At 42.2% G+C, this 142,792-nt stretch overlaps 1 protein-coding gene across 1 annotated transcript; it reads right to left on the bottom strand.

The window, feature by feature from the left end:
• Positions 1 to 66,671: 66,671 nt before the first annotated feature.
• Positions 66,672 to 136,963, bottom strand: GPAT3 (glycerol-3-phosphate acyltransferase 3). Its single transcript, XM_049790265.1, has 12 exons — positions 136,749 to 136,963; positions 122,511 to 122,580; positions 95,534 to 95,804; positions 88,808 to 88,882; positions 88,015 to 88,104; positions 84,942 to 85,035; positions 82,142 to 82,257; positions 79,624 to 79,679; positions 77,890 to 77,975; positions 77,267 to 77,395; positions 76,245 to 76,324; positions 66,672 to 67,068 (listed from the first exon to the last, which is right to left on the bottom strand). Exons 1-12 carry the CDS (start codon positions 136,887 to 136,889, stop codon positions 66,957 to 66,959), a joined length of 1,320 nt encoding a protein of 439 aa, XP_049646222.1. The 5' UTR covers positions 136,890 to 136,963; the 3' UTR covers positions 66,672 to 66,956.
• Positions 136,964 to 142,792: the final 5,829 nt, after the last annotated feature.

The following is a 142,792-nucleotide window of genomic DNA, read 5'->3' as shown; positions in this document are numbered from 1 at the left end:
CAATAATGATTGAATAATCACTGAATAATAAACTACTATTTTGTAGGGCAAAGGGTCAAACATTGGAAAATTTTCCTAAGTTCAACCTCATACTTTGAATAGAATTTGTATTTTATATGTTTTGCATGTACTTATAAACATAATGCAGATATATAACTCAATATATATAATTTTTGAACATATGTAATCTAATTTCAAATGGCTGGCTCACAAAAGAATTTCTGACAAGTATTACTTCACTAACATGTAGAGAAGCTATATTGTCTATTCATCTCTGGATCACTTACATCACTTAATAATATATACATTGAGTTTCTCAATAAATGACTGTTAGAGAAAATGGGAAGTTCATTTATATATACTTTGTTCCTTCAAAATATAACATTTAACTTAGCAACTGTAGCTGATTCTAAAAGGGATCATTATATTTTTAAAAGTTCACAAAAGTGGAAGGGTCGGGTGGAGAGGAGGGAGATTTGGGACATTAGTGATGGGAATGTTGCACTGGTGATGGGTGGTGTTCTTTACATGACTGAAACCCAAACACAATCATGTATGTAATCAAGGTATTTAAATAAAATATAAAAAAGAAAAGAAAAAAAAGGTTGCCGACCACTGGCCTAAGAGATACAGGGTGTCTCCACCCATGAAAAAAAAAATTCACAAAAGTTACCACACAAAAATTTTAAAAGTATTTGCATATAACAGTCACTTTGAAATATTTTACTGTAAATCAGCTAAAAATTCTAAGATACATTGTCTACATATAATAATCTATCAAGTTCACTCTTCAAGCTCATGCTTTCCTTTGAATATGTATCTCTCTTACTTGTCTCTAAGGCTTTGCTTGCTTTGTACACTCTGAACATACCTATGTTCTTTTTTTGAACACTAATTTCTCTCTCTACCTACATTTGACTAAGGTCCAATAAAAACTATCTTGCTTAACTACAAAGAAAAATCTGTTAAAACCCTCTTCTTGTTTAAGTATTTAAGTACCCATGTCACTGTGTGAGCATATCAGACTGAAGTTCCCTATTCTATCTACTCCTCTAGATAAGGAACAATCTGAACCAAGTCCCTTATCTGAAAGGTAGGAGTCAAAATCATCATTCACTCAGATTAAATTAGTTCATGGAGAACTTCTAAAACATTGGAAAAGACATGAATGGATTTAAGAATGTGTATAATAAATAAAAGGTTAAATTGATCAATGAAAAGACAGGCACAAATAGATAACAGGCTTATGAAAGAAAAAGAAGAAAGAAAGAAGAAAGAAAGAAAGAAGAAAGAAAGAAGAAAGAAAGAAAGAAAAGAAAGAAAGAAAAGAAAGAATGAAAGAAAGAAAGAAAGAAAGAAAGAAAGAAAGAAAGAAAAAAGAAAGAAAGAGAAAGAAAGAAAGAAGAAAGAAAGAAAGAAGAAAGAAAAGAAAGAAAAAAGAGAAAGAAAGAAAGAAAGAAAGAAAGAAAGAAAGAAAAAGAAAGAAAGAAAAGAAAGAAAGAAAGAAAGAAAGAAAGAAAGAAAGAAAGAAAGAAAGAAGAGAAAGAAAGAAAGAAAGAAAGAAAGAGAAAGAAAGAAAGAAAGAAAGAAAGAAGGAAAGAAAGAAGAAAGAAAAAAAAAGAAAGAAAAGAAAGAAAGAGAAAGAAGAAAGAAAGAAAGAGAAAGAAAGAAAGAAGAAGAAAAAAGAAAGAAAGAAGAAAGAAAGAAAAAGAAAGAAAGAAAGAAAGAAAGAAAGAAAGAAAGAAAAGAAAAAGAAAGAAAGAAAAAGAAAGAAAGAAAGAAAGAAAAGAAGAAAGAAAAAAGGAAAGAAAGAAAGAAAAGAAAGAAAGAAGAGAAAGAAAGAAAGAGAAAGAAAAGAAAGAAAGAAAAGAAGAAGAAAAAGAAAGAAAAAAGAAAGAAAGAGAAAGAAAAGAAAGAAAGAAAAGAAAGAAAGAGAAAAAGAAAGAAAGAAAGAAAGAAAGAAAGAAAGAAAGAAAGAAAGAAAGAAACAGAAAGAAAGAAAGGATATAAAAATGTGATATTTTCCTTTTGTTTTCTACATAGAAATGTATACACTGTTGTCTCCAATTTGTTCCCATTTCTATAATACCTCATGCAATAGTCTTTTGTGCAAAGTTCAATTCTGCTGAGCACATTATCCTGCTAGGAAACAGGCTGAGCCCTGATGATTACTAAATAAGAACATAATTAATTATTTCTTCAACTGAATAGTCCTGAATTCTACCACAAATCAATCAATTCTTCTAGCCTAAGAAGCTCTGACTCTATTTTAGCTCAATGAAAACAAAATCAATGAAGGCCAATTATAGCCCATCTCGTTAGAGTATGCAAATGGTGTGCCATACAAATGAGCAGTCCTTGTCTACAGAGCCTCAGCAGCTGTGCACCCAAACGCGGGCTGCTGCTGGCCCCTAGCTGTACAGTGAGACCATACCTGGAGTCTGCAAGTTGGACGTCAAGTTGAATGAAGTGTTCTTCATTTCTACTTATAACAAACATGGGGCATGAAGGAGAAGTGCTCAATTTAGGGCAGATACCTTAGTATTGATCTATAATCTATCAACAACTGTATATGAAAGCTGGTTTTATTAGAATTCATCAACTTAAAATCTCTGGGCCTGGAGATAGCATGGAGGTAAGGCATTTGCCTTTCATGCAGAAGATCATTGGTTCAAATCCTGGCATCCATATGGTCCCCCGTGCTGCCAGGAGTGATTTCTGAGCATGGAGCCAGGAGTAACCCCTGAGCACTGCCAGGTGCAACCCAAAAACTTACAATCTCATTATGTAGTGTTCATCTCCTTCCTTCGCTACTGCTAGTGTTGCGATGATGGGACTCAATCATTTTGTTACAGTGCTCACCAGGGCTCATACACTTTAATAGTAGTAGTACCAATGCACACTTGACTGCCATGTGCCAGAGATACACTTTTGATGGTGCCATTGGATGGTAAGAAGATTTGGGAATCACTCTTAACCACTGAATCACATCCCAAATGCCCAGAAAATTCTGAACAAGGAAAGCATTTCTGTCACAAACTTCTAGAATTGATAAGCATGGAACATTAAGAAAATGTAAAATAGAGCAAGCTCACACATTTCTCATAATCTGACCACAGGACTATTGAGGCTATCATTTTGGGGTTCCAGGCCTTGTGCCTCTGGAGGTTCCTATTAAAATACAAAGGAATGGGTGGGGAAGAGGTCAGCAATTTCAAGTATTTATACACATCTCCATCATCTTCTGACTGGCAATAGTATTTACTTACTCTACTCCACTGACTCTGAAATGCTCTGATGTTAATCTTTCTGTATTTGACTCCAGGAGAGAACTGAGTATTGTGTTTCCTGATCCAGTAACAGAACATCCATGGCATGATGCTTTCTGATCACAGAGAAGTAAAAATATGGAGGGCAACCATGAATTTTGAGAATCTATGATACAAAGTTCTAGTTCTCTCTTTAAATCATCTCACTGATTTTACTTAATAAATTTCTTTCTAAAAGAAAACTTTTTTCACTGCCTTGTAAAAGGGAACTGTGTAAGTAATTGCAATAAGACTTTAAAATTTTTAAATTCTAGCTACTGTAATAAATCAAGGTAAGCTTTTTAAATTTATGTCCCTTCTTCTGTATATATTATAATTCAGTAAAATTTTTAAGTCTAAGAATTCTATAACCAAATATTTGACCATAAAGCCTAGAGTTGCTTTGCTATGAAAGGAATTAGCAGATTGTGTGTATGTGATTTGCAGTTATTAAATAGTTAAAAAAAAAAAAAAACATAGTCAGGGACAAGGAGAGCTCAAATGGGAGAGCATACACCTTACATGTGGAGGCTCTGAGCTGGAACTTCAGTACTTTTGTGACATTACACCAGATGCAGTGCCTATGAAAAATAATCAAATAAGTACATACAAACACATTATTTCCAAAAGATATTTTTTCTCAAGGAATGTTCACACTCCTTGATTCTATGTTAAGTGATGCCAAGTTTATATAGAGCCACTTAAAATGTTCACCCTCATCAGTCCCAAGTGACCCTCATTAGGAGGCTCTGAAAAATTACCAATAACCCCTTCAGTAAGAGCAACCAGAATTGACCAACTATCAATTTGGAAAGCGGAAGACAGGACCTAAAGCAAGTGTTCACAGGTATACCAAGAGAAAGAAGAGTAGGCCTCCACAGTCAGCTTGGAGAGATCAATCTTTCTTCCTGGGACTCCAATAATTCTTATGTTGTTTCTGTTGAGTTTATCAAAGACTTCTATTTTCATCTGTTTATATTATTTGAGGATTTGCACTGGTGAAGGAAAGTTTTCTTTTTATAACTGAAACCCAACTGCAAACATATTCATAAACATGATGTTTAAATAAAGATATTAATTATAAAAAAGCTATAATAACAATGCCTCAATCAAAAATTACTCCTGGAAGGCTCAGGAAACCATATGGAATGCCATTAATCAAATCTGGGTCTATCTCAGGTTGTCCACATGAAAAAGAAAAGTAAAGGTCAATCTATCCCAGCTGGGCATGCCCATCATTGTGAAGTGAGGTCAATTGAAAGCTCTCAAGGAAATTCTTACAACTTCATAGAAAAAATGGAAACTAGGTAGGTCTTTCTCATGATTTGGGTTTTCACCATAAATGACTTTTCTAGTTAAAAAACAAAAACAGAAAACCTGTCTAGGATCTGAGGAGAATCATGCTGAGTGAAGTTAGCCAGAAGGAGAGAGGAACACACGCAGAATGATCTCACTTATATCTGGGCTATAAATAAATATATCAAAGAAATAAAATATGCCCAACAGAAATTAAGAGCTGCTATTTAGTAGGAAGACTATTATTGCAGAAGAAATGGGGCAGGAGGAAATAAGAGCAGGGATACTGAGACAATGGGGGAGGGAAGTGGACACTTTGAAGGACACTCTGGAGGTGCTAGAATGTTTTATTCAGGAACCTGTACCATTACCAATAACGTAAATTATGATGTCTAAAATAAAATGGAATTTAAAAAATATTTGGCAGGGCAAAGCATCAGAAAATTTGGTCTTGGTAATATAAATTATCCATCACTCAACATATGAGTTCTCCTCTCTACTTGAATACCCAGCCCTGATCCCTTTCCTTCACCCAAGATTTTTCTCCACCATCAAAATGTCAATATGTATTCCATGAATTTGGAGACCTCATTTCTACATAGATTTCTAGTATGTGTGCAATTAAACCTATTCTTTATTTCAGACCAAACTTGATCAGCCTGAAAAGAATCAGAGATAGGGAAATTTTTCTCAGGGGTGCAGGATACTCTTCATCTCTCATAAATAGCCATCACTGAGAAAGCAGCATAGGGAAATACAAAACTGAGAAAGAGAAAAAGGAATGAGTGGATATTCATTGAGCAGGGTCAAAATAAATGCACCTGGGGAAAAGGAGGGACTGGACTATAATTGTGGGAAAGATAGGCAATAAAAGCATCATTAGGACCAGAGAAAGTTTTGCCAACTCAACAGCTCAAAGTAATAATAGAATTTTTATTGACTTAAGTAATTGTTTATAATTGACTTTCTGGAATCAAGGAAAAGAGAAATCCAAAATAGTATGTTTTTAAGGACCAACCTCCAATTATAATGCTGGAGACTTGTGAGAAAACAAGGCCTCTTCTGATACTAATTACTATTCACTTAGTTCTTCTGGTCTAAAGCTCTCAGTATTCCAAACTTCTGGTTACTTACTGTAGAAAATATGAAAAATAAAGTTATCCAAAAATATATATTCAATCTGATTAAGGGCATATGTGTTCTATAATAAAATATGGGTTTAAGTTGAGAATTCTCTCTGTTGACAGTCTAAAATTTCCAAGTCTAGAAATTTGTTTATAATTTTCCAAGTTAGTAGGACACAGTTCACTGGAAAAGAGGCAAATTCTGATTTTGGTTTGGAGTCACACCTAAGAGTAAGCTCAGGCTGTAAGAAAGAAAGAAAAGAAAGAAAGAAAGAAAAGAAAGAAAGAAAGAAAGAAAGAAAGAAAGAAAGAAAGAAAGAAAGAAAGAAAGAAAGAAAGAAAGAAAGAAAGAAAGAAAGAAAGAAAGAAAGAAAAAAAAAGAAAGAAAGAAAGAAAAAAGAAAGAAAGAAAGAAAGAAAGAAAGAAAGAAAGAAAGAAAGAAAGAAAGAAAGAAAGAAAGAAAGAAAGAAAGAAAGAAAGAAAGAAAGAAAGAAAGAAAGAAAGAAAGAAAGAAAGAAAAAAAAAAGAAAGAAAAAAGAAGAAAAAGGAAGAAGGAAGGAAAGAAAAAGGAAGGAAGGAAGGAAAGGAAGGAAAAAGAAGGAAGAAGGAAAGAAAGGAAGAAGAAAGAAAGAAAGAAAAAAGAAAGAAAGAAAGAAAGAAAAAAGAAAGAAAGAAAAAGAAAGAAGGAAAAGGAAAAGGAAGGAAGGAAGGAAGGAAGGAAGGAAGAAGGAAGGAAGGAAGGAAGGAAGGAAGGAAGGAAGGAAGGAAGGAAGAAAAAGAAAGAAAGAAAGAAAGAAAGAAAAAGAAAGAAAGAAAGAAAAAAAGAAGGAAAGAAAAAGAAAGAAAAAGAAAGAAAGAATGAAAGAGAGAGGGAGAGAAAAAGAAAGAAAGAAAGAAAGAAAGAGAAAAAGAAAGAAAAAGAAAAGTAAGTAAGTAAATAAGTAAGTAAGTAATAAGTAAGTAAGTAAGTAAGTAAGTAAGTAAGTAAAGTAAGTAAGTAAGTAAGTAAAGTAAAGTAAGTAAGTAAGTAAGTAAGTAAGTAAGTAAGTAAGTAAGTAAGTAAGTAAGTAAGTAAAGTAAAGTAAGTAAGTAAGTAAGTAAGTAAAGTAAAGTAAGTAAGTAAGTAAGTAAAGTAAGTAAGTAAGTAAGTAAGTAAAGTAAAGTAAGTAAGTAAGTAAGTAAGTAAGTAAGTAAGTAAGTAAGTAAAGTAAGTAAGTAAGTAAGTAAGTAAAGTAAAGTAAGTAAGTAAGTAAGTAAGTAAGTAAAGTAAAGTAAAGTAAGTAAGTAAGTAAGTAAAGTAAAGTAAGTAAGTAAGTAAGTAAGTAAAGTAAATATAAGTAAGTAAGTAAGTAAGTAAGTAAGTAAGTAAGTAAGTAAGTAAAGTAAAGTAAGTAAGTAAGTAAGTAAGTAAGTAAGTAAGTAAGTAAAGTAAGTAAGTAAGTGTAAGTAAGTAAAGTAAAGTAATAAGTAAGTAAGTAAAAGTAAGTAAGTAAGTAAGTAAGTAAAGTAAGTAAGTATAAGTAAGTAATAAAGTAAGTAAGTAAGTAAGTAAGTAATAGTAAAGTAAAGTAAGTAAAGTAAGTAAGTAAAGTAAAAGTAAGTAAGTAAGTAAGTAAGTAAGTAAGTAAGTAAGTAAGTAAGTAAAGTAAGTAAGTAAGTAAGTAAGTAAGTAAGTAAGTAAGTAAGTAAAGTAAAGTAAGTAAGTAAGTAAGTAAGTAAGTAAGTAAGTAAGTAAGTAAGTAAGTAAGTAAGTAAGTAAGTAAGTAAGTAAGTAAGTAAGTAAGTAAGTAAGCTATTCCTGGCTGGTTTAGGAATAACACCTCATATTGTTCACAGGACCATGCAGGGCAAGCACCTTACTTGATACTATCTCTCAGACCCAAATTCTGAAATAAGTAAACTTTAAAGCAAGTCTTCTAGTTTCATTCCATACAATGTTGCAATCAAAATTTGCTCATAATATATTTTTTAAATTAACTAAGGTGTTAGATGAAACAGTAAATTGTAGAGTCAGATTCACACACTTCAGATACATAAAATTCAGTGGATATATTTAGTCTTTTTTTTTTTTTCGGTTTTTGGTTTTTGGGCCACACCCGGTGGTGCTCAAGGGTTACTCTTGGCTATCTGCTCAGAAATAGCTCCTGGCAGGCATGGGGGACCATATTGGATGCCTGGACTCGAATCAACCACCTTAGGTCCTGGTTCAGCTGTTTGCAAGGCAAACGCCACTGTGCTAACTCTCCAGCTCCTATTTAGTCTTTTTATACTAAATTAATTAGCCAGCAAGGTTTGGGAGATAGATCTTAGACAACTCACTATTATTTTGTTTTTATAGACACCATTTTCATCAATGTTCAAACAAGCCATGCCTAGAAACCTCCAGTACTATGCCCACTGGTGCACTTGGGGACCAAGGCACACACAGAATGGAACTCAGGGCCTTGAACATAGTAGGTCTGAGCTATATTTCCAGCTTTATTTCTTTTTTAAAACAAAACCACTCACTTCTTTTAACATGTTATATGGCTTCCGAGCCAGTGGTCCCTTAAATAAAGCCTGGGTGTTCATATACCTATGCTCTGGAAACGTATTCTTTTGTTTTATTCAGGGAATGAAACTCAGAGCCTCACACATGTAAAGCATGCACTTACCACTGAACCATGATGTATCTGGCCTATGGAAGGAAGTCAAGTATTCTTAGCCAAAATGATGGAGTGGTGAATTAAACCTTTTACCCCACCACTCATCTTGTTCACTTCTTTTTTATTCCATTCATTATGTTGTGATTCTTTTCTTGAACCTATTCATCTCTTTTAATATGCAGTGAGCAAAATTGGTAATTATATTCTAAATAATGGTTGGCCAGTGCCAAGTGTACCCTTGCCCTTTTCATGTCACACTCTTGCTAATACATCTCTCAATTGTGTTCCCTTTTTTAAATAATAGCATTACAAATTGCTGACTCATATTCAATTTATGGTGCACAATATTTCAGCCAATTATGTTAGTATCCTTGAATGCAAATCACCAGGGCCTGTACACTTAACGTATGCCACTTATTTAAATGATCTTCCTCCAACTCTTTTTTTCCTTATTATTCTCCTAAAGCATGCATTACCTATTTCCAAAGCTCCTTTCACTTGAGCATGCAGAAATGTTTTTTTAAAGATATTGAATATCCTGTGGCCTTTTGATGTCATCACTGAGTCTCTTTCCTATCTAATTAAAGGACAACACTCTGCTCTGCTCCAGTCTTTTCTTGGTCTTGATAGAGCAGAAAGAACAGAAAATAATCCTCTACTTCAAATTTAGAAGTTGCATCTCATTTTCTGCTTAAGTAATTCTAACCTTCTTCTGTGATCTTTTCTCCTTGAAGCTCCAGCTTTCTCTGGAACTTTTTTTATTTCAGTATCTTATTAAATTATTTGAAAAAAAGTCACTTCTATTTTGCCCTATCTTCCTGTGCATTTTAGGCATGCCTATGAAGCAGTATTGCCTCTTGTCCCTGACAACATTCTGATAAAGCATTTAAAGGGGACCAACATAATAGTATAGCACATAGAGTACTTGCCTTGCATACAGCCAACCCGGGTTTGATCCTCAGCACCTCATATGATATTATAATCTCTACCAGAAATAAGCTCTGATACTGCCAGGTGTCACAAACAAAAGAAGCATTTTAAGAGATATCATTTCATATTTAAGTAAATAGCTGGAAAATAGACATAAAGGGTTTTTTTTTTTTTTGAGTTGAGATGGGGACACTCAGAAGTAAGTCCTAACTGCACTGAGAAATTACTCTTGGTGATCTCCACAGGATCATATGGAATGCCAGGGATCAAATTGGGTAAGCCACATGCTTGGCAAGTGCCCTATCTGCTATCCTATTGCTCCAGCCTCAAAAAGAAAGGTTCTTAAAAAGAGTAATAATATGGGGCCCAGAAGAATAATTTATTTACAGTGTTGCAGAAATTTCCATTTAAAGTCAGCAAAAAAATAAAAAATAAAAAGAACACTCCTTGAGAAATAGAAAAATACGGTTATACTATGCCAGTAGACCAGTCGCTTTTTGCACCAGAACTAGGTTCAAAACAAGGCTAGAGCTATTTTATAGACTATCTGATAATCTGATAAGATGATATTTTCAAGCAGCTGGAAGGAGTATACAGAAGCAGAAGGTCAAAAGCATTTTATTTTGCAAAGTAAGGTCTAGGCCATCTCATGGACATGAGCACATTTGGTTACAAAGTGAAACTAGGACCACCTCAAGGGCATCTCAAACGCCCTACATGGTTATGTATGCTGTCCAGATTCAGTTGTCCATTGGCAGGTCCTTGTCTCTGGTTATTAACCTGCTTAAAGTTAGCCTGCTTTGAATGTGGACAGTGTTCTCCTTTCCTCATCAATATCACTTGTCTTGTGAGCATAAGTTCATGAGTTCATTCTCACATTCAACACATGAACTGAGTATGATGTTGGCAATTCTACTGTCTGTGGCACCAAAGTCAACTTCTGGCCACATTGTAGTCAAGTGTATATAATCCCAATGACCATCACAACAAAATAATCACCAGAACTTTCAGAAGTTCAAATCCCGGGGACCATATTTGGAATACAAGAAAGTTGCTATTCAGTAAATAACATGCCTTTTGAGGGGGCCAGGGGAAAAGACAGAGAGGTGGCAATATCTAAGGTGAAGAAAAGCATTCACCCAGATGGAGGAAATGTAAAGTGTTGTGTGTATGACCCTAGCAGCAACACTACGTAAACCACAGTGCAAAACTATATGTCAAAGGAAAAAAAGCATCTATCATAGGAGCAGACTAATAAATGGAGGCAAATGAAGGTGGGGTAGGAGTGGGGATATGACTGGAGGGAAATGGACATTGGAGAAATTGTTATTGAAACATTGGATGCTGGGCCGGGAAGGTGGCGCTAGAGGTAAGGTGTCTGCCTTACAAGCACTAGCTAAGGAACGGACCGCGGTTCGATCCCCCGGCGTCCCATATGGTCCCCCCAAGCCAGGGGCGATTTCTGAGCACATAGCCAGGAGTAACCCCTGATCGTCAAACGGGTGTGGCCCAAAAAAAAAAAAAAAAAAAAAGAAAAGAAACATTGGATGCCTAAAACCCAATCATGAATAACTTGTCATTTCATGGTTACTAAGTAAAAAAAATGTTTTAAATAATAAATAAATACATATAATAACACACAAAAATCTTGGCAAACACCATATCCTGCATAGAGGTATGCAGCCTCTAGTTATCACAACAGAAAGGAGTGAAAGGAGGAATTTTTAAAGTTAATGGGCTGGGGGGGTGGGGGCATAGCGACAGCGTAGCAGTAGGGCGTTTGCCTTGCAGGTGGCTGATCTAGGATGGACCTGTGTTCAATCCCTGGCCTCCCATATGGTCCCCAAGCCAGGAACGATTTCTGAGCGCATAGCCAGAAGTGACCTCTGAGCGATACCTGGTGTAGCCCAAAAGCCAAAAGCCAAAAAAAAAAAAGAGTTAATAGGCTGGAAGCACATGTTTTGCATGCTAAAGTTCTCATTACCTGTGCAGTATTCACTTAACAGGGAGCAGCCCTTGAGCACCATCAGGTATGGCCCAAAAATAGTTATATATGTATAGGGGCAGAAAGATAGTTCAGGGAAAGATACTTGCCTTACTTGTGGCCCACCACAAGTTGATTCCGACATTGCATATAATCTTCTAGGTATGGCCAGGATTGACCTCTGAGCACAGTGCCGGAGTAAGACCTGAGCACGACTTTTTGGTTACTTGGTTTTGTTTTTGTTTAGTGACCACACTTAGCAGTGCAGAGGCTAAATCAGGGTTGGTGATGTCAAGGTGGAGGTTGTGCTCCTGGAGGTACCTGGATAGAATCATGAAGAGGAAGAGATCAAGCCTAAACCCTAAGTGCAAAGCAAGCTTTAAGTCATCTCCCAAGTCCCAAGTATCATCACCTGCATTTAAATGTGAGAAAGCATGGAGGTAAGGCATTTGCCTTGCATGCAGAAGAACGGTGGTTCAAATCCTGGCATCCCATATGGTCCCCAAGCCTGCCAGGAGCGATTTCTGAGCACATAGCTAGGAGGAACCCCTGAGCATCACTGAGTGTGGCCCAAAAATAATAATAATAATAATAATAATAATAATAATAAATAAAATGTTTTCTTTCTTTTAATTCCTCACAACTTCACTTTTCTAAGATATCTCAGAGAAAGATTTTGTATTAACATATGCCCAAGGGATCAATCTCCCCTAAAAGGGTTAATTGAATAAGTTCTGCTCAATATGCCCAAACCACCACACAAAGTCTCCAAACATACATATTAAATGGATGCTTTTCACTGTACTAACTTGTCTGCTGTTTTGATAACTTATCGAGTCCAAGGATCCAAAAGGTTTGAAGGTTTTCCTTTGCATCACAACATCCCCAGTTCAAAACTGGACTTTGTCACTCTGTTTTCAGCTCAGACTTGCTACTTGAGCCCATTTTCCCCTAACATGTCTAAAACACAGTAAGAATAAAAAATACATTGTTCTCATTCTTTTTTTTGGGGGGGGCCACACCCGGTAACGCTCAGGGGTTACTCCTGGCTATGTGCTCAGAAGTTGCTCCTGGCTTGGGGGACCATATGGGACGCCGGGGGATCAAACTGTGGTCCGTCCAAGGCTAGCGCAGGCAAGGCAGGCAGGCACCTTACCTCTTGCACCACCGCCCGGCCCAATTGTTCTCATTCTTAATATAACCCTATTACTTAATATAATATATAGCTACTTCTCAATACTCCCACTGCTAATAATTGGTGATTTAAAACTACTAGATAACTGAATATTGCCCAACTATTGTCATTTTTTACCCTTACCCACTTACACTCTACTTTCTATTAAATACAAATAGCAAAGCCAACTATTTAAATAAAGACAAAGAGCTGGAAAGACCACATAGGAAGTAAAATGGTGACTTTGCATGTGACCCACCCTGGTTTAATTCCTAGAATCATATATGGTCCCCAGGAATTAATGTTAATGACTCCTGAATAGAGAGTTAGGAATAGACCCCTGACTGACACCGTATATAGCCAAAAAATAAAAACAGAGAGAGGAAAATGGAGAGCGTGGAGAGAGAGAAAGAGACAGATAGAGGTTGACATAAATAATAAGGATTGTACTCTTGGCTTCCCTTTACACCTGAAATAAAATCTTTCAAACTCCAACTGATGGCCTTCATCCTTTGACCTCCACCTTCTTCTTCCTTCCTGCTCGTCTTGATGAACTTATAGTCCCCTACCTAGAACACTTCTTGACCTGCTTTATTTTCCTTATTCCTATAAACACAACCTAAGTTTTTCATACACATGTGCCTTACTATAATGAAGTTTCTTCAAAAGTGAGCCTCATTTGTTTTATTCTCTGATATATCTCCAGAAACAGCTCCAGGTATCCAGCAAATATACAAAACTTTTGAATGGCTTAATAATGAAATGACCTCGAGACTTATCACCAAGTAATGAAACAAATTTCTTAGGATACTCAAAGTAAATACCAAAATGAAAAGAGGTTGTTTGGAACTTTTGTCTTTATGTGCATGTTTTGTAGCTGTAGACTTTGTACAGAAGAAAAGCATTTGACCTTATAATAATAATGCAGTTTGAAGTCATTTGACGTGGAATGAAATAGTACTATTTTGCCAGCTAGCTGGGGGAATAATTTGCAGTTTACCTAGAGGAGAAAATTTTGCTTTGCCCATGCTCTTTGCATAGGTCAAAAAGGTCAGCATTGATCTGGATTCGAGAGATGTATTAAAAGCTGAGGAATCATCATTCCGGGTTGAATTATGAAACCTGGGGAAGCTTGAGAAGCATGCCAAGTAGCTAAACAAAGGCAAGAGGGGAAAAATACACTCACCATATCTTTATTAGTCCAGCTCCATAGTCTCACTCTATTCTAAAAAGATATGGAAGTCAAGCCATAAAAAATCATAAACACCCTGGTCACACAGGTGAAAACAGCAATCTTGAGCAATAAGTCAAATCCCTGCCCTGCCAAAGCCATCCCAGCAGTTCCCACCACCACAACTTTTGCTTTGCCAATGACCCATCTTCACCACTCATCTACAGCTCTCTGCAGAGACAACAATCAACCAAAACTCCAGGTATGTCAGTATTTGAGCTGACATCACTAGGACTTTTTTGGAATAAGTTACAGATACCCTCCCCCAGTCTTATACTTCCAAAAGGCCTAGAAACTGAAAACATCCCCCACAAAAGCTAAGTATCAGCAATAGTGCTTAAAATTACTGCACTCTAAATTTTAAATAGTGTCATCTTGGTAGGAATGTGTGTATGAAACTACCTATTGTTCAGAAACAAAAAAGTAACAGAATATTCAACTAGCAATAAAAATTTATTAAATTTTCTGACAAAGACTTAATAGCCTCATTGCAAATTTTCACAAATTTTCTTGCTGTATTCTTTTTTTTCTTTCTTTTAATTCTTTCTTTTCTTTTTTTTTAAATAATTTCACTCCCACTTTACTAGAAAGTAATTATTAGGATCAACTATGTCAACTAAAGGCAAGAGGAAGGCTACTACAAGAAAAATGTGCTTTTTCTCTTGGGTCAATAACTGCATCTTCCAGAGAACTATAAGTCTATTTATAAGCACAATATGAATTCAATTTAAAATTAACACTAGTCTGAAATAAAAGCAAGGGTGAGGGGAGGCAGTTAAGGATGAGGGGTTATCTATGCTTTTGATGAACCATTTTCCTAATCATTCTAGGAAAGTGCCTCAACCTCTAAATCAAAAATGTATTTTCCAAACTGAAAATGTCCTTTTTATTTCTCAGTGTTTCATCACTATCATTAGAAAATCAAGATTTGATCCGTTTAGTCTTTATCCACTTATGCATGATGTTTTATGTAAAGAAATGGTCAGGAAACACTGATCAAACTCTTACAATGCCCGTGACTCTGAGGAAAAGGCATTAATATCAGGAGATGGAGAAATGATGAGAGGGAAGAAAGATGAGTTTCCTAACCTCATGGATATTGTGTGTAAGGCTCCTAAGACTGCTCTATGGTGCTTTGGTTAAAAACAAAGTTGAGGGGCCTGAGCAATAGCACAGCGTTTGTCTTGCATGCAGCTTGTCTGAGAATAAAACCAGGAGTAATCCCTCAACGCCACCAGATGTGATTTAAAAAAAAAAAAAAAAACAGAGTTAGAAGTTGGAGACGGGGGGCAGAGAGATAGCATTGAGGTAAGGGTGTTTGCCTTATATCCAGAAGGATGGTGGTTCGATTCCTGGCATTCTATATGGTCCCCCGTGCCTGCCAGGGGCGATTTCTGAGCACAGAGCCAGTAGTAACCCCTGAACGCTGCCGGGTGTGACCCAAAAACAAACAAAAAAAAAGAAGTTGGAGAGGGGCCTGAGCGGTGGCACAGATAGGGCACTTAACTTACGCGTGCTAACCTAGGACGGACCACAATTTGATCCCCCAGCATCCCATATGGTCCCCCAAGCCAGGAACGATTGCTGAGCACATAGCTAGGAGTAACCCCTGAGCATCACTGAGTGTGAGTCTCACCCAAACTCAAATATCTTGGAGTCAATTTGCCTAAAGATGTGAAGGACCTATACAACGAAAACTATAAAACCCTGCTCCAAGAAATAAGAGAGTACACGCAGAAATGAAAACACATACCCTGCTTATGGATTGGCAGGATTAACATCATTAAAATGGCAATACTCCCCAAAGCATTGTACAGATTTAATTTGATCCCTCTAAAGATACCCATGACATTCTTCAAAGAAGTGAATCAAACATTTCTGAAATTCATTTGGAACAATAAACACCCTCAAATAGCTAAAGCAATCCTTGGAAAAAGGAATATGAAAGGCATTACTTTCCTCAATTTTAAACTGTATTACAAAGCAATAGTTATCAAAACAGCATGGTCTATCTTTACAGACCCTCAGATCAGTGGAATAGGCTTGAGTACTCAGAGAATGTTCCCCAGGCATATAATCACCTAATTTTTGATAAAGGAGCAAGAAATCCTAAAGGGAGCAAGGAAAGCCTCTTCAACAAGTAGTGTTGGCTCAACTGGATAGCCACTTGCAAAAAAGCAAACTCAGACTCCCAGCTAACACCATGTACAAAGGTAAAATCCAAATGGATTAAAGACCTTGATATCATGGGGCCTGAGAGATAGCATGGAGGTAAGGTGTTTGCCTCTTATGCAGAAGGTCATTGGTTCAAATCCCGGCATCCCATATGGTCCCCCAGAGCCTGCCAGGAGTGATTTCTGAGCATAGAGCCAGGAGTAACCCCTGAGCTCTGCTGGGTGTGACCACCCCCAAAAAAAGACCTTGATATCAGACCTGAAACCACAAGGTATATAGAACAACACGTAGGTAAAACACTCCAGGACATTGAGACTAAAGGCATCTTTAAGGAGGAAAAACAGCACCATCCAAACAAGTGGAAGCAGTGATAAATAGATGGAAATATATTAAGCTGAGAAGCTTCTGCACCTCAAAAGAAATAGTGTCCAGGGTACAAGAACTACCCACAGAGTTGGAGAAACTATTCACCCAATACCCATCAGATAAGGGGCTAATATCTAAAATATAACAAGACGAAACTTTACAAGAAATAAAAACATCTAATACCATCAAAAAGTGTGGAGAAGAAATGAACAGACACTTCATCAAAGAAGAAATACAAATGGCCAAAAGGCACATGAAAAAATGCTCCACATCACTAATCATCAGAGAGATGCAAATCAAAACAACTATGAGGTACCACCTCACACCACAGAGATTGACACACATCACAAAGAATGAGAACAAGCAGTGCTGGCAGAAATGTGGAGAGAAAGGAACTCTTATTCACTGCTGGTGGGAATACACTCTAGTCCAACCTTTATGGAAAGTGATATGGAGATTCCTCCAAAAACTGGAAATTGTACTCCCATATGATTCAGCTATACCCCTCCTAGGGATATACCCTAGGAACACAAAAATACAATACAAAAATCCCTTCCTCACACTGATATTCATTGAAGCGCTATTTACAATAGCCAGACTCTGGAAACAACCATGATGCCCTTCAGCAGATAACTGGCTAAAGAAACTGTGGCACATATACACAATGGAATGTTATGCAGCCATCAGGAGAGATAAAGTCATGAACTTTTCCTTTACATGGTGTACATGGAATCTATTATGCTGAGTGAAATAAGTCAGAGGAAGAGAGATAGACACAGAATAGTCTTGCTCATCTATGGGTTTTTAAAAAAAATATAAGACATTTTCGCAATAATTTTCAGACAGAAGAGATGAGGGCTCAAAGGTCCAGCTCATGACATGAAGCTCACCACAAAGAGTGATGAGTGCAGTTAGAGAAATAACTACATTGAAAACTATCATAACAATGTGAAATAATGAGGGAAGGAGAAAGCCTGTCTAGAATACAGGCAGGGGTAGGATGGGGAGGAGGGAGATTTGGGACATTGGTGATAAGAATGCTGCACTGGTGAAAGAGAGGGTGTTTTTTACATGACTGAAACCCAACTACAATAATATTTGTAATCAAGGTATTTAAATAAAGATATATTTAAAAACATTATATATTGCAGGACTAAGATGCTTGCTTAGAACACAGCTCATCCCAGTTAGAATTCTAGCACCCCAATAGAGTTCCCAAAGTACTGCCAAGAGTGATTCCTGAGAGAAGAGCCAGGAGTAACCCCTGAACATCACTGGATGTGGCCCAAAATAAAAAATAATTAACTAAAACTGAAAGATATCTATAACTGAAACCCAACTACAAACATGTCTATAATCATAGTGCTTAAATAAAGATATTATTATGAAAAAAGATTTTTAATTTAAAAAACAAAAATAAAATTGAAAAATATAAATATAGTGGTTTCTCAATTATTCAACTAAATGAAACCTGATGGACCCTAACCCACACTCTTCACAGAAGGTAGTCCACTTTCATTGACTTAGCCTCCACTTTTTCCCTCTGGCAACAGATAACATTCCCCAGATCTTATCTAAACATTATTTTGTGCGGCATTTTAGGTTGGTTTTTTTTTTTTGACACTAATTTAATGACTCCTAAAAGACACATAAAATCCCTTTTATGGCTCTCTCTCCTCCATTTTTAGTCAGCCTCCATTTCCTGGGTCATGGTAATCCCTTGAAGTAGATCTGTTAATGCAACAGTAATAAAAGCAAGACGTGCCTTGAAAATATTGTGCAGGACTGGGCACCACAATTTGGAATACTGAAATTTCATTTTTATTTTATTAAAAAATTTTATTTTGAAATAAAATGACTGAGGGGGCCAGTGTATAACAGATAGAGTGCCTGCCTTATGCTTACCCAATCCAGGTCCTGTGATCAGAGATTGTAACCAAATCTCTGATCACAGAGCAAGAACTAAGCACTAGGCACCATCAGTAAAGGCCCAGTAAAATAAAGTATAATACTGTAAACAGTTTTTACAAGAGGGACGCATACAGTAAGACACAATTTGTGCATCTTATGGTTGCTATAGTTACTGTTCTTTCCTGAAATAGAACACTAAGAAACATAGAATTCTTACTATTTCCTAGTCTGAGAAGTCTGTTGTTTTGCTCACCTCCATTCAGTTTAATATAACATGGTCTATTTTATTTATGTTATGGAGAAGGGGTTTGAGTCATATCCAGCAGTATCACTTTTGACTCTGTTCTGGCTCTTGGATGTAATTTAGGAAACCATATGCAGTGCCAAGAATCAAACCAGGGCCTGCAAATCTCTTTTTCTTTTTACAATATCTCTAGTAATTACTTTGTTTTATTTTTAATTTATTTTTATAAAAGCACATTGGTCTATAAGAGTCCATGGTTATTATGTGGTGCTTGTCTTTATTGCTGTAGTGCTCATTGGATTTTTGTTTGATTTTTCTTTTTGTATTGTTGTGGTACTTCTCTTCCTTTTTCCCCTTTCTTCTCTCAAACTGATGTTGAGAGCCTCTAAGGACTCAGCCTATTTTCAGCTTGTTTGATTTTTACCCCATTTTATTTATTTATTTTTTCTTCAAACAGAACCACATAACTTGAAACATCTTATTCCACCTCTCAAATTGAGGGGGAAATAATGGAGGGTACCAAGATCAAACAGTTTCATTTTTTAGTAATAAAAATGATCGACTTAAACACCAAATCCAAAGACAAAAGAATCGATGCCCAATCTACAACAAGCTAGACACAGAGGGGACCACTTATACTAGCAGCCCAGGGGGTAAGGATATGGGATGCAAGCTGGGAAAAGGTATGGAGGGAAGACAACTTTGGTGATGGGAATCCCCTGATTCTATGTTAATATGTACCTAAAATATTACTGTGAAATATATGTAATCCACTTTGGTCAAAATAAAATTATTATTATTTTATATACAAAAAGAGTATAAATCTTTGTGCATTTTAGGGGCACAGTTTTACCATTTTATGCCTACCCCAAAGTCCCAACATCCCTCCACCATAGTTCATTCAACACTTCAGTATATACACTTCCACCCAACACCTGGCTCATTTCAAATCTATGGTCAAGATCTAATTGTTTATTTTCATTAGACAGTGTTTCTTCTCTTTGGAGGATGATCAAATGAGCTCATCCTATATTTTTCTTACTCATTCCACTTACCATAACTCCTTCCATACATTTTGTAGCAAAAGACAAAATGTCATCTTTTCTTATAGCTAATATAATATCCCATTGTGTGTTACCCCCCACTTAGGGGGGCACGCACCAGACATGGCTTTTTGCCTTCCTGGGGCAGTGCCTTCCTCCCAAAAAATTATTTGCCAAAATGGCTTGCTCAGCGAAGTCAATCATTTGACCCTTTGCGTGGATCATTGGCGGTAATTCCAACATGGCTGTAACATTACATTTTCTCTTTATTTGGACACTATAGAAATCCAGCCTCGTTCTTTGCTTGGCAGACACTTGGGGGCCTCCCCAGGCATCCCCTGACGGCTTGCCTCGGCTGAGGCGTGTCTCGCTGGGGCTGTGAGTTTTCTGTTGGAGTTGTGGATTGTGCTGGTTTCTTTGCTTGGCAGACACTTGGGGGCCTCCCCAGGCATCCCCTGACGGCTTGCCTCGGCTGAGGCGTGTCTCGCTGGGGCTGTGAGTTTTCTGTTGGAGTTGTGGATTGTGCTGGTTTCTTTGCTTGGCAGACACTTGGGGGCCTCCCCAGGCATCCCCTGACGGCTTGCCTCGGCTGAGGCGTGTCTCGCTGGGGCTGTGAGTTTTCTGTTGGAGTTGTGGATTGTGCTGGTTTCTTTGCTTGGCAGACACTTGGGGGCCTCCCCAGGCATCCCCTGACGGCTTGCCTCGGCTGAGGCGTGTCTCGCTGGGGCTGTGAGTTTTCTGTTGGAGTTGTGGATTGTGCTGGTTTCTTTGCTTGGCAGACACTTGGGGGCCTCCCCAGGCATCCCCTGACGGCTTGCCTCGGCTGAGGCGTGTCTCGCTGGGGCTGTGAGTTTTCTGTTGGAGTTGTGGATTGTGCTGGTTTCTTTGCTTGGCAGACACTTGGGGGCCTCCCCAGGCATCCCCTGACGGCTTGCCTCGGCTGAGGCGTGTCTCGCTGGGGCTGTGAGTTTTCTGTTGGAGTTGTGGATTGTGCTGGTTTCTTTGCTTGGCAGACACTTGGGGGCCTCCCCAGGCATCCCCTGACGGCTTGCCTCGCTGAGGTGAGTGTTTGGGGGCCGGAGTTGCAGATCAGGCTGACTGCTGGACCCCTAGGCCCGGCAGACATTTTGGGACCTCCCCCAGCCTGCATCAACCTGGGAACTTTGACCTGATTCAGCATTAATCTCTTCAAGGCGTGTCTCGCTGGGGCTGTGAGTTTTCTGTTGGAGTTGTGGATTGTGCTGGTTTCTTTGCTTGGCAGACACTTGGGGGCCTCCCAGGCATCCCCTGACGGCTTGCCTCGGCTGAGGCGTGTCTCGCTGGGGCTGTGAGTTTTCTGTTGGAGTTGTGGATTGTGCTGGTTTCTTTGCTTGGCAGACACTTGGGGCCTCCCCAGGCATCCCCTGACGGCTTGCCTCGGCTGAGGCGTGTCTCGCTGGGGCTGTGAGTTTTCTGTTGGAGTTGTGGATTGTGCTGGTTTCTTTGCTTGGCAGACACTTGGGGGCCTCCCCAGGCATCCCCTGACGGCTTGCCTCGGCTGAGGCGTGTCTCGCTGGGGCTGTGAGTTTTCTGTTGGAGTTGTGGATTGTGCTGGTTTCTTTGCTTGGCAGACACTTGGGGGCCTCCCCAGGCATCCCCTGACGCTTGCCTCGGCTGAGGCGTGTCTCGCTGGGGCTGTGAGTTTTCTGTTGGAGTTGTGGATTGTGCTGGTTTCTTTGCTTGGCAGACACTTGGGGGCCTCCCCAGGCATCCCCTGACGGCTTGCCTCGGCTGAGGTGAGTGTTTGGGGGCCGGAGTTGCAGATCAGCTGACTGCTGGACCCCTAGGCCCGGCAGACATTTTGGGACCTCCCCCAGCCTGCATCAACCTGGGAACTTTGACCTGATTCAGCATTAATCTCTTCAAGGCGTGTCTCGCTGGGGCTGTGAGTTTTCTGTTGGAGTTGTGGATTGTGCTGGTTTCTTTGCTTGGCAGACACTTGGGGGCCTCCCCAGGCATCCCCTGACGGCTTGCCTCGGCTGAGGTGAGTGTTTGGGGGCCGGAGTTGCAGATCAGGCTGACTGCTGGACCCCTAGGCCCGGCAGACATTTTGGGACCTCCCCCAGCCTGCATCAACCTGGGAACTTTGACCTGATTCAGCATTAATCTCTTCAAGGCGTGTCTCGCTGGGGCTGTGAGTTTTCTGTTGGAGTTGTGGATTGTGCTGGTTTCTTTGCTTGGCAGACACTTGGGGGCCTCCCCAGGCATCCCCTGACGGCTTGCCTCGGCTGAGGCGTGTCTCGCTGGGCTGTGAGTTTTCTGTTGGAGTTGTGGATTGTGCTGGTTTCTTTGCTTGGCAGACACTTGGGGCCTCCCCAGGCATCCCCTGACGGCTTGCCTCGGCTGAGGTGAGTGTTTGGGGGCCGGAGTTGCAGATCAGGCTGACTGCTGGACCCCTAGGGCCCGGCAGACATTTTGGGACCTCCCCCAGCCTGCATCAACCTGGGAACTTTGACCTGATTCAGCATTAATCTCTTCAAGGCGTGTCTCGCTGGGCTGTGAGTTTTCTGTTGGAGTTGTGGATTGTGCTGGTTTCTTTGCTTGGCAGACACTTGGGGGCCTCCCCAGGCATCCCCTGACGGCTTGCCTCGGCTGAGGTGAGTGTTTGGGGCCGGAGTTGCAGATCAGGCTGACTGCTGGACCCCTAGGCCCGGCAGACATTTTGGGACCTCCCCCAGCCTGCATCAACCTGGGAACTTTGACCTGATTCAGCATTAATCTCTTCAAGGCGTGTCTCGCTGGGGCTGTGAGTTTTCTGTTGGAGTTGTGGATTGTGCTGGTTTCTTGCTTGGCAGACACTTGGGGGCCTCCCCAGGCATCCCCTGACGGCTTGCCTCGGCTGTGTGAGTGTTTGGGGGCCGGAGTTGCAGATCAGGCTGACTGCTGGACCCCTAGGCCCGGCAGACATTTTGGGACCTCCCCCAGCCTGCATCAACCTGGGAACTTTGACCTGATTCAGCATTAATCTCTTCAAGGCGTGTCTCGCTGGGGCTGTGAGTTTTCTGTTGGAGTTGTGGATTGTGCTGGTTTCTTTGCTTGGCAGACACTTGGGGGCCTCCCCAGCATCCCCTGACGGCTTGCCTCGGCTGAGGCGTGTCTCGCTGGGCTGTGATTTTCTGTTGGAGTTGTGGATTGTGCTGGTTTCTTTGCTTGGCAGACACTTGGGGGCCTCCCCAGGCATCCCCTGACGGCTTGCCTCGGCTGAGGTGAGTGTTTGGGGGCCGGAGTTGCAGATCAGGCTGACTGCTGGACCCCTAGGCCCGCAGACATTTTGGGACCTACCCAGCCTGCATCAACCTGGGAACTTTGACCTGATTCAGCATTAATCTCTTCAAGGCGTGTCTCGCTGGGGCTGTGAGTTTTCTGTTGGAGTTGTGGATTGTGCTGGTTTCTTTGCTTGGCAGACACTTGGGGGCCTCCCCAGGCATCCCCTGACGGCTTGCCTCGGCTGAGGTGAGTGTTTTGGGGCCGGAGTTGCAGATCAGGCTGACTGCTGGACCCCAGGCCCGGCAGACATTTTGGGACCTCCCCCAGCCTGCATCAACCTGGGAACTTTGACCTGATTCAGCATTAATCTCTTCAAGGCGTGTCTCGCTGGGGCTGTGAGTTTTCTGTTGGAGTTGTGGATTGTGCTGGTTTCTTTGCTTGGCAGACACTTGGGGCCTCCCCAGGCATCCCTGACGGCTTGCCTCGGCTGAGGTGAGTGTTTGGGGGCCGGAGTTGCAGATCAGGCTGACTGCTGGACCCCTAGGCCCGCAGACATTTTGGGACCACCCCAGCCTGCATCAACCTGGGAACTTTGACCTGATTCAGCATTAATCTCTTCAAGGCGTGTCTCGCTGGGGCTGTGAGTTTTCTGTTGGAGTTGTGGATTGTGCTGGTTTCTTTGCTTGGCAGACACTTGGGGCCTCCCCAGGCATCCCCTGACGGCTTGCCTCGGCTGAGTGAGTGTTTGGGGGCCGGAGTTGCAGATCAGGCTGACTGCTGGACCCCTAGGCCCGGCAGACATTTTGGGACCTCCCCCAGCCTGCATCAACCTGGGAACTTTGACCTGATTCAGCATTAATCTCTTCAGGCGTGTCTCGCTGGGGCTGTGAGTTTTCTGTTGGAGTTGTGGATTGTGCTGGTTTCTTTGCTTGGCAGACACTTGGGGCCTCCCCAGGCATCCCCTGACGGCTTGCCTCGGCTGAGTGAGTGTTTGGGGGCCGGAGTTGCAGATCAGGCTGACTGCTGGACCCCTAGCCCGGCAGACATTTTGGGACCTCCCCCAGCCTGCATCAACCTGGGAACTTTGACCTGATTCAGCATTAATCTCTTCAAGGCGTGTCTCGCTGGGCTGTAGTTTTCTGTTGAGTTGTGGATTGTGCTGGTTTCTTTGCTTGGCAGACACTTGGGGGCCTCCCCAGGCATCCCCTGACGGCTTGCCTCGGCTGAGGCGTGTCTCGCTGGGGCTGTGAGTTTTCTGTTGGAGTTGTGGATTGTGCTGGTTTCTTTGCTTGCAGACACTTGGGGCCTCCCCAGGCATCCCCTGACGGCTTGCCTCGCTGAGGTGAGTGTTTGGGCCGGAGTTGCAGATCAGCTGACTGCTGGACCCCTAGGCCCGGCAGACATTTTGGGACCTCCCCCAGCCTGCATCAACCTGGGAACTTTGACCTGATTCAGCATTAATCTCTTCAAGGCGTGTCTCGCTGGGGCTGTGAGTTTTCTGTTGGAGTTGTGGATTGTGCTGGTTTCTTTGCTTGGCAGACACTTGGGGGCCTCCCCAGGCATCCCCTGACGGCTTGCCTCGGCTGAGGTGAGTGTTTGGGGCCGGAGTTGCAGATCAGGCTGACTGCTGGACCCCTAGGCCCGGCAGACATTTTGGGACCTCCCCAGCCTGCATCAACCTGGGAACTTTGACCTGATTCAGCATTAATCTCTTCAAGCGTGTCTCGCTGGGGCTGTGAGTTTTCTGTTGAGTTGTGGATTGTGCTGGTTTTCTTTGCTTGGCAGACACTTGGGGGCCTCCCCAGGCATCCCCTGACGGCTTGCCTCGAGGTGAGTGTTTGGGGCCGGAGTTGCAGATCAGGCTGACTGCTGGACCCCTAGGCCCGGCAGACATTTTGGGACCTCCCCCAGCCTGCATCAACCTGGGAACTTTGACCTGATTCAGCATTAATCTCTTCAAGGCGTGTCTCGCTGGGTTGTGAGTTTTCTGTTGGAGTTGTGGATTGTGCTGGTTTCTTTGCTTGGCAGACACTTGGGGGCCTCCCCAGGCATCCCCTGACGATTGCCTCGGCTGAGGGAGTGTTTTGGGGCCGGAGTTGCAGATCAGGCTGACTGCTGGACCCCTAGGCCCCGCAGACATTTTGGGACCTCCCCCAGCCTGCATCAACCTGGGAACTTTGACCTGATTCAGCATTAATCTCTTCAACGTGTCTCCTGGGGCTGTGAGTTTTCTGTTGGAGTTGTGGATTGTGCTTTTCTTGCTTGCTTGGCAGACACTTGGGGGCCTCCCCAGGCATCCCCTGACGGCTTGCCTCGGCTGAGGTGAGTGTATCGGGGCCGGTTGCAGATCAGGCTGACTGCTGGACCCCTAGGCCCGGCAGACATTTTGGGACCTCCCCCAGCCTGCATCAACCTGGAACTTTGACCTGATTCAGCATTAATCTCTTCAAGGCTGTCTCGCTGGGGCTGTGAGTTTTCTGTTGGAGTTGTGGATTGTGCTGGTTTCTTTGCTTGGCAACACTTGGGCCTCCCCAGGCATCCCTGACGGCTTGCCTCCTGAGGTGAGTGTTTGGGGGCCGAGCGCGCCGCTCCGCTGCGCTTCGCGCCGCGCACTCCACCTCGCCAATGAGTACCACCACAACACTAGAAAAACCCACAGCGTAAGCAGACAATGGGGAGACTACGCAGACCAACTTCAACCATAGAGAATGAATGGAAACTCTGATGACCCAACAACGACCAACTACCTAAGCATCTTCAGAAATGGAGTTTAGAGACGAAATATGGAGGTCTATCAAGATATCAAAGAAAGTATAAATCAGCACTAATAAAAATCAAGAGAATAAGAAGAAAAATCAGAAAACTCCAAACTGAAATATCAGATCATAACAGTCTGAAAAACTCATAGACGAATTGAAGAACATAATGGATGAGTTTTCCAACAGTTAACAGCATGAGGATAGAAATCTTAAAGATGAGATGCATAACAACTTTACACAGCAGAAGAGATTAGAAAAAAACCTCAAATCAAATGATCAGACAATGGAAAATTTACTCAAAGAATATGAAAGATGAAAATAGAAGTCTTTGATAAGCTCAACAGAAACAACTTCAGAATCATTGGAGTTCCAGAGACCCAAGAAGAAAATCTTCAGGAAGAATCAATGTTAAGAACATCATCACAGAGAAACTACCAGAGTAAAGAAAACATGTGACCAAATCCTGCATGCCCGAAGAGTACCAGCTAAAAAAGACCCCAGTAGAAACACCCCAAGACACATCCTAGTCACCATGATGAAACCCACCGATAGAGATAGAATACTGCAAGCAGCAAGATCGAAAAGGGAAATTACATTCCACGGAGCATCCTTGAAATTTACAGCAGACCTGTCACCAAAACACTCAAGGCCAGAAGGCATGGTGGGACGTAGTGGCAAAACTCAATGAAATAATGCTTCGCCAAGAATATTGCACCCAGCAAAACTAAGTTTCAGGTTGACGGATGTATACACGGCTTCACAGATAAACAACAGCTCAAAATCTTTGCAGACTCAAAACCCGCCTTAAAAAAAAACTGAAAGATCTACTCTAAAACAAGACAGAACAAAAAACACACCAAACCTCTACACAAAATGGCAATAAATCCCATGACAATTATTTCTCTCAATGTCAATGGACTAACACCAGTTAAGAGGCACAGAGTGGCGAAATGGATCAAAAAACTGAAGCCAACCTTCTGCTGTCTACAAGAAACACTGAATATAGTCAGAATAAACATAGACTCAAAATCAAAGGCTGGAGGAAAATCATTCAAGCAAACAACACCCTTAAAAAAGCGGGGGTGGCCATACTAATATCAGATGACACAACTTTATACTCAGAAAAATTGTAAGGGACAAAGATGGATATTATGTACTAATCAAGGGATTTGTACAGCAAGAAGAAATCACTCTCCTAAACATATACGCACCGAATGAGGGTCCAGCAAAGTATTTAATACAATTTGACAAATCTGAAGAAGGATATCAATAATAACCAATAATTGTGGGAGACCTCAACACAGGCTTGTCAACACTTGATAGGTCAACCAAATGGAAACCCAACAAAAATATACTAGACCTGCAAAAAGAAATGGATGAAAGAGGCCTAGTAGATATATATAGGGCACTCTATCCTCAGAAACCTGGATACACATTCTTTTCCAATGTACATGGATCATTCTCCAGGATAGATCATGTGCTGGCACATAAAACATACCTCCATAAAATAAAAAAGATAGACATTTTGCAGGCTGCCTTTGCTGACCACACTCTGAAGTTAGATGTGAACTGCAAAGGGACACAGAAGAAAAAATTTAACACCTGGAAGTTAAACAGCCTCATACTCAATAACCAGTGGGTCCGAGATGAAATCAAGGAGGAAATCAAAAGGTTCCTGGAAACAAATGACAATAAAGACACAACTATCAGAACTTATGGGACACAGCAAAAGCAGTATGAAGGAAATTTATAGCTTTGCAAGCACACATCAGGAAGGAAGAAGGAGCTTACCTGAGTAGCTTAATGACACAGCTAATAGAACTAGAAAGTGCTCAACAAAAACCCAAAAATAGGGAGACAGAAGGAAATAACAAAGCTGAGAGCAGAAATCAACGAAGTGGAAACCCAAAAAACAATCCGAAAGATCAACGAAAGCAGAAGTTGGTTCTTTGAAAAAATAAACAAGATTGATAGACCATTGGCAAAACTCACAAAGCAAAGAAAGAGAGAAACTTGATAACGCGTATTAGAAATGAGAAGGGGGAATCACTACAGATACTGCAGAGATTCAAAGGGTATTCAGAGAATATTTGAGAAACTCTATGCCACTAAATATGAGAACCTGGAAGAAATGGATAAATTCTGAACTCATATAACCTTCCACGGTTGAATAAAGAAGAGGTAGCATATCTAAACACCCCATCACTATTGAGGAAATTAAAACTGTAATCAAAAATTTACCCAAAACAAAAGCCCAGGCCCTGATGGATTCACGAATGAATTCTTTCAAACCTTTCAAGAGGAACTAACTACCAATTCTGGCCAGGCTCTTTTATGAAATCGAAAAAACAGGAATACTTCCAAATAGCTTTTATGAAGCCAACATCACCTTAACCAAAACCTGATAGAGATGCTGCCAAAAAAGAAAATTACAGACCAATATCCCTGATGAAACACAGATGCAAAGATCCTCAACAAAATCCTGGCGAACAGGATCCAGTGCCTCATCAAGAAGATCATTCACTTTGATCAAGTAGGTTCATCCCAGGAATGCAAGGATGGTTTAACATCCGTAAATCTATTAATATAATACACAACATAAACAACAACAAAAATAAAAATCACATGGTCATATCAATAGATGCAGAAAAAGCATTTGATAAGGTTCAACACCCATTCTTGATTAAAACTCTCAGCAAGATAGGAATAAAAGGAACCTTTCTCAATATAGTCAAAGCCATCTACCAGAAGCCAGTGGCAAATATTATCCTCAATGGAGAAAAACTAAAATCCTTTCCTCTAAATTCTGGTACAAGACAAGGCTGTCCTCTCTCACCACTCCTATTCAACATAGCATGGAAGTACTTGCTATAGCGATTAGGCAAGAAAAAGATATCAAGGGAATTCAGATAGGAAAGGAAGAAGTCAAGCTCTCACTGTTTGCAGATGACATGATACTCTACTTAGAAAACCCTAAAGACTCTACCAAAAAGCTTCTAGAAATAATAGATTTGTATAGCAAAGTGGCAGGATACAAAATTAACACACAAAAATCAATGGCCTTTTTATACACGAATAATGATAGGGAAAAATGGACATTAAGAAACAATCCCATTCACATTAGTTCCACACAAACTCAAATATCTTGGAGTCAACCTGACTAAAGATGTGTAAGGATCTATAACAAAAAAACTACAAAACACTGCTCCAAGAAATAAGAGAGGACACGCGGAAATGGAAACACATACCATGCTCATGGATTGGCAGGATCACATCATTAAAATGGCAATACTTCTCAAAAGCATTGTACAGATTTAACGCGATTCCTCTAAGATACCCATGACATTTTTCAAAGAAGTGGATCAAATACTTCGAAATTCATCTGGAACAACAAACAACCTCGAATAGCTAAAGCACTCCTTGGGAAAAGGAATATGGGAGGCATTACTTTCCCCAATTTTAAGTTGTATTACAAAGCAACAGTTATAAAAACAGCATGGTATTGGAATAAAAACAGACCCTCAGATCAGTGGAATAGGCTTGAGTACTCAGAGAAGGTTTCCTCAGACATATCCACCTTGTTTTTGATAAAGGAGCAAAAAATCCTAAATGGAGCAGGGAAAGCCTATTCAACAAGTGTGTTGGCACAACTGGTTAACCACTTGCAAAAAACGAACTCAGACCCCCAGCTAAACACCATATACAAAGGTAAAATCCAAATGGATTAAAGACCTTGATATCAGAACTGAAACTATAAGGTATATAGAACAACATGTAGGTGAAACACTCCAGGACATTGAGACTAAAGGCATCTTTAAGGAGGAGACAGCACTTTCCAAGCAAGTGGAAGCAGAGATAAACAGATGGGACTATATTAAGCTGAAACTTCTGCATCTCAAAGGAAATAGCGCCCAGAATACAAAGGCCACCCACTGAGTGGGAGAAAATTATTCACCAATACACATCAGATAAAGGCTAATATCCAAAATTTACAAGGTACTGACAGAACTATACAAGAAAAAAACAACTAACCCCATCAAAAAATGGGGAGAAGAAATAACAGACACTTTGAAAAAGAAAAAGGCAAATGGCCAAAAGGCACATGAAAAGATGTTCAACATCACTAATCGTCAGGAGATGCAAATCAAAACTACTATGAGGTACCACCTCACGCCACTGAGATTGGCACCATCACAAGAAAGGAAAACAAGCAGTGCTGGCGGGGATGCGGAGAGAAAGGAACTCTTTTTCACTGCTGGTGGGAATGCCGTCTAGTACAACCTTTATGGAAAGCGATATGGAGATTCCTTCACAAACTGGAAATTGAGCTTCCATACGATCCAGCTATACCACTCCTAAAATACCCAAGAACACAAAAATACAATACAAAAACCCTTCCTTACTCCTATATTCATTGCAGCGCTATTTACAATAGCCAGACTCTGGAAACAACCAAGATGCCCTCAACAGATGAGTGGCTGAAGAAACTGTGGTACATATACACAATGGAATACTATGCAGCCATCAGGAGAGATGAAGTCATGAAATTTTCCAATACATGGATGTACATGGAATCTATTATGCTGAGTGAAGTAAGTCGAGGGAGAGAGAAAGACGCAGAATGGTTTCACTCATCTATGGGCTTTAAGAAAAATGAAGGACATTTTTAACAATATCTCAGAGACAAGAGAGATGAGGGCTGGTAGTGCAGCTCAGGACATGCAGCTCATCACATAGAGTGATGAGTGCAGTTGCAGAGATGACTACACTGAAAACTATCATAAAATGTGAATGAATGAGGGAAGTAGAAAGCCTGTCTCGAGTACAGGTGTAGGGGGGTGGGGAGGAGGGAGATCTGGATATTGGTGGTGGAATGTTACACCGGTGAAGGGGGGTGCTCTTTACATGACTGTAATCATACAACTATAATCATGTTTGTAATCACGGTGTTTAAATAAAGATAAAAAAAAAAAAAAAAAAAAAAAAAGAAAACCAGCCTCAGCTTTCCTACAGACAAAGAAATGTCATACCAAAAGCCCGCCAAAATTCACTGCCCCACAGAGCTCTTTCTCACCTGAAGAACGGTCTTTTAATATGTAAATTTAAGGCCTGTTTCCTCATTGTACTGCTCTCCTGCTCTTTGTGGACACCTTGCATACCAGAGTTTGTGCTTATAAATGTCATCAGCTGAAAAGTAAATTTGTCTCTTGTCCCTTGGACAAGGGTCCCCATACAATGCATTTTGTGTGGTCTCATTTATTTCATTTTCATATTTCATATTCATCCACTCGTGCTCCCGCTTCTCTCCCTGTGAAAGGTTCCTGGACCCCACGAAGGTTCTGCTTAGCAATGCAACACGTCTGCAGCAATTGTGTAACTATACCATACCTTCTTTTTGTTTTGTTTTGTTTTCTTTTCTTTTTGGGTCACACCTGGCAGTGCTCAAGGTTACTCCTGGCTCCACACTCAGAAATCACTCTTGGCCTATCAGGGGCCAAGGGATGCTGGGATTCGAACCAATGACCTTCTGCATAAAGGCAAATGCCTTACCTCCATGCTATCTCTCCGGCCCCTCTCTTACCTCTCTTTCTCCACTCATGTGTCATTGGGAACTTAGATTATTTTCATATTTTAGCTATTATAAATACACGCAGTAAACATGGGCATTCATGTATCATTTAAATTAGTATTTTTGCATTCTTGAAGAAATGTCCTAGAGTGTAATAGCTGGGTCATATGATACTTCTATTTTTTTTGTTTGTTTGTTTTTTGGGCCACACCCAGTGACACTCAGGGGTTATTTTGAGCTATGAGCTCAGAAAGTGATCCTGGCTTGGGGGATCATATGGGACACCGGGGACATCAACTTCAGAATGAAGGAAGACTATTGTCCACCAAATGCTAAAGTGGGAAGATCAACATCTTTCCCACTTCCTGGGGTCAAGCTCATTCAAAATAGATGCTAACACCATAATCCAGTTTCTGATTTTCAATTTGAAATAAATCCCAAGGGTTATTGCAGCAATGAAACCCCTCCTCCAGAAACCTGCCACTTCACAGCCCCATTTGCCTTTTGCCCAATCCCTCTGGGCCCAGCAGATGTTAATCCTAAAACGAGTTCTAATAAAAATCCTTGATGCTGGTTCCTAGTTGACAGTCCAGTTCTCAGAGAATTCTATTCTGTACTATAAATTCTGTAGTTCTACATTCCAAGTTTCTTCAAGTCAAAAATATTGACTTCACAGATAGCACACTGTCAAATGTGTTTGTCTTATCATGACAGTCATGTTTACCTTGTAAAGCAATCTGCTTTTAACCCTGGTATCAGAACTTTAGTATTATAGTGGCCAAGTTCTTCCTTACAGCTTTTTATTTTCCCACTATTTATTCATAAGCCTAAGGTAAAGAATGTTCAAGTAATATTCCTACTAAAAACTTACTCTGATTTCACGTATGGATTAGGATCTTGAAACCTGGTTCCTTTTTCACTTAGAATGAACTCACACTCCTATAAAACCAGAAAGTTATGCAAATAGATTTATTTCTGAAATAGTGATCCTTAACTACTAAACAGTTAGCATACCCATTCAACAGATTTCTAGTCATTCTCTGGTAGGCAGTGGACATAGATATTTGCCTTATTTTTATTTACTTTATTTAAAGAGCATGTATTACATAGTTGATATAGTTGATCATAATACATATTTTCAGATAAGGGAAAGAAAAATAATTTTAATTGATTGATCAGTTTCTGGGCCACACTCAGCGGTGCTCAGGGGTTACTTCTGGCTGTGCATTCAGAAATCTCCCCCTGGCAGACTGGGTGACTATATGGGGTGCCAGAAATCAAATCAGGTCCCTCCCAGATCGACCACATGCAAGGCAAATACCCTATGACTGTGCTATCTCTCCATCTCCAGCAAAATAACTTTTTAAAGAATGAAGGAAAACAGAAGAAAGAGAAGAGAAAAAGAAATACAATGAAAGCAAATTTATAAAAAAGTATTATATCTCCAATAAGATAATTAAGTCATTCAGAAGGTTTAGGTAAGCTCTTTTTACTAGTTGACCATTCTGTTATTTCATTTGTTTCTCAACATTAAGTGACTTCACCTTATACATTTGCATATAAGTTGGTGTGTTCCTATGGGGGTGACAGCATTAAACAAAAACGAAGTTGTCACATTTCTATGAGTGCTGCTAAATGGTCCAGGAATTCAAAACACTATTTCTGATGCTCCAGTTTTTGTGAGGTGTGTTTTTAGCTGCCAGGTCTTCCAGAAGTATGAGAGAGCATGTTGAGGGTGCCTGCACTCACTCCACTAAAGTCCTGATGGACTCCAGCATACCTGGAGTTTGGTCAGATTACTGTCTCTGCAGAGAGTCATAAAGAGTAATGAAACAGAGCAATAGGGAACATGATAATTATGAGTGATGGGTGCAGCGGGTATAGTTTTGCAGGGCAGCTGCTTGGCCTACCCTCTCCTGCCAAGATCGCTAGCTTTCAGCTGTGTGACCTGTATATCCTTAACTTCTCAAGGCTTAGAGAATCCTTTCTTGGAGAATCACTTAATTCAATTCAATTTGTATCTGTAATATTTATTTATTTGTTGGTGTTTGGGTCACATCCGGCAGCGCTCAGGGGTCACTCCTGCCTCTACGCTCAGAAATCGCTCCTGGCAGGCTCGAGGGACCATATGGGATGCCGGGATTCAAACCACCGTCCTTCTGCAAGCAAGGCAAATGCCTTACCTCCGTTCTATTTTTCTGGCCCCTATGTAATATTTATAAGACTGAAAATTTCATTAGTTCTCTGAGAAAACAAAAGCACTTTTTTTGTTTATTTGGGAACTACATTCTGGCTCTGTGCATAGCAATCACTCCTGGCAATGGATAAGAGAACTATGTACAGTGTCCGGGACTGAGCCAGAGTCGGCTATATGCAAAGCAAGATCCTAAACTCCTTTACTATGTATCTGATTCAATTCTATGTTTTTATCATTTTTGAAGAGGGGGCACATTGGCAGTGCTCAGAAGTCACTTCTGGTGATAGCAGGGTACCATATGGAATTCCAAGGATCAAACCCAGGTTGACTTCATGCAAGGCAAGAGTTCTACCTGTTGTGCTATTGCTCCAGCCCAAAACTAAATAATTTTTAGGCCAGAAAGATAGCACAGAGCTTAAGGCATTTGCCTTGAACACGGTAAAGTCCCAGTTCAGTACAGACACTAAATATAGTCTCCAGACACTGCCAGATGTGACCCCCTCAGAACTCAGCTAAAAGTTCTGAATACAGCCAGATGTGACCAAAAATAAAGAGCTGTCAGCGGTAGAACCCATCCAATGAGAAGTGGCGAGAAACCAAGCACATTTACTAATGACCTTCATATTGCTTCTAGCTTCTTTGTTAGGAGGACAAGCCATAAATTTGCTTGCTGCCCAAGGCAGGTTCTTCAAACATGTCTCTCTTCTCCTTGAGCACAAACTTGTCTTCAAACTGCATCCTGTGCGTGCATCCTGACAAAGCACTCAAAAGAATTCATCAGTCACCCAGGATGACTTTTCCTAGTGCCAAAAGTCAGCACACTTTTGAAGAGATGAATGCTGGAACATTGTATGGCTGAAACTCAACCATCAACAACTTTGTAGCTGTGTGTCTTTAGAGTGATTCAATTAAAAAAAGAAAAAGAAAAAGAAAGAAAGATATGAAATGGTCACATGGAGAGGATTACCAAAACCATCCGGAAAACAGTCACAGTAGGTTTGTGTAGACAAGGCAGAGTAAATGTAGCCCTTGCTAGGTCAGTTTCTTTCTCTGTGCTCCACTGTGCTACTACATGACTTGTCATGAGATAGTGACAAGCCCTTCTACTTCCCAGCCCCTCCATGCCAAGAGAGCAGAAGCCTGTAGAAGAGATGACAAACTTCTCACAGGAAACTCAGGTTCTCTCCTGAGAAACATATTACAAATGAATAAATCCAAGTTTAGGAGTGAGAATAATAGTACAGCAAGTAGGGTGCACACAATTGACCCAAGTTTGATCCTCAGCACTCCAAATGCCCATTTGGTCCCTGAACCAATCAAGATTGCTCCCTGAGCATAGAGCCAGGAGTAAACCCTCAGCACTGCTGAGTGTGCCTCCTCCCCACTGGAAAAAAGAAATCCTGGATTCGTCTTTTAATTCCAACGAATTAATCAAATTGATACTTTATGCTTGAAACTGTATATAAGCTACAAAATGGTTGTCCTATTGAAGTACTTATCAATAAAAAAAAAGTTCTCATTCAAGGAAAGAAATGATTGCATAAAAATTCTATCATCTAGCCCTATTCTCTCTCTCTCTCTCTCTCTCTCTCTCTCTCTCTCTCTCTCTCTCTCTCGTCTTTGGGCCACACTCAAAAAAAGAAAAAATCTATCATCTATTATTTCATCATAGCATATGAATAAAAGGGCTATCCTTCTATTCCTGATATTAGCAATTATCACCTACGAGCTAATGGGTACTAAGTATGTGGCAGCAATTGTGCTAAATTCTTACATTATCTGACTTCATTCTAATGACTAAATTATTGTGAAATAAGAGAACACAAGGATTAAGTAGATAGATGCAGGTTACACAGATATAGAAAAGGGGATATCAATAAAGAACTAACTGCCCTAAACCTCTTCACAACTGCCCCTTTTTTACCTTCATGACAAAACCAGGACAGATATCCTGCTTTTGACCAGGCTTTCTCTTTCTTCAGCAATGATATCTGTGCCTGGGACTACTCTTGCTGAGATTTCGCAGACCAGGAGACTAGAAGCCGAAGTCCTTTCTGTACCAATGTTGTTTCTCTGCAGACTGAATGCTGCCTGGCCAGGCTCAAGGCTCTCTTCCATCTCTTACAAGGTCATCTCAATCCAGACACACTTCTCAGATGCTATTGGTATATTTTCTTTTCTCTTGGATTTGGACATATAGATCTATATGGGCTCCAAAGTACTTTCATCTTCAAAGGTTTTGACAGTTTTCCCTGAAGCATAAGACTAATTCTTTCTCATTCTTTATCTTAAAGACACCATCACCATTGAATAATTTGTGCTGCATTTCTTTGTTTTTCCTTTACATTCTTAGAGACACAGTTACTGAGTAATTTGAACTGCATTTCTGCACATTTACAGGTTTTTTGTTTTTTATTTTATTTCTGAGATAACCAGTCATTTCTCAAACTCTCCCTGTCTCAGACCACCTAATCTAGTTCTCTAGAGATGTAAATCACCCACTATTCTAAGTAGAAACTCTTCGAAAGATTTGTGTTTGTTTATCTTCTATTCACGAAGGTCCTTTTAATATAAGTACTGTTCATTATACAATAGTGGGGTTGAGTAAATGTGGAGTTGAATTACCTGCCTCTCATCCAATAACAAAAATTTTTAAAAATTCTCCAAAGAAGTTTCCCAAAATAGGTGATTCTTTTCTCCAGGGTTGGTGGTAAGAGCCGCTGGAAAGATCCTAGCCTTGAATGCAACTAGGGGATGTTTTGTTTGTTCCCTTAAAAAGATAGATACACTGAATAATTTTTTTGTTCCTGATTTAATGTCACTCTTCCCTCTGAGCACTGGAAGTCTATCCTGAGAAATTCATCAATTAGAGACAAAGGTAGACAGTTGTCACCCTATTTTTTTTGTTGTTGTTGTTTTTGGGCCACACCTGGCGGTGCTCAGGGGTTATTCCTGGCTGTCTGCTCAGAAATAGCTCCTGGCAGGCATGGGGGACCATATGGGACACTGGGATTCAAACCAACCACCTTAGGTCCTGGATTGGCTTGCAAGGCAAACGCCACTGTGCTACCTCTCCAGGCCAAGTTGTCACCCTATTATTCTCTCTGGCTTACATACATCAGTAAAAGATCAACCCCCCAACACACATGAGCACACACACACACACACACACACACACACACACTCCTGAGCAAATATGCAAATAAAAAACAAAATTACCACATACCCATACTTAGACTTCCAAATCACATACAACAAAACCTAACATGACAGGTATAGAGATATAATTAGCTACCAGATTAACTGTAAAAGAAAGTAATATTTTGGCACTGAAAACATTTTTTTTATTTTCTCCCAAGAATTGTACTGCCATATGATAACCTTCAAAAGCTACAACAAGAGTGATTAAATTATCACAGAAAGAAGCTAGATGCTCCATCTAGACTGTCTTATCTTGGAACTAAACTGGACCTGTGTAATTTTAGCAGCATATTGTGTCCATGTTTCTTAAATCAATTTTTTCTTAAGAGACAAAGGGTTAAAGAGAGGTTGCCAGCACAATTGGAGAGCCTAAAAGCCAGATATTATTTTTGAGAGACTATAATAGCCTGGTGATCAGTTCAAGAAAATCACAGTCATTCAAGATGATGTCTTACATGTACTGGCTTCTCTGTAAAATGAATTTACCTTTTCATTATTATTTACTGAGTGAGCCAGTATTTCATTTGTATGGATTTTATCCAGCAACTAGGGAGAAAGAAAAAAACAGAAAATCTAATAAAAAGATGAAGCTTCCCTACAATATTTTGAGTCTGTATCCTGCCTTTTGAGGTCACGTTTCTGTCTTTTTTATGATGTTCATTTTAGAAAATGAAAAAAGTATACATTTAGAGCTATGCATTTCATGTATTTCAATTGGCAGCAAATTCAACATGACAAGTATGGAGACATACTTATGAAGAATGACAGCAACAAAATAGTGACAAAAATAAAATCACAGGCTCACAAGCTTGTTGGTCTCATTGGTTCATCATTTGAGTAATAATGTAGAATCAATCCTGTCTGACTAGTACAGGCATTTCAGTTCTGCCATTTCAAAATGGTGATGAGAATATAATACAGTTAGATCTGGCATATGCTGCCATTTCTCATGCAGAAAGTGAACCCCTAGAAAGAATATTTATTAGTAAGTCAACCCTCTCCAAAAAGGGATCTTCACTCACCCCCAACCTTTCCATTTCTCTCTGTCAAGCCCTGACGGACATGGAACTTCATATTTATATATCTTGTTTATAGTATCGTTGCATTATGCTCCCATCTGAGTCAGAGTTTACCCAAATAAACCTGAAAAGAACCATTTTTTATGCAATGATCCTCCTTGCAATTCTAAAGTCAACGAGATCTTTGCCAAGGGTCTATGGCTCGATTATGGATTTTCTCAATTAAAAGAGACTGAAATATAACTAATGGAAGCAACCTTAGTATCCAATTGAAAGGATAACAATGGAAAGAATAGTCAAAATTAATTATATACATATATTAGATTATTACTCATCCCTTTGTTTTTGTTTTGGGGTCACTGAGAAATGCTCAGGGTTTACTCCAGGCTTTGCACTCAGGAATCACTCCTAGCAGCGATCAGGGAACCATATGGGATGATGGGATCAAATCCAGTTGGCAAGATGCAGAGTAAATTCCTTAACTTCTGTACTATCTCTCTATTCCTACTCATTCTTAAAAAGGAAGAAAATCACAATACAACCTGTCCTTGGATAAACCATGAAGGCTAAGGGAAATAAACCAGTCACAAAGGGATAAATATTTTTAAAAGGAAGAAATATGATTCCTATATTGAGGAATTTGCACAAGGCCTATATGAGGAACTAAGAGTGATTAATCCACAGAGATAAAAACTATAATGTTGGGGGGCCAGAGCAATAGCACAGTGGTAGAGTGTTTGCCTTGCACATGGCCGATCCAGGATGGACCTTGGTTTGATCCTCGGCGTCCCATATGGTCCCCTAAGCCAGGAGCAATTTTGAGCACATAGCCAGGAGTATTCCCTGAGCATCACAGGGTGTAGCCCAAAAAGCAAAAAATATTTTTTGGTTCTGGGCCCGGAGAGATAGCACAGCAGCGTTTGCCTTGCAAGCAGCCGATCCAGGACCAAAAGGTGGTTGGTTCGAATCCCGGTGTCCCATATGGTCCCCCGTGCCTGCCAGGAGCTATTTCTGAGCAGACAGCCAGGAGTAACCCCTGAGCACTGCCGGGTGTGGCCCAAAAACCAAAAAAAAAATTTTTTTTTGGTTCTCAAAAGTTGAGGGGATGTAAAGTTATTACAATAGAATTCTATTCACAAAATAAACAACGTTGCGGTTACAGATGGTGGCAACCACCATAAACGCATTTAATACCACACAACTATATATGTAAAATGGTTATGCATACATCTTATATTCGTTTGTTTGTTTTTGGCTTGAGGGGACTTTTGACTTCTAAAAATGCTTAAGAAATTTAGGGACCCTAGGGTTGGAGCAATAGTATATGTGGGTACAACATTTGCCTTGCACAGGAACAACCCAGATTTGGTCCCCGGCACCCCAAATGGTCCCCTAAGCACCTCTAAGTGTGTTCCCTAAGAACAGAGCTAGGAGTAAGCAATGAGCACTGCTGGGTGTGGCCCCAAAACAAACAAAAAGTTCAGGGGCCTCATTCACAGTTATTTGCCAACTAGATCATTAGTTCAGAGCAGTGTCCCAAGGATGTGATGTTACTTGGGCCCCGTAGTGTCACAGATATATAGGCCACTTCTTTTTTTTTTTCTTTTTTGGTTTTTGAGTCACACCTGGCAGTGCTCAGGAGTTACTCCTGGCTCTACGCTCAGAAATCACTTCAGGCAGGCATGGGGACCATATGGGATGCCGGGATTCAAACCACTGTCCTTCTAAGTCTAAGGCAAACACCTTACCGCTGTGCTATCTCTTCAGCCCTTGGAGAGAGGTTGGAGGCCTCTAAAGTTACATACAGCAATTCTTGGGAAATATGTGCAATGAGAAATCAAACCTTAACCACTGTACTTTTAACTAGTACCCAACTTTATGTATTTTTAAGTTAGATTTGGGGTTGTTTGTTTGGGCCACACTCAGCAGTGCTCAGTGGTTACTTCCTGGCTCAGCACTCAGAAATCACTCCTGGCAGGCTCAGGGGACCACATTGGATGCCAGGAATCAAACCCGGTGGCCTTGTACAAAGCAAATGCCCTACAACCTGTGCTTTCACTCTGGTCCCAAGTTAGGTATTTTTAATCACAACTTCAACCTTGGAGAGGAGACAGGGAGTATTCAGGGTAAAGATCCTGCCTTGTAGACATGCAGTCACAAGTTCCACTCCTAATACCACCACAACCTGAGGATAGTCCAGTGGCACTGCTGCTATGGTTCCTTACAATACAACAGAAGTGCATGTTTTCTGGTGAACATTAGGTAACAAGTATATGTAAGCACCAGAACTGACCAACCCCTAGTGAGTATGCAACCTCTAATAAGCAATGCAGCAACAGCAAAATCCACGAGCACCATAACAAGTGCGACTCAGCCCAATCATCACAATGGCAGGCAAAGAGAAGGAAAGAGAAGATTAAAATTAAAAATTAATTTAAATCAGAAAAATTAAAGCAGGGCCATAGCAATAATACATCAGGTAGGGCATTTGCCTTGCATGACCAACCCAGGTTCAATCCCCATCATCCAATATGTTCCCCCAAACCCTGCCAGTAGTCCTTTCTGAGTACAGAGCCAGAAGTAACCCCTGAGCACCAAAATCATAAGAAAAATTAAAGCAAATTGGGAAACATAGCTATTATCTCATAAAAGTTTCCCAACATTTTTTTTTACTTTTGACTTAAGGCTATTTTGTGTGTGTGTGTGTGTGTGTGTGTGTGTGTGTGTGTGTGTGTGTGTGTGTGTGTGTGTGTGTGTGTTTGGGCCACACCCGGTGACGCTCAGGGGTTACTACTGGCTATGTGCTCAGAAATCGCTCCTGGCTTGAGGGGTACCATATTGGACGCCGGGGGAATCGAACCGGGGTCCATCCTAGGCTGGCGCTTGCAAGGCCTTACCTATAAGGCTCCCATTCCGGGCCCTGACTTGGGGCTTTTGGTGAGTTTATTTTGGACACATCCAGAGATGCTCAGGATAATTTACTCCAGGCTCTGGGCTCAGGAATTACTTCAGGCAATGCTTAGGGGACTATATGAGGTACTGAGGATTGAAGAGAAATTAGCTGGGTAAACAACCAGTGCCTTCACCCCTGTACTATCTCGCTGACTCTAAATCCTAAATTTTAGTTTGAACTGCAAATCTGTATTTATGCTAAATCAACATTAAAACCTGAATTTTAAATTCTGAAATTAAGAGTGATACTTGAAGTAGCCTAGTACCTGTTTACTTTTAATTCAAAAATAAGTTTTTAAAAAATCAATCCTAAAATCTTCTTAAAAGCATAGACCCTTGTGCCATATCAATATCTATACAGTAATTGTATTGGTGGTATGAAACAACACTAAGAAAAAAATAAGAATACAAAATAGTATTTAAGACAAAATAAATAATAACTGCAAAATCTTTAACTGAACATTAAAAAAACCTAGATTATTTTCAATCCCCAAAGTAACTTAATGCTAAATTGGGGTGGTAAATATATTTTTACAAGAAAATTAGAATGCAAGTGAGAAATATGCAGAAACATTGAATATTACTTAAGTGGAATCCATTTTAAACAAGTGACCCTGAGACACTTGCCCAAAGAAAATCTTCCTTAGGAACCTCTGAGGCCAGAGAGACAGCTCAATGGGCTGAGTGCATGCTTTGCATGAAGGAAGCCCAGATTCAATCCCCAGCACCTCATCATTTTCCATGCATGCACATCTGAAAGCAACTTCCAAGCTCACAGCCAAGTGTGGACCCTGAACACCAAGAACAAAGTCACAAACAACCCCCAAAACGTTATTACATCTTCAGGTCAAATGTCCACAACTCAATGTCTATTTTATGTTCAAAATTCACAGGGTGCTATCTTCATGTGTGCTCGAGGTCACCTGTATTTTTTGTTGCATTTTGTTCTGCTCAGACCAAAAACTGCAAGTCTGAGGACCAGAACGGCAGCCCCAGCAGAAATGAGTAAAACCCCCCAAATGTTTGGTCAGATGGTCCTATCAGTCAGAGTTGAGAGACATGAGATCCAAAGAAAAGTCGCCGATGTATGTTAATGTGACCTTCTCTGGAGCAATGTACTCTCTTTGGCTTCTACACGTGTCTAATCACTAGGGAGTTGTCAAGTCACACGAATTTTGCACATTTGTCAGCTAAATCAGTGCACCAAATGTGCAGTGCAGCACTTAGAAACATTATGTGAATTTATTAAATTCTCTGGAGGACTTTGGGTCCATAAAGCAGTAAATTGATTACAGGGAACTGAGACCATAATATTTTCATCAGCAACAAAAGCAGTCGTGTTCCCATATTGTCCCTGGCACGTGAGAGAAGCTGTTCCTCACGTCACATAAGTCTGCGGGGGAAGGATCCCATGGCCCATGAGAAGGTTCTGGAATACACCAATAAAACCCAATCTCTTCAATGAGTCTCTTCAATGAAGCATACCAGCTTCCCAAAACACTGATAGTAGAAAATATTGAGAAGTACTAATGGCCTCTTTCTCCTGGGGTTTTGTCCATGAATGCTTTCCAAATTAACCCCAGAGATCACTTGCTTATTGACTTTACCATGAAATCACTATTGACATTGCCATCAAAATGAGGAATGTTCTTAGCAAGTCATGAGGATATTATGGGTTGGAGCTGATGCCTAATTTTGATATTGAATGTTCTTACAGCATGACCATGTTCCTGACCACCATTTTAAAGGGACAAAAACAAGGGTTCCAATGATTAAGTAAATAGCCCTCTTGTACTCAGTGCAGATACATAGTTAGGATCTAAATAAGGGCTGCGGATTTCCATAAAGTCTTTGTTTTATGATGTGTTTTTTTAAACATTTGCTGCTCATTTCTTCTAATAGAATAGAAGTTATAGTACAGAATAGTCCATGTGAGAATCAATTTTGAACATCTTAAATAGTCCCCAGAGCCCAGCAGGAGTGATCCCTGAGCACAGAGCCAGGAGTACACCTGGAGCACTGCCAGATATGGCCCAATAACAAAACAGTAAAAACATAGAATGGATCAGAGAAATAATAAAGGGGTTTAGGAACTTGTTTTGCATATGTCCAATTCTCGTTCAATCCCTTGCACTTTACATAGTCTTGTATCACTGCCAGAACTGATCGCTTTATAGAGAGCCAGGAGTAAGCCCTGAGCACAGCTAGGTGTGCTCCCCAAAATTCAAAACTAAAATAAAAACTTAGACTCTTGCAGGAAATAATTTATGCTCTGGCAAGAAGCTTTCTTTCACATCCCAAATGTTTTTGAATGCTCAGAAAAGAGTAAATCAAGAAATTAGAAAACTAGAGTTTTCAGAGAGAACCTTCATCTATACAGTCTCTGAACCCTCTGTGGGCATTCTGGAAAAGTGAATGACTCTAAAATTCAGGTATGAACAGTCATGGCTTTTTTTAAATCTACCTTTAGATTTTTGATAAAAGCCTAAATTGACCATGATTCTTTCTTCTGCATTGAACAAGGATAGTGTAGGTACATCCTCAGAAGGGGAGCAAACTCAAAATTTTCTGTAGTCTCTGGACAGGACAAGATCTCTGTGAGGGAAGCAGGCACTGATGCCAGAGAAGACCTCAGTTTTCTGGAGAGGTAAAACCCTTTCTTGTACCACAATCCTTAGGAAAAAAGGCTCTTAGAATTGATAGGGGAAAAGCTGAATCCACAAAAACCTGAAAACAGCTGGGCTAAAGGCTAACAGAGTAGGAAGGACTCTGCTGTATTAATTTGTGGATTCCCTGTGCTTGGCAGGCTGCCTAGTATATAGTAGACCCCCAATAAGTGTTTATTAAACTCAATTGAAATATTAAGACAGCTCAGCAGTTTGTCAAGTTATACCTATCAAAGTATTAAGAATTACTTTGTGAGTTGTTTTTAAATGCAGCAATCTGTAAGCATAATTGTATTTCACAAGTAGTAACTCACAGAGCTAAATCTGGCACTTCGCAGTACATTTTAAAACTATATATTCAAGTACATTTGACCCTGAAGCAAAAAGTACCTAGTGTATCTAAATTTTCCATAACTTTTGTGCCCATATAGAATAGAATTTCAGAACTAGATCTATCTGAGCCCCACCAGGCTATTTAATCCATCCAAATTATCTATCTCTATGGTGTATTTTCTTCCATACTATGATCACTGTTATCTATTTTTCAAAGACCTTTGTCTCTCTCTCTGATTTTTTTCTCTTTTTTTCAAGTTATGTGGAGGGCATGCTCCCCACACAATTGTTTGCCTGATGCCAAAAATCTTATCAATTATTCAGTAACTCATTTGAGATTAATACTATGAACTCTATATTTACAGGATTCAATTTTCCTGAAGGCTTCATTACTATGTGAAACAGCACCACCCACTGGCATTTTATCATATTACACCCACGTATTAGCCTAAATTTCATTTTCAACTGCTGAACTCTCTCCCTTCAAAATTTTTGACAACTGGGCCTGGAGAGATAGCACAGCGGCGTTTGCCTTGCAAGCAGCCAATCCAGGACCAAAGGTGGTTGGTTCGAATCTTGGTGTCTCATATGGTCCCCCGTGACTGCCAGGAGCTATTTCTGAGCAGATAGCCAGGAGTAACCCCTGAGCACTGTCGGGTGTAGCCCAAAAACCAAAAAAAAAAAAATTTTTTTGACAACTAATCTCATAAACAAAACCAATTGAATAGTCCTCAAATGTTATGAATCTCTAATATATATTACCTTAATCTAGAATATATAATACTACTCATAATATTTTCAACAATAAAAAGGGAGGTAGGAAGACAGTATACACCCCAAACCCTGTTTCAATCTTCAGCCACCTGATGGCCACCAGAAGCATCACTGGGGTGGCCCTGGTAGTACCCAAGATCATAGGATCCAATAAGCACCACAGTCTAGAGTGCTAGCACCCATTTAGTCTAATTTGTTATGTATGCTTCTTGGGAGTTCACCAAATAAACCAAAAAAAAAAGATTATGGAGGGTTTTTTTGTTTTTGCTTTTTAATTTTGGTTTTTGGATCACACCCTATGGTGCGTAGGGGTGTCTCAGGGGACCATATTGGATGCTGAGGTTGGCCTCATGCAAGACAAACACCTTACCCACTGTGCTATCACTCTGGCCCCAGGTTATGAAATTCTAAAAGACAAGTTTCCTTCCATAATATAGATTCAAATTATGTATTTCATATACTTACCTTAAAACTGTTCAGTAATACTATGTATGGCAAATTTACTTTTTACAAAACTCTAAAACTTGAGCTGGGAGAGTAGTTCAGTGGTAAAGTACATAGAGAATTGGAAGAAGGAGAGGTGTGGAGCAGAGGAGAGAGGAGTGGAGGGAAGGGAGGGGAGGGGAGGCGGAGGGAGGGGGAGGGAGAGAGGAGGGAAAGGGAAAGGGATTCAATAGATCATTCTTGTCATTATAGCAGGCACCTGTGTTTCCCTGATTGAGGAGGTCAGTTAGGCACAAAATTGACAAGCTAGAAATGCCAGAGATTACCACCCTCAAAACCATCTTCAATCAGTGAAAAGGGGGAGCTGATGGATTAAAAACCCTGGTTTCTTGCTTACAAAAAATTCATAAGAGTATTTCATGCACACTTTTGTGAGGTTCAAGTGGAGCATGTATAATCAGTTGTTGACAAAACCATTGGGGTTTTTTTAATATTCATTCTGGAATCCAAGTTATACAACACAGTGGCTATGAGTGCTTTTAGTTTCTCAATTGCCCGGCAAATTATTCCACTCATTCTACTACTAGACAACATATTCATATCTCAAGGTTCATTCCTCTCTGCCCTCCCTTTATCCCCATGCACAGGGACTGACCACTAGAATCAATCTAGCTCCTCTTGGTGACCCCGTTAGTCCCCCATCATAAATTAATAAAGTCATGTGTTAAGATGTAGCACATGACCCAAATCAAGCTAGAGTCCTTTTATTTGAACTGTGGAACATGTAGAACTGTGGGAGTTAAGTTGCTTTATATGCAGCATACACTGAATTCCACCTTTGACACTGTTGGTGTTCCCCTGAACAACTCCAGGAATGAGTGATTCCCTGAGCACAAAGCCGGGAGTAATCATTGAGCACTATCAGACCTTGCCCAAGTACAAAGAAAAATAACTTATTTTCTCTTTATTTAACTGGTTCTCTGGTGAGTTTTTAACCCTAAACATCCAAGTAGGCCTTCTAAACTTTTTTAACTTATTTCTAGCTCTGATTTTAGGAATGGGGGAAACAGGGAATCAAATCCACGACAGCCACTTTCAAGACAAGTGTCTTAACCCCTATATTATCTCTCCAGCCCCAAATCGGTATTTTTGTGGGGGTTAATTTTGGGGCCACACCTAGTCAGTTCTCAGAGATTACTCCTGGCTCTGCACACTGAAATTACTCCTGGCAGGCTTGGGAATGCCAGGAATCATGTAGAATCAGATGAGGATGCCAGGAACTGAACTTGGGTCAGCCTCATGCAAGGCAAACACCCTACACACCATGCTATAGCTCTGGCCCTTCAAATTTACTTTTTTTTAATAATATTTTTACTTAAGCACCTTGATTACAGACATAATTGTAGTTCGGTATCAGTTATATAAAGAACACCCCCTTCACCAGTGCAACATTCCCACCACCAATACCCCCATCTTCCATCTCCCCCCCCCCCCATCCCCAGCCTGTATTCGAAACAAGCCTTGCACTTCTCTCATTCAGTGATATTGTTATGGTAGTTGTCAGTGTAGTTATTTTTTCAACAGTCATCAAATGTAGAAGTTGAGTTCAAGACATTTATAATGCCTACCACAAGATGGCACTTAAAGCATTCTTTCAAAGTCTGTTCAGACCCTAAAGATGAGTTCTGTCATTTCTGCCCCAAAAGAGCTTATTAGTATTCAACATGGTTCCATTCTAGATGAATCCACATTTACTCTGGTAGGACTCTGTTGCCTAAGTTTATTTGCACTTAATAGTCTTCAGAAAGTGGTGAAATCAAGAAATATTTGGTGAATAAATGTAAAAGGTGAGTTTAAGTTATTTCTTTTAGCATAACAGATTAACCTGCAGCGTGTTCCCAAAATTTAGCCATATCAACATGCAGTTTGATAGTTGAGACCAATAGGAAATTAACCTAATTATACACCCATTCTCCCCTGATAGCCAAATACAACTTGGCATTGTTTTTAAATGGTTCTTCCTATTGACAACTTAAAGTTAACGCCCCAATCTGTAAACCAATGACTAAAGAAGTCTCCTAAAAATTGCCTTAAGCTTTCAGTTACAACACACTATACATAAAGCCAACACAGAAACATATACATTCACAGATTCTTTGAATTTTATTTTAACAACATGCGTTTATGAAAATGAGAAAACAAGGCCTCCTGGATGAAACACAAGACTTCATCCACCAAAATGAAGGTTTTGTAAATCCGTAGTTCTTAGTGGGGCACTCCCAGCGAGATTGCGGGCAGAGTTACCCCTAAAATGCTTAGCCTTGGTGGCTCAGTGAGTTTCAGAAGGGTCACACTTCCTAGTGCTGAAGATTAAACTTAGGTCCTCTCACTTGCTGGATATGTATTTCATCTTGAACCAGTGAACCGTTTGTATAAACAAAAGCCCATTTCTCCTCTGACAAGTTTTAGACTTCACAGTTAGATTTAAAAAAAAAAAAATGAATGGTGTGGTATCAACTCTCAAGGACAGAATGGGGCAATTGTGAAAATCTATGTAGCAGAAAAAGATAAACAAATTTTCTTAAAAATGCTTCTCTAAGGAAATGGGCGAGAGTTCAAAGATTGATCACAGCTGATGGTTTTTCTTGTTAGCATTTGTCCAGATTTACAACTGTACATTTCTGTTTGCATTTTATTTAATGTTTATCCTCCTCTTTACTATTAACCCCGTGAGAACTAGACTAGATCAATCTTACGCTACTCGCTTTGCACCTCTGACAATGATTAGCCCTCATGAAACTCCCTCCGGAGTAAATGAACAAATAAATGAGCATCAAAATGCTACCAATTATCCTTAAAAGCAATGACTTACCAGTTTGTGGTTTCTGCCCTGGTAAACAATAGCAGACACACAGAACAGTTTCTGAGTCCTATCCAACTTGAGAGAAAAACCTTTTTTAAAACTTCTGGAGTGGGGGGCCGGTGAAGTGGCGCTAGAGGTAAGGTGTCTGCCTTGCAAGCCCTAGCCAAGGAAGGAACACAGTTCGATCCCCCGGCATCTCATATGGTCCCCCTAGCGAAGGGCAATTTCTGAGCACTTGGCCAGGAGTAACCCCTGAGCATCAAACGGATGTGGCCCAAAAAACAAAACAAAACAAAAAAACTCCTGGAGTGGGGCTGGAGAGATAGCATGGAGGCAGGTCATTTGCCTTGCATGCAGAAGGATGGTGGTTCGAATCCCAGCATCCCATATGGTCCCACCAGCCGGCCAGAAGTGATTTCTGAACATAGAGTCAGGAGTAATCTCTGAGCATTGCCAGGTATGACCAAAAAACAACAACAACAACAACAACAACAACAAAACTCCTGGAGTTATGTGGTTCCTAGCTTCCAGCACATTTTCTGTTACATAAAGAAAAGGCTGACTGAAAAGGCTGATGATCAGTTCTCATCTTCCTAAACCATTCTTGATCAGGATGGGTGAAAGTTAAACTAGTTCCAGCCCTATACAAGGCTCTTGGTCAATTAACATCTATTTTTAATTAATTTTCATATAAGCACCATAAAATTTTAAAGCTAGTCATAATTGGGTTGCAGATTTACAATCTTTCAATACCAGTCTCTTCACCAGTGTCCGCTTTCCTCACACCCCCATTAGTCTCCCACCAGTCTGCTTCTACAAGAGGCACTTTGACCAATCCAACATCCTTGCCTTTCTCTCCATGCATTTAGTTTCCTCTTAGCTAAGTCAGATTTCCTAAAATTTTATTAACTGTTTAGCCTGATTCCAGGATTTTTTTTTTCTGTACAAAGTCACCTATTTACAAAAATATTCACTTAGAATGTGGACTTCCGGGGCCGGGCGGTGGCGCTGGAGGTAAGGTGCCTGCCTTGCCTGCGCTAGCCTAGGACGGACCGCGGTTCGATCCCCCGGCGTCCCATATGGTCCCCCAAGAAGCCAGGAGCAACTTCTGAGCGCATAACCAGGAGTAACCCCTGAGCGTCACAGGGTGTGGCCCAAAAACCAAAAAAAAAAAAAAAAAAAAGAATGTGGACTTCCCACAACCATTGGACCGGTAGGGATAGTTAGTATTAAACTCTAATTAACTGTGACTGATATACTAAAGGTATTCAAATGTGGCAAAAGAAAGATGCGGAACTAACCCTCAAGGAGAAAATAAGGCAGCTTGTAAAAAATCTAGGTTGCACGAGAAAAAAATGAACAAAGTATTCTAATACTTTGATGCTTCCCTGAGGGACTAGGACTTACATTTGTTACTCATTCCTCAGGAGTTATGAGACTCACTTCTCAACACGTCTCCTCACACTGTCCAATCTAGCATGTCTCTTCTCTCAATTAAGCCAGTTGCCAGGTTCGCGCATCAAGTTAGATGGAAAACAACTGCTACGGCCACATAAGGCCCATGGAGAACAATTATCTAGCCTACCAGCAGTTTTTGTCGCTGCTGCCTATCCTGCTTATCAGCTTACCTGTCCCAAGCCTGCAGTGCACATGTATGGGACGTGTGCCACATTCTCTGACTCCCGTCATTCTGTCTCTCCACTCCTCTCTCCTCTCAGTCTCGGGAAAGAGGTCCTCAAACTACAGCCACCTAAAACAGGCCATAGTTTTCATTGAAATACTGGTAAGTTTGTTGATTTAACTTTACTTGTTCATTTTAAATATTGTATTTGTTTGCTGTTTGTTTTGTTTCAAAATAAAATATATGCAGTGTGCATAGGAATTTGTTCATAGTTTATTTTAAAACTATAGACCAGCCTCCAATTCTCTGAGAGACAGTAAACTGCCCCCTAAAGTTTGAGGAACCCTGGACTAGAGAGTTCAAAGATTAGTTAGAGCAGTCTACTATATGAAGGACACCTGGATTCAAATGTTAGCACTAGAGCTGGAGAAATTGTAGGGTATAATGGTTTGCACTGGGCTCCTGGGTTCATTTCCCAATACTCCCTAGTGGAATATTATTCCATCACCAACACCCCTTACACACACACACACACACACACACACACACACACACACTCACTCACTCACTCACTCACTCACACAGCCAGGAGTGGTCCCTGATCCAAAGTCAGAAGTAAGCCCTGAGAATTTCAGCCCTGCAGCCCTGCAGATTTCATTTTATAGAGAGTATTCGATTAACCCAAAATAGGTTGTGTGACCAGCTGTGACCAACCTTTAACTAGAGATGGTGCATCTTCAGTAACCTGTCCACCAAAAACCACATAGAAATCTTCCAATACTCCAGGAATAGGAACTTGATAATGTCCACATATCCATCAAAGCCTCTAGCCCAATGTATATTTTGTGGGGGATTCTAAGTGTGCCCTGCTCCCTTAAGCAGGGTATAAAGTAAAATAATATTCTTCCAAGAGTCTCCCTAGTGCCAGGCTTGCAGTCTGTCACTGGGAGATTTTATCTTGCAATACTTTGAAAAATAATAGATAAGTGATTATGTCAGAAGGACAATAAGGGAAAATGGAGGTGAAAATTATTTTATCAATATCCTAAATCAAGATGAAGATCTAGGAAAACATTTTATGAATAGTTCCTCCCATTCTGTGAATGACCTTTTTAACTTGGTCACTGTATCCTTTAAAGTACAGAAGCTTCTCAATGTGATGTAATCCTATTTGTTTATCTCTGCTTCCACTTGTTTTCTCTTTGAAGATGCCTTTAGCCTCAATGTCATGGAGTGTTTTACCTATATACCTTATAATTCAGGTAGAATACCAAGGTCTTTAAGCCATTTTGATTTAAGCTTTATGTATGGTGTTAGATGTAAGTCTGCATTTGCTTTTCTGTATGTGGCTGGCCAGTTGTCCCAGTACTAATTTTTGAAGAGGCTTTCTTGCTCTATTTTGCATTTCTTGCCTCTTTGTCAGAGATTAATGGATTGTATGTTTGGGAGTCATTCTCTGAATACTCAAGTCTATTTCATTGACCTGAGGGTCTGTTTTTATTCCTACTGGGATTTGGGGGGGGACACACCCACTCATGGGTTACTCCTGGCTCTGCACTCAGAAATCGCTCCTGGCAGGCTTAGGGGACCATGTGGGATACTAGGGTTAGAACTCATGTCTGTCTTGCGTTGGCAGCATATAAGGCAAATGCACTACTGATGTGCTATCACTCCAGCCCAACCATGCTGTTTTAGTGATTATTGCTTTGTAATACAATTTAAAGTTCTTTAATCTTCTTTATTCAAAGGGTTGCTTTAGCTATTCTTTTTTATTTTTTTTTATTTTTATTTTTTTTTTTTTTTTGGTTTTTGGTTTTTGGGCCACACCCGGCGGTGCTCAGGGGTTACTCCTGGCTGTCTGCTCAGAAATAGCTCCTGGCAGGCACGGGGGACCATATGGGACACCAGGATTCGAACCAACCACCTTTGGTCCTGGATCGGCTGCTTGCAAGACAAATGCTGCTGTGCTATCTCTCCGGGCCCAGCTATTCTTGAGCATTTATTGTTCCAACTGAATTTCAGGAGTCTTTGATCCACTTCTTTTTTTTTTTTTTTTTTTGGTTTTTTTTTTTTTTTTTTTTTTTTTTTGGTTTTTGGGCCACACCCGGCATTGCTCAGGGGTTACTCCTGGCTGTCTGCTCAGAAATAGCTCCTGGCAGGCACGGGGGACCATATGGGACACCGGGATTTGAACCAACCACCTTTGGTCCTGGATCGGCTGCTTGCAAGGCAAACACCGCTGTGCTATCTCTCCGGGCCCTTTTTTGGTTTTTTTTGGGCCACACCCAGTGACGCTCAGGGGTTACTCCTGGCTATGTGCTCAGAAGTCGCTCCTGGCTTGGGGGACCATATGGGATGCCGGGGGATCGAACCTCGGTCCGTCCAAGGCTAGCGCAGGTAAGGCAGGCACCTTACCTCTAGCGCCACCGCCCGGCCCCTGATCCACTTCTTTAAAGAATGTCAAGGGTATCTTTAGAAGGATTGCATTAAATCTGTAAGATGCTTTGGGGAGTATTGCCATTTTAATTATATTAATCCTCCCCCAATCCATGAACAGGATATATGTCTCCATTTTCTGTCTCTTCTTTTATTTCTTGAAGCAATTTTTTATAGTTTCCTTTGTATAAATTCTTCACTTTTATTTTTGCCCATGATTACAAACATGTTCATAATTGGTGTTCAGCCATAAAATGCACATCCCCATCACCAATGCAACTTTCCTGCCATCATTGTCCCCTTATTCCCTACTTCCCTCCTCCCTCTGCCTGTCTTCAAAACACTTCTTCAGTTAACTCCAAAGTATTTTCATTTCTGTGGTGCTATTGTGAATGGTATTTTTAATGATTATTTCTTCTCTATCATTATTGTGTATAAAAGGACCATTAGTTTTTGCGCATTAATTTTGTAGCTTGCCACTTTGCTATATGAATCTATTGTGTCTAAGAGTTTTTTTTGTAGAGTCTTTAGGATTTTCTAAGTATAGTATCATGTCATCTGCAAACAGTAAGAGTTTGACTTTTTCCTTTCCTATCTGGATGCCCATGATATTTTTTTCTTGCCTAATTGCGATGGCAAATATTTACAGTACTATGTTGAATAAGAGTGGTGAGAGGGAGCAGCCTTGCAATGCCTGGAAAATTTTCAAGTCCACTAAAAGGCTTGAGCCTTACAGATGAGGACCTAAAATCAACACTTAATGTTTTAACAATAAAAATCAGGGAGTTGCTAGCCTGCAAATTTAAGCAATCTATAGATGAACAATTCAACCAACTCAAAGAATAACTTTCAGAAGATGAGATAATCCATACAAATGGAGCTAAAGTAACTAAAAAATGTTAGCAAGTCATAGTAGCAGAAATACACAGGTGGAAAACACTGCAGAGATAAGCATGAAGACAAATTACAAGCCACCATTGATAAAGAAGTCAAAAAAGAAAGGAGAGACAAAATAATTAAAAAAAAATATAAGGTACTTAATGAACAAAGACAAAAGAAATAATCTCTAAATTATTGTAATACCAGAAGAGGAGGAAAAGGGAAAGGGAAAGAACAAATAGTGAGGAAGATAATAGCAGAGAACGCTTCCACTCTGAAAAGAGGTTGCTGTACAATTCCAAGAGGCAAAAAGAATGCCAAACAAAAATATACCATAACAAAACAACATCAAGACATACAATAAACCAAATGACATAAACCAAAGAGGGAGATGGACTCTTTAAAGCTATAAGAGAGAATAAAAACCTTAAGTATAGAGAAAAGAACATAAGAATCAAACTAGATCTCCAATTTGATATAATCCAAGTAAGGAAAGAGTGGACTGATACATCCAAACTACTGAATTAAAGAAACATTCAACCAAGAGTCCACTACCCAGAAAGACATTATTCTTTTAGTTTTGTTTTGTGTTTTGTTTTGGGGGCACACCCGGTGATTCTCAGGGTTTACTCTTGGCTATGCACTCGGAAATTGCTCCTAGCTTGGGGGACCATATGGGACGCTGAGGATTGAACCCATGTCCATCCTGGGTCAGCCACATGCAAGGCAAATGCCATACCACTATGCTATTGCTCTGGACACCAACATTATTCTTAATGGCAAAAAAAAAAAAATGAATGGGCCTGTTATATTGGCAGGCTTCAGGGAAAGGTGGATGGTCTGAAATGTACCTGGGAAACATTGATGGAGGGAGGTCAACACTGGTGATGAGATTGTCCCTGATCCATTGAATGAAATCCAACTATGAAGGATTTGTGAATCAAAATGGTTTTGGGGAGGTGTGGGGTTTTTTGGGTTTTTTTTTGACAGGGGTCACATGCAGTGGTTATTCCAGATGTAAGGCTCAACACATCAGGGATTACTCCTGGCCATGCGCTCAGAAATCGCTCCTGGATTGGGGGACTATATAAGATGTCAGGGGATCGAACTGCGATCCGTCCTAGGCTAGTGCGGACAAGGCCTTACTGCTTGCGCCACCACTTTGGCCCCAATCACAATGATTTTAATAAAATAAATTTTAAAAAAGTTTATTAAAACCGGGGCCGGGAAGGTGGCGCTAGAGGTAAGGTGTCTACCTTGCAAGCGCTAGCATAGGACGGACCATGGTTCGATCCCCGGCGTCCCATATGGTTCCCCCAAGCCAGGGGCGATTTCTGAGCGCATAGCCAGGAGTAACCCCTGAGCGTCAAAGGGGTGTGGCCCAAAAACCAAAAAAAAAAAAAAAAAGTTTATTAAAACCTCTGCCAATAATTTAAAGATGTCTTTGAAGAAAATAATTTTCAAAAATTGCTTGTTGCTGTATTTCCTTTTTCTTTGTTCTTTTATCTTCCTTTATCTTTTTTTCTTTCTATTCATTTTTGTTTAATAATTTTGCTCTCACTTATCTGAAAACAAATGTATTATGGTCAACTATGTTAACTATGTGATACATGTTCTTTAACTAAAGTAAATGAAAAAAGAAAAGAAAGGAAGGAAGAAGAAAAATCATAAAAGAAAATTTCCAGAAATGTTTTCTATATAATTATTTTAAAATAATCCCATAGGAGCCAAAGTGGTAGCACAGTATTTAGGGCATTTGCCTTGCATAAGCCAACTCGAATTCCATCCCTGGCATCTTACATGCTATCCCAAGCTTTCCAGGAGCAATTTCTAAGCACATTGCCAAGAATACCCCTGAGCACCACTGGCCGTGGCCCCAAAAGCAAAAGCAAAAAAAAAGAAAATAATGTATAAGTGGGTCTGTTTGTTCAAGGTTCAATTTTATTGCTTTTGCGGGGGGTGGGCCACACCTGGCAGCACTTAGGGGTTCCTCTTGGCTCTGCGCTTAAAATGACTCTTAGCAGGCTCTGGGGACTATATTGGATTCCCAGGGATCAAACCCAGGTAGGCTGCATGCCAGGTAAATGTTCTTCCCACTGTCCTATCACTTCAGCCCCTGTATTACTTATTTTTAAAGCATAATTTGCATAATTAGTTGCCTTTACAATCCCATTTATATTAGGCATTGAAAGGGTTTTTTTTTTTTAGATATTCCAGACTAGTATATGATTATGTGGCACAATAAAAGCAAATAATATGTTTTAATGAGATTCAATATAAGGCTAAATAAGTAAAATTGTATGATTAAATTTGTCTTTCTTTAGAAAACTGGAGATAAGTAAGAGGAGAAGTAAAAGAAGAAGGTGGAAAGGGAAGATAAGGAGGAGAGAAAGGAGGAGGAGGAAAGGAAGAGAAGGAGGAGAAAAAGGAAGAGGAGATGGAGAGGAAGAGAAGAAGGGGAGAAGGAGGAGGAGAAGAGGGAGGAGGAAGAGAAAAAAGAGAAGGAAGAGGAGGAGGAGTATAAGAGGAAGAAGATAAAAAAAAAAAGGACCGGAGAGATAGCATGGAGGTAAAGCCTTGCATGCAGAAGGATGGTGGTTCAAATTCGGGCATCCTATATGGTCTCCTGAGCCTGCCAGGAGCAATTTCTGAGTATAGAGCCAGGAGTAACCCCTGAGCGCTGCCAGGTGTGACCTAAAAAAAAAAAAAAGGAGAAGAAGAAGAGGAGGAGGAGTAGAAGGAGGAGGAGTAGAAGGAGGAGGAGTAGAAGGAGGAGGAGGAACAGGAGGAGGAGGAGAAAGAGGAGGAGATGGATTAGGAGAAGAAGAAGAAGAAGAAGAAGAAGAAGAAGAAGAAGAGAAGAAGAAGAAGAAGAAGAAGAAGAAGAAGAAGAAGAAGAGAAGAAGAAGAAGAAGAAGAAGAAAAGAAGAAGAAGAAGAAGAAGAAGAAGAAGAAGAAGAAGAAGAAGAAGAAGAAGAAGAGAAGAAGGAAGAAGAGAGGAGGAGGAGGAGGAGGGAGGAGGAGGAGGAAGAGGAGGAGGAGGAGGAGGAGGAGGAGGAGGAGGAGGAGGAAGAGGAGGAGGAGGAAGAGGAGGAGGAGAAAAAGGAGGAGATGGATTAGGAAAAGAAGAAGAAGAAGAAGAAGAAGAAGAAGAAGAAGAAGAAGAAGAAGAAGAAGAAGAAGAAGAAGGAGGAGGAGGAGGAGGAGGAGGAGGAGGAAGAGGAAGAGGAGAAGGAGAAGATGGAGGAAGAGGAAGAGGAAGAGAAGGAGGAGGAGGAAGAGAAGGAGGAGGAGGAGAAAGAGGAGGAGGTGAAGGTTGTTGGATATTGTGTGACTGAAAATCATGAACAACTTCTAATTGTGTCTATAGAGTGAAGACCCAGTTTTCAATCCCAGGATGTCTGGTGCCAAAGCTAAGACCAACAACCCAACCTTCCTTCAGTGTAAGAGACCACGCTGATGACTGGGAGTACAGGAAGAACAACGTACAGTGTCTGGCCCTGCTAAAATATAAGTACATATTAGTCCACTATTGAGCCTGCTATCATGTTTCTTTTACATATATAATATATATAATGTATATATATATATATATATATACATATAAAGGAGCCATATGGGGTAAGAGGGATTGAACCTGGGTCAGCCTCATACAATGCAAATGCCCTATCTACTGTGCTATTACTTTGGCCCCTGCTGCCTATGTTTCTATCAAGTGAGAAACATATTTCTCCTTTGAAGTCCACTAAGTAGCATTTATTTATGCAGATGTCACTTAGTACAAAGATCATGGGACTAAGTGTGTAAAGACTAGTTCTAACCTCAACCTTGCTATCCTTTTATCAGTTCTGAGTCCTACGTTGGCCTCTTTCTTCTCTTCAGAAGAATAGGATACTCATCCTGCACAGTTCACAGGTCTACTGTGATTTTCCAGGTTAAGAGCAGACTTTCGAGTTTCAGCTAAAGACTAAGAAATCATGTGACTATTAAGTTGAAGTTATATTGCATATTATCCCACAAAGGTTTTCAAATCTCTTACAAAGAACTATAAAGAGAGACTGGAACAATATTATAGCAAGTAGAGTGTTTGCCTTGCATGTAGCCAACCCAGCTTCGATCCCTGGCACTCCATATGGTCCCCCAAGCCCATCAGGAGAACAAGCTCCTCAGTACAAAGCCAGGAGAACACCCTGCGGACAACTAGGTATAACCCAAATTTTTTTTTATTTTGTTTTGTTTTGGTTTGGTTTTTGGGTTACACCCAGCAGTGCTCAGGAGTTACTCCTGGCTCTATGCTCAGAAATCATTCCTGGCAGGCTCGGGGGAACCATATGGGATGCCGGGATTTGAACCACTGTCCTTCTGGATGTAAAGCAAACACCCTACCTCCATTCTATTTCTCCAGCCCCCTTTTTTAAATTTTTATTGAGACAAATGTGAATTACAAGTCTTTCGCAGTTGGATTTCAGGTACATAGTGACAGTGAATTAGGGCCATTCCCACCACCAATGTTGACTTCCCTCCACAATAGCTCCCAGCGTACATCCAATACTTCCATTATTAGCTCCCTGGACTGCTAGTGTAACAGATCCCTTTAGTGTACAACTTGTTATAGTTTGGGTCTCTTGATTCTATTGTTGTTGACTTTGGTTTAGATATTTAGGTCTGACCATTTTTTTATTTCCACTTAATGCTCCTGAGACCACTTGACCTCTGGGTCCCATCCACTTTTTTTCTTTTCTCAATTTGTAGGAAAACAAATATGAGGCAGACAGAACAAGATGATTCATGTTCTATGGTTCTGTAAAAAAAAAAAAAAAAAAAAAGGCAGGAACCCCAATCTATAAGCTATAAATATAAATAAAATTAAAAGAAGAAAAAAAAAGGGAGACAGATGTGGCAAGTTTGTTTGGTTTTGGTTTTGGTTTGTTTTGTTTTTGTGTTTTGCATAAGCACAGTAAACATTGGGGGAATTAAAAAAGAAATTCCTTTGACCTAAGAGATACAGGGTGTCCCTACCTTTGAAGCATACTGTCATAAGACTGACTACAGGCTCCAGGCATGTTAGTTGTCAAACCCCAAGGTCTTTCTTTATGGTCGCAGGAAAAGTTCTGCTCAGTTGCAGTTGCCAAAGTCAGTCTTCTGTAATTAGGAACGTTGGTTTTTTTCCCAAGTACTAGGATAGAGTCTTTCTTTATAATCCCAGGAGAAGTTCTGCTCAGTCGCAGTTGTCATAGTCAACCTTCTGTAATTAGAGATCTTAGGTTTTGCACAGGTTCTTGGATGAAAGGTCTTCTGATTTATCTCACCATTAGGTGGTGTGGTAGGGCAATCTGCTGTTTGATCAAGTTGTTGCTGTTTCTCATAGTCATGGTGTCATATGAATCTACCTTGGTGAAAGTTGATGGCAGAGTGGTATTAGAGCCTCCCCCTGGGGGAAGTTTGATTCCTGGTATGTAGCCCAAATTAAAAAAAAAAAAAAATAGGGGCCGGAGAGATAGCATGGAGGTAAGGCGTTGCATGCAGAAAGTCGGTGGTTCGAATTCTGGCATCCCATATGGTCCCCCGAGCCTGCCAGGAGCGATTTCTGTGCGTAGAACCAGGAGTAACCCCTGAGCGCTGCCGGGCGTGATCCAAAAACCAAAAAAATAAAATATAAAAGAAGAAAGAAAAAGAGGTAACAAGTTTTAGCTTTAGAACTGCTGAGGCCGTTTCCCACTTTTTAATTATAGGAAAGCGTTTCTTCTCCCAAGAAAGACTGTCATCTAGGTCTAGAGAGAACATATTTGTCATAACTATAAATTTATTTGAAGAAACAACTAGGTTTTACATAGACCATCTGGAGAAGATAAATGTTTCATGCAACCATGTGGGAAATTTCACTGACAACATATGTAACTAAATTAACTGCCAAGAGAAACTTCTATTACACACAAGGAAAATATTTCAAGAATCACCTCAAAATAAATATAATCAATCTCTTAAACTAATTAAAATATATGTAGATAAGGCATGCAAAGCTTCCTTTCAATGTACTCAACCACAAACACAGCTCTGAAGAGCGATGTATTGGATTCAACTCCACAGAGACAGACTGAATTCTTGTTCTAATCTGCTCATATTTAAAGAAACAAGTCTTCCTGCAACCTCTTCTGCCCCACACACCTGAATACCTAGTATGGTGCTGTAAAATTATACTGAACAAGGAATCAAAAGTTCCATTCCCACCCCACCCCCTCATTCACTTAGAGTGACTTTGAACAAATCTGTTTAAATTTCAAAGGGAGCTAAAAATCAATACATTCACTCCATATTTATATCTGTAGGCATTTAGTGAGGATATTTTTTTAACAATTTTTAATAGGAGAATATTCTACAACAAAGTGGAATTCCATTGAGGATATACCGGTATACCAAGTTACAGGAGTCTTGAAACATTAATCTGTTGTACTTCTGGTGTGGGGCCCAGGCCCAGCTGTGCTAGGGCTTATTTCTGGCTCTGTGCTCAGGATTCACACCTGGCAGGACTTAGGGAGACCATCTGGGAATCAAACCCAGTTTGGATGCATACGAAGCATGCACCCTGCTCACTGTACTATCTCTCCAGTCTCACAACACCTACCATCTTTACATATTCACCAACAAAGGGACTTTTTGTATCTCTACCTCCTCTCATGCCTCATCCTAAGGAAAATCCTTAGCCGAAATCTAGAACTCAAAGCCTCACTCAGGCCTCCTAATTGAATCAAAAGCTTGGGGACCTCTGGACCAAGAAAAGAGAAATATGCTCAGGCAACCTTAGCCTCTCCCACCATAACAGAAGACCTGAGGTTGACCAAGATGGAAGAGGCATCAAACACTAAAAAAAATAAGCATGTGTTCCTGCTAACTCTAAAGGCTCTCAGGAAATGTACTCTTTCAGAGACCCATGAGTAAATGAATAAATGTCCCTCAACTATTTGTTCAAAAATTTGGGCTATAGACAACCTGATGTATTTTGACAAAGTATTTTGAAGTGTCACCAAAAGGTTCATTCTGTTCATTTCATCCATAAATATAAATATATTATAGGAAAACAAAATCTTAACCAGGATTTCTTTTTTTTTTTGGTTTTTGAATCCCACGCAGCAACACTCAGGGGTTACTCCTGGCTCTACACTCAGAAATCGCTCCTGGCAGGCTCGGGGGACCATATGGGATGCCGAGATTCGAACCACTGTCCTTCTGCATGCAAAGCAAATGCCTTACCTCCATGATATGTCTCTGGCCCCTTAATTGGGATTTCTTAAGAATGTAAAGAAGGGCCGGGCGGTGGCGCAAGAGGTAAGGTGCCTGCCTTACCTGCGCTAGCCTTGGACAGGACCGCGGTTCGATCCCCCGGCATCCCATATGGTCCCCCAAGCCAGGAGCGACTTCTGAGCACATAGCCAGGAGTAACCCCTGAGCGTCACCGGGTGTGGCCCAAAAAAAAAAAAAAAAAAAAAAAAGAATGTAAAGAAGGGGCCGGGAAGGTGGCGCTAGAGGTAAGGTGTCTACCTTGCAAGCGCTAGCATAGGACAGACCGCAGTTCGATCCCCCGGCGTCCCATATGGTCCCCCCAAGCCAGGGGCAATTTCTGAGCGCATAGCCAGGAGTAACCCCTGAGCGTCAAATGGGTGTGGTCCAAAAACCAAAAAAAAAAAAAAAAAAAGAATGTAAAGAAGTATAAATCCTAGAGTCAAGTAGTAATTTTCCATTTATTGTTCTTTTTAAAAATGCTAATGTGGCATTATCTACCTTTTTAGTAAAAGCTGAAATTGAGAGCTGGACAGATAATACAAGAGGTAGGGTGCTTTCCTTGTACACAATCAACCCAGATTTGATCCCCAGCACTACATATGGTCCCCTGAGGCACACGAATAGTTCTTGAGTATGGTCAATGGTTTTTTTTTTTTTTTTAAAAAGAAAGATGTTGTGGGGCTGGAGATAGAGCAGAGTGGTAGGGCGTTTGCCTGGCATACAGCCGATCTAGGACAGATGGTGGTTAGAATCACGGCATCCCATATGGTCCCCAGAACCTATCAGGTGCTATTTCTGAGTGCAGAGCCAGGAGTAAACTATGAACGCTGCCAGATGTGAAACACCCCCCCCCAACAAAAAAGATGTTAAGGGGCCAGAGCAATAGCACAGCAGTAGGGCATTTACCTTGTACGCGGCTGACCCAGGACAGACCTGGGTTCGATCCTGGCGTCCCATATGGTTCCCGTGCCAGGAGCAATTTCTGAGCGCTTAGCAAGGAGTAACCCCTGAGTATGACCGGGTGTGGCTCAAAAACCAAAAACAAAAGTTGAAATTTGAAATTTGGTTAGTGTCATGAGATTGAATTTTTTTCTAGTGACATAAGCAGTTATTTGATGAGATTACTTTAAGAAGAAGTAAAAGCAGAACTGGGAAATCCTGTGCCTTGGTCCAAAAGAAATCTCTTAAGAATTCGCATATCCGGGCCCGGAGAGATAGCACAGCAGCGTTTGCCTTGCAAGCAGCCGATCTAGGACCAAAGGTGGTTGGTTCTAATCCCAGTGTCCCATATGGTCCCCCGTGCCTGCCAGGAGCTATTTCTGAGCAGACAGCCAGGAGTAACCCCTGAGCACTGCCGGGTGTGGTTCAAAAACCAAAAAAAGAAAAAAAAAAGAAAAAAAAAAGAATTCACATATCCACTGGGAAATGCTACACTTAAAAAAAATTTGATGCAGACATTACTTCAGTGATTACCATGTCTATTAGCTGAGTGACTTGTACAGCCAAGGCCCATGATTCTGATCCAAAACTACCTCATGGAATGTTAAAAATAGAAGCTGACTTGAACTAGCCTTGAGCATTCAAGAATAGGGCAATACTAAAGGAAGGAGAAAGTCTATAAATAGAAGACAGGATGGAGAGAAAACAGTTTCAAAGAACTAGCCAACGTACTTCTCTTTTATAAAGTCTAAGATTCACCTTCCTAGTATTTAATGAGAAATGAATACTAACTGTGACTAACACAGATTTAAGCAGAAATGAACTGCTTCTTAAAGAGCCCTCTCTTCCCCAACCCCTTACATTCAGGTACCATATTGTTTTCCAAAAAAGTAGGTAAGGGGGCCAGAGCAGTGGCGCCACAAGTAGTAAGGCAACTGCCTTGCCCATGCTAGCCTAGACAGATGTGGATCTCCCAGCGTCCCATAAGGTCCCTCAAGCCAGGAGCGATTTCTGAGCACATAGCCAGGAGTAACCCTTGGGCATCACTGGGTGTGGCCCAAAAACCAAAAAAAAAGAATAGGTAAGGTGCTTACCTTGCACATGGCTGACCCTGGTTCAATCCCCCACATTCCATAAGGTCTCTCAAGCACTACCAGGAGTGGTTCCTGAGTGCAGAGCCAAAATGAACACTGGTGTGGCCCAAAAATAAACAAACACAAAAATATTGAATTAGTTCACATTGCCACTATTAGTGATGAGGAGGATTTCTCTGTCTCTGTCTCTGTCTCTCTGTCTCCCTATCTCTGTTACTTTCTGTTATTCTCCTAAAGAAGAAGAACTTGGATCTAATCATGAGAAAACACCAGACACATCCAAATTAAGGAACATACCTTCCCCCAAATTGTTGGTCTCTAATTTTCAAAATGTTCATTTATACAAGTTAGGTAAGGATTGAGAAATGAGCACAAATGTACTCATTCATTTGGCAATATTAATCAAACTAAAAGTGTGGTGAGCGGTGCATTAAAGAGAATATTTGGAAATTAGTGCAATGAAAATACATTCATGGGCTGGAGTGATACGGCATTTGCCTTGCTTGTGACCACCTGGGTCTGGTCTCCCAAGTACCATCAGGAGTGATTCCTGGGTGCAGAGACAGAAGTAATTCCTGAGAATTTCTGTGTGTGTCCCCAACAAATAAACAAACAAACAAACCATCGAGGAATGAGGCAGAGGGATTAGGCTAAAGAGCACATGCCTGGAAAGTATGTTGCTCCAAGTTTGATACTCAGTACCAACCTCCAAGCCCAGAACCAGTGAACGGATAGTTATTTTTAAGAGAGGACAGAGAGTGGCAGTTGCTATTCTAAGGGAGATGCCAAGGAAAACCTCTTGTGAATAGACACAAGGGTAATGGGAGGACTGGGATGATGGCTCAGGACTGGCATGCCTGGGATATGGGTTAATTCAAGCAATACAGTAAAGTGGGGCTTGTGCCTTGAAAATATTCAGGAGATGATACTAATCAAAACAGCAAACACCAGGACCCCTTAGTCAGGAAATTTTGAGATTTATTTATTTTTTTTTTTTTGGAGGTTGGAAGTCTGAGTCATGTCTGGTAATCCCAGGGATTACTCTCAGCTCTGGACTCACTCTTGGCAGTGTTTGGAGGATCATATACAGTGCCAGGGATTAAATTTAGGTCTGTTGTGTCCAAGACAAGCACCTTAGCTCCTGTCCTACTTCTCCTGCCCAGAAAAGTTTTACTTAAAAGAGTGAAAAATGCAGTGTCCCAGGGGAAGAAGAGTTGGCAGCAAAATGATGGCAATCAGACAAGAGAGAGGCCGAGGACTGACTGTCAATCCCCTCAGGATTGAGGATTCTGAATGTCATGCTGTTACGCTCAGTGGAATCAAGGTTCAGTGGGATTGGAGGAAAATCTTCTTGGTGGATGTAACAACATTTAATTTAGGGTTTTAAATGATCAAACTTGGTGTTAAAAGACGAAGGGTATTTGTGACCAACCCAAGTTTGAGCCACAACATCTGTATGATTCTCCCAAGTCAACAAAGAATGATCTCTGAGCTTAAAGCCAGGAGTAAAGTGCTAGGTATGGGCACAGAACTAAACAAAAACAAATAAACAAATAAAAAAGTTATGGGTACTGGAGAGATAGTATATCAGGTAGGGTGTTAGCCTTGCACAAACCAACCTGTGTTCAATCATCAGCATCTCATATAGTTCCCTGAGCACCACCAAAGTGATACCTTAGTGCAGGGACAGGAGTAAGCCCTTAGTGCTGCTGGGTGTGGCTCAGAATTAAAAATAAAGTAAAATAAATTAAAAAAAAATAAAGATCACACTTACTTTCCTACTATTGAAAAGTCAGAGACAAAGAGGGATGAGTCAGAAGATTCTCTCAATAGCCCAGCAGAGAAATGACAATGGCGAGTGGTGAGAAAGACTTGGGGAGTAAAAAAAAAAAAAGCTCCAAGCACAACCAGAACTATGACTCCGCACCACCCCCTCCTCTATGGGTTTGACTTTGATTTGTTGCTTCTGTTCTTGCAAAGTGAGGGACAGGGAGAGAAGAGTGAATAAGAAATCACTCACCTCCTCTTTCCCTACCTTGATCAGGAAGTACTTACTCAGCCTCTACAGTGTATTTAAATGTCTCCCCTACCTACTGCTGGTCCTAATGACTCCTCCATAGGCCCAAAGCACTTAGTGCCTGGGACAAAAGAAAGGCTAGAGAAGGGAGCTTTATAACTCCTGCTATTGGGTAGCAGAAGTTTTCTCCACTGGAAGGTGGTCCTACAGGAGAGATTCCTGACTTGCGCAGTCTGGAGTCCCAGGACAAATACCGTCTAAACCAATCTCTCCATTTTGGAAGTTTAAAAGCTTAGGGCCAGGCAGGTGACTGTATTGTCTGAGCATATGCTTTGCATACAGGAGACTCTGATTTGATTTCCAAGGCCTGGGCACCATTAGGGTGATCACTGAGCGCTGAACTAAGAGTAGTCCCTAAGCATTGCCAGGGGTGAGCTAGTGACAAGATGATAAGTTTTTGAACAATGCTTTCTAAAGCTGACTTGGGCATTTCCTATACCAGTGGGAAAGGCAATTGCCTTGCATATGGCTGAAACTAGTTTAATCATGGCTCTGTATATGCCCCCCCTGGAAAGATCTCTGAGCATAAAGCCTAGAGTTAGCTTTGAGCACCACCAGGTGTAACCCAAAAAAGCAAAATAAGGAGAAAGTAAGTTGAAAATATAGTAATTCTAACCTGATCCTGATTTTATTTTGCAAAGCAAAATAATACAGCACTACCTCTTGTACCATTGCTCTGGCTCCTTCTAATTGGTTTTTATCATCAACAAAGATGTACCTTAAGTCGATATAGGGTCAAGAAATATGTGTAGGGTGCTAGCCTTTTATGTATCTAACCTAGGTTCGATTCTCAGCACCCCATATGACCCTGAGCCCTTCCAGGAATGATTCCTGATTGCAGAGCCAAAAATAAATCTGTGCATTGCCAGAAGTGTCCTCCCCACCCCACCAAAAAAATAAAATCAATATAATTTTCAGAGTTTCTCAAGAGAATATTTAGTTCACTCACTTCATAAAGAAATCTGTCTCCTATTCCATTTAATGACATGACTGCTTCAGTTCTTCTCTTCCAGACATTCCACTACCTAGCAATTTCTCAGAAGCAGAAGCATCTCAAACAATTTAGTGGATCAAGGCAGAGCACATTTCCTGCTCTCAGGCTATCTTGGGCTCTTTTCTAGACATGAAATTAAGAAAGCAGATGGGACATCTCTGGTGCCTTTTGGAATGGGAGGTGAAGTCTGCTCCCTTCCTGCTAAGGCCTGGCAGTCTCCATACCTGACCACTATATCAGCAGGCCCAGCTCTATATCTCCAAAAACTCTGCTTTCTCCCCTACCCTTTAACGGTACCTCCTGTTACCGGGGGGAGATGGGTAAGAAAGGATAGGAGAAAAAAATAAATCACCTTTGATTTACTGAATTTTGGTTAAGATCATACACATAACCTTAAGAGTTGGTTTCCTAAACACCTCCCATGAGGTCAGCACAGAGCAGGAAATAAACCCCAATACCATCAGTGTAGCATCCCCCCAAACAACAACAAAATTACCCACCACAGAAGTGATTTTGGAAGAGATGGGGAGACAAATTTTAAAGCAAGAACTAAGAGAAAGAAAGCACAATGTCAGAATCAGGATAGTGAGCATGCAGGGGCTATGTGAAAATTTTCCTTTGGGATCAGACCTGTCCAGATTGATAAGACTGTATGCTGATAAAGGCCTGGCCTACCTTTATCAATGAAGAGGTAATTACCCAAAGTTCACTGGCAAAATAGCTCTGGTCAGTGACTTTGCTCAAGGCGGAGGCCACAGGTCAAAGTCGAACAACTAGGTTGCAAAAATGAAAAGGTAAAATAAATCAAACCCACTCCTGGCTGCTCTCATTTCCCAGATATTCCAGTCGAATAGACTCTAAGCATGTTGCTGCAGTAAAACAAAAACAAATGTAAACAACCCTTGCTTGTCCATCAGAACAAAGAATTCAACTTCAAAACGGAAAGGGGTAGAGGTGAGGAGACAAACAAGCAAAGCGCATTTAGAAATATAGATTTTATTTAGTCACTGTAAAACAGTTTCACATTCTGTACACGAAGACCAGGAGATATAATACTCTCAGAGTTTATGATGGCCATCATATTGCTATCAGACGTTTCTATTGCTGCATGAGTTGCAAAACATTGTTCTCCTTTAAAAAAATTTAAGGCTCAGTTTCCAAGGGGCCATTTTGCCACTTATTTTGGTTTATGAAACAGAAACATAACAAAATCAACCAGAAGGGATGGAGGGTGTGTATCTGGTCACGCCTCCCCCAAGATAATCAATATGATTTGTTGTTGCTGTGGTAAAAAAAGACTTTTCCTGTTAAAAAATGTAGTTACAATTGCAAACAATTCAGTAGGTGAGAGACAGTAGAGATCTTTAGCATTAAAAAAAAGGAAAATTAAAGGCTTTATCTGGCTGAAATGTGTTTATTCACATGCTACCTACATATATGTAGGCATATATATGCATATATATGTATGTGTATACACACATACATATATATAAATACAAAATAGACACACTTTTCTTTGGTTACTCTTACCAAATGTGGTTTCCCTGACTAATACTAATACTAATGCTTCCTTTCAACTTTCAGGTCATAAAGCAGGGCTTCCTTCTAAGCACTCACTCTCTGGCCCTCTGTTTGTCTTCTCCCTGCACAAACGGAACCATGATGGCAACCTTGAACTACAAGTCATCACACTGTTGAAGGGATTGAAGGCAGTGCAGAAAAAAAGAAACAGAAAAAAGTAATCATGAGAAGATAGGCTGATGTCACAGTTGCTTTTTCAGAATTACCAGGTCACTAAGTTTCTAATACAACGGGCTACAGACATGTTTGAGAAGTACCTTTTGTTGTGCAAATATTTCATTGCATTAACAATAATACAATCATTTTCCAAAAGGCAGATTATCTGTTTAAACTCAGTAAACTACCTACTAATTCATGGGGCTAGTGTAATAGTAATAACAAAAGCTGAAAAGGTACCAGTGGGTCCACCTCACCATAGAGGTAGAGTAATCATCCTGGAGACAAGATTAACTATTTAAAATTAAATAAAAAAGTGAAACCAAACAAGGCCTCTACCCCATCAAACAAACACACCAGAAGAAAAAAAAAAAAGCAGCATGTTCCAGTTCCAGGATAAGAGGAAACTGTTGGGAGCCCCAGGGGTGTGTGTGCAGAGGATGGTGATTAGTCCGACACTGAGTTGAGAGACCCTTTGCCCACAATCATCTTGCTGTAATTCTTCTGCTGCTCTTCCTTAAACGTGTCCTTCACCTTTGCTCTCTTTAAACCTCCATCCCTGGAAAGAGAAAGGAACATTAATAAAAGATACGCCCGTCCTGATGTAAAGAGGTTACTTATTAATAAAAGCTGCGAGGTGCCACAGCACTTATCAGATTGGTCAGCACAGTACCAAAGGACACTGATTTAATAGGAAAAAGAACCACTGATTTCCTGTGCCCTGTGACTTGAAGAGAGAATCAAGTTTTCTCTTTTTTGGTTACAATAAGTTAATTGCTTTCATAGGATAAGATGTCATTAGTAATAAATAAGTAAAATCATATCCTCAGGGGAATGCTTAGAGAACTGTATCAGAAAGAAAGCAGGCAAGCAGTCTCACATTGAATGAAAATGAAAAAATTATCAGATCCAAATACCCACCTCAAAGTTAACAACAACAGAATCAAGAGACCCCATCTACAACAAGCTATCCACAAAAGGGACCTGTTACTCTAGCAGTCCAGGGGACAAAGGGTAGAGGTATGGAAAGCATGCTGGGAACGGGGGCAGAGGGAGATCAACAATGGTGGTGGGAAAAGCCCTAAATCACTGTCACTCTGTACCTTTTTTTTTTTTTTGGTTTTTGGGCCACACCCGGTGATGCTCAGGGGTTACTCCTGGCTGTTTGCTCAGAAATAGCTCCTGGCAGGCACAGGGGACCATATGGGACATTGGGATTCGAACCAACCACCTTAGGTCCTGGATCAGCTACTGCTTGCAAGGCAAACACCGCTGTGCTATCTCCCCGGGCCCCACTCTGTACCTTAAATATAACTGTGAAAGACTTATAATTCGCATTAATCATGATAAAAATGATAAAATATATATATATAAAAAGAGGGGCCAGAGAGATAGCATAGAGGTAAGATATTTGCCTTGCATGCAGAAAGTTGGTGGTTCAAATCTCAGCATCCCATATGGTCCCCCAAGCCTGCCCAGAGTAATTTCTGAGCATAAAGCCAGGAGTAACCCTTGAGTGCTGCTGGGTGTGACCCAAAAACCAAAATAAAATTAAAATTAAAAAAAATATAAAAAATGAAAGAAAGAAAGCAGACTCACAGAACGAAAACAAAATCAGGGTCAGAGCAATAGTACAGTGAATAGGGCATTTGCCATGCACATGCTGATCCAGATTTGAACCCTGGTATACCTTATGGTTTCCTGACCCTGCCAGTAGCGATACTGAGCACAAAGCCAGAAGTAAATCCTGAACACCACAGGGTATGACTCAAAAAAAAAAAAAAAAAACTATCAAAAACCCAAAGAAATATTGAGAGCAGAATGGTGGCAACCAGAGGGGAAAGACAGGTGGTGAACATGGGCTGAGAGGTTGGTAGAAGGACATGGAATGAGGCCTATGTGGTGGGGTGAGAGGGAGCTATTACTGGACAAGGTCCAATGCTTCTGAAAGTTACACAAACTGAGTAGTCAATCTTACAGCCACATAAATCTATGCTATGTCAATTGATATAAGTATAAATAATACAATGTTTTATTTAAAAAATCTTTACTCAGCTTTATTTATTCAGGTCTGCCATAACTAACATTGAATACTATATTTAAAAGACACTGTTTGCAAATGACATGATATTATATTTACAAAATCCTTAAGACTCTACACAAAAGTCCCTATATATAGTCAAGTGTCAGGTTACAAAAGTAAAGCACAAAAGTCTGTGACCTTCCTATTAAAAAATAATGAACAAGAAGAGATTTTTTTTAATCCTATTTATAATTAGGCTTCAGAAAATCAAGTATCTTGGGGGCCAGAAGATAGTAGAGTAGGTAAGGCACTTGCCTTTCATGTGGCTGACTTGGGTTTGATCCCTGGTATTCCATATGATCACCCAAGCACTTCCAGGAGAAATTCCTGAGTGCTGATCCAGGAGTAACTCCTGAGAATTGCTCAGTATGGCCCCAAACTCCCACCCCAAAAAAGAAGAAAGAAAATCAAGTACTTAAAAAAAAGGGGGGGGGCGCCGGGCAGTGGTGCTAGAGGTAAGGTGCCTGCCTTGCCTACGCTAGCCTAGGACAGGACGGATCGCGATTCCATCCCCCGGCGTCCCATATGGTCCCCCAAGCCAGGAGCGACTTCTGAGCGCATAGCCAGGAGTAACCCCTGAGCGTCACCGGGTGTGGCCCAAAAACCAAAAAAAGAAAAAGAAAATCAGTACTTTAGAATCAGTTTAACTAAAGAGATTTTAAAAAAACTAAATAAAGAAAATTACAAAACACTACTTACAAGAAATAGGAGAGGACACACACACACACACACACACACACACACACACACACACACCACAAAATAGAAGCATGTCCCTGTTCATGGATTAATGTCATCAAAATGGCAAAACTAACCCAGAGTATTGTACAAATTCGAGGCAGTCTCTCTAAGGATATCCATGATATATATTTCAATATATATCTGTAAATATCAAGAATAATCATGATATTTTTCAAAAAAATAGAGTAAACACTCATGAGGTTTACATCGAACAATAACCCCCACCCCACAACTAAGTAGCTAAAGAAATCCTTGGGAAAAAGAATATGGGAGGCATCACTTTCTTCAACTTCAAACTATACTGCAAAGCAATAATCACTAAAACAACATAGCACTAGAGTAAAGACAGACCCTCAGATCAATGGAATAGAGTGGAATATACAAAGACAGATCCTCAGGTATATGAACAATTAATCTTTGATAAAAGAGCAAAAATATATGAAATATAGCATGGAAAGCATCCTCAACAAGTGATGCTGAAAAACTGGTCAGCTACATGCAAAACAATGCACTCAGATCTTTTTCTAAAGCCATGCACAAAAGTCAAATCAAATGTATTAAAGGCCTTGATATCAGACCTGAATCCATAAGGTAAATAGAGAAAAATATAGGTAGAACTTTCCAGGTCATTGAAGCTAAAGCCATCTTCAAGGATGAAACACTACAGACTAAGCAAATGAAAGCAAAGAAAAACAAATGGGACTGCATCAAATTAAGAAACCTCTGTACCTCAAAGAAACAATAACCAGGATAACAAAGCCCACATGTCAAGAAAAAATATTTAAGGTACTGGAAGAACTTTATAAGAAAAAAGAAAAACAGGGACCGGGAAGGTGGCGCTAGAGGTAAGGTGTCTGCCTTGCAAGCGCTAGCGTAGGACGGACTGCGGTTCGATCCCCCGGCATCCCATATGGTCCCCCCAAGCCAGGAGTGACCTCTGAGCGTATAGCCAGGAGTAATCCCTGAGCATCAAACGGGTGTGGCCCAAAAACAAAAAAAAAGAAAAAAGAAAAACAAACAATAGTACAGCTAGTAGGGCACCTTCCTTGCATGCAGCTATCCTGAGTCCAATCCCTGGCATTCCATATGATCCTCTGAGCCCATTAAGAGTGATCACTGAGCACAGAGCCAGGAGTAAGTCCTGAACACCACTCCAAAACTCAAAAGAAAAAATACCCAACCCATAAAAAAAAAAGAATAAACCCAACCCAAGTCAAAAGTGGGGAGAATATATTAATAAAAACTTCCTAAAAGAAGAAATATAAATGGAAAAAATGCATATGAAAATCTCTGCATCACAACCTATTAGGGAGATGCAAATCAAAAATAATGATACATCATCTCACACCACAGAGACTGGTATATTACAAAGAACAAGAATAATCAATGCTGGGGGCCGGGCGGTGGCGCTAGAGGTAAGGTGCCTGCCTTGCCTGTGCTAGCCTTGGATGGACCGCGGTTCGATCCCCCAGTGTCCCATATGGTCCCCCAAGCCAGGAGCGACTTCTGAGCGCATAGCCAGGAGTAACCCCTGAGCGTCACGGGTGTGGCCCAAAAACAAAAACAAACAAAAAAAAAAGAATAATCAATGCTGGTGGTGATGCAGGGGAAAAGGGACTCCCATTTACTGTGGTGGGAATGTCAATTATTCCAGCCTTTTCGAAAAACAATGTGGCATTCACAAATATCTAGGAATTGAGCTTCCTTTTGACCCAACAACTCTACTTCTGGAATGTACCCCAAGGGCTCAAATACAAAACAGAGAAAAGACATTTGCACTCATATGTTCTTTGCATGCACTATCCACAGTATGGAAATGAAAAGGGAAATCAGCCCCCCCCCCACCAACCTTGGTGGGTGCCCCGCCCTTTAGGGAAGTTGTCACTGCTTTGGCCCCACCCTTAAGGAAGTCGTCACTGCCTCGGCCCCACCTCTACCCCTACCTCACGAATCATTGGTGTTATCGTAGCGGAAGTCCAGCCCTCAAGGACTCTTCTTCCCCTCCCACTTCCCATCCTATATAAGGGGGTGACGAGGAACCCACGAGGTCTTTGATCCCCTTTCTATTCTGGGGGAACTTTGACCCTGGCCATTTGACTGGTCAGTATTAAAGCACTTTTTCAAAGCATCTGCTGGAACTCATAAGCCTCTTCATTTCTCTGCGCCGGGTAACTAAATTAGGACTTCCGGACCTTTCAGAAACAACTCACATACTCAAGAAAAGATGACTTGATAAAGAAACTATGGTACAGAGGCCGGACCTGTGGTGCAAGCAGTAAGGCATCTGCCTTGCACACGCCAGCCAAGGCCTGACCGCAGTTCAATCCCCCTGCGTCCCATATGGTCCCCCAACCCAGGAGCGATTTCTGAGCGCATAGCCAGGAGTAAGTAACCCCTGAGCATCACCAGATGGCCAAAAATGAAAGAAAGGAAGGAAGGAAGGAAGGAAGGAAGGAAGGAAGGAAGGAAGGAAGGAAGGAAGGAAGGAAGGAAGGAAGGGAGAGAGAAAGAGAGAGAGAGAGAAAGAGAGAAAGAAGAAAGAGAGAAAGAGAAAGAAAGAAAGAGAGAGAGAGAGAAAGAGAGAAAGAAAGAAAGAAAGAGAGAGAAAGAGAGAAAGAAAGAGAAAGAAAGAAAGAAAGAAAGAAAGAAAGAAAGAAAGAAAGAAAGAAAGAAGGAAGGAAGGAAGGAAGGAAGGAAGGAAGGAAGGAAGGAAGGAAGGAAGAAAGAAGGAAGGAAGAAAGAAACTATGGGTACATATACACAATGGACTATTACTTGGCCATAAGGAAAGATAAAGCCATGCAACCTGGTTGCGACATGGAGGAACTTGGGAGAGTATCATGCTGAAGGAAGTTAGTCAGAAGGAGAGAGATCAACACAAAATGATCTCTCACATATGTAGGACATAAGGAAACAAAATGATGTAGTAATGAATGCCCAAAGATAGTAGAAACAAAAGACATGAGAACTGGTATTCAGGAGGCTGGGGACAGAGGATAAGAAAGAAGCAACAATTATTGTGAAAGGAAGTGCTCAACTAGGAAAAGGAGATGTAGAAAGGTGGGGAGCATTATTTATTAATCTTATCAGCAACCGTACTGAAAGCCACAGTGCAAAACTGAAAACAAAGAAAGTGCCCTCATAAGGGAAGACTGGTGGTGGGAGACAAATGCAGTGGAGTTAGTGAAGAGAGGTAGGCATTAATAGACATCATATGGGGCCCGGAGAGATAGCACAGCGGTGTTTGCCTTGCAAGCAGCCGATCCAGGACCTAAGGTGGTTGGTTCAAATCCCGGTGTCCCATATGGTCCCCCGTGCCTGCCAGGAGCTATTTCTGAGCAAACAGCCAGGAGTAAATCCTGAGCACCGCCGGGTGTGGCCCAACCCCCCCCCCAAAATAGACATCATATGCCTGAAAACCAAACATAAATAACTTTGTAATTTCAAGGTGATTAAATTTTTAAGATTATATAGTATTATTTGTTGTTGCAAAATGTTGGAGATAATATATATATATAATAGTACAAAGCAGTTTAATCAGATGATTAAAAATATAATAAAAATACAGCAGTAGGGCATTTGCCTTGCATGCAGCCAACCTGGGACAGACCCGGACTCAATTTCTGGCATTCCATATCATCCTCTGAGTCAGTCAGGAGCGATTTCTGAGTACAGAGTCAGGAGTAACCCCTGAACACAGCTGGGTGTGGCCCAAAAACCAAAATAAAAATAAAGTAAAATAAAATAAAAATAGAAAGAGAGAGAGCTAGGAGATAGTATAGCAGATAGGGCACTTGCTTTGCACTTGGTCAACTTGATTTCTAACACCAGCAGCCAATTTAGAGTCCTTAAAGCCTTCTTAGGAGTAATCTCTGAGTACTAAGTCAGGGTAAACCCTGAACACAGCCAAGTATAGTTCAAAAACAATTATTTTTCCTTTGGTTTTTGGGTCACACCAGGCAGTGCTCAGGGGTTACTCCTGGCTCTGTGCTAGAAGTCACTACTGGCAGGCAAGGGGTACCATATCTGATGCTGGGATTTGAACCACCTTCTGTACTGAATCAGCTGCATGCAAGGCAAATGCCTTACCACCGTGCTATCTCTCCAGCCCCTAACAAAATTTTTTATAAAATCTGATTTATCTGTTTCTTCCAAGAAGGCAAAATACCCTTGTGATTTTGTTTTTGTTTTTATCAAATTCACCTAAATCTTAATAGAAAATAAGAGGCAAAAATTTAACTAGCCCTAGAAAATGATAAGGTTACTATGTATGGGTAAATTCTTTAAGACATTTGAGCTTGTTCAATGTTATTCAAATATATCCCCAATAAGCTATGTTTCCATTCAAAGTACTGTATCTACAGGTACTTATAACCTTCCATATGGCCAAACTAACTCAGAATAAAACAATGGAACTTTATGTTACACAAACCCCCTAGTCATGCCAATATTAAGTAGCACTGCTGTACTGCGGGCAGATGAATCTCTGAACTCCCTCCAGGGCAATGAAAGGAGGCCTGCCAGGGTTCTGAGAAGGCTGCATGTCTTTCCTTCTTTGGACAATACAAAGGAATAGCAATAGGAGAGTTGGGAGGAGACTAAATTCCCAGAGGCTACTATTGCTCTCCTAATCTGAAACATTAGCTTTCTCCCCTAGGAGAGTACAGATGGAGAACTTCCTTACTTTGTGTTGCATCTGTTTAATTTTAACCCAGCTAAGCACAAATGTTTACCAAGTGACACTGTTAAGCAAATCATAGGTTAGCTGGCAAACTCAAGACAGAATTTGACCTACAATACCCACCTACTGGCCTCCAGAATTCCAGTTTCTAAAGTCAAATCCAAGGCATAGTCCACCATAAAGTCTTATTTTGTTTTTTTGTTTTTTTCGGGCCACACCCGTTTGATGCTCAGGGGTTACTCCTGGCTAAGCGCTCAGAAATTGCCCCTGGCTTGGGGGGGACCATATGGGACCCCCGGGGGGATTGAACCGTGGTCCTGATCCTTGGCTAGCGCTTGCAAGGCAGACACCTTGCCTCTAGCGCCACCTCGCCGGCCCCCACCATGAAGTCTTAAATACACACTACAGTGCACATATTTTCCAATGGCCAGTGATATGGTAGTGATTTTCATGAAACAAGGCTATCAGTTGCCATAAAATTCATTATCTTCATCTTTTTTTTTTTTTTTGCATTAGGTGAGGCGCAAGTGGGTAGACTAGACCCAGCTGTACTCAGGGGCTGCTCTAACTTTGTGATCAGGAATTACTCCTGGTATTGCTCAGAGGACATGCAGTGTCAGGGATTGGACCAATGGCTACTACAAGAGATGCAAGTACCTTGATGCTGCATCTCTGGTCCCTGGTCTCTTTATCCAAAGGAGCTAAATTCTAAATAGTACAATCTAAGAAAGAAAAAGATGAGAAGACAGATACCCCACCTTTCCTGGGGTCCAGAGAAAAACTTCAAAATGTGAAGTCAGCAACGTTCACCCTTGAGATTTCTATTCTAAAGAGATTTTTTTTGTTTGTTTGTTTGTATTGTTTTGTTTGTTTTTGGGCCACACCCAGTAACGCTCAGGGGTTACTCCTGGCTATGCGCTCAGAAGTCGCTCCTGGCTTGGGGGACCATATGGGACGCCGGGGGGTCGAACCGCGGTCCGTCCAAGGCTAGCACAGGCAAGGCAGGCACCTTACCTCTAGCGCCACCGCCCGGCCCCTCTAAAGAGATTTCTTATCAGTCCTGCAGCTCAGGCCTGCACTTGAAAGCATCATTTCTCAAGGGCCATCTGATCTCCTGCAAGACCCCAGGATATTCCAAAGCAGGGCACAGGTGAAAAATCATATAAATCAGGGACCACAACAGGAGACTCAGGGTCAACTGAGAGAAGATGGCAGGGTATGAGGTGGGAACTGGGGGGTAGCACAGAAAGGAAAGCAGGTAAAAGAAGGCCATAACTCAATGGCATCTACTTGGTGACCCTGAAGACTGAAGAAATTACAGGGTTTTTGTTTTACTCAATTCTCTTCTGACAAATCAGCAGATCTTAGTTCATATGGAGGCCATTAGCCATGTATAAAAGCCAGTTTAAGCTCCCCTTTAACTAGGAAAACACTTTTTTTGTTGGTTATTTTGTTCTGTTTTGTTTGGGGAGGGGCCACACCCAGCGGCACCCAAAGGTTACTCCTGGTTCTGTGCTCAGAAATCACTCCTGTAGGCTCAGGGGACCATATGGGATGCTGGAATTGAACCTGGGTCCAATCTGGGTCGGCTGTATGGAAAGCGATTGTCCTACCATTGTGCCATCACTCCAGCCCCAGGAAAACACTTTTTAACATGCTAATCCACACCATCTTGGTAAATTCTAAAGAACACCTAGAAAGGCAGTGGGGTTACTGTCTTCTCTTTTAAGGAGGCAGTCAGGAAACTAAAAGTCATCATTTGTTTGTTTTTGTTTTATTTTGGGCCTACACCTGGTGATGCACAGGGGTTATTCTTGGCTCTGAGCTCAGGAATCACTCCTGGCAAATTTGAAGAACATATAGTATTCTGGGGATTGAACTTGGGTCAGCTGGGGTCGAACCCGGGTCAGAGTGATCCCTGAGTGAATATCCAGGAATAAGATCCAGGAGTACTACTAATGTGACAAATGAAAAGAAAGGGCCCGGAGAGATAGCACAGAGGTGTTTGCCTTGCAAGCAGCCGATCCAGGACCAAAGGTGGTTGGTTCGAATCCCGGTGTCCCATATGGTCCCCCGTGCCTGCCAGGAGCTATTTCTGAGCAGACAGCCAGGAGTAACCCTGAGCACCGCCGGGTGTGGCCCAAAAACAAACAAACAAAAAAAAAAAAAAAAAGAAAACAGAAAAGGCAAAGAAAAAGAAAAGAGTTTATACTTTTGAAAAATGTCCTACCATGGAAGTTCCGTCAATCCGCCTTGTACAGCAATTGCTGACTTAACTCTATTGGCAAACTGAACTGCATCTTCCCCTTCCTGGAAAACAATTGACAAGAATATCTGAGTAGTGAGTTCTCAAATAAATGCCTCAAAATATTACCGATTCGTTTTTACTTGTTTTAAATATATATTCACATTTAAGCTCAAATATGTTGTACATTCAGTCAGTCTTAATAAATATCCAACATTTGTTCTTCTTCAACATTTGTTCTATCAAGAAATGTACTGTTGGGCCCGGAGAGATAGCACAGCGGTGTTTGCCTTGCAAGCAGCCTATTCAGGACCAAAGGTGGTTGGTTCGAATCCCGGTGTCCCATATGATCCCCCCGTGCCTGCCAGGAGCTATTTCTGAGCAGATAACCAGGAGTAACCCCTGAGCACCGCTGGGTGTGGCCCCCCCCAAAAAAAAAATAAATGCACTGTTGGGGGAGTGATAATACACACAGTGCACCTTGAAGGAAACTAATCCAGGTTCTTTCTGGCACACTGCATCTGATCCTCTTTGCCCCACCAAAAGTGATCCCTGAGCACAGAGCAAGGAGGAATCCTTGAACATCATCAGGTATGCCTCCCCCATCCAGAAAAAAAAATGTAGTCATATATACTATTTAATAATGTTTGTTCCAGTGCTCAGAGATTACTCCTGGCTCTGTGCTCAGAGGAACATATTTTACCAGGAACATATTCTGACTATACTCCTTCTAAATCTTATCCAATGTATAAGCAATCCATATATTCCAAGAGAAAGCGCAATGAAACGAAAGCATCAAATATCTAAAGTGATCTAATTAGAAGAGAATAATTTGACTCAATGTCTTCCTTCATGCCCTGAAAATGACCCCTTTGCTTAGAAACTGAAAAAGAAGTACTGTTTTTCTTGATATAAAAGGAGGGAGATACACTGAGTCTTGGGAGAGGGGTCAATGCCCTTTATTGCTTGAGACCAAAGCAGGAAGGGCAATGCTCTCCATGGCTTACCTCTCGGGTCATTGGGGGCATGTACCACACGTCACAGACAATGGCCCAGCTGGTCATCATTCGGAGCAGGTAACTGACCATGTTATACTTGCTACTGTTCCAAAATGCATCCCCAAACTGAGGATTATACTGAGGAAAAAGAAAATAGAATATATTCAATTAATCATCAAAGGGGCACCTCTAACTCCCAATATGAGTGTTTTCAGGATGGAGGGACAAACCTTCCTTTCTTTCTGTAGCTCAGACACCACAGAAATTTAAGCCACTCTACATAATAGACAGATTCAGTGAAGTCCACCCAGTCAGCCAATGTCTCTGCTAAAATAACTCAGTCTCTACACATAAGTGGAAGTGGGGTGACAATGGGGACAGAGTCTGTTTTGTTTGTCATTATGTCCTCGGCACTCAGATTCCTGGCATATGACATAAGTCATACCCTTCAGAGACAACAAAGAGGGTCCAGGGAGCCCATCTGGCAGAACTGCTCAAGGTATGACTCTGAGAAGAGGCCAAATGTTCTACTACTTCTTGAAAATTTTTACATGAAAATTATGTCCAAATACAACTTTCTGAGACACTGTTTATTTTTGGTGTAGGGGAAAGAGGAGAACTCTTCACTTTACCTTAATTGCAACTGGATGAATGGTTCCTCCAATTTCAAAGCTTCCCTTCTTAAACATCATAACAGAAGTGTTGTTAATGCAGGTTCCTACAGGGAAAGGGGATATGTGTGTATTTCAAAAAGCACTCAATTGTTTTAATTTCCAAAAGGAATTATTTTGCTATACGTCATCTAAAATATACACATCAGATCAAATGTACAAACATTTTACTGCCGTTTTGCAAATTAATTCCTGACCACATACCAAAATGGACTTTGATTACCTGTTCATTTGGGGGCTACAACCAGCCTGATTCAGGGCCTACTCCTAGTTCTGTGTACAGAAATTACTCCCGGTGGGCTGAGGGATCAAACCAGCTCAGTGTGTGCAAATCAAGTGCCCTAACAACTGTACTATTTTCCAGCCTTAAAATGAACTTTTCAGGGCCAGAGAGATAGGACTGTGAATAAGGCACTTGTTTTACATAGTTGATCCATGTTTAATCCCAGACACACCATACAGTTCCCAAGCACCTCTAAAAGTGAATCCCTGAGCACTGCTAGGTGCAGCCCAAAAGCCTCTCCACCAAAGACATCTTTTTCATAATAGAGAAACCAGAAAGATGGAAAAGTGGGTAAGGTGCTTGCCTTGCATGCAGAAGACCTGGGTTTGATCCTTGCCATCCCATATGGTCCCCAAGTCCCACCAGAGGAAGCCCTGGGGAGCAGAGCAATAGCCTACTGAGTAGGATGTTTGCCTTAAACCAGGCCAACCTGGGTTTGATCCCTGCTATCATATGGTCCCCTGAGCCTGCCAGGAGTAATTTCTGAGCACAGAGCCAGGAGTAACCCCTGAGCACTGCCAGGTATTGTCGCGCCCACCCCCACCCCCGCCAAGAGTTAAGTACTGAACAACAACCAAGTATAGCCAAAAACCAAAACAAAAATCACAGTAAGAGCGACGGGGAGATAATACAACAATTCAGTTCCTGCCACCGCTTGTCATGGTCCCCCTGAGTATCATGGGTGCAGCCCTGGAAACCTCCAGTTCTGATGATGTGGCCATGAGTCTCTGCATCCTCAGGTTGAAGCAGTCCAGCATCCCCAGGCTCCTGCATTGAGCCATCAGCCTTTTGGCCAAGGAAAGCTTGAGAGGTCCCACTTGGGGGAAGCCCCAAAATACCACAATACACATTTATTTAAAGTTATGGTTTGCAGACAAAATAAGTTCAACAATATTTATTGAACTGACTTCATAAAATTGTTGGAGAACAGCTGCACTGAGTTTTCAACTTTGGAAAGATTTCTTTTTTTTTTTTTTCTTTTGGTTCTTGGGTCACACCCAGCTGTGCTCAGGGGTTTCTCCTGGCTCTACGCTCAGAAGTCACTCCTGGCAGGCTCGGGGACCATATGGGACGCCGAGATTTGAACCATCAACCTTCTGCATGCAAGGCAAATGTTTTACCTCCATGCTATCTCTCTGGCCCCTTTTTATTTATTTATATTTTTAATCATTTTTATCATGATCAATGTGAATTATTCAAACCACAGTCCTCCTGCATTCAAGGCAAACATCCCACCTCCATGCTATCTCTCTGGCCCCAGAAGATTTCTTTTCCCATCCTTCTCTCTTTCCTAACAGCCACTCATGCCCTGAAGTCATGATTAAACCAAAAGCCAAAAGAGTAATGCTAATTCTAGAACAATCCAATTCCTCCATTGTTTCAAGTGCCTGGCAGATAACACCTCTTCTTACCTTCAGGAAAGATCAAGATAGGTAGTTTTTTCTTATCAGCAATGTGTTCTTTTAGTCTATCAAGAAAAATGAAAGATCAAATTTCTACATTCTGCTACTAGGAAAGTTTATAATAAAACTTTTAAACACTAAAACATAAAACTGTGCAGCAAAAAGAAAGGGGAAAGAAGTTCAAATTGATCCTTTTCTCCTAGTTACTTTTTGTTTGTTTATCTTTGGGTCACACCCTGCTATCTTGGAGAAGCATATGGGTTGCCAGGAATTGAAACCACACCCTACTCACTGTACAATCTCTCCAGCCCCTAACTGGTCCCTTTCTGTAGGTGGCATAGAGCCCCCACACTTTTTCTACTTTTTCATTTCAAAATGAGAGACTCTAGACCCTTCTATCTACTCTGCCTAAAAAATCTCACAAGACAAGCTCAAGAAATCAGGGCCCTTCTCCAACTCCATATATTTGAAAAACAAAAATGCAAATGCTAAGAGGGAGTATGGTAGTGAGGGGTGTGCCCCCCACTTGCCCCACTATCACAGAGGCAGCCCTACAGTACCCCCCACCCAGCACTTCCTCCTCAGACCTAGCATATCCATCTGTATTGATATAGCTGATCAAGATTCAATAGGAGAGGCTTTGGCACTCAGGGCCTGCTTGAAAGGTCCAGATTGACCTGATTTTCATCCCCTGCATCAAACCCCAGCATACCATATAGTCCCCTGAGTAATGCCAAAAGTGCTTCCTAAGGGCAAAGCCCGAAGTAACCCCTGAACATCTTCAAGTGTGACCCAAAAGCAAACAAATAAACAAAACAAGAGGGCCAGAGAGATAGCTCAAAAGGCTGAATGTGTGCTCTGCATATGGGGTCCAGGTTTGGTCCTTAGCACCTAGGCTTCATACATGCAGAGAGCTGAGAGTAGCCATTGATAGGTTCCCCATAAAAGCATAAATGGAAAATCATAAGAATGCTATATTTTTGGCTGGGCTAAGAAGCTACTTTAGTGAGAGGGAGTACAAGCTTTGCACTCAGAAGTCTTGGGTTCAAGCCAAGGCACTGTTTGGTCCTCTGAGCACCACTAAAAACAACCTCCAAGCATGGAACTGGAACTAACCCTTGAGCTCTGCTGTGTGTATGGGGCACAAAAACAAGGGACCAGAGCAAAAGTGCAGCAGGTAGGCTGCTTGCCCTTTATGCAGCTCACCCGGGTTCAATCCTCACACTCCATTTGGTCCACCAACCCCCAACCTGGAGTGATCCCTGAGCCCAGAGCCCTGAACACTACCAAATGTGCTCCCCCTAAAAAAAAGAAAAATAAGAATATAGATGGCTGGCCCTGTATGTCTCATAATTTAAATGAACTTTCTATAAAATACAACACAAAGCTGAGAATGACATGGGCCCTTCCAGGTTTCGATCCTCTCTGCAGACAACCCTCAATTCCCCATACTTAAAAGAAATATTAAAGCTGAGATGGAAAGATCACATATTCCACTGCTAAATAATCTCAAACTGAGGAGTCATTGTTCTCACTTTATACTGATTCCAACAAGTACATTTTATTACACTCCTAAGATTATGGCCCTCAGTGACCAAAGTACCCTCTGTTAAATTAAGATCTCTGGCCAAAACTTGCTTTCCAGAAAAGGCTTCTGGCAAATTCTCTCTTCCCTGAATCCCAGTCATCAGTATTTCTAGTGACCATTAGATCACTCTGCAAAAATATAATCATCAATCTATTCAGCAAAGAATTGTCAATTAGGGCCCGGAGAGATAGCACAACGGCGTTTGCCTTGCAAGCAGCCAATCCAGGACCAAAGGTGGTTGGTTCGAATCCCGGTGTCCCATATGGTCCCCCGTGCCTGCCAGGAGCTATTTCTGAGCAGACAGCCAGGAGTAACCCCTGAGCAACGCTGGGTGTGGCCCAAAAACAAACAAACAAACAAACAAAAAAGAATTGTCAATTGACATTCAAGGTATCCAATTTTAACTTTGAAATACCATGATGAGTACACGCAAGTCACAACTATAACCACATAGCAGCCTTCTAACTAATTCAGTGGTCCTCAAACTTTTTAAATAGGGGGCCAGTTCACTGTCTCTCAGACAACTGGACGGCCAGACTATAGTAAAAACCAAACTATGAACAAATTCCTATGCACACTACAAATATCTTATTTTGAAGTGAAGAAACAAAACAGGAACAAATACAATATGTGGCCTGCGGGCAGTAGTTTGAGGACCACTGATACTATCTTATATCATACTATGACTCCAGAATAAAAAATGTTAAATCTCCCCCAACAGAAGATCTGAAAATATAACTCGATGGCAAAGTACATGCTTACCAAGTACCTATAATAAAATAAAATCAACCTAAAGTCAGAAGATTCATCTTAAAAAGCTAAATCACAAATGTATTCTTGCATTTTAATTCTTCGTGATGTTCTTCCTTCTTTGCTTAAAAACAGGATTTACCCACTTCTATGTGATCCCATCAAATACTGGATAATAATGATTCTTACCTCTTAGTAACTAGGTGTCGATCCTTCATTTCTGAGCGTTCAAACCAGACATGGGGACAAGCCTTGACCATAGCTCTCTGAATAATTCCCATCAGTCCACCATGAACCTGGCCCACCTATAAGTTACAGAGATAAACAAAAGACCATTAGGACATATTACCAAAGGAATCCTTCTGTTTTGTCCTTCTTGGCTTTCAGTATGAGCAGGTTCCTATTCCCAACTCAAAAAAATAAAATAAAATAAAAAGATAAGCCATCTACTCACTAGAGTGTTTAAAGTCCTATTTAATGGTATGGCTATGCTACTCTACTATCTTCTGGCTTTTTTTTGGGGGGGGGGCGACTCTTTTAGGGTGGGGCACACCCTGTGATACTCAGGGCTCACTCCTAGTCCTGCATACCCCTGACAGGGATTGGAGGGGGGCCCATATGGGATGCCAAGGATTGAACCCACTTTTATTAAATCTTTTAAATTGAAAAAAAAAAAGATTGAACTTGAGTTGGCCAAAAGCAATACAAGCACTCTACTCACTGTTATTTTCTTTCCAAGTCCCACTATCCCTTACCTTAACAATGTAGACATTCTTTAATTTAGCCAAGGTAAAAAAAAAAGTGCAAATTTAAATTACAATGAAACATTACTTCTCATCTATCAGATTGGCACAGATCAAAAGGTTGACAATATGCTCTGAGCTAAAACAATGTGAAACTTTTTTAAAGCTTTTTATTTAAACCATTGTTTAAACCATTGTGACTTACAATGTTATTCATAGTTGGGTTATAGACATACAATGTTTCAGGACCAATTCCATCAATCTCTCCACCAAAATTCCCAGAGTCCATCTCATGTCACCACCCCCACACCAGCTTGCCAGCATAACAGGTACTTTTTTAAGTTTGGTTGTTAAAGTTTGGGTCTCATGATTTCATTGTTGGTGACTCTAGGCTTGGATATGTAGTTCTGTCCTTTATTAACACCAACAATACACCTGAGACCCCTTAGAGGGCCCCACTTTTATGTTTCTTAGAATAGTGAGATTACAACACCTATAGAAGAAAATTCTGCAACCCCTATCAAAACTATATCAACTATACACTCTTTTATTCATCCACTCAAAATCCTAATTTCAAGAAGTTTACACTGAAAATATACCTCCCAAAATATGTGGGCACAAGATTTAGATATTGCAGCACCATTAGTGACTGCAATATACTGGAAACACCAAACAAAAAAAGTTAAACAAAGCTACAAGCAAAAAATTAACTCAGTCCTTTCTTTAACACTGTGCACAAAAAATCAAATCAAAATGATAAAAAAAAATCCTAAAACTATATATATATATAGATGTTTCCTCTATGTACCTTATAGTTTTACTATATATATATATATATATATATATATATATCAGACCTAAAAGTATATATATATATATATATACAAACCTAAAATGATATATATACATAGGCCTAAAGGTTTATATATATATATATATATATATATATATATATATATATATATATAAACCTAAAACTACTTATATACACAGACCTAAAAGGATACACACACACACACAAACACATACACACACACACATATAGCTTTCAAGAAAACTATAATTAAAGAGAAGATAAAGGATTTAAACAGCTTTAAAGAGATGCTAGGGCCGTGAGAGATAGTATAACAGGTAGGGCATTTGCCTTGCATGTAACCAACCTGGCATCCCAGATGGTCCCCTGAGCATGCCAGGAGAGATCTCTGAGTACTGCTGGGTATGGCCATAATAATTTAAATTAATTAATTCAAATAAAGAGATGCTATTGTCTCCCAGTGGTATTAAACATTGCCAGAATTTTATGGGGAATGGGGAAGAAGAAATTCCTTGGGCCATTCCCAAGGAACCTCAGTCACTGATGGTTTCTGTTCAGGTGCAGCAACGGGGAGCTACATGTAACTGCATCAGTGGGAGGTGCAGGAATCATGGAGTTCCAGAGATCAAATTCTGGGTTCCCACCTGTCATAGAATGTCCTCCAGCCCTTTGAGCTTCTCCCTGCTCCGCCCCCTTCAATTTGCATTCTGATGTCATACCACCTGCCCCCTATCATACCCCAAAGGCATTTAACCTATGAAACTGACTCGTATCTACTTCCATCTATCAATGTCCAGAGTTATCTTGATGGCAGATACCTTTATTTTCTTTTTGGCACCATGACTTGCAATACTGTTACTGAAGAGGAGTCATGCTTATCACATTACCTCCTTTTAGCACCCAGTTCTTGTCCAAAGTGATCATTTCCAACTATCATTGTCATAGTGGTTTTTTCTAACCTATCCTCCTTCCTTGCATTGTAGCAAACTATCTATTAAAGACAGTCCTCCTGGCCTTCATTTCTATTGTCTTTGTGTACTATTATCTTGCTATATTTCTTTTTTTTTTTTGTGTGTGTGGTTTTTTTTTGGGTCACACCCGGCAGTGCTCAGGGGTTACTCCTGGCTCCATGCTCAGAAATTGCTCCTAGCAGGCACGGGGGACCATATGGGACGCTGGGATTCGAACCGATGACCTCTTGCATGAAAGGCAAACGCCTTACCTCCATGCTATCTGATTTCTTTATATACCCCAATGGATATGATCATTCTATGCCTGTCTATCTCTTCCTCACACTCTCTCCTTTCAATTGTCTTGAACTATGGAGCCACACACAGATATGGATATGAACATCTACTTCGTGCTGAACTAAAGGTTAAACAACCCCACTACACATGGGCCTTCTATAGAATTATCAAGGAGTAGCTCCTACCATAGCATAGCATCCATCTGTAGTCAAGATCAAAACGTCTATTGGGGAAGTATGGTTGGCAACACAAATGCCTCCCTTCTGGGGTCGGTGCTGCCTGCAATTAAAGACAATGATCAATAACAAATCTGGAAAAAGAGCCCTTGTTTTGCAGAATAGGAGGCATAGATAGACCCACCTATTTTGTTTATTTTAATGTCATAGTATGGGTAGAGCAAATCTCTGCACTCAAGAATCTCTCCTAGAGGTACTTGAGGAACCATTTAGGGTGCACACAAGTCAGTTAACCCTGGTTTGATCCCTGGCACCTCATACACATCAAGAGTAATTTCTGAGCAGAGCCAGGAGTATCCCTAAGCATTGCTGATTGTGGCTCAAAAGCAAAAAAAAAAAAAAATTGGAACTAGGGGCCAGAGAGATAGCACAGTGGTAAGGCATTAGCCCTGCACACAGCCAATCCAGGATGGACAGTGGTTCGAATCCCGACAACCCAAATGGTCCCCTGAGTCTGCCAGGAGTGATTTCTGAGCACAGAGCCAGGAGTAATCCCTGAGCACCGCCAAGTGTGACCCCAAAAAATAAACCCAAAACAAAAAAAGAAACAAAACAAACAAACAAACAAAAAAAAACCAACCAAAAAGAACTAGAGTAATAAGGTAAGATAGATAAAGGACCTCATGAATTTTTAAATGAATTTTTTAAAGGACTTCCATGAATTTTTAGTTTTTGTAGGTTTGTTTTTGTTTTGTTTTGGTAAAGATTGTATTTTCTTTTAAGATAAAAATGTTTTAGGGGCTGGAGCAATGGCGCAAGCGGTAGGGTGTCTGCCTTGCACGTGCTAACCTAGGACAAACTGCAGTTCGATCCCCCGGAGTCCCATATGGTGCCCCAAGCCAGGAGCGATTTCTGAGCGCATAGCCAGAAGTAAATCCTGAGCGTCACAGGATGTGGCCCAAAAACCAAAAAAAAAAAAAAAAAAAAAAAAAGTTTCCTTTCCCTGGTGGCCACTGTGGCCAAGTAAGTGCTGCTGGGCCAAAAGGTGGTGGTTGTGCGCTGTAAGTGCATCAACATTTCTGGAAATATCTACAGGAATAAATTGAAGTACCTGGCTTTCCTTCAGAAGCGAATGAACACCAACCCTTCCCAGGGTCCCTACCACTAAGAGCCGTCAGCCACATTGTTTGGCCGACTGTGAGAGGGATGCTTCCGCACAACACCAAGCGCAGACAGGCCGCCTTGGGCCACCTCAAAGTGTTCGACGGGATCCACCACCTTATGACAAGAAAAAGCGCATGGTGGTTCCTGCTGCACTCAAGGTGGTGTGCCTGAAGTTTGCGTATCTGGGGCGCCTGGCCCATGAGGTTGGCTGCAAGTACAAGGCCATGACAGCCACCCTGGAGGAGAAAAGGAAGGAAGAACCAAGATGCACTACTGCAAGAAAAAGCAGCTCATGAGGCTATGGAAACAGGCAGAAAAGAAGGTGGAAAACAAAAACGGCAAATTCACAGAGGTCCTCAAAACCCACGCGCTCCTGGACTGAGCCCAGTAAACGTCACTGTTCATTCCAAAAAAAAAAAAGTTTTAGAGGGGCCAGAACAATAGCACAGCAGGTGCTCACGGATTACTCCTGGCTGTGTTTGGGGGGACTGTATGGGATGCTGGGGATAGAGCCAGGGTCGGTCATATGCATAAACAGTAACAGAAAAGGCTCAACTAGCACCAACCATGGCCCAGTAAATCCTTAAACAATGACTTTAGTAACACCATGGAGAAAAATGACAATCATTTTGAATCGACTCTTGTTGATCTAAATGTTGATGATTTGTGTTGGAACAAATCATATGAAGCAAAAATGTGTTTATGCCTGAAGGGAAGTGGCTAGAGTGGTAGGAGGTCACACTGGTGTTGGAACATTGAACAGTGAATGTCTAAAAAGATTGCATTGTGAACAACTTGGTAAATTACAGTGTTATAATAAAACTTAAGGGGGGAAAAAAACAAAATTAATTTTCTTTAATAAGTAACATCACCTCACTCCTTTCATCCTCTTCATAAAGCAGAACCTACAGTGTGTTCTGTGAGATATAGGTGCATCACAAGATCCAGGTGTGCAAATTTGTCCTCTAAACTCCAAGATCAACACCTACCCCCGTACACACACCCCGTTTCCTTTCCAAATCTAATACAATCCTTCAAAATATGGCTCTGCTGTTCAAGAGAAGAGGCCAACCCCCCTACAACTAATCCCCAAAACTTCTATTTCCTCATCTGCTATCTGGGGTGAGAGTGACTGTATCAAGGGGGCTGGAGGTGGCCAGATCTGCAAACCAGATATGCCCAGTGATTAAATATCATCTGTTTACTATGATGCATTTGATATGAACACATTGTTCTTAAGAATCATTTTTGTTTTTGTTTCTAGGCCAAAACCCTTTGGTGTTCAAGGCTTACTCCTGGCTCTGCTCAGTGATCACTCCTAGAATCACTCAAAGAATCATAAGGGGTGCTGGGGATCATACATGATCCAGCCACATGCTCTGGTCCAAGAGCCTTTTTGTACTGTCATGTATGAGATTCTGAGTGGAAGATGAACACACCAGAAAGATCTTTTTTGTTTGTTTGTTTTTGTTTTTGGGTCACAACCAGTGGTACTCAGGGGTTACTCCTGGCTCTACACTCCTGGCAGGCTCCAAAGACCATATGAGATGCGGGCGATCAAACCTGGGTTGGCCACAAGGCAAATCCTCTACCCCCTGGATTCTTTTTTTTTTTTTTTTTTTTGGTTTTTGGGCCACACCCCGCAGTGCTCAGGGGTTACTCCTGGCTGTCTGCTCAGAAATAGCTCCTGGCAGGCACGGGGGACCCTATGGGACACCGGGATTCGAACCAACTACCTTTGGTCCTGGATCGGCTGCTTGCAAGGCAAACACCGCTATGCTATCTCTCCGGGCCCATACCCCCTGGATTCTTATCCTATTCTTATTTGTATCTCTATCCCACTAGAATTCTTATTTTAGCTTCTTCCTCCCAACCAAGCCCATAATCACAAAAAGGCAGTTAATAAGCCTACACTCACTTGTTATGGTAGCGAATGGTGCCAGAGAGCGCACGCACGCAGATACGGCAGCACGTCAGGTGGACCAGCTCACTCAGCCAGTTTTTGAGGCTACAGGAAAGAGAAAGCAGTTTACTGTGCAGTTTTGGATACTCCCAAATAACTATACAACAAAAGCATCAATGGGCTCCTTTACAGCAGTACATAATATTCTGGGATACAGGCAGATACAAGCACAACCTCATCAACGATATATAGGACAAAAATCCATGTAAAAGATCCCCCGGCCTATCAGACTATTCACTAATCTGACTCTAGAACTGTCAGGAAAAACTTGACCAAGAAAGTTGAATTCATTTTGGTCCTCGCTTGATGAACCTCACAATACTGAGACTCAATTGATTTATCTTAAGAGTTTCTTCACTCACTTTCTATTTGAGAAAATAAATTCTGGCTATGAAGGTGAATAAAATAAATAGGCTATGAAGGTGAATTTATCTGTATCTTAAAAAGTGCACTGAGGTGGGGCCGAAGTGATAGCACAGTGGTGGAGCGTTTGCCTTGTAAGCAGCCGATCCACCATGGATGGTGGTTCGAATCCCAGCACTCCTACTGGTCCCCAGAGCCTGCCAGGAGTGATTTCTGAGAGCAAAGCCTGGAGTAGCCCCTGAGGGCTGCCAAGTTTATCCCCCCCAAAAAAGTGCACTGAGATCATAAATATGATACGATAATGGGAATCAAATATTCTCTCTGTCAACACTAAAAGGGACAATCCTAGATATGAGGGGGAGGGATTGTGAAAAGAACAATTTACCTGCTGTCTGGCAGCTGCCCAACCAGGGTAGTTCCTATAACCAACAAACTGATCCCAATGAGAGCCAAGGTAACCCTGAAAAAAAATTGTTAAAAAAAAAAATAAAGCAAAGGTTAATTGAATCAGCAGTGAAAGAAGAAAGTCTAAAGGTTCAGGGGTGGAGTCTGGCCAGAAGAAAAGCACAGGGGTAGAGGGATTCGGGCACTGGTAATGTGTGTGATGCAATAAAACCATATGCTAAAGCATTGATGTCACTGTAAATAATATTGTGTCCAAAACTACAATAATGTAAAAGTTTCATATATAAATAAAGTATAAATAAGGTGTTGAAATAGCTATACTATAAAATGTGAAAGCAGTCATCAAAAATATTGAATAAATATGCAGGTTTACCATGGAAGAACGGACACTAAATTGGTGCTTTTGAGAGAGGTTCAAAATAACATACTCTGGGGTATGAATGCATTTTCAACAGTGCACATAACTTTATAGGAACAGAACAAAGGTCTAGCCATCAAATTTAATCTAGATAATAACAGGGTTAGAGGGGTTTTGAAGGGAAAGAGAAAAAAAATAAACTCTTAACTGTCTACTTTTCGAAATGAGCTTTTGTTTGTTGTTATGATCTTGAATTCAACACACACATATTCTATTAGGAGTCGTTTCAGGTTGAAAGCCATCTTACTATTTGTTCAAGATGCACCGGTAGACAGTATGGTGTGACTGTAAAGGAATTTTTTTACAAAGGTCTGAATACAGCTGAAAAGGCAGTTTTCTTTGCTTTTTTTTTTTTTTTTTTTGCTTTGCTTCTTAATGCTGGGGTAAATCAGATATTTCTCAAAGGAATTTTAAATAACATTTAAATAACAAGAAGGATATAGTTGAGGTATTAGTAATAAGATCAGCAAAGGATATCACTATGTAGGTATTCTTTAGTGCTGATTCACTTTGTCATGTTCATAGAACTTAGAACTTAGCAAACAAGATCACTAACACCTCTAGGCCCCACCTAGACATGACAAAGTACTTTCTCATTTTTGAAAAGGGTTTTAAATACATGTTCCAATCAATTCGAAATGAAAATAGCTATTTTTATAAACACAATCACGAAAGAAGAAAAGGTTAAGACTTTTTTTTTTTTTTGGTTTTTGGGCCACACCCGGCAGCGCTCAGGGGTTACTCCTGGCTGTCTGCTCAGAAATAGCTCCTGGGAGGCACGGGGGACCATATGGGACACCGGGATTCGAACCAACCACCTTTGGTCCTGGATTGGCTGCTTGCAAGGCAAATGCCGCTGTGGCTATCTCTCGGGCCCAAAGGTATAAGACTTTTAACATCTTTCCAAATAAATAGGACTTCCGCATATGTCTTGTTATGGCATTAAACCTTATTGGTCTTAGTTTAACGCTTAGTTGAAATTTGGTGAGTATTCATAGATGACAACAATGTTGAGAACTTCAAAATTGTTTTTGAAACAGTTTAAAGGATGCATTAAGTTTTCTTTTTTTTTTTGGTTTTTGGGCCACACCCGTTTGACGCTCAGGGGTTACTCCTGGCTATGTGCTCAGAAATCGCCCCTGGCTTGGGGGGACCATATGGGACGCCGGGGATCGAACCGCGGTCCTTCCTTGGCTAGCGCTTGCAAGGCAGACACCTTACCTCCAGCGCCACCTACCCAGCCCCTGCATTCAGTTTTCTTAAGGTAGCCTGTCAGTCTCTAATTCCATAAGTAGGAGCCAGGCTGATAGCACAGCTGGAGGACTTTTGCTTTGCATGTGGTCAGCTGCAAGCTCGGCAAACACCCTACCTGTTATACTATTGCTCTGACATGATCTTTTTTCTTTTTTTGTTTTTTTTTTTTTTTGGCTTTTGGCTTTTGGCTTTTGGCTTTTGGGTCAGACCTGGCAGCGCTCAGGGGTTACTCCTGGCTCTATGCTCAGAAATCACTCCTTGTTCGGGGGACCATATGGACACAGGTAATCTCGTCTGTCCTAAATCAGCTGAGTAAAAGGCAAACGCCATACCACTGGGCTATCACTCCGGCCCCAAACAAAGCAATTCTTACGCAGAGTATCATGCTGAGTCAAATGAGTCAGAGAGCGAAAAGCAAACATAGAATAGTTGCACTCATCTGCAAGATATAAAATAAAGCAATTCTTTCATACTAAACAGTCTACTCTGAGTCGGAGTCTCAATTCTGCCCTTTTCTAGATTTTTAGATTTTCTTAAATCTGTTGTTTCTCTGCATGAATATTTTCAGTCATTTCAGTGAGCATTACTCAATGTTAAAACTAGACCACAGTGGGCCCGGAGAGATAGCACAGCGGCGTTTGCCTTGCAAGCGGCCGATCCAGGACCAAAGGTGGTTGGTTCGAATCCCGGTGTCCCATATGGTCCCCCGTGCCTGCCAGGAGCTATTTCTGAGCAGACAGCCAGGAGTAACCCCTGAGCACCGCCGGGTGTGACCCAAAAACCAAAAAAAAAAAAAAAACAAAAAAAACAAAACTAGACCACAGAATCCTAAAATCATCTGTCAGGCATCCACAGCCTGGTGAAAGCTAATTTGTTTTTTGTTTGTTTTGTTGTGTTTTTTTTTGTTTTTGGGCCACACCCATTTTGACGCTCAGGGGTTATTCCTGTCTATGTGCTCAGAAATCGCCCCTGGCTTGGGGGGGAACCATATGGGACACCGGGGGATCGAACCTCGGTCTGTCCTAAGCTAGCACTTGCAAGGCAGACACCTTACCTCTAAGGCCACCTTCCGGGCCCCGAAAGCTAACTTGTTAATGAGGAGTCTCAAGTACTTGGTGTTGCATATTCCTCATTCCTCCCTTCCCATTATCTTGGCTCGGAGCCATATGACTACTGTTTTAAAAACATATATTTATAGACACCATATAAAAAAATAGAAAAATTACTTATGGTGTGAATGGCCTTTATTCACTGTCTAAACACCTGAACTAACTAAACTAAACATCTGAAATACAACTGTAAAAGACTTGTATTTCACAATGGCCTCAAAAAAAAAAAAGTTCTCAAATAATGTGTTTGTACAGTGATGACAGATCTGATACCTTGATACTTATTTGGAAGTATGCAGCAAAAGGTTTGACAACACTAAGGAACCAAAATGAGATTTATGTGCCATAACTTTTCTAATATAGCAATAGAAATTTAAATGTTCAGTAATGAGAAACTGATTATATTTAGTACTATTCATGATACAATAAACTAAACATTAGGAATATTTTAATGTATTTAAAATTGTCTAACACATTCATATCAGTGATGCAATTTGTTATTTTTACATTCATGTGTGAGCCATGGTAGTAGTTGCCAGAATGAATGTCTTCATTTTATGTGACAAGCCTACAACATATTAAATGGGAAAACCATAGGTACTAAACATTGTTTAGAATGCAACTACATTAATTTTTACAAAGAGGCATGCAAAGGCAAAATAAGAATGTTCATTAAAGAGTATAAGTTAGGTCCCGGAGAGATAGCACAGCGGCGTTTGCCTTGCAAAAAGCCGATCCAGGACCAAAGGTGGTTGGTTCGAATCCCGGTGTCCCATATGGTCCCCCGTGCCTGCCAGGAGCTGTTTCTGAGCAGACAGCCAGGAGTAACCCCTGAGCACTGCCGGGTATGGCCCAAAAACAAAACAAAACAAAAAAGAGTATTAGTTAAAAAAAAAAAAACAGTAAAATTAAACATACAGACTCAGTTCCTGTCTATGATAAAGAGTAAATAGAAGCTCTGAATAGCTAAGGTTTTAATCATTGAAAGCTCAAATACTGCCTTCCTATACTTTGAAGATGACCTGGTACATCCATAGGAAAAACCCAGGAGCCAGAGCAATAGCACAATGAATAGGGTGTTTGCCTTCATGCAGCCTATCTGGGTTCAATCCCAGCATCTCATATGGTTTCCCGAACCATTTCTAAGGGCAGAGCCAGGAGTAACCTTAGTGTCTCTGGGTGTGGTCCCCAAATTAAATATATATTATATTATATTATATTATATTATATTATATTATATTATATTATATTATATATTATTATATTATATTATATTATATTATATTATATTATATTATATATTATTATATTAATAATATTGTTATATATTAATAAATATAAATCCTACTTTGGGAACATTAGCCTAAGAGTCAACAAAAGGATATGCAAAACAAAGAATTGCATTTTGTTAAAATTACTCCCCAAAGAGGTGGGGCCAGAGAAATAATACAGCAGATAAGACACTTGCCTTGCATGCAGCCCACTAAGCTATAAGCTATGATCTCTGACACCACATATTATCCCCTGAGCCCTGCCAGGAGTGATTCCTGAGAACAGAGCCAGGAGCAAATCCTGAACACAGCAGGTGTGGCCCCAAGAAACACATAAAAAGTGGAAAATCAGACCCCAATGTCTGGGCCAGTGTTATTCAAAGGGGTGGATACTGCCATCTTGGGGGGGCGATTAAAATTATCCTGGGAGGGGCCGAAGAGATAGCATGGAGGTAAGGCGTTTGCCTTTCATGCAGAAGGTCTTCAGTTCGAATCCCGACGTCCCATATGGTCCCCCGTGCCTGCCAGGAGCAATTTCTGAGCATGGAGCCAGGAATAACCCCTGAGCACTGCCGGGTGTGACCCAAAAACCACAAAAAAAAAAAAAAAAAATGATCAAGGGAGAGAAAAAGTTGCCTTCAGAGGGAGGCAGTGAGAGAGACAAATTCTGTTTATTCTCTTTAAAAGGGGGGAGGAGGGAGAGGGAAGAGAGGGAATCCTGAGTCATTCTTTTTCTGAAAGGGGGGTGAAGGCCAAATAAACTTGGGAGTCTCTAGTCCAGATTCTGGAAATAGGAGGAGGAGCCAACAGAATCGCTTCTTAGAAATGCACCTTGCTCATATTTAAGCGATCTCTTCTTCTGCAATAATTTAAATGAGGCAAAAAAACCACCCTAGAGACTGGTTCCATCTCCTATGCCAATTTCAGTTGGCCAGTAGCAACTGCCTAAAAAGCTCTATTGAGGGAATGCCAAAGCCAAGACCAAGGCAGTGAAGTGAAATCAGCAGCAGCACAGCCAGAGCTGAGGCACAGCCTACTCTGTGCCCTACTATGCTGGCCAGACAATGCTTGCTGGCAGCTCCATTCATGGTTAGCTGTCACCTCTTCCTCATCATGGCTCCTTTGAACTGGGCATAAGAGAAAAGAGATTTAAAAGCCTTCTCAAAAAGACTAGAGAGACAGTACAGTGGGTAGATTGTTTGCGTTACATACAGTCAACCCACGTGGTCCCTCAGGCACTACAGGAAGTAATTCTTGAGCCAGGAGTAACCCTGGGCACTGCTGGGAGTGTCCCCAAAACAAAACAAAATAAATAAATAAATTTTCTAAAATAATGACACTTCCTTATATACTTTGTTATGGTATTAAACCTCGTTGGTCTTGGTTTGTTTGTTTTTGGTTTGTTTTTGGTTTTTGGGTCACACCCGGCAGTGCTCAAGAGGCTACTCCTGGCTCTACGCTCAGAAATCGCCCCCGGCACACTCGGGGGACCATATGGGATGCCGGGAATCGAACCACCGTCCTTCTGCATGTAAAGCAAACACCTTACCTCCATGCTATCTCTCTGGCCCCTTGCTGGTCTTGGTTTAATGGTTGGTACCTGGTGAGTTTCCATGGACAACAACTTTGGGTAACAATTTTGAAGACTTCCAGATTGTTTCTGAAACAATCTGAAGGTCGAATTCAGTTTTTTAAGATACCATGTTGTCAGTCACCAATCACTGTTTAATCTTACGGTGCCAATTATGCAATGGCTTAAACTCATATTTTAAGTAGATGTAGTTTAGTAATATAAAGTATAGGCTTTGCATGTATGAGGCCTTAGATTCAATCACTGGTAACACACACACAAACACACACACACACACACACACATATACACACTTTCTTTCTCTCTTTCTCTCTCCAAATGTACGCACATTGAAAATTAAACAACATCTGGCCTGTTGCCCTAAAGAGAATAACTTATCCTCATCAGGCAGTACAAAACTTAGAACCAGAAGCTGACCCCAAGTGGGAAAGTTTGATAAGAAGATAAGAAGAGAATGATTCCCCAGGAAATGAATAGAACAAAGTAGCCTTCCCAACAGTCCTCTCCCATGTGGTGTCCATCATTGAAAATCTTGTGTTGGAGTCACACTGGTGTTGTCAGGACTTACTCCTGGCTCTGAGCTCAGGTATGACTCCTGCCAGTGCTCAGGGGACCTTATGGCCAGTAGAGGATTGAACCCAGGTCAACCATGTGCAAAGTAAGTAGCCTCCTCTCTGTATCATTGCTCTGCTCCCTGGCTCTTTTTTATGCCTCATGTCACCGATATGAGCAAAGAGAGCTGATAGATAGCTTGGTAGACAGTAAATCTGGCAGCGTCTACGGGCCTATAAATCCTTGCTCTTCTTTTTTTTTTTTTCTAACTTCTCTTTTCTATGCTTCTTCAGCATTATCAGTGATGGAAAGAGCAAGGGAAGTCCATACTAAATTTAGAATGCATACCTTCCCTTAAGAACAAAGGTGAAAAGAAAAAAAAAAAAAAACACCTTGATTTCTCGGGGAGTCCCATCTGGGGTGCTACTTCAGAACGGGAGGGAAGAGCTCCTGTATTAAATGGGGAGCTATCCGCCCATTAAACCATCAAGTTAGTGCAGAACAGCCATACCTAAGAGGGAGGAGGATGCAGTAGCGCACTAGGACACCCAGTACCCACACCAGGGTGAGGCGCGGACTGATATACTGGAAGTTGATATTGGTCCTTGTGAGGAGGTTCCATGACACGAGCTCCTCCGAAGAAAACCGCTGGGTCACTTCATCTTCCACGATGGCTTCCAATCCCTTCTTGGAGAAATAAAACACATCGGACAAATCAAAGTCCCTTCCTCGCAGACCAGCGAGGCCTTTCTCCATGGGTGACTCATCTCTTTGGATGATACCTTGAGAAAAAAAGAAAAAGGAATCAGAAGGTAGAAACACTACTGGGCCAGAACTGACTTCAGAAGTCACAAGTATGGCTTACAACTTTGTACAGAAGACAAGCAAATGAATACAATGAGTGATTCTGTTTCACATGTGCTGAGCTCAGCATGTCAGAGAGCAACTTTCAAAAACAAAAGTCACTGCAGTGGGCAGAGAGCTGAATGAAGCCACTGAGTCTGCACCAAGTGGTCTCTCATAATCATTTCAATTCTTCATGGAGGGATTTGGGTCCCACTGACCCTCCTGTTTTAACTCCCTACATATCACTAGAAAAAGAACACACAGATATAAAAACATACTTGTTCCCCTCTTTTTTTTTATAATTATCTTTATTTAAACACCGTGATTACAACTATGATTATAGTTGTATGATTACAGTCATGTAAAGAACACCCCCCTTCACCAGTGCAACATTCCCACCACCAATTTCCCAGATCTCCCTCCTCCCCACCCCTCACACCTGTACTCGAGACAGGATTTCTACTTCCCTCATTCATTATCAAAAATAAAAGAAAGAGAAAAAATAGCAAAAGGTTGATGTTTGGTTTTTCGGTTCTGGGTTTTTTTTTTGGCCACACCTGAAAATGCTCAAGAGTTACTCCTGGCTCTACACTCAAGAATCATTCCTAGGGCCCGGAGAGATAGCACAGCGGCGTTTGCCTTGCAAGCAGCCGTTCCAGGACCAAAGGTGGTTGGTTCGAATCCCGGTGTCCCATAGGGTCCCCCGTGCCTGCCAGGAGCTATTTCTGAGCAGACAGCCAGGAGTAAACCCTGAGCACCGCCGGGTGTGGCCCAAAAACCCAAAAAAAAAAAAAAAAAATCATATGGAGGCACAAGAAATAGCACCTGCCTACAACTACAGACATGAGTTCAAATGCTTGGGGTACCAAATGTGCCAACCACAATACCAAGAGTGCTGATGATTGAGCCTGATGGTTCTACTATCTGTGATCCTGTCACTACTTGCATGTATTAGCACCAGAAAAAAAAAGGGTGCCAGCCCTAGGGAATATCACACCCTACGAAAGGATGAGTGAGAGGCAGGAGCAACACCAAGTAGATAGGGTGTTTCCCTTCCACACAGCCTACCTGGGTTCATTCCCTGATATTCCATACGGTCCCTTGAGCCTGCCAGTAATAATTTCTAAGCACAAAGCCAGGAATAACCCCTAAGCACAGCTGAGTGTGTCCCAAAATCAAACAAACAATAAAAAAGCACCACAGGGAGTTGGGGAACTCATGTCAACACCAAAACACTCCTAGTGTGACCAGCACATCCAAATGAATTAGTGCTATGTTCTGGGGCGGGCGAGGTGGCGCTAGAGGTAAGGTGTCTGCCTTGCAAGCACTAGCCAAGGAAAGGACCACGGTTCGATCCCCTGACGTCCCATATGGTCACCCCAAGCCAGGGGCAATTTCTGAGCGAGTTGCCAGGAATAACCCCTGAGCATCAAACAGGTGTGGCCCGAAAAACCAAAAAAAAAAAGTGCTATGTTCTGTAAGGAAATTACGTTATCCATAGAAGGAACTATGATTTATAGATGTATGTGTGGGGTGGGGCAAGAAAGGGCAGGGTCATATACCAGAATAGTAAGAATGAGGATATGAGACCCAACCAAGTTTTGGCAGCCCCAGCTTTATGAGTTGGAGTTTAGTCACGTAACTTGGTTTCCTCCTTATTAAAATGAGGCTGGATGGGGAGAATTGGGAATGGATGCATCACACCTACTGGTGCTCAAGGACTATTCTTAGTTCTGTAATCACATGTGACTCCTGGCAGTGCACAGGGTGTTATGTGTGGTCTTAGGACTCTGAACCACGGTCACATACTATTTTTAGATGTTTTGAAAGGTTTTAGTAGTTCTGATGGTTTTTTTGTTTGGTTGGCTGGTTGATTTTTTTTTTTTTTGATTTTGGGTCACACCCGGCAGCGCTCAGGGGTTACTCCTGGCTCTACGCTCAGAAATAGCTCCTGGCAGGCTCAGGGGACCATAGGCAATCCCAGGATTTGAACCACCATCCTTCTACATGCAAGGCAAATGCCCTACCTTCATGCTATCTCTCCGGCCCCTGTTCTGATGGTTTTTGTTTGGGCCTACATGAAAACCTAATACCTAACCATCTTAAGAATCAGTACAGCGACCGAAGAGATAGCATAGCAGTAGGATATTTGCCTTGCATGCGGCCCACCTAACCTGGGAAGGACCCTGTTCGATTCCTGGCATCCTATATGGTCCCCCAGCCTGCCAGGGGTGATTTCTGAGTGCAGAGCCAGGAGTAACCCCTGAGCATCTCCAGGTGTGTCACAAAAACCAATCAATAAATAAATAGGTTTAAAAAAAAAAGGAAGTGGAGGAGGAGGAGAAGAGGAGGAGGAGAGGAGGAGAAGAGGAGGAAAAGGAAGAGGAGGAGGAAGAAGAGGAGGAGAAGTAGGAGAAGAAAAGGAGGAGGAAGAGGAAAAGGAGGAGGAAGAGAAGGAGGAGAAAAGGAGGAGGAGAAGGAGGAGGAGGAAGAGAAGGAGGAGAAGAAGAGGAGGAGGAGAAGGAGGAGAAGAAAGGATGAGGAGGAAGAGAAGAAGAAGAGGAGGAGGAGAAGGAGAAGAAGAAGAAAGAAGGAGGAGGAAGAAGAACAAGAACAAGAACAAGAACAAGAAGAAAAAAAGGAAGAAGAAGGGGCCAGAGCGGTGGCACAAGTACAAGTGGTAGGGCCTTATCTGCTTTGCACATGCTAACCTAGGATGAATTGCAGTTCAATGCCCCGGCATCCCATATGGTCCCCTAAGCCAAAAGTGATTTCTGAGCACATAGCCAGGAGTAATCCCTGAGCGTCACTGGGTGTAGCCCAAACCCCCCCAAAAATTTTTTGAATAAATAATTATATAAATAAAATAAAATCAGAGCCATAAAGTTAGTTCTTAAATAAACCTTTTCTGTGGTCAAATCTAAGTGTTCTCTCCCTTTTCTGCACCATTTCTGAAAGGGCTTTAGACTGCACTGAGGATGAAACAAGGCAGTCTGGCAAGTCTCTCTCTGTGTACCGTGCAGATTACTCAATCCAATATTAAGCAGTACAAGAGTTTTGTTATTTAGTAATATATACATACATATTTTAAGTCTACATGGGGAAGGAAAAATTATTAGACAAACCTTTGAATGAAATACCCTGGAGGCAGTTACTGACCGTCTAAAAATAACCTTTTCCAGGAATCAGAGATAAGGAAACAAGTTAAAGGTGTCTCATATTATGAAACTGAGCCAGTAGTAAAGTGAAGTGTAAACAAAAATCAGATTACCAGCCTCTTACATATTTAATGTAAAATATTTTCTCTGCCCCCAGACCTACTTTATTCTGAGTACCTCAAATAAAATAAAAACCTTTTTTTTTCAGTATCACTATTTTTCTTTTTTATTTAATTACTTTATTTACTTTATTTACTTTAATTACTTTATTTAAGCACCAAAGTTGCTCAGAACTGAGGGGTTTTTTTGTTTTTGTTTTTTTGTATTTTTTGTTTTTGGGCCACACCCGGCGGTGCTCAGGGGTTACTCCTGGCTGTCTGCTCAGAAATAGCTCCTGGCAGGCACAGGGGACCATATGGGACACCGGGATTCGAACCAACCACCTTTGGTCCTGGATCGGCTGCTTGCAAGGCAAACGCTGCTGTACTATCTCTCCGGGCCCCAGAACTGAGTTTTTTTTTTTTAGAACTGAGTTTTAATCAAACAATATATACCATCATTCTCCATTGCACTTTTACCACCACCAATGCGTCTCTGTCTTATCTCTCTGTCTCTGTCTTTCTCTCTTGTCTCTCTCTCTTGTCTCTCTGTTTTTTTTTCCTTTTGACACTGTGGTTTGCACTATTTTTTGTTAATGAAGGGGTAGCATGCATGTCACTTTATTCCCTTTGAGTGCCAAGTTCTTGTCCGAGTGATCAGTTCTAACTATCACTGTCATAGTAAACCCTTCTCTACCCTAATTGCGTTTTTTTGTGGCCAGCTTCCTACAGGGTCCTCCTGGCCCTCATCTCTATTGCCTCTGAATATTATTACCATACGATCTTATTTTTCTTATAACTCACAAACTAGTCTATCCTTCTCCCTCTAACTCATTTTACTCAGCATATTATTCTCCATATGTATCCATGTATACGCAAATTTCATGACTTCATTTTTCTTTTTCTTTTGCTTTTTGGGCCACACCCAGTGATGCTCAGGGGTTACTCCTGGCTATGTGTTCCGAAATCACTCCTGGCTTGGGGGATCATATGTGACACCAGGGGATCGAACCGCGGTCCATCCTATGTTAGCACATACAAGGCAAACAAATGCTTGCATCACTGCTCCAGCCCCTCATGTCTTCATTTTTCCTAACAGTTGCATAGTATTCCATTGTGTAGAAGTACTACAGTTTCTTTATCCACTCATCTGTTCTCAGAGAGATTCTGGCTATTGTAAATAGTGCTACAAAACCCTTTGAAATTCAGAGGGATTTTCTGCATGGTGTTTTTGGGTTCCAAGGGTATATTCCTAGGAGTGATATTGCCAGGTCATATGGGAGCTTAATTTCTAGTATTCTGAGGAATATCCATATTGTAAAACCCAATTTTAAGTACTCATTAAACCTTTCTAAGATATGCTTGGAGTAGTCCCTGAGAATTTATAGGTATGGTTCAAAAACTAAACATAATAATATTGATAATAATGATGATGATGTGTACTAATAGAAATCTATAGGGGCCGGAGCAGTGGCGCAAGCAGTAAGGCATCTGCCTTGCCCGCACTAGCCTAGGACGGGCCGTGGTTCAATCCCCCGGCATCCCATATGGGCCCCCAAACAGGAGTGATTTCTGACCACATAGCCAGGAGTGACCCCGGAGCATCACCGGATGTGGCTCAAAAACAAAAACAAAATCTATAATAAAATTTTACCAAAGTGAGAGAGGTAGCTCAAAGTAAAGAGCATGTGCTTCTCATGTGGGAATCCTGGCTTCAAGCCCTGGCACATGGTCTCCAGGAGAGACCTCTGAGCACAGAGAGGAGAGCAGCCTCAAATACCACCAAGTGTGGGCCAGAGCAATAGCACAGTGTTAGGACATTTGCCTTGCATGTGGCCAACCTGGGACCAACCCAAGCTCAATCCCCAGCATCCCATATGGTCCTCTGAGCCTGCCAGGAGCAATTTCTGAGCACAGAGTCAGGAGCAATTCCTGAGTGCCACTGGGTGAGTCAATAAATAAATAAATAAATAGATAAATAAATAAACAAATACTGGGAACCATCTCTATTGGCAGGGATGTGGTGAGAAAGGAGCTCTTCTCCTCTGCTGGTGAGAATGCTGCCTGGTCCAACCCCTATGGAAAACAGTATGGAGGGTTCTCAGTAAACTTAAAATTGAGCTGCCATAGCACAATTTACAACAGCCAGACTCTGGAAACCACCAAGATGCCCTTCAACAGATGAATGGCTAAGGAAACTGTGGTACATATACACAATAGAATGTTATGCAGCCATCAGGAAAGATAAAGTCATGAAATTTTCCTATACTGGATGTACATGGAATCTATTATGCCGAGTGAAATAAGTCAGAAGGAGAGAGATAGACACCGAATAGTCTCACTAATCTATGGGTTTTAAGAAAAATAAAAGACATTTTTGCAATAATTCTCAGAGACAAGAGAGATGAAGGCTGGAAAGTCCAGTTCACGATAGGAAGCTCACGATCGGAGTGGTGAGTGCAGTTAAAGAAATAACTACACTGACAACTGTCTAACAATGTGAATGAAGCAGTGAAATAGAAAGCCTATCTCAAATATAGGTGGGGGAATGGGAGGGAGGAGGGAGATTTAGGTCATTGGTAATGGGAACGTTGCACTGGTGAAGATGGGTGTTCTTTATATGACTAAAACCCAACTACAATCGTGTTTGTAATCAAGGTGTTTAAATAAATATATAAAAAAAAATTGACCAGCCATATGACCCAGCAATCCCTCTTTTGGGTATCTATCCCCAGGACAGTAAAACATTCATCCAAAATGTATGCACCTGCTATTCATTGTAGCACTCAGTACTAATCAATAAAATACTACATACAAAATACGATGAAAACACTGGAGGATGGAAAATGGCATACTTCCTACAGGAAAGACAGAGTCGGACAACAGCATCTTCCATGACATTTGGCCTCATAATCTAACAAAATATTCTTTCAGTGTTTAGGATTAACCTGAATCTCTTGCATGCAAAACATGTGTGCTCAGCCCTATAAGATTTCTCTTCAGCTCTGTGCTTTCTCTTTTGGAGGTTGTTTTAGAGTGGATTAGGGATTTGTAATTCTAAGTTTTAAAACTGCTGAAAATAAATGACACAGCATTTAATTCTTGCCATTGTTGAGTAAGCAGGATGGGTTGGGATGGCTCTGGCAGGAAAGGAATGGGTAGAAGGTCATATCTAAATTATCTTAACTGCAATGGAATTGAAGAGACCATTTGAAGTGCCTAGTTGCAGGGGGGAAAACTCCCAGCCCAGGAAATCAGTCAGTAGTGGCCAAAAACTTGTTTTGCATGAGGAAGGTCCTGGGTTCACTACCCAGAATACTGGGGAAAAACACTGTGTGGAGGAGATTTCATGAAACCTCTCTGTTAAAGGGTTCATGAAACCTTTCTATTCATCAAACTATTGTTTTATCTTTGTTTTGTTTTGTTTCGTATTTTTGGAAAGGGCCACACCTTGCAAGATGGAGGATAGAGATGTTCATGAAATTTGTTCTCTCTTAGTGCTGGGTTCTCAGCCTCAGCATTACTGCTAGCCTGGTCTAGCTGGCTACTTTGTCACAGGATAAGGCAGATGCGTTGTATGGCATTTACCAGTAAATCTAGCATGACAGCCAACAGTGCTTTGATATCACCAAATATCTTCTGGGAGGCAAAGTTCTCTTCTTCCCTTTTTCCTTTCTCTTTCCCTCTTGAGAAACCAGAGTTCTTTTTTTTTTTGTTTGTTTGTTTTATTTTGTTTTTGTTTTTGTCTTTGGCCATGCCCGGTTGAGCTCAGGGGTTGCTCCTGGCAATCTGCTCAGAACTAGCTCCTGGCAGGCACGGGGGACCATATGGGACACCAGGATTCAAACTAACCACCTTAGGTCCTGCATCAGCTGCTTGCAGGGCAAACACTGCTGTGCTATATCTCCGGTGTGTGAATTCATTGGCTCCTCCACTCTGTCTTGTTTTTTTGTTGTGTTTTTTTTGTTTTGTTTTGTTTTTTAGAAATAAATTGGGGCCGGAGAGATAGCACAGCAGTAGGGTGTTTGTCTTGCAAGCAGTGGACCCAGGACCAACAGTGATTCAACTCCCAGCATCCCATATTCCTGTGCCTTCCAGGAGCGATTTCTGAGCACAGAGCCTGGAAGCTGACAGGTGTGGCCCTAAAAAAACAAACAAACAAAAAACAAAAAACAAAAAACTAAAACTAAAACTAAGACAAAACAAAAAAATATTTTAAAAAAATTAAATTTTGGTCCACATCTGACAGTGCTCAGGGGTTTCTTCTGGCTCTGCACTCAGAAATCATCCCTGGCAATGCTGGGGGGCAGGGGGCATATGGGATTGCTAGGGATTGATTGATCTGAGGCAAGCACATTACCCACTGTTTTATCTGTATGGGCATATTGTTTTCTAATATGTCGGTTTTCTAATATGTAGGTCCTCATTAATTTGAATCTATATATATTTTTTGTTTGTTTGTTTGTTTGGGGGCAAAGTCAACTTGTTTAAGACTAGTCAGACTAGTCAAGACTAGTCAGGAGCACCTGACTTTGAACTCAGGAGTCACTCCTGGGCTGGGCTCAGGGGTCTCTAAGGGTTGTCAGCTTTCTGGAAGTATAATATAGCCTTGGCTAATTGGTGGCAATTGCATGTCCAGATTAATGATTGTGGAGACCATGAGTCCACATTCTTGGTATCAAAGTTGTTCCATTTTTTTTTTCTTCAGAAACAAATGGGATATTGGGTGGCTGGAGCCTCCAAGCCAGCTATCACAAAAAATACAGACATGGGGCCAGAGAGACAGCATAGCTGGCAGTTGAATCAAGTCAATTCCTGAGCCTGTCAGGAGTGACTTCTAAGTGCAGACCCAGGAGTAAGCCCTAAGAGAGAGAGAAAAGAGCCCGGAGAGATAGCACAGCGGCGTTTGCCTTGCAAGCAGTCGATCCAGGACCAAAGGTGGTTGGTTCGAATCCCGGTGTCCCATATGGTCCCCCGTGCCTGCCAGGAGCTATTTCTGAGCAGACAGCCAGGAATAACCCCTGAGCACTGCCAGGTGTGACCCAAAAACCAAAAAAAAAAAAGAGAGAGAGAGAGAGAAAAGAGAAGAGAAGAGGAGAGAGAGAGAGAGAGAGAGAGAGAGAGAGAGAGAGAGAGAGAGAGAGAGAGAGAGAGAGAGATAGAGAGAGAGAGAGTTCTAAAGCATGGAGCTATAGAACAGTGCAAATTAGGGCATTTTGCCTTGCACATGGCTGACCCAAATGTGATTCCTGGAGTGATTCCTGAGTATAGAGCCAGGAAAGAATAACCCCTGAGGTGCCAAAAAAAAAAAAAAAAAAAAAAACCTAAATGCAAAAAAGGTAAGTCTCAAAGAGCTCATCTGCCTGACTCCCTCCATGTTCCTAACCTGAGTTTGTTGCTTGCTTTTATTTTGTGGGTTTGTTTGTTTGCAGTGAGTGCCAGGAAACAAATCTGGAGCCTCCCACATACAAGGCTCTACTGCTGAACTACCCCAGCCTCATTTTGTGTATTGTTATTCTTAAAGGGGGAGGGAGGGCAAGCCTCAAAATTATGTTAGCTTCAGACTTGCTGAAAGCTGGATTTCACATACTATTTGAAACGAATTTCAATTTGTTGATACAGCATCAAATTGATGTTAAACTATTCACCTTTTGAGAATGAGGGTTAGAGGAAACACCTCCCAATTGAACTTGGGGGAACCATAAATAAGTACTGGAGGTTGAACCAGGATCACCTGTGTGCAAAGCAAGCATCTTAAGTCCCATATTATCTCTCTGGCGCTGGTCATCCTATAAATTATCTGATAAGTATCGATAAGTGTTAGAACACCAGGAGTTCACAGACACATAAATGATGTTTACTTTCCCCTGTTTCAGTGTGATTCTGTTGGTTAGCACTTGTGAGAAAGAGGTCCAACACAATGGCCTGAAAGGATAGCTCAAGCTCTGTGGTATCATGGATACCCAGGCTGCCCTGGCAGAATCTGGAAGCCTTTAGGACCACACCTAACAGTTCTGAGAGGCTTCAGAACTGCAATCAGGATGCTTGAGGAATCAGATGGAGGGGCTGGGAAGGTGGCACTAGAGGTAAGGTGTTTGCCTTGAAAGCGCTAGCGTAGGATGGACCGTGGTTCGATCCCCCAGCATCCCATATGGTCCCCCCAAGCCAGGAGCGACTTCTGAGCTCATAGCCAGGAGTAACCCCTGAGCATCAAACGGGTGTGGCCCAAAAACCAAAAAAATAAAAAATAAAAAAAGAGGAATCAGATGGTTCTGGGATCAAACAAGGGTCTACCAGATGCAACGCATATGCCTCAATCCATATACTATTAACGCTGGACCCTCGAAAAATAATTTCTTTCTTTTTATTTTATTTCATTAGTCCTGGCTCTGCACTCAGGGATCATTCTTGGCCATGTTCCAGGGAACCATATGGGGTGCCAGAGATCAAGCCCAGGTCAGCAGCATACAAGGCAAACATTCTAAGCGCTGTGCAATCTCTCTGGCCCAGGATATAATTTCTTAGTCTAGCATCCAAAGCCTTCTGGGATGGACTTAAAATTAAATCAACTCCAACTCATTCTGCCTCAAGCTTATCTTAATTCATGCTAACTCCATTCAAATTGAACTCATTCTTTATTTTTCTTTTTTTTATCTTTTTTTTTTTTTTTTTTTTTTTTTGGTTTTTGGTTTTTGGGTCACACCAGACTGTGCTCAGGGGTTACTCCTGGCTGTCTGCTCAGCAGTAGCTCCTGGCAGGCACGGGGGACCATATGGGACACAGGGATTTGAACCAACCACCTTTGGTCCTGGACTGGCTGCTTGCAAAGCAAACACCCGCTGTGCTATCTCTCCGAGCCCTCATTTCTTTATTTAAGCACAATGGTTATAAATATGTTCATAATTGGATTTCAGCCATAAAATGCACACCTCCTTTTCACCAGTGCAACTTTCCCACCACCATTGACTCCCCCGTCCCCAATTTCCTACCTCCCCACATCTGCCTATCTTGAAGACAAGCATTGTATTTCTCTATCACTGTCATGGTAGCTGTTAATATAGTTATTTTTCTATCTGCACTTATCACTTTTTGTGAGATAAGCTTATTATCATAGGCTGGTCCTTCCAACTTCATCTCTATCTCAACATAATAGTCTCTAAATCTATCCATGTATAAGCAAATTTCATGACTTCATTTCTTCTAACTGTACCACAGTTTCTTTAGCCACTCATCTCTTGTTGGACATCTGGGTTATTTCCAGATTCTGGCTATTGTAAATAGTGCTGCAATGAACATAGGATTGCAGAGGGCATTACTGTATTGTAAACTCCTAGGAAATATCCCTGAGAATGGTATTTCTGGATTATATGGTAGCTAAATGTCCAATATCTAAGGAATATCCATATTATTTTACAAAAAGACTGGACTAGATGACATTGAATCCATTACTGACATTCTAAAATCCCTATCATCTCCTACTTCTACTTGTATTACTATTTTTTCCACCTGACAGATAACCCCTGTTCAAAAATCATATTAAATCTTTCACATCAGGGGCCAGAGAGATAGCATGGAGGTAAAGCATTTGCCTTACATGCAGAAGGTCGGTGGTTTGAATCCTGGCATCCCATATGGTCCCCCGAGCCTGCCAGGAGCGATTTCTGAACATAGAGCCAGGAGTAACCCCTGAGCTGCCGGGTGTGACCCAAAAAACAAACAAACAAAAAAATCTTTCTCATCAGCAGAATTTTATCTTCCATTTTTGTTCAATTTTTAGTTTTCTAAGAAGATTCCATTTTTCAACCCAAAATAGGAAAAAAAAAAGTTCTTTGACTTTTTAATCTTTGCTTATTATACCATGCCTGTTTTTCGCTCTCTGTGTGTATTCTCTGATACACACACTATTCTTTCAACTAGGAATCCTGAGTGTGGTGCTCACTGTAGAAAAGACCACAGCATTAAAGACTAACCAGCATCACATGCTGGGATTCCACAATGCCTGCTGACACCAACTGCTCACCAACTGCTCAGCACCCTTCAGAACATGAGTCAATGAAACTGAGACTGCTAATCTACTGAAGCGGATCTGTGCCAACATCACTGCCACGCAAGAAGAGGAAAAGACGTGCCTGTCATGTCAAGAGGCACCAAAATATAAACAGAAGCTTGCCACACTTGAAAAAGAGGAACTGATTCAAACCTTGCAATTACAAAGACTAAGTACTCTGCTATTCTAACAAGTAAGCAAACGTCCCTAATGACAGTTACCTTGCAGGACTTCTGCCTCTATATTCAAGGGATTAAATTTGAGTTGGCTGTGTGCTAGGCAGTGCCTACCTGTTACGTTATTGCTCCAGCCTTATTTTTCAATTTTTCCCCTTCTCCTGTCCTTCCTTCCCCTCCCCTCCCTTCCTCTCCTCCTCCCTCCCTTTACCTCTCTGTACAACTTTCTCTGACTTATGGGACAAAGTCCAAGTAACCCATCATAAGTGAAAAATACTGAGAAGTCAAAACTAAGCCATTGAGCATCGAAGTGTAGGTAACCTACATGACATGCATTAAGAACTCACATTTACCTACAGTCAGAAAATCCATGTTAAGGGATGGGAGACAAACTCAATTTTCAGGGGCTTCTCCCACTCTATGGTTGGGGTCATTCCAGCAATGTTCAATGGATCATGCTGGCCCCAACACATTTGAGAAGAGAAGAGGAAGGGGAAGAGGTAAGTGGCTTCCCAAGCAATGCTCAGGAGACAGGGGTCATTCCTAGCCAAACTGAGCCATCTAGGCCAGGGGGATGTAACTCTGTCATGGTTAAGTAGTATTGGAAGCCACCCAGGCCACACCTGACAGTGCTCAGAGATCAATCTTGAGGCCTTTGACATTCAAGGCATGTGTCCCTGAACCCTGAGCTACGGTCCCATCCTGGAAAATACTCACATCTCAACCTCAGATGCATATCTCAACCTTTTCAGAAGCCTGCATGCTTTCTTAAACATATCTCTCTCTCTCTTTCTCTCTTTCTCCCCTGAAATATTTCCCTACGTAAATTTATTAAATGAAACTTTTTGGGGGTTGTTTAGGGGGTCACACTTGACACGTGTATTCAGGACTTACTCTTGGCTCTGAGGTCAGAAATGAGATCTGCCAAAGCTGAGAATCAAACCCAGGCCAGAGATCAAACTCCTCACTATGAACAAGGCATGTTCTTTCCCTGCCGTTCTATCTCTCTGTATGGCCCCTAAATAAAACCCAAAATCAAACTATTTCACTACACACACACACACACTATTGTTTTTAAGGCCAGATACACATATACTCACTACTACTACTACTACTACTACTACTATTACTACTGTTTTTAAGGCCAGAGATATTGCACAGTCGAGAGAGCTTTGCCTTATAGTGCATGTGGGCAAGGTTCAATCCCCCACCACACACACGAAATAAGAAGAAAAAGAGGGACTGGAGCAATAGCCCAGTAGGTAGGACATTTGCAGTGCATGTGGCTGAACAAAGTTCTATCCCTGGCATTCCACATGGTCCCCCAAGCCTGCCAGGAGCTATTTCTGAACACAGAACCAGGAGTAATCCCTGAGCAGTAACTGGTGTGCCCCCCCCCCAAAAAAAAGAAGAAAAAGAACACACTATTAAAAACTCTTGAGTTTCAGAGCCAGAGAGATAGCACAGAGGTTAGGGTATTTTCCTTGCATGATGCTGACCCGGGTTCAATCCCCAGCATCCCACATGGTCTCCTGAGCCTACCAGGAATAATTTCTGAGTGCAGAACAAGGAATAACTCCAAGTGCTGCAAGGTATGGCCCAAAGACAACATAAATAAAAATTTAAAATTAAAATGTTCAATTTCCATGTTTAAGTTTCATTTTCATGGGCCGAAGGGATAGCATAACGGTAGGGTGTTTGTCTTGCACGAAGCCAATCCAGAACGGACAGTGGTTCGAATACCAGCATCCCATGTGGTCCCCCGTGCCAGAAGCAATTTCTAAGTGCTGAGTCAGGAGTGGTCCCTGAGCACCACCGAGTGTGACCACCTCCCGAAAAATACCAGTTTCATTTCCACACACTCAACAGACCAAGATTATATCTTGATCCAGGTCATCATTATCACGATCCCAAACAAGTACCTATTTTCTACTATGAAACTAATTCCAGGTCATGGAGACAACTGCAGCGAGTGCTTTGTATGCAGGAGTCCCAGGTTTATCCTAGGCACCATGGCCACTGCACACCATCAGAAATCGTTACCTCTAGTAGTACCAAAAATGAAACAAAACAACAGACCAATTCCATTTGTTCTGGGAATGTAGTTCAAGGTCAAGTCTTTGCCTAGCACATGTGAGGCCTATGTTACAATCCTGCCTCCAGAGGTGGAGAGGTGGAGGTGAGGAGAACTAATTTAATTTGCCAAACTAGAAACTCCAACTAAATGATTATTGGTCATACAGTAAATGACTATTGATCATACAGCAGGAAGGCAAGCAGGAAGTTAATTCCTGAGTGCAGAGCCAAGAGTAATCCCTGAACATTACTAAATGTGATCAAAATATAAGAGAGAGGGGCTGGGAAGGTGGCACTAGAGGTAAGGTGTCTGCCTTGCAAGCACTAGCGTAGGACGGAGTTCAATCCCCTGGCGTCCCATATGGTCCCCCCAAGCCAGGAGTGATTTCTGAACGCATAACTACGAGTAACCCCTGAGCATCAAATGGGTGTGGCCCAAACACCAAAAAAAAATTTTTTTTTAAATATATATAAGAGGGCCCGGAGAGATAGCACAGTGGTGTTTGCCTTGCAAGCAGCTGATCCAGGACCAAAGGTGGTTGGTTCGAATCCCGGTGTCCCATATGGTCCCCTGTGCCTGCCAGGAGCTATTTCTGAGCAGACAGCCAGGAGTAACCCCTGAGCACTGCCGGGTGTGGCCCAAAAACCAAAAAAATAAAATAAAATAAAATAAATATATATATATATGAGAGAGAGAGAGAGAGAGAGAGAGAGAGAGAGAGAGAGAGAGAGAGAGATGGGGCCAGAGAGATAGCATGGAGGTAAGGCATTTGCCTTTCATGCAGAAGGACAGTGGTTCAAATCCCGGCATCCATTATGGTCCCCCGAGCCTGCCAAGAGCGATTTCTGAGCTTAGAGCCAGGAGGAAACCCCTGAGCGCAGCCTACTGTGACCCAAAAAACAATATATATATTGTTTATATATATATATATTGTTATATATATATATATATATATATATATATATATGAAAGGAAAACTCTAGCTAAATAATCACTGATATTTTATTTGGCTGGGTTCTTGGCATTTTTATATTTGAGAAAAATAAGGCTATCATTGCCATAGCTGCCTCCAAGATTTTTTTTAATTATCAGTTAAAATTCTTCTCCTCCCTCAAAGATTAAGTACCACCCTCCTATATTTTCCATGTGCATCTTTCACTTATCTATATACATTTACATAAATCAAACCTACTTGTGGTACTAAGGTTTTGGGGGATTTGTTTTGTTTTGTTGTTGAATCACGCCCAGGATGCTTACTCCTGGCTCTGCACTCAGGTTCTCCTGGCAATGCATGGAGGACCATATAGGATGCCAGGGATTGAACCCGTTGTGCTACTAAAGGGACCAGAGCAATAACACAGTAAGTAGAGTATTTGCCTTGCATGCAACTAACCTGGGTTCAATCCCAGGCCAACAGCAAACAAATGTTTTTAACCAAATGTTACCATATACACTCACTCTTCTCAACATTAATGATAATTTTTTGACTTGCTTTGCTCCAAATAAATCCAGTTGACTGCTATCCAGTATAAATAAATCAACTTATACAACTATTTCCCTCCTAAGGGATGACTAGGTTGCCTCAACCTCTTCACTATTTGTAAACACTTGCTCCTTGTTTGACAGACTCTCTGAGAGAATAGGCAGGCTGAAAACTTGGAAAAAGAGAAATTGTGGGACCAGTTTACTAGGTCTCAACTTTGCTATGAATTACTAAATTGCTGTACAAAGTGATTGAACTATGCTTTCATTATTTTGCACTAAGACGAGTACAACTGACCAATCTTGGGATTTTGAAACAAACTAGCAAAGAAGTCAAAACCAGAGCCTTCTTCACCAGACCATTAATAAGGTGGGGGTGGTTGCCAGAAAGATAGGATAGCCATCGGGTAGGGCATTGCCTTGCACACAGCTGACCCACATTCAATCCCCATTTTTCCCATGTGGTCTCCCAAGCACTGCCAGGAATGATCATGAAGTGCAGAGCCAGGAGTAAGCCCTGAGCACCACTGCTCAGGTATGACACAAACCAATAGATAGATAAAGAGAGAGAGTTGGAGGACCATAGAATGCTCTCTGGGCTGAACAATGCTAAACAGGCAGGAAGCCAAGTTCATCTGATCCCTGACTCCACATCATACTGCCTGGAAAACCCCTAAGCTCAACGGCACCCCCAACACCAGAGTATGCCACACACACACCCAAAAAATGAAACAAACCAACAAGAGGGTAGCTGTAATTCAGTTCGATTCTTACACTGGCTGGGGAGAGCTGATATTGGGCCCCATGGTGTAGACTTTATCCTGTGAGAATTAGTCCCAACAGCCTCACCTAAGGCAGAGGTCAGATGTCACTCAATGAACCAGCTAGTGACTAAAGGGCCTTTATTGAGTTCTATTTTCTTGCTAGAGTGACTCATAAGAACTCAGAGAAACACTGTACCCACTGATTACTAGTTCTAACAGCAGCTTCACATCCTAGAGAGCAGCATGGAGTTGACGCCCAGGTCTAGGTATAGATGAGGGGTGCTTTCCCCCATCATGCCTCAATCCTCTCTAGGATTGAGAACCCCACAGAACCAAACAATGCACCAGCCCAAAAGCCCTCAGAAATGCCTCCAATTCACATTTTTGTTTGTTTGAGGGCTACACATGGTAGTACTCAGGGTTTACAGTGCTCAGGGATCACTCCTGGCAGGACTGGTTGAGCATATAAAAGGTAAGGGCATCCCTCCTTTAAGATAAAAGAATTATTCTTACTCAAAAAGTTTACACCAAGACAGCAGTATTAAATCAGCTTCACTCATCAAAACAGCCTGCCCAAGATAAAATGAACAGAGAACAAAAAAAAAAAAAAATCAGGTTCACTATAAGAATGCATCTTAAGGGCCGGAGAGATAGCATGGGAGGTAAGGCGTTTGCCTTTCATGCAGGAGGTCATCGGTTCGAATCCCGGCGTCCCATATGGTCCCCCGTGCCTGCCAGGAACAATTTCTGAGCCTGGAGCCAGGAATAATCCCTGAGCACTGCCGGGTGTGACCCAAAAACCACAAAAAAAAAAAAAAAAAAGAATGCATCTTAAGATGTGTATTCCTAAATATACATACAGGTAGTCTCCTCCATCACTTGTTTTCTTCAAATACCTCTTTTTTTTTAATCAGTTTTATTTGTTCTATTTTTATATATATACATATTTGCTGTATCCTCACCAGTTTTGGTGCTGCTTGGTACAAAAAAAAAAAAAGAAGAAAGAAAATGTCTTGCCTGGGATAAAAGCTCATATCAAAACCAGACCACAGAGACTGTAGCCTGTCATCCTTACACAGAATAGCACTAGCAATACAATATGACACCATATGCTTTTGTATAGGCACAGTAAAAAAGGGGAAACCATAGACACAGAAACAAGGTCTTATCTTCTAGGGATAAGAACTCACACTTTTTATAACACAGGGTCCCTCTCATCCTGAACATGTGTCATGTGGATAAAACTCAGTTTCCATGAGATTGGACAGTATTAGTTCAATCCCACACCCCAGAGCCCAGACGTAGAACTGATACAGCTCCCTACAACAACACCAGGAACTAAGCTCCGTTGAGAGATTTCTAACATCGTTCTGGCACCAACTTGTGCCAGTTTTGTTATGACAACGAAGACAACGAGGAAATGAAAACTTGATCTAAGACCAGGTTTTTCTATCACATCACCTAACAGTAAGTGGAAATCAGAAGATGTATCATCCTTTGAACTGTGAAAAATAAGAGCACTAACTACAGAAAACTGACTTTGACAACCGTGTCTGGGCAGAACTTACCTTGGGACCAATAAGGAAAACCCTACCCTAGGCTGTAGCCCAGGACTCTTGCAAAAATCAAGATTTCTTATTACAGAGGCCCAACTTTGACAACAGAGACTAAGCAGAACCTTTGGAACCATAATTTCCTAGACTTTGGCATAGGGACTGAGCAAAAACAAGAAGTACTTGTTACAGAAGACTGAACACAATAACAATGATGGAACAGAATCTCTAGAACTGTAAAGACTCTATCCTAGACCTTGTCCTATGACCTGCGCAAATACCAAGATCTCTAGCGACTGTGGCCTGATTTTCTCACCCACAACTGAGAGGAAAGTTTCCTGGCACCACAAAAAAGCCCTTGGAGTATGGTAATGAGTATGTATGGAGCAAGTGGTTGTTCCCATGATGGTATGCTTCAAAGGCGGGGAAACTCTGAATCTCTTAGGCCACAGGAATTCCTTTCTTCCCCAATACTTACTGTGCTTATGCAAAAATCAAAAAAAAAAAAAAAAAAGTGGGGGGAACACCAAACCCTGTTACTCCAGCACTCCCTCATTTTCTTGTTTTGTTTTGTTTTGTTTTGTTTATATTATTTTCATTCTCTTTTTTCTTCCACTTTATTTTTCTTTTTCACTCTTGTGGTTATTATTTGGTGACTTTTTTTGCTGGGTGCATTTTTTTTGGTAGTTGCTACCAAATCTTTTCTTCTCTTTTTTTTATCCTTTTTTATCTCCAACAGAATCACATAACTTGAGTCATTCAGCCTCATAAATTGAGGGGGGGGAAAGGATGATACAAGGACCAGTCATATGAACATATATTGGAAATAAAAAATGATCAGACTTGAACACCAAACCCAAAGTCAATGACAACAGAATAGATACCCAATCTACAACAAGCTGTAAAGTGGAGACCAGTTACACTAGTATTCTGGGGGGTAAAGGAGGGAGATATGGGATGCATGCTAGGAACAGGGGTGGAGGGAGGACAACACTGATGGTGGGAATGTCCCTCATTCATTGCCACTATGTACTGTAAATAATTCTGTGAAAGAGTTGTAATGCACTTTGGTCACAATAAAAATTTATTAAAATTTAAAAAAATAAGTTCTATATTTATGAAATTTATGTTTTAGATGTATATTTATTTCTAAGATTCACTCTTGATATGCTTCCACTGTTTACATTTGCCTATATAAAGGGCTTTAGAAAAAAGAAAAAAAAATCAGGTTCAGGGACCAGAGCGGTGGCGCAAGAGGTAAAGCACCTGCCTTGCCTGTGCTAGCCTAGGACGGACTGCGGTTGGATCCCCCAGCGTCCCATATGGTCCCCCAAGCCAGGAGCGATTTCCGAGTGCATAGCAAGGAGTAACCCCTGAGCATCACCGGATGTGGCAAAAGAAAAAAAAATCAGGTTCCTCAAATCTGTCACCAGAGAGTATTGCTCATTTCCTGTGAACTTGGGAAGTTGCATGCACTTTCCTGCAAGCAATGTGTACTATGCTGGTTACACACAAGATCAGGATCAGTCAGTCCTTATATAAAGAATTCTAAAAGTCAGGTCAGAGGCAGTGGTCGGCAACCTGGGTTCCCTCGAAATAGTTATCACACATCACATCAGAAATTCCTACTTAGGGGGCCAGAGATAGCACAGTAGCAGGGAATTTGCCTTGCATGCAGCTGATCCAGGACAGAAGGTGGTTTGAATCCCAGTGTTCCATATGGTCCCCCATGCCTGCCAGGAGCGATTTCTGAGCACAGAGCCAGGAGTAATCCCTGAGTGCCGCAGGGTATGACCCAAAAGAAAAAAGAAAAAGAAAAAAGAAATTCCTACTTAGCATTTTGTCCTATGTGGGCAGGGGAAGTCCCTTGGAGGGGTCAGCAACACAGGGCAAAAGAAAAGTGGGTTCAGGTCTTCAGAGTCAGCTGGGAGACACAGACTCAGCACTGAGGTCTTAGACTCACTTCAACTGATGTGGCCCAAATGACTCAGCCACTGTGGATGTAGGTTTGTAACTGAGTGTGACTCAGGCCTGAAGCAGGTTTCAAGTGCTGACCTTCAATCTGCCAGAGGACTTGGGTCCTGGTATCACAATGCAATTAGAGGCGATTCTCTGCAGTTATGAAAACAACATCATGAATTGCAATTACAATCAGCATTACCGGCTAATTGGAGATTGCTTGCGTTTTGTCCTGGAAAGTGGCAGAGTGCCAGAAGAGAGTGAAGCCAGTGGCTCCTAAGGGACACGAAGTCCCTGGCACTCTTTACTAAGGGGGTAAAAGTGAAAGTGGCTGCAATCTATCAAACTACATTGCAAGGGAGGCCCTACAAAACAGGGCTGTCCCAGAGCTGGGGTGGAGACAGCACTGGGACAAATGAGCTAGGACAAGCCCTTTTCTGGTTTGCTCCAGCCTTTTAGTTCATGGCAGCTAGGATAAAGGGGTTAGATATGCTCCACTAAGCCAAACACTACATGTAATACACTCCATTGAAAGGGTAGAGAAGATCCACTCCCATCTCCATTTTAACAATGAGGCCTCCTTAATCCCACAACAGGAAGGAGCCAGAGAATTTCTCAAAGAGATCCTAAAGAGATCTATTGGGGTGAGGGGGGATCATGCACCACTCAGTGGTGCTCAGGCCTTACTCCTAGCTCTGTGCACTCAGGTTTCACTCCTGGAGAACTTGGGTATCCATATAGGATGCTCGGGATTGAACCTGGGTTGGCTACATGCAACTCTGTATTATTGTTCCAGCCCCTCCCGAAGTGATATTACCCGGGCTAATATCTGAGCATAATAAAACAGAACAACAGTCTTGTTTTATTTTTATTTGGTGGTGTTCAGGGGAACACAAGGCCCTGGGACATCAAACCCTGCTCCCCTCCAAACCAAACTAACTCTTTGGAGATAGCTCCAAGGACTGTGGGCAAAGCAAGCCCACAGTCTTTGTAAAAGATGGCTAAAGACAACAATCTTTTTTTTTTTTTTTTTTTTTTGGTTTTTGGTTTTTGGGTCACATCCGGCAGCTCGGGCCCGGAGAGATAGCACAGCAGCGTTTGCCTTGCAAGCAGCCTATCCAGGACCAAAGGTAGTTGGTTCGAATCCTGGTGTCCCATATGGTCCCCTGTGCCTGCCAGGAGCTATTTCTGAGCAGATAGCCAGGAGTAACCCCTGAGCACCGACGGGTGTGGCCCAAAAACAAAAACAAGAACGAAAGTTTAGACAAAATAGAATACAAGAGGAATTTAAGGGGCCAGATAGCACAGCAGGTAGGGCAGTTGCCTTGCATGTGGCCCATCCAAGATAGACCCGGTTTTGATCTCCAGCATTCCATATGGTCCCCCAAGCCCGTCAGGAGTGATTTCTGAGTGCAGAACCAGGAGTAGGCCTGAGCGCTGTCACTATAACCCAACCCCACCTCCAAAAATTAGAGAGGAATTTAACTAGAGAGAGAGAAAGAGACTGGAAAAGTATTTTTCAAAGGCATTTTACCAAGTCACAGAGCAGCAGAAGAAGGTGTGGGGTAAAAACAAAAAATCAAAACAAAACAAAAAAAAAAAACAGCATCACCCCTTTCCCTCTCAAACTCCCCTGTCTCTGCCCATTAACACTAACTTCACCCATGTTGGCTGTGAGGTTGAGACATGACATTCCACGGGTAGAAGGCTGTGTGAATGCCCAGGGTTTCATCATTCTCTGGCAGTCCCCTGAGGTCATGGCACTACCTCCCCACAGACTCCTAGCATCCAGCTGATGAGCCCTTCAGGAATAGACTCACCCACAAAGGACACTAGCCACACAGGAGGAAGAGACAAGCATGCCGGGCTCTCCTGTGGCCTTCACAGAGATGGCAAAAGCCCAGAGCAAGCCACCATAGGACATCACACTGTCCTTTCTAAGCAGTGAGCACAGAGACCTATTGGGGTGTCTTTCTCAGAATAATGCTGCAATCAGCTTTAAATTCCCCCTGTGAACCATGCCAGAAGCATGTTCAATAATTACAACCATTCATGCCCAGCTCCACAGGATAAAAGGAAGAAAAGAGCTACTGGGAGTAAGGTCGAGGGACAGTGCAGTGAGCACCTCATCTGGTGGAGAAGGTACTGAGAAGGTAGCTCCTCAAACAGATCCAGAAATATGTGAGAAAGGCAAGGTCTTCCTCAGAAAGAGAAAGGAGCAGAGGAAACTCAAAAGTAAGACGCTCAAAGTTAGAGCAACAAACAGTTCAATAGGTAGAGTGTTTGTTTTGCATGTGTTCTACCCAGGTTTGATCTCTGGCATCCCATATAGTCCCCGAGCACCACCAGGAATAATAAAGGAGCAGATCCAGGAGTGATCTCTGAGCATCACTAGGTGTGGCCCAAAAGACAAAAATAGAAAATAAAAGAAAAAAGAAAAAGGCAAAAGTAGCAGGAGAACGGTCCCTTGTCAGGTGGAATTAAGAACTTTGGAAAGGCAATAAGGATCCTTCATTGCAATCCTATTTAAACTATATCTGGAGTCAAATGGGAAAGACAGTACAACAGGTAAGGCAGGAAGGGAAGGAGGAAGGAAGGAAAGAGTTCCTTTGAAAGAAACAGGACAAAATTTGTAGTGTCAGCCTTTTTTTTTTTTTAACCATTACCATTTTTATTTTCTCTTCCTATTCCCTTCTACTCTTTTCCTGGAGGTACCACAGAAAAGAAAAACAAAAGAAAAGAGAAAACTAGACAGAGGCCAGAGAGATGGTTCAGAAAACCAGGGCCCAGAGAGATAGCAAGCACTGTTTGCCTTGCAAGCAGCCAATCCAGGACCAAAAGTGGTTGGTTCGAATCCCGGTGTCCCATATGGTCCCCCATGCCTGCCAGGAGCTATTTCTGAGTAGACAGCCAGGAGTAACCCCTGAGCACCGCTGGGTGTTGCCCAAAAAAACAAAAAAAAAAAAAAAGAAAAGAAAACTGAGGCATGATCACATTGCAGGATGCCTATGTTTGATCTATGGCTTCCTGGGCACTCCTCTCCAGCACAGACCCAGCAGTAAGCCCCAAGAACTACCAGGTGTGACACTAAAATGAATAAAATAAAAAGTCAAGTGTAGGATTACAAACAAAATCTAACCACTGAAAATATTGACTCCTACTGGAGAGGGTAGTTGGAAACTTGCCTTGGCACCCCATATGGTCCCCTGAAGCCCATCAGGAGTACTGAATGGAGAGCCAGGAGTAAGCTCTGAGCTCCTCTCGGCCCAGTACTACCAGACATCCTCATGATCTGAGCTGACAATACACACACCATCACCATCCCATCTGCAGAATCCTAATTCTGGATCTAACAACTGACTCATCGAGTAAAGTGTAAAAATCAGCAACAATATTTATTCTCTCAAGACAAAGGAGATACATTTTAAAATGTACCCCTAAGACAGTAGTTCTCAAATAGTGTGGCACGCCCCCCCCCCTTGGGCTCGAGGCTCTGAAAAGGAGGGCGTGTTTGACCTCACCAAACACTGTCGTAACAAGCTAAGCCCCTTTTTTATGTCTCTGGAGCTGAGAGTTGCTGTGTCCTGCTTCAAACCCCGCTTTGAAAAGCTATGCATTGCAAAACGTGCTCATTGTAGCCATTAATCCAGACATCACCTCTGATTAAAAAATCAGCTCAAATTATTTTATATATTTTTGTTTTGCAGGTTAAAGTTTCTTTTAATAAAGATACTATTTACAATAGTCTGGATGGCGTGAAAAATGTTTTCTTCTTCCTAGGGGGCATGACAGAAAATAATCGAGAAGCACTGCCCTAGGGCGAGACATGGATCAACAGACTGAGCATGTGAGGTGAGGGAGGAAGAGTCAGCCCAGCAGCACAAGGCCTCTGATCTCTGATCTCAAGAGTTAACAAAAGCACTGCAGGGTGTGGCCTAAAAAACAAAACAAAAACCAACAATGTACCTTGAGTGGGATGTAGTAGGTCAGCAAAAGAGCTGGCCATATAGTCCCAAACAAGCAAACACAAAAACTAATGGGCTCCAGAGAAAGCTCAACAGGCTGGAATATTACTGTGCATGCAGGAGGCCCAACTTTGATCCCTGGCACTACCTGGCCATAGTCTCCCAGGCACCATCCAAAGCAGCACTGAGCCAGATTTGCCCCAAACCTGGGGGGTAGAGATATGTGTACCCTTAAAAATAAAAATGATGGACCCGGAGAGATAGCACAGTGGTGTTTGCCTTGCAAGCAGCCGATCCAGAACCAAAGGTGGTTGGTTCGAATCCCGGTGTCCCATATGGTCCCCTGTGCCTACCAGGAGCTATTTCTGAGCAGACAGCTAGGAGTAACCCCTGAACATCGCCGGGTGTGGCCCAAAAACCAAAATAAATAAATAAATAAATAAATAAAAAATAAAAATGAGGGCCGGAGAGATAGCATGAAGGTAAAGCATTTTCCTTGCATACAGAAGGTCGGTGGTTCAAATCCCGGCATCCTATGTGGTCCCCTGAGCCTGCCAGGAACGACTTCTTTTTTTTGGGGGGGTGGGGGGGGCACACCTGGCGGTGCTCAAGGGTTACTCCTGGCTGTCTGCTCAGAAATAGCTCCTGGCAGGCACGGGGGACCATATGGGACACCGGGATTCGAACCAACCACCTTTGGTCCTGGATCGGCTGCTTGCAAGGCAAACGCCGCTGTGCTATCTCTCCGGGCCCCAGGAACGACTTCTGAGCATAGAGCCAGGAGTAACCCCTGAGCACGGGCGAGTGTGACCCAAAAACCAAAAAATAAAAAAATATTAAATAAATAAAAATGAGATGTGCTATATCTTTTGGGAGAGGATATCTAGCAATGCAAAAATACCCAATCTTGGTAAATATGGCTTTGTATGAATAATAATATTTTGTGCTCAGATATGCACCATGGAGCATTACTGCCACTTTCTGACATCCAAAATAACACAAAAATACATGGGTTTTCATTCTAATACTTTGTTATTCTCCCAAAGCACGAAAATACAACATGTCAACAACTCATAGAAAATTCTGCTGAAGATCAATTCCTTCTACTCCAGTCATTTTTGGCTTTCTGACCCTCTCTAATCCCCATTTAGGTGGCTACAAAATTGTTTTAACAATTCTCTGACTTCTTTTTAATTCCACAGTCATTACTCCACCATTAATCCAGTGTTCTAAAACAATTCAAAAAAATTTTTTTGAGCCCAAGTAAAAGAGTTTATTGGGAGGAAGTAAAGCATGCAGGACTTCTAGGGCAAATGATTTAACTCACTTTCAATAAAAATAAAACAAGCCTCTTACCACCAGATACTTTTTCCTCACCAGGGTAGCTGTGGTATGTGGTCACTCCCAAACTCATTTCACAAGGTAGTTATTTTGTATTTTATTCATTACAAATGAGCCTTGAGCAGAAAAACACTATCTGTGAGGAACATACTTCAAAAACTACTCATGGGAACAAAATGGGAAACATAAATAATAGGCTTAACTCTCCTGTCATCAAATTAGCCAGCCTTCTGGGCTTTTGATTGTTTCGGGGTTGGGGTCAGACTTCACTGGGTGGTGCTGGAGCTCTAATCTATGCTCTGAGCTCTGAGGTCACTGGCCTCAGGCACTGTTCAAGGCACTATGTAGTGTGGGGAGTGAAACAAGCAAAGAACATTTTCCAATTCATTAGACCCCCTCTTCAGAACCTAACTATTTTCCAAATCTGTGATTAGATTTATTTTTTCCGGTTTGATTTAATTTGGAGGGCACACCCAAGATGCTCAGAGATTACTCCTGGCTCTGCATTCAGGAATTACTCCTGGCAGTGTTCTGAAGACCCTAGGAGATGCCAGGGATTAAACTCAGGTTGTTCATGTGCAAGGCTAACACCCTATCCACCATACTATCTCTCTGGTAGGATCTCTAAAACTGACACCAATATCAACAACAATGGAAAAAATAATGGGTAGCCACCTCTATGCTTTTAGAAATACCCTTGAGTCAGGAGATTGCTTAAAGATTTAATGTCTAAATCTTTAGATGTTTAAAGATACCTAAAGCATCTTCTGACATTTTTTTTTTTTTTTTTTTTTTTTTTTTTTTTTGTGGTTTTTGGGTCACACCCGGCAGTGCACAGGGGTTATTCCTGGCTCCAGGCTCAGAAATTGCTCCTGGCAGGCACGGGGGACCATATGGGGCGCCGGGATTCGAACCGATGACCTCCTGCATGAAAGGCAAATGCCTTACCTCCATGCTATCTCTCCGGCCCCGCATCTTCTGACATTTATGAGGGCCAATCTGGGGTCGGAGAGATAGCACAATGGTAGTACATGCAGCCATATGGTACCCCAGCCTGCCAGAGGTGATTTCTGAGTGTAGAACCAGGAGTAACACCTGAGCGCCATTGGGTGTGGCCCAAAAACCAATCAATCAATCAATCAATAAATAAATAAAGTTTTATGAGGGCCAACTTAGGCACCACAAAAAAGTATATCCAGGACCAGAACAATAGTTCCCATGATTTAACGAGATTTGATTCCCGGAACCCCATCTGCTCTGCTGAGCCCAGCAAGGAGTGATTCCTGACTGTAGAACCAAGAATAAGCCCTAAGCATTACCAAGTGTGGTCCCAAAATAAACCCCAAAAGTATAAATGATAACACCCTTATGAACAGAAAGATAAACTAGCATATTTTATCACCTTTACAGTGAAAACACATTCAAATGAGATGCTTCATTAGACTAAAGCGCATGCTTTGCATGTTATTAATCTTAGGTTTCAGCCCTGGTAACACAGGAGCCCCCCCACCAGCACTCCTGGAAGTGACAGCCCAGCACCAATACAAACGCAAACACAAACAAAAACTCATTCAAACGTCAAGCCACCACATGAATCTCATTTGATTTTCATTTGATTGATGACTTGTTCATTCCACTCTTCTCAAGGGAAGCTTATGCTCTCTCTTGAACACATACTGCCCCCACCCCACCCCACACACATCTTTCTTTCCTTCAGAAAAACTATCTTAGGGCACCAGAGAAAGAGTAAGTGGATAAATGTTTCCTTGCATGCAGCCAACCCATGTTTGATCCTGGCATCTCATATGGTCTTCAAGCACTGCCAGAATGATTCCTAAGTGCAGAGCCAAGAGTAACCCAGAGCATTGCCAGGCGTGGACCCAAATCAAAACTAAAATATGTATCTTGCATAAAAATAGAATTATAATTAGTCCAACCAAATGCACAACTCCATATATTTCAGGTTCAAACTTACAACTACCCAATTGTGGTATTTTAATAATCACAATGAACAAGACTTACCACCAGCAGAAGACGAGCTTTTGAGAACCGACTCCTTTTGGACTCCTTTTTCAATTCGTATTGTGGCCCACTGTTAAAAAAACAAGAATCATTCATTTATATTCTTCCATAATACAATGCTGACTCCTTAGCGTGCCTCTACAGAAATAAAATTAAACATTAGCTAGCCCTGACCCTATATGAACTCAAGAGATACCCAGGGATATCTGGGATGAGGCATTAATTCAAAAGACCCAGTTGTACTCTCATCTTACTTGTAATACTTTAATGAAATGAGGAACAGATATTTTCTCATTTAAAACCCCAAGAAGGTCATAAAGCATGCTTTTCCAAGTTAGGCAGAGACTCTTTGGGTTTCAAGTGACTTAATTCCTTCAGCCCTCTGTTTCCTCATCTGTGATAGGAGGGTAAAAGATGGTGGTGGTGATGATCTTCGTAGCTGAATTCTGAGGTAAGACAAGCACTCGGGGTCATGTTGCTCACATCAGAAATGCAGAAAGTGGATTGGGCCAGTTGGAAAAGTGGGAAAGAAATTGATGAAATGAGGGGCCAGAGCGATAGCAAGGCAGTAGGGCATTTGCCTTGCACACGGCTGACCCAGGACAGACCTGAGTTCAATCCCCGGCATCCCATATGATTTCCCAAGCCTGCCAGGAGCGGTTTCTGAGTGCAGAGTCAGGAGTAACATCTGAGCATCACCAGGTATGACCCAAAAAGAAAAAGAAACTGGTGAAATGAAATGATAACTAAGAAGATCATGCTGGGGCTGGAGACAGAATACAATGAGTAGAGCACAGCAGATCTGAGTTCAATCTCTGGTATATATAGACCCAGGAGCACCACCAAGAGTAATTTTTTTTTGTTTGTTTGTTTTGTTTTTGGGCCACACCCAGTAACGCTCAGGGGTTACTCCTGGCTATGCACTCAGAAGTTGCTCCTGGCTTGGGGGACCATATGGGACACTGGGGGATCGAACCGCGGTCCGTCCAAGGCTAGCGCAGGCAAGGCAGGCACCTTACCTTTAGCGCCACCGCCCGGCCCCCAAGAGTAATTCTTGAGTACAGAGCCAGGAGTAATCCCTGCGAATTTCCAGGTATTTGCCAAACCCCAACCCCCTCCTCCAAATCATCTTATGGATGTACTTCAGTGGCAGAGCAAAAGCCTCCATGTAGGAGAGAGGCCCTGGGTTCAATCCCTGGCGTGGCCACAAAATAGCAAGAGAAAATAGATCATTTGACCAAGTGGCCACTCACCTATTGAGATGTTTAGAAAAATGTTACAAATTATTTTTTTTTACAAAAAACAGGTTTCAGAGCATTTAGAATAGGAAAAATTCATTTCCATTTTGTTTTGAATAATCAACAGGAATGTAAGAAATATACTGAGGTCATTAATTTTTTTTATATTTTTGATAAATTTATAAAATGATCTCCCATTACTACTGGAGTTCAATGACCGAAAGTGAACCTGTCTCAGCATTCTAGGAAAACAAAGTGTTATCTCTTTAGTTTGAGAAGTGATGATATTTCAGGATATTTCAAAACTTTATAGAGATAGCACAGCAAGAAAGGCATTTGTCTTGCACATGGCTGACCTGAGTTTAATCCCCAACACCCCACGCCCTTCCAGGAGTTATCCCTGAATATAGAGCCAGGAGTAAGCCCTATGCACCACCATGAGTAAGCCAAAAATCTAAATGAAACAAAAACTAGTATCTTGATGATTATATTTCAGAAGCAAACAATTTCCAATGATTTGGGGAATGCTGTGGAGTAAGTGAGAAAAGGCAAAAAAAATGAGATAAAAGGATATCTATAGGGGCCGGAGTAATAGCACAATGGTAGGGCGTTTGCTTTGCACACAGCTGACCCAGGACAGACAGTAGCTCAAATATCAGCATCCCATATGGTCCCCGTGCTTGCCAGGAGTGATTTCTGAGTGCAGAGCCAGGTGTAATCCCTGAGTGCCACTGGGTAAGACCCAAACACCAAAATAAAAGGATATCTAGAACCAAAGCAATAGTACAATGAATGGGTAAGGCACTTGCCTTACATAAAGTCTACCCAGGTCTGATCCCTAGCATCCCATATGGTCTTCTCAGCCCATCAGGAGTGATCCTGAACATAGATCCAGAAGTAACTCCTGAGCATTGCCAGAAATGGTCCAAAAAAACACAATAATTTCAAATAATGAACCAAAGCTACTGGACTTGAGCGACAGCACAGTGGGTAGGACATTTGCCTTGCATGCGATCCACCCAGGCTCAATCTTCTGCATATGCTCTCTCTATCCTTCCAGGAATGATTTCTGAGCACAGAGCCAGGAGTAAGCCCTGAGCACCTCCAGGTGTGGCCCCAAAACAAAACAAACAAACAAACAAAAAGATAATGTAGCACAAGCTGTGCATGCAGGAGCATCAGGTTCAATCTCCAGCATTTCATGTTCCCTGAAAAATGTTCCTCAAGGAGGAACATGTATAGAGCTAACCAAAATTAAATAATTAGAATGAGAAAAATAACTGATATTAAGTACATATAAAATCATAATAAATATGATTCATCGCAAGTGAGTGCTCTACCACTAAGCCACATTCCTGACCCTAAGTCACCTTAGGTAGTGCTATGTCATAGCATAGCATAGCATGTACTATGTCAGGAATTCAGCACAGCATTCCAAAAAGTCAAGTAGGAACATGTCACTTGCCCTTTGAGAATAGCCTACGCACAGACACCTAATCAGGTTCGAATGTGAACTCCGTATGGGCTTCTCTTCTGTGCTGATTCAGTTCAGGAGTTCTTAGCCTCTACATAGACTTACCACCACCACCACTCCATCTTTCTTTCCTGAAGACATAAAAGCCTACTCCCACTCCCTAGTTTTTTTACTCAATGTGTTGGTCCTGTTATCAGTTGTAGACCAGAGATGCAACATTTAAAATTAAATGCTGTGATCACACTTTGTTCATCTTTGAGGGCCACTTCTTTTACTGTGGGTGTATGATTTTATGGTCGATATTAACAGTTATGGCCTTAGAGAAGGTCACTCATCCCATGTGCTTGCTAGGGACAATATTCATATTTTGAGTTTGGGTTGTTGTAGAATCAAATAATTAACGATGGGGCTGGATGGAAGTGGATGCCATTCCAGGCCACGTGGCTCTGCAACCCCATCCAGCCGGTGGGTCCCAGGCCTAGGTGATCGGCGTAATGAAAACTCACTCACAGGCAGGCTTCAGGAATCATCAGCTTTATTCATGCCCTATTCACCACATGTGTGTGGCCTACTCATAACCTTTCAAGCACAGCAATACTTTGCTAGCCCTGCGTCTTATCTCCTGTTAGCCATCTTCCCTTTGGGCTCCATGCTGGTCAAAGACCAGAACACAGAGGCCCACAAGCCAGAGCGCCCAGCAGCGCAGAAAGGGCGCAGAGAGCCCCCCAGTTCCCTTGCTCCAGGGTTATCTACCTATTCCAAGACCCCTCCCAGGAATGGGCCGGATCTTGCAGGTAAGGTCACACCTAATATCCGGTTCCCAAGACCCCTCCCAGAAATGGGTGGGTCTTAGGTATCTACACCAAATTCAGGGTCTCAGATAAGTACACCAACAGGTTGTTCCCCCACCCAATATGTGTGTTGAAGCCCTGATTCCCAAAACCCTAGGATGTGAGGGCACTGCGAGATGACTTCTCTAAAAGGTATTTGCAGTAGGCTCTAATATGATCCTTCAAAGAGGGAAGATGAGACACACCAAGGTACAGAAGAGATGCGCACACATGAAGGAAGGTCTTGTAAGGACACACTGGGAAAGTGCACGCTGCAGTGCAGGACAGAGGCATGGGCCTAAAGCTGGCTCCAAGAGAGGCTAGAGCATAGGTTTCGATATGAGAGCTCTGGGTTTCCTCCTTGACACCACACAGCCCCCAACCTGGCAGAAGCAACCCCCAATACTGAGTTAGGTGTCTGTGTGGCCTCAAAACAAATAAAGTAAAACAAGCCAAAAGACAAGTTTGTTTCAAGAAAGAAAGGAAGGAAGGGAGGGAGGGAGGGAGGGAGGGAGGGAGGGAGGGAGGGAGGGAGGGAGGGAGGGAGGGAGGGAGGGAGGGAAAGAAAGAGAGAGAGAGGAAGGAAGGAAGGAAGGAAGGAAGGAAGGAAGGAAGGAAGGAAGGAAGGAAGGAAGGAAGGAAGGAAGGAAGGAAGGAAGGAAGGAAGGAAGGAAGGAAGGAAGGAAGGAAAAGGAAGGAAGGAAGGAAGGAAGGAAGGAAGGAAAAAAGGAAGGAAGGAAGGAAGGAAGGAAGGAAGGAAGGAAGGAAGGAAGGAAGGGGAAGAAAGAAAAAGAAAGAAAGAAAGAAAGAAAGAAAGAAAGAAAGAAAGAAAGAAAGAAAGAAAGAAAGAAAGAAAGAAAGAAAAAGAAAGAAAGAAAGAAAGAAAGAAAGAAAGAAAGAAAGAAAGAAAGAAAGAAAGAAAGAAAGAAAGAAAGAAAGAAAGAAAGAAAGAAAGAAAGAAAGAAAGAAAGAAAGAAAGAAAGAAAGAAAGAAAGAAAGAAAGAAAGAAAGAAAGAAAGAAAGAAAGAAAGAAAGAAAGAAAGAAAGAAAGAAAGAAAGAAAGAAAGAAAGAAAGAAAGAAAGAAAGAAAGAAAGAAAAAGAAAAGCACTTAACAAACAGCCACAAGTCTGGCTGTTAGTACAGGGGTTAATGTCCTTGCTTTGCATACAATCAATGAGATTTGATCACTGGCACTTCATACTGATTCCTGCTAAGAATGTTCCCAGAACACAGAGCCAGAAGTAAAGCCTTGATGACAGCTGGATATGGCTCAAAAACAAAAACAAAAAACACTTTGATCCAGAACTTATAGCCTCCATGATTGAGAAATAATTTTCAGCTGTAAACGAATTTTGTCTAGTAAGGGATACTTTGTTTAAATGTCCCTAGTATGCTATATGAATCCCCATGCCCTGTCACCAGGTGAATTTCAGAATTTGAACCGCTCTAGAAATGGCCATGCCTGAGGTCTGTCTGACCAACTGCAGTCAGTGCGGGAGATTTGAAGGAGTCACTTAACACGAAGGATCAGTGCTGATAAAGCATTTTTTTCTTTGGGCTTCCTGTGCAGCGAGAATGACAAGTTCCATGGCAACAGTGAGACAGATGCACAAGAACCGCAGTTCCCCCACTGCCTGGCTGGAACCACAACAGACAAAAAATCTCCACCTCTCCTGACTAGGTCATTTCCTCTAAAGCAGGGTTCAGATCAAGGGTTGTCATATAGATTAAAGGAGATAACTATCAAGGAGGAAAAGGCCTAGTTCCTCCCCTGCCCTGCCCTCAGCCATGGCAAACCTCTCCCAGACACTCAGCACCTCTCCTCTTAAAGAGCTATTTCTCTTCTACCAGAGCAGTTTCAGCAGTGATCAGCTAAGCTAAGTCCTAATCAATGGCAACTTTGGAAGATCCTAACTTTCTTTTAGAATTCAGTTGCTGCTCCGATAACAAAAGTACCCTGATACACAACCTCAGCTTCTTCTAGTAAGTGCCACTTCTTCCAGTCTCACTGCCCCCTCCAAGAACTGTTGAAAGACATTCTCAATCAGGGCGTTTTCTGGGGCCAAAGAGTACAGTTCATTGAGTGCTTGTTCTGTATGCAGCTCATCTAGGCTCTATCTCGGCATGCCATATGCGTCCTGCTCCCACCGGTCTGCCAGAACTGAACCCTGAGCTCAAAAGCAGGAATAAACCCTGAGCATTGCCTGGTGCATGGCCCCAAAACCACCTCAACAAAAAAAATGGGGGGGGGGGGGTTGACATCTGACTTAAAACTTGTAAAACTGGGGCTGAAGAGATAGCATGGAGGTAAGGCATTTGCCTTCCATGCTGAAGGACGGTGGTTCGAATCCCGGCATCCCATATGGTCCCCTGAGCCTGCCAGGGGCGATTTCTGAGCATAGAGCCAGGAGTAACCCCTGAGCCCTGCCGGGTGTGACCCAAAAACCAAAAACAAACGAACTTGTAAAACTATGATATTATGATATTGTCTGTGGCCTCTCGGACTTCGCTGTTCAGGAAGCCTTGGCATGGGGTGCTCTGCTAGGAGGCTGGGGCAGCATTTGCTGGGAACTCCCAGTGTCCCGAGAAAGGCCCTTGCCAGGAAGCAAGAGAGCCAGGTGGGGAGGATGTCATCTCAGCATGGGCAGCAGCGCTTTCCTGCCCTCGCCTTTCCCCTCTCCCCGTTTCTTTCTCTTTTCTGTGGCGCTTTAGGAGTCTAAAGCAGGACTAGTTTACATCTTCACTTTCTGAAGACACTTGAATTTAGGACCGACCTATCTGTGACAAGCATGAGGGTGGGACTGCCATGGCTGGCTTCTCCCCTCCCCACTGTACTGGGCAGGGATTGTGTGTCTGAGGGCGGACACAAAGCCCTGGTGGGTGGCTCTGCACCCCAGAGATGGCCTATGTGCCCAGGGGTGGCACACGCTGAGTGTGCTGGGGCCTTGTGGGGGGCTCCAGATAGGGGCCAACTGCTGCCTTGTGTGTGTGTCCTGGCCTCCTCCAGCTCAGTCCCACTTCCAGACCTCTGTCTGAGTTGTAATGTTCTGTTTTGTTCCATTATAGCTCCCCCTCCTTTCCTGATGATTGATTTTACAAAAGAAAGCAAAGCAGCTTGAGGCCCTGGAAGAGTTGGGGGCCCAGGAGTCTAACTGGGGGGTGGGGTTTTTGCCAAAATCCTGGGCAAGGAGCAGTGAGTGAGGACTCCTGTTGAATTAAATAATTAAAGATGGTGGTGGATGGAAAAGGATGGATTGAAGGATGGAGGCCTTTGTTCTTAGGCCCCAGCCACGTGGCTTCATCCCCCATGAACAGGCGGGTCTGGGGTTCAGGAAAGCGACGGGTATTGAACTCATTCACAGGCAGGCATCAGGAAGCATCAACTTTATTCATGCCCTATTCACCACATGTGTGTGGCCTATCTCATAACCTTTCAAGCACAGCCATTCTTCGCTAGCCCTGCATCTTCCCTTTCACCTCCATGCTGGTCAAAGACCAAAAGGCAAAGACCCAAAAGCCAGAGAGCCCAGCAGGGCAGACGGGCCCTAATCCCCTGGGTCAAAGCCCTTATCTACCTTTTCCAAGACCCCTCCCAGGAATGGGCGGGGTCTTGCAGGTAAGCTTAAGTTACCTAGGGAGAAAGGGTGGGGGATGAGGCTTCAGACTCCCATGTATCACCGGGGGATTTTGGGGGGTCTCAGGCTGGCCTGCCCCTGCAGCCAGCTGCTGATGAGGAGATGGGCTGGTAAACAACTCAGGGAAAAAGTCTACTACGCTATGCTTCAGATGTATGAAGTCCTCAGATCAATCTCTGTATTCCCCCCCCCAAAAAAAAAACTGACTGAGGGGAGGAAAATGAAGGGGAAAACCACATACAATTATATAATTAGGCTTGGGGGCAGAGCTATAGTACAGCGATTAGGGCATTGACTTTCCACAGAGCCAGTGCAGGTTCAACCCCTAGCATCCAATATAAACCCTGAGCATTACCAGGGTTAATTACTGAGTGTAGAGCCAGAGTAACCCCTGAGCATTGGTGGTCATGACCCAAAAACAAAAACAAAAAAAAATCAAGACATTAGTCTTACTCAAATAATAGCTGATCACCATTTCTAGCAAAAGAAAAGTTTCTGGATTGAGCTCTCACCTAGAATACAGACTAAGCAAGAACTCCATACTGCTCCATACTGCAATGGAAAAGTCCGATTCTGCCACTGACAACACTGTACATGCCCCCAAAGAAATGACCTCTATTCCCCAGTGGGAGCCCTAACGGGTGGTATTCCCAGAGACTTGCTGTGGAATTACATTGGAAGCACACTGATTTAACAGTTGTGCTTTAGTCATACCTGTCACAAAGGCACAGTCTACAGCATGCTTATGTGTCTCCACCAGGCAACTGTTTCATCAGAGATATAAAAATGATTGACAGCCTTCTTTTTTTTTTTTTGTTTTTTTGTTTTTGGGCCACACCCGGCGGTGCTCAGAGGTTACTCCTGGCTGTCTGCTCAGAAATAGCTCCTGGCAGGCACGGGGGACCATATGGGACACCGGGATTCGAACCAACCACCTTTGGTCCTGGATCGACTGCTTGCAAGGCAAACGCCACTGTGCTATCTCTCCGGGCCCGATTGACAGCCTTCTTGCTGTTGTTGTCATTGCGACTACGGTCTGTGAGAAAGGGGAGGGAAATCCATCACACCCTGCAGCACTAAAGGATTGCTAAGCAGGACCATCCGATGAAGAGGGAAGGAGGGAGGGAACTATATGTCAGCATGCTCTATGGTCCCCTGGAGTAATTCCTGAGCTCAGAGCCAGGAGTTATGCCCTGAGCACCATTGAGTGCGACACTAAAAAAGAATCACAACTTTGCCTTCCAGTGACTTATCCTACAGAGGCTAATGATTACACTTAGAGATAACTATGTAGAAAACAGCATACAATAGTTGCTCAATACATCATTAGGAATTGAACTGATGAGCTCCGAGACAGGAGTCAGAAAAAGACAGAGATGGATGGGTAACCTGACAATTAGCAATTAAATGAGTCAACTATTCCCAGGCGACCTCACACAGGCATATTTAAACTTCCAGTATTTGAGTTCACTGTCAGGAAAAAGCCACCCATTGTCAGTAACACATAACAGTAAATACATCATGTACAAAAAACCAAATGAGGGGCCGGGAAGGTGGCGCTAGAGGTAAGGTGTCTGCCTTACAAGCGCTAGCGTAGGACGGACCGAGGTTCGATCCCCCGGCATCCCATATGGTCTCCCCAAGCCAGGGGCGATTTCTGAGCTCATAGCCAGGAGTAACCCCTGAGCGTCAAACGGGTGTGGCCCAAAAACCAAAAAAAAAAAAAAAAAAAAAAAAAACAAAAAAAAAAAAAAAAAACCAAATGACCTTCATCAGTGGTTCTCAAACTTTTTTTTTTTTTTTTGGTTTTTTTTGGGCCACACCCATTTGATGCTCAGGGATTACTCCTGGCTAAGCGCTCAGAAATTGCCCTTGGCTTGGGGGGACCATATGGGACTCCGGGGGATCGAACCTGTGGTCCTTCCTTGGCTAGCGCTTGCAAGGCAGACACCTTACCTCTAGTGCCACCTCACCAGCCCCGGTTCTCAAACTTTTTAAACAGGGGGACAGTTCAGTGTCCCTCAAACCATTGGAGGACCAGACTATAGTAAAAACAAAAACTATGAACAAGGGGCCGGAGCAGTGGCACAAGCAGTAGGATATTTGCCTTGCACGCACTAACCTAGGATGGACCATGGTTCAATCCCCTGGTGTCCCATATGGTCCCCAAAACTAGGAGTGATTTCTGAGCACACAGCCAGGAGTAACCCCTGAGCATCACCCCGGTGTGGCCCAAAAAAGAAAAAAAAAAGGGAAAAATAAACTATGAACAAATGCCTATGCACATTGCATATATTATTTTGAAGTAAAGAAACAAAATGGGAACAAATACAGTATGTGGCCCATGGGCCATAGTTTGAGGACCACTGTTCAAAATGGTATATAAATGGTAACCAAGAAAACTTGGAGAAAGCTCCCATTCTAATAAAAAATAAAAAACCTGAAGAATATTCTTGGGAATTGAATGCAAAAGAAAGAAGCCAAAGTTCATTGGCTTCTTATAATGTATAACATAAGAGTTGAGTATTGCATGGTAATCTAAAAGAATATTGGGCACTTGGTCAGAGCTACAGATGCTCTCATTCTAAACAACTTCACAGTGTCTGGAGGATTCATCCATATAGTCAGTGAAAGCAATTTTCTATTCTAACTTCGGGCTATAGAAAGTCTTGGAAATGCAGAACATTGTTCTTTAAGAAAAGCCAGGAGTTGAGGCCGGAGAGATAGCATGGAGGTAAGGCATTTGACTTGAATACAGAGGGACAGTGGTTCAAATCCCGGCATCCAGGGCCCGGAGAGATAGCACAGCGGCGTTTGCCTTGCAAGCAGCCAATCCAGGACCAAAGGTGGTTGATTTGAATCTCAGTGTCCCATATGGTCCCCTGTGCTTGCCAGGAGCTATTTCTGAGCAAACAGCCAGGAGTAACCCCTGAGCACCACTGAGTGTGGCCTAAAAACCAAAAAACAAAAAAAAAAAAAAAAAAAAAAAAAAAACAAATCCCGGCATCCCATATGGTTTCCTGAGCCTGCCAAGAGCAGTTTCTGAGCACAGAGCCAGGAGTAATCCCTGAGCGTTGCCGGGTGTGACCCCTCCCCCCCCAAAAAAGAAAGAAAAGCCAGGAGTTGCTACTTTTCTATTCTGCATCTAAAATAGACATCACACTATAGAATTCTCGATTTTTACTTTTTGTTTGTTTGTTTTTGTTTTGGGGCCAGGCATGGCAGTGCTCCTGGCTCTGGCAGAGTTTACTCTTGGCTCTATACTCAGAAATCACTCCTAGCAGGCTCTGGGGAACCATACGGGATGCCATAAATCAAACCCGGGTTGGCTGTGTGAAAGGTAAACACCCTACCTAGCCACTGTACTATCGCTCCAGCCCCTCAGATATTTTCTGATGAGCCCTGATGATGCCAAGCACAGCATGGACCAAATTCAGAGTATTGTCTCAAAAATGATCCATATTTAGGGCCAGAAAGATAATGCGACTTGCCTGGCAAATTGAACCTAGGTTCAATTCCAGCAACTGATGTGGTCCCTTAAGTCCATCCAGAAGTGATCCCTGATCAACAAGCCAGAAATAAGTACTCAACACTGCTGGGAGTGTCCCTAAAAAATACAAAATAGATCCATAATCTAATTCCATATATGATGAAAACTTTGGCAGGGAAAATAAGGGCAGTGGACACAGCAGATAGCGCTCAGAGACTACTTCTGGCCAATCATTTTTTAACTTAATGAAGAGGGCCATTTCCTTTACTTACATCTGCCCAATTTCTAAGCTCTGGGATGTATCCTCCATTAAATATTGGGGGGTCAGAGTGATAGCACAGTGGTGGGGCATTTGTCTTGCTTGCTACCAAACCCATGAGGACCCAGGTTCAATCTCTGGTATCCCATATGGATATCCTATAGCCTGCCAGGAGCAAAAAAAAAAAAAATTGAAAAAAAATTGAAAAAAAAGTATATATAGGTTGTGAGGTAAATGGAAGCCTTTGAAATAGTTCCCCTTTATATCTGTGTTCCCACTGCCTTTCTTCCGGCTTTTTCCCCTCCCCCTGGGAGAGAAGTTTTGGTTTTGAAGCTGTATAAAGAGGAGGTGAAAAGGCGTAGGCAGGGAGCTTTCCATCTTGGCTTGTGGTTCCATGTGGTGGAGTAACTGGTTTATGGGTGAACAGCCTCTGGTGTGAGTTTTCTTACCTGCTATAACCTTCTATCTATGTGGATTATTTATGGCAGAGTACTACAACCAGACTAAAACCTCCTGTTCCCTGGATAGAAAGTATGGGATTTCCCTTCCGTCCTTGGGGACAGTGAGACAATCAATCTGTACTCCTTCAACTGGTGGCGTTGAGAGTTTGATCAGAGTACATCTCTTAAAATTATCTTCAACTCTAGATAGACAATAATGAAATCATCAGGAGGCCCTATCAACCTGAAGGTCAGATCCTGAACAAGAAATATCTCTCCAAAATAAAATTAACTAGTAGATAGAATTATCTACCAGACTAAACCACAGCTGACAGTCAGCTTTTCTCCCTTTCTTTCTTTAGCTGTACTTTCAATTACTAACATAAGACAAAGGAAGAAAGGAGCCCCCAGGGGCTAGTGCATACAATGCACTTTATTCTCACTTAGGGTAGAGATGCCAAAGGGCACTGCTTGACTGCAAAACAGGCCATTCATGTTCTGAGAAAAAATGAATACCAGCAACAAGTCTTTAAAGACTCGCACTGTATCGTGTGTCCACATTCAGAATGTTAAATCCATAAGAGATTCAAAATTATAAACTATTTCCCAAGGCTAGATGAAATAACACTGGTTTAGGTACTTGTCTTACCAGAGGCCAACCAGGGTTTGATCCCCAGCACAACATACAAAAACAAAATAAGAAAGCGTGGCCTGGGGGCAGAGCGATAGATCAATGGGTACAGTGTTTGCCTTGCATGCAGCTGAGCAGGATTTGATCCCTGGCATCCCAAATGGTCCCTGGAGCCTGCTAGGAGTAATTTCTGAGCACAGAGCAAGGAATAATCCCTTAGCACCACCACTTAGTGGCCTGAAAAAAAAAAGTTTAGCCAGAATGACAGCACAATGGGTGGGGTGCTAGTCTTGCAATGACCAACCCAGTTTTGATACCCAGTACCTCCAAGTATTGCTAGGAATAATTCCTGAGACTAAGGCCAGAAATACCACTGGGTGTGACCCAAAGAACAAAAAAATTAAAATAAAAATAAAAACTAAATTAAAATAAGGAAGCTGCCCAGAGGGAAAGCTCAGCTGTGTGCATACTTTGCATACTTTGCATGCTGACGTCCAGGGTTGTTTCCTTGCACCTCACAGTCCTCCAAGCACTGTCAGGAATGATCCCTGAGCATCTAGCCAGAGTAGACTCCAAGCCTCACCAGGAGTGACCAAAAGACAAAAACAACAACAACAACAAGTCTGAGATAAAGACTCAAACAAAACTTAATAGATACACCCCCCCCCCCCCAATCTACAAAGAGAAAGTGCAACAAAAATCTGGAATTGCCAGATTAGCAGGTAAGACAGACATTCAGAGTTTGGAGATTTTTTTTTTTGGTTTTGGTTTTGGTTTTGGTTTTTGGTTTTGGTTTTTGGGTCACACCCGGCGGTGCTCAGGAGTTACTCCTGGCTGTCTGCTCAGAAATAGCTCCTGGCAGGCACGGGGGACCATACGGGACACCGGGATTCGAACCAACCACCTTAGGTCCTGGATTGGCTGCTTGCAAGGCAAGCGCCGCTGTGCTATCAGAGTCTAGAGATTTATACTGGTAGCCATCAAACTACAACTTCCAAAGAGCATGGGGCAGACAAGAGAATGTGGTCAGAAAAAATGAGAATCTACATTAGAAGACACCGCAGAAGTGAAAAGGCAAACTTTTCAATCAAATCAAAAAAAGAAATAAAACAATTTAAGGAAGTACTTGGAGATGTAAAACTTTGATAGGAAATCTTCTAAAATGCTTGTCATTTTAACTCAAGCCTCTGGGAATGACTTAATAGTATTCCTATTTATAGATTAGGAGAATGAGTCACAAGATGTAACTTCCTAGGAGCAGAGACAACCGTGTGGGTGGAGTATTGCATGTGGCTGACTCAGGTTCCATCCCCAGCATCTCATATGATTCCTGATCAGAGTATGAAGTAAACTCCTAGTACTCTCTGCTGCGTGTGGGCCAAAACCCAAAAATAGAAAAGTCACTTTCCTAAAATCACTGGAACTAAAAACTGCTGGAAATTTGGTACCCAATCTACCCAAATACGTACCCCCCCCCAAGTCTGTATCTTACCCACTCAGACCTCTCCCCAGTAAAGGCTAAGGTCTCTAGCGAGCTGCTATGAATTTCAGCTTCCACATCTGTAAGGAAGGTAGGTACATACGTCACTAGCCCTCCAGATTGATCCAGGGTTTTGAGTATCCAATCCTGAGCTCAGGAGTCACTGTCATTTGAGAAAATCCTGCTTGCGGGGAAGGGGTACCGGTTACCTACCTGCCTGTGCACGCCCATCTGACACCTATCTTTACAAACAGAGGTCGAAACCCACACTTCTCCAATGTCATTTCCAGAGCCATTGGTTAGATAAAATGTCCGTGCCTCCATGAAAACAAAATCAGATGCCCTTCTACCAGGCGGCACTTAGGACTGTTTGTAAGGTGAACACAAACGTCAGCCAGACCAGCAGCCCTGGTGCACAGACAAGACTGCCGAGCACCTTCCCCCAAGGACTTCAGCAGCCAGGGACACACACACACCACGAAAGCAGTTGATGCACAACAACAATCAGATCTGTGTCCCTCAGACAAGTCACCTCCAAGGCAGAGCTGGAAGTGGAAGGGCCCTTTCTGCCCCTTCGCCCTCGGATCGGAGCGCAAAGCAGTTCCTAGCCGGGGTCGTATCCCGCTTTCCCTCCAAGGCCTGCGCTAGACGCGGTGGCCCTCCCGCGGACAAACCGAAACGCACCGGCCCTCGAGACCCAACGGGTACCGGACCCCACAACACACCACCCCGGGCGGGAGTCCCCTCCCTCCGCGCTCACCTCCAAAGTTTTCACCAGGATCTTCATGTAGAGCTCGGAGATGCCCAGCGACACCCCGAAGGCGGACGGCAGCAGGATCAGGCCGAGCACCAGCGCCAGCCAGGTGGACAGGATCTTCCCGGCCAGCTCGGCGCTCTCCATGGCTCGGCGCGCCCGCCCGGGTGGGGTCCTGGGGGGGGCTCGGGGTGCGATTTGGGGGAGCAGGCAGTCCCTGCTCTGGGAATCGGGGAGCTGCGGGGAAGGCGCGCCCCGCAGCTGGAGCGTCCACTGCGGGGCAAAAGGAAAAAGGGGGGAAAAAAAGCTGGAGAGGGGCAGGGCAGGATTGGAGAGCCTTCCTTCCTTCCTTCCTTCCTTCCTTCCTTCCTTCCTTCCTTCCTTCCTTCCTTCCTTCCTTCTTTCTTTCTTTCTTTCTTTCCTTCCTTTCTCTCGGCGGTGGCCGGTGGCCGGTGGCGTCCTGCTGGGAGGCCGCGCGCGCGCTGGCCAGCCCCGAGCCGCGTCGGAGCGCAAAGCCGCAGTGCCCGGCAGTGACAGCTGCGGAGGCGCGCGCGAGCGTGGCAGTGGCCGTGGCCGTGGCCGTGGCCGCGAGCGCGCCCCGCTGGCCTCCCGCGAGCTCGCCTATGGGTGGCGTTGGCGACCCGGCTCAATAGCTGGGCCTGCGGCGGCCACGATCGCGGGCGCGCGGGCGGGACTGGCGAGACGCCCGAGCACCGCGCAGGTGGCTGGCTGGCTGCGCACGCCAGAGGGAGGGCGCGCTCGGGAGGAGAGTTTAGGGTGCCCCACGCCCCTTTAGGCCAGCCGCTGCCGCCCCGCCTCCTGCAGTCCAGACCCGGCCAGCGACGCCTGGGAGCGCCCCGGCAAAACTCCCAGCCCCACGCCCCGCCGAGGCGGGACTCTCGGCCGCCAAACGTTTGGATAGGGTGCGCGTCAACGCGAGCTCTCTTCTCCTCCTCCTCTTCGATCCCCCAAAATAAACTATGGATTTGTCCGGGGCGTCGTGTTAACGACCTCTTGGAGAGGCTTTCACCGGACAGGACAGACAGACAGACAGACAGACAGACAGACAGACAGACAGACAGACAGACAGACATGCACGCAGATTGCCAAGCCTCTCTCTGCCTCTGGCGCTGGCAGGACACCGGGAGCTGGTGGCCCGAGACACGCTGCATCCCTCTCCAGGAGCTGATGATGGCAAGCGGGGGTCTCTCCAGGGCAAGTGAAGGGCGCTCCCTTCCTGGCAAAATCCCAACGCCTCCCTAACGCCCACCCTATCTCTCCCATCCACCCATCTTACCCCCTAGTCGTACAGGAAGACAAAAAAAAAAAGTAAAGTAAATTAAAATTAAAATTTTAAATGTGGGGCCTGAGCAATAGCACAGCGGTAAGGCGTTTGCCTTACACGCAGCCGATCCAGGACGGACCCCGGTTTGATCCCCAGCATCCCATCTGGTCCCCCGAGCCTGCCAGGAGTGATTTTTTTTTACTTTTTTTTATATATATTTTATTTAAACACCATGATTACATTTGGGTTTCAGTCATGTAAAGAACACCACCTATCACCAGTGCAACATTCCCATCACCAATGTCCCAAATCTCCCTCCTCCCCACCCGACCCCTGCCTGTACTCTAGACAGGCTTTCCATTTCCCTCATACATTCTCATTATTAGGACAGTTCAAAATGTAGTTATTTCTCTAACTAAACTCATCACTCTTTGTGGTGAGCTTCCTGAGGTGAGCTGGAACTTCCAGCTCTTTTCTCTTTTGTGTCTGAAAATTATTATTGCAAGAATGTCTTTCAATTTTCTTAAAAACCCATAGATGAATGAGACCATTCTGCGTTTTTCTCTCTCTCTGACTTATTTCACTCAGCATAATAGATTCCATGTACATCCATGTATAGGAAAATTTCATGACTTCATCTGCCAGGAGTGATTTTTGAGCGCAGAGAGAGGAGTAACCTCTGAGCAACTCAGGGTGTGACCCAATAAACAAGAATCAAAAAATAAATAAATGAAAATTTAAAAAATGCGTGCCCGCACATGCCTTTTCCATCTCATGTCCCCTGGCCCGCTGCTGCCAGTCACTATCTCTGAGGGTGTATCTAACATCTTTGCCTGCCAATCTCTTGGAGAGCTGCCCTGTTTTTAAAGAATGAGGAGGAAAGGGACTTAGACGATAAGAAAATCTGGCTGCCAAGAAGTTCCAGATCTTCTACTCTTTAGAACTAAAAACCTGTCACACAGGTCTCTCTATCGTGTAAAGTCCAGCTGGAAGGACTAGAGAGCCAGCAATAGTGTTGCAAGGGAGTATTGCCCAGAAAGCTACCGCTGGCAGCAGAGTTAGATGGGGGAGGGGAGGGGGTCAACAGAGGATGAGCTGCACTACAAAGAAAGTAAATAGCAACCCTTCCTCCAGCTAGGGATTATCATGAGCACACCACCACCACCACCACCACCAAGTAGGGAGGAGATTTACTTTCCAGGACTTCTCAAATTAAACATCTATGTGGCTGCCAGTTTCCAAAATTAAGGAAAATAACTAATTCAATGAGGGTTCCCTATTTCATTTCCTTAACTGGAAATAACATAAAATTCTACTGACTCATGTCATGCTGTATGTTCAGTCAACACTCTTGCTCTGCCTTTATTTCCTCAAAGATGACTAAGTAATAGGAGTGACTTTGTTTCCCCCATACCATGCCAAAGCAGAGACAAAGGCTGTTGCTGGTGACTGCACTCCAGATTTTTCCACTGAGGTGTGTCCTTGCCTCTTATGGAAGCATTGCTGTCCCACAACAAAGAATGGAATTGGAAGTCTTACTTAGATTCTAGCATAGACATCCCCAAATGTGAGCAATTGAGGGTTGGTGAGAAATAGAAGAGCAAGTAAGAGAAATAGATTCAATCCCTCACACATATGGTACCCTGTGCTCTGCTGGATCTGGCCCCAAACAGAATAAAAATCAATTTTGTTATTCCATGCTTCAGTTTTTGTTTTGGTTTGGTTTTGCTTTAGGGCTTACTCCCAGATCTGCACTCAGGAATTACTCCTGACTGTGCTTGGGAGATTACATGGGGTACTGGAGATCAAACCAGGATCAGTTATATGCAAGGTAAGTGTCTTACCTGCTGTGATATCTCTTACCCTCAGCTTTTTTTGTTTGTTTGTTTGTTTTTGGGCCATACCCGTTTGACGCTCAGGGCTTACTCCTGGCTATGAGCTCAGAAATCGCTCCTGGCTTGGGGGGGACCATATGGGACACCGGGGGATCAAACCACGGTCCGTCCTATGCTAGCGCTTGCAAGGCGGACACCTTACCTCTAGTGCCACCTTCCCAGCACCCTCAGCTTTTTAATCAGTAAATCATTTATGCTTTGAGTTGTATAGGATTATGAATTTGCAATGGCTTGCTTGACATAAAAAGCTGAGTCTGGGGCCGGAGAGATAACATGGAGGTGAAGCATTTGCTTTGCATGCAGAAGGTGGGTGGTTCTAATCCCGGCATCCCATATGGTCCCCTGGGCCTGCCAGGAGCGATTTCTGAGCATAGAGCCAGGAGTAACCCCTGAGTGCTACCGGGTGTGACCCAAAAACCAAAACCAAAAAAAAAGAAAAAGAAAATAAAAGCTGAGTCTGAGGGTATAACTAGTTGGTAGACGATATGCCTTACATGGGTGAGGCCCTTGGTTTGATCCCCAATACCACCACTTCAGAAAAAATGACAAAGCATAGAGCAAGACCAGAAGGCAGCGTGGTGAAGATGCAAACACACTCCATCTTATTCTCCTGAATGGCACAGGAGAGGCCAGCAAATCCCAATGGTAACAAAGGCACAACTTCAGTGACAAGGGAGAGACAGGCAGGAAAGAGACACTTATCACATTATTTCACTGCTCCCTTTCATTCACTGTTCTCCCTCTTCCTCCTCTGGGTCTCTATTTTTTTCTATCTCTCTCAAAAGTCACTCAGAAATCACTCCTGGTAGAGTTCCAGGTGTCATCCAGAGTGTCAGGAGTTGAATCCCAATCAGCCATATACAAGGCAAGGGCTCTATTCTTGCACTATGGCTCTGACCCCTCCTTTCTCAGTTACATCCTATGAGGATCCTACCCTTTTCTTGTAGTTAGCACTCATTTCACTTATTCTTATCTGTTTCCCAGCACAGACTTAATAAGCTGCAAATACAATAAATTGAATTTTTTTTATTTTGATTTAGTTTGGAGTCACACCTGACCTGGCTCAGGGGTCACTCTATAATGCCCAGGTAATTATTTTCAGGACTGGTAATTTAACCTACTTAGACAAGTACAGTGCAATATGCCTTAACTCCTACTTTATCTCTCTAGCCACACTTAATGATTTTAAATGGAAGATATTTATTTTTCATTTTTTAGGCTGAAGTTTGAAATCAAGGTGACTGTGGAGACCCAGTCTCTCCATGGGCTCTTGGAATAACCTTCCCTTGCTTCTAGTTTCTAGTGTTCCTGGTCTGGTCTGGTGACAATCTATTCCTCACCCATGTCTGCATATATCCATCTTTTTTCCTTACTCTTGTAAAGACATCTACTGTCATGGAATAGGAAGTACTGTAATTCAGGGTAATTATGTCTCAGTATACTTTCTTTAATTATACTTAATCTCAGACATTTTTCCATAGAAGGTCACATTCACAAATTAGGAGGCCTGGAGAGATAGCACAGCAGCGTTTGCCTTTCAAGCAGCCCATCCAGGACCAAAGGTGGTTGGTTCAAATCTCAGTGTCCCATATGGTCCCCCGTGCCTGCCAGGAGCCATTTCTGAGCAGACAGCCAGGAGTAACCCCTGAGCACCATCGGGTGTGGCCCAAAACCCAAAACAAAAAAACAAAAACATTCACAAATTAGGATTGGGAGCAACCAAGATAGCTTGATAGATTAAGTATATGATTTACATGCTGGAATATTGGGTTCAATCCCCAGCACCACTTGGTCCTAGAGACAGGAGTAGCCCTTGAACATCATTATGTATACCCTATATCTTTTTTTTTTTTTTTTTTTTTTTTTTTGGTTTTTCAGGTCACATCCATTTGATGCTCAGGGGTTACTCCTGGCTAAGCGCTCAGAAATTGCCCTTGACTTGGGGGGACCATATGGGATGCCAGGGGGATCGAACCTCGGTCGCTATCTTTCCTTGGCTAGCGCTTGCAAGGCAGACACGACACCTTACCTCTAGCGCCACCTCGCCGGCCCCTACCCTATATCTTAAATTAAAAGAAAATCCAAAAAAAATTCTACAAGTACACAAGTTAGGGTTTGGCAGAACTTTTACGAGTCTCCAATTAATCCAATACACTTGCCATCTCAGGAAACTGGAGATGTAAATTGTTCTTTGGAATTGAAGGCTGTATTTTTAAAATGTAGCTTGTATTTGGGGGAGGGGGTATTTTTAGTTTTGGAGTTTTGGTTTTGGTTTCTTGTTGTGTAGGTTTTGGTTTTGGGTTTTGGGGCCACATCCAGTGGTCCTCAAGGATTACTCTTGGCTCTGTGTTGAGGAGTCATTCCTGGCAATGCTCAAGGGATATAGGATGCCAGGGACTGCCACACGCAAGGGACTTGCCCTGTCTGCTGTGCTATTGCTCTAATCCCAAAATGTAACTTGTTTTAAATGCTTAACAGTGAAGTTAATTTTTTTTTCTTTTTGGATTTTAGGCCACGGAGATATTTAGGGATTATCCCTGGTTTTGAGCTCAGGAATTATCCTAGGAAGCTCAGGGGAACATATGGGATATCAGGGATAAAACCCAGGACAAATACATGTAAGGCAAACTTTCTATCTGTTGTGTTATCACTCTGGCCCCCATAATGAAGTTTTTTTTTTTTTTTTTTTTTGGTTTTTGGGCCACACCCTGTGACACTCAGGGGTTACTCCTGGCTATGCGCTCAGAAGTTGCTCCTGGCTTCTTGGGGGACCATATGGGACACCGGGGGATCGAACTGCGGTCCGTCCTAGGCTAGCGCAGGCAAGGCAGGCACCTTACCTCCAGCGCCACCGCCCGGCCCCCATAATG

The sequence above is a fragment of the Suncus etruscus genome, chromosome 16 (genome assembly GCF_024139225.1).
Source record: "Suncus etruscus isolate mSunEtr1 chromosome 16, mSunEtr1.pri.cur, whole genome shotgun sequence".
NCBI classification, from domain to species: domain Eukaryota; kingdom Metazoa; phylum Chordata; class Mammalia; order Eulipotyphla; family Soricidae; genus Suncus; species Suncus etruscus.
Note: the sequence above shows the minus strand (reverse complement) of the source record. Positions and strands in the feature narration are given on the sequence as shown.

What these genes read in the sequence shown, in the direction of transcription:
- GPAT3 (XM_049790265.1), bottom strand. Translation starts at nt 136,889, where the DNA reads ATGGAGAGCGCCGAGCTGGCCGGGAAGATCCTGTCCACCTGGCTGGCG. An exon ending in CGACACCTAGTTACTAAGAG is followed by an intron (nt 79,680 to 82,141) that starts GTAAGAATCATT and finishes TTTTCTTGATAG; the next exon opens with ACTAAAAGAACACATTGCTG. An exon ending in TATCTTGATCTTTCCTGAAG is followed by an intron (nt 77,976 to 79,623) that starts GTAAGAAGAGGT and finishes CTTTCCCTGTAG; the next exon opens with GAACCTGCATTAACAACACT.